At 44.6% G+C, this 144,179-nt stretch overlaps 1 protein-coding gene and 1 non-coding gene across 2 annotated transcripts; one reads left to right on the top strand and one right to left on the bottom strand.

The window, feature by feature from the left end:
- Positions 1–58,934: 58,934 nt before the first annotated feature.
- On the top strand, positions 58,935–124,047 carry RIPK2 (receptor interacting serine/threonine kinase 2). Its single transcript, XM_038745645.1, has 12 exons — positions 58,935–58,998; positions 60,113–60,545; positions 69,232–69,385; positions 74,126–74,281; positions 96,129–96,286; positions 101,266–101,315; positions 104,437–104,598; positions 111,473–111,558; positions 117,123–117,212; positions 118,671–118,797; positions 119,439–119,624; positions 122,278–124,047. The coding sequence occupies exons 1-12, from the start codon at positions 58,935–58,937 to the stop codon at positions 122,625–122,627; spliced, it is 2,016 nt and encodes a 671-aa protein (XP_038601573.1). The 3' UTR covers positions 122,628–124,047.
- Positions 105,173–105,312, bottom strand: LOC119927545. The gene has a single exon (XR_005450539.1). It is a non-coding gene; the product is annotated as a small nucleolar RNA SNORA7 (small nucleolar RNA).
- Positions 124,048–144,179: the final 20,132 nt, after the last annotated feature.

The following is a 144,179-nucleotide window of genomic DNA, read 5'->3' as shown; positions in this document are numbered from 1 at the left end:
AGGTTAAATAGCTGAGAGTGGGGCATGTTTGTTCCCCCCCCACCCCCCCGCACCAGGAGGCATGCCCAACAATGGAGTTCCACAACCTATGATCATAAAAAAGGTGAAGAATCACAAGACAGTCTTCCGGGAAATATTTTCCAGTAATCCAAAGAGAGCAAGAGAGCAAGCACATAGGTTAAGATGGGCAGGACTTTTTTTTAAGAGGTATTCTGCCCAAACACTTATAAGCAGCTATTCAGTCAACCCCTTCCTCTCCCCACGCACCACACACACTTCCACAGCAATGGCCTCTGGCCCAGAGTGACTGCGAAATGACTGATCTTGGGAATACCCAAGATGCTCAGATAATAATAATAATAACAATAATAATAATGGCATTTGTTAAGCGCTATGTGCAAAGCACTGTTCTAAGCACTGGAGGGGATACAATGAGATCAAGTTGTCCGACGTGGGGCTCACAGTCTTAATCCCCATTTTTACAGATGAGGTAACTAAGGCTCAGAGAAGTTAAGTGACTTGCCCAAGGTCACATAGCAGACTTGTGGTGGAGCCAGGATTCAAACCCATGACCTCTGACTCCAAAGCCCGTGCTCTTTCCACTGAGCCACGCTGTTTCTCAGATACTAGTTGTTCAGGGTAGGAAACGTGATAGACACCAACTCTATTATACTATACTCTCCAAAGTACTTAGTAGAGTTCTCTGCACACAATAACAACCATTGATTGGACTGTACCTTTCCCCCTCTCAACTCATGGCCAGGCTCAAATCCAGAAATTAGAGGTTCCCAGACCTTTTTTGGGTAAATTTAAAAAAAAAAAAGAATATTAGATGAAGTTAAGAAGGCTCATTCCTGATTTATGAACAGTGATCCCAAGGTGGATGAGAAGCTTTTTTCAATTCCTAATCAACTACTCGCTTGAAAGTAATAATAATAATACTACTAATAATAATAATAATAGTATTTGTTAAGTGCTTACTATGTGCAAAGCACTGTTCTAAGCGCTGGGGGATACATACAAGGTGATTAGGTTGTCCCACGTTGGGCTCACAGTCTTCAACCCCATTTTACAGATGAGGGAACTGAGGCACAGAGAAATTAAGTGACTTGCCCAAAGTCATACAGCAGGCAAGTGGTGGAGCTGGGATTAGAACCCATGACCTCTGACTCCCAAGCCTGTACTCTTTCCACTGAGCCGCGCTGTTTCTCTGTGAAAGGGCCAGCTCGCTCGCTCGCTCTCTCTCTCTCTCTCACTTCAAACATTACTGAGAGAGAAATGAACACATCACAAAAAATTTAGGAATCCAGAGTCTCCCCAAAAGCTGTCATTTAGCAAGGCACAAGAATCAATCATATCTATTAAGCATTTATATATATTGTGCGAAGCACTGTACTTAGCACTTAAAGTACAATAAAACAGAATTGGTGATCTCCCTCCCTCTCTCCAAGGCTACTAGGGTTCATAATGCTGCTCTCCAGCAAGAATGCATTAATGATACTCTGGAGCAGGTCTGAAAATAAGCATTCATGTATTCTCTCTCTGCCCTCTCTCTCCTCTCTCACTATGTCCTTCTCTCTCTCTCTCTCTCTGTCATCCTCTGTCCTGAAGGTACTCCCCAGTGTCAGAGCAGACACAGCCATGGTGGATTCATCAATAGCTCTTGATGCTGCTAAGATGCTTCTTGCCTGACTCCCTGAGGATGTGAGAACCCCAAGGAGCCTAGTAAGGGGTTCACTAGAAATAGCAGATGAGAATAATAATAATAGTAATAATGATTGCATTTGTTAAGCACTTACTATGTGCAAAGCACTGTTCTAAACGCTGGGGAGGATACAAGGTGATCAGGTTGTCCCATGTGGGGCAAACAGTCAATCTCCATTTTAAAGATGAGGTAACTGAGGTACAGAGAAGTTAAGTGACTTGTCCAAAGTCACACAGCTGACAAGTGCCAGAGCAGGGATTTGAACCCATGACCTCTCACTCCCAAGCCCATGCTCTTTCCACTGAGCCATGCTGCTTCTCTAAAGATAAACTGTTCCTGGTGCCAACACTCCAGAGTTTAACCCACTCATGGGAAAGCAGCAAAAATCTGCCCCGCAGTGCCAGAAGGCCAAACATGAGGTGGCTGGTTCTACACCTGCCGCAGAAGCAATCTTTCTCTGCCTCAGCTGCTGCAGTTCTGGTAAAGTATTCATCAGTCAGTCAATAGTATTTATTGCGCACTTACTGTGTGCAGAGCACTAAACTTGGGACAGTACAATATAACAATAGACACAATTCCTGCCCACAATGATCTTACAGTAATACTAACAATAATTGTGGTATGCGTCAAGTTTTTGTGCCAAGCATGTGCTAAACACTGTGGTAAGATTCAGGAAATTAGATCAAGCACAGTCCTCACCCTATACGGAGCTCACAGGCTAAGGGGGAGAGATAACTAAGTTAAAAGTCACCATTTTACAAGTAAGAAAATTGAGGCACAGAGAAGTTAAGTGATTTACTCAAGATCATTCAGCAGGTAAGTAGCAGAGATGGGATTAGACCCCAAAGTGCCCGACTCTGTACTAGGCTGCTTCTCAATGGCATTTTTTCTTTTTTTAATGGCATTAGGGGCTTACTATGTTTCAATTTTATTTATTGAGCACTTGTGTGCAGAGCACTGCACTAAGCACTTGGGAAAGTACAATATAACAGATGGTGGACACATTCACTGCCCACAAGGAGCTTATGGTCTAGAAGGGGACACAGACATTAATTGAAATAAAATTATGCGTATGTACATAAGCACTGTGGGGCTGCAGAATGGGTGAATAAAGAGTGCAAATCCAACTGCAAGGATAATGCAAAAGGGAGTGGGAGAAGAGGAAATGAGAGATTAGTTAGGGAAGGCCTCTTGGAAGAAGTATGTTTTAATAAGGGTTTGACGGTGGGGAGAGTGATTGCCTGTCACATATGAAGAGGGAGAGAGTTCCAGTTCCAAGCCAGAGGCAGGACATGGGCAAGTGGTCAACACCAAGATAGATGAGACTGAGTTACAATCAATCGTATTTGAGCACTTACTGTGTGCGAAATTGGTAGCCATGTTCCCTGCCCACAATGAGCTTACAGTCTAGAGGGGGTGACAATCATTGACATAAATAAATTACAGACATGTACATAAATACATAGGCAGCTGAAGGAGGGGGTAAGTAAAGGGTGAAAATCCAAGTGAAAGGGTGACTCAGAGGGAGTGGGAGATGAGGAAATGAGGGCTTAGGCAAGGAAGGCCTCTTGAAGATGGGCTTTTAATAAGACTTTGAAGATGGGGAGAGTGATTGTCTATCAGCTATGAAGAGGGAGAGAGTTCCAGGCCAGATGCTGGGGGCCAGAGGCGAGGCAGAAGAGAATCTGGTACAGCAAGTTAACTGGCATTAGAGAAGAAGGGTGTGTGATCTGGGTTGTAGTAGAAAACCAGAGAGGTAAAGTAGAAGGGGGCAAGGTGCTTCAAAGCCTGTGATAAGGAGTTTCTGTTTGATGCAGAGTTGGATGAGCAACCACTGGAGGTTCTTGAAGAGTGGGTAAAAAATGCTTTTGTAGAAAAATGATTGGGACAGCAAAGTGAAGTATTGACTGAAGTGGAGAGACAGGCAGGGACTTCAGAAAGGAGGATACAGTAATCAAGGCAGGATAGGATAGGCACTTGGATTAATATGGTACCAGATGGAGAGGAAAGGATGGTTTGCAGCAATGTTGTGGAGACTGTAAGACCACTGTGGGCAGGGAATGTGTTTACCAACTCATACTGTTATATTGTACTCTCCTGAGTGCTTAGTACAGTGCTCTGCACACAGTAAGTGCTCAGTAAATACAACTGATCGATTTGGTGACAGATTGAATAAGTGGGTTGAATGAGAGAGATGAGTCGAGGATAACATCATAGTTATGGGGTTGTGAGACAGGAAGAAGGATGATGGTGTCAGCTAAAATGATGGGAAGATCACCGGGGGATAGGATTTGGGTGGGAAATTTATGTTGCCAATTTGTACTTCCCAAGCGCTAAGTACAGTGCTCTGCACATAGTAAGCGCTCAATAAATACGATTGATGATGATGATGGGAAGATGAGGAGTTCCATTTTTGACATGTTAAATTTGAGGTGTCTAAAACATCCAAGTAGAGATGTCTTGAAGGCAGGAGGAAGGCAGTAGAAAAAACTAAAGATTCAAGACTGTAAGCTCATTGTGGGCAGAGAATGGGTCTGTTGATTGTTATACTGTACTCTCCCACATGCTTAGTACAGTGCTCTGCACACAGTAAGTGCTCAATAAACACGACTGAATAAGCTGTGTTGTAGGAAATCAAAGAGGTAAGGTAAAAGGAGGTGAGTACTTTAAAAGCTAATGGTAAGCAGTTTCTAGTTAATGTGGAAGTGGATCACTGGAGGTTCTTGAGGAGTGGTGGAATGTAGTCTGAATGTTTTGTAGAAAAATGATCCAGGCAGCAAAGTGAAATATGAATTGAAGTAGGGAGACACACAAGAGGAAGGTAGGTCAGCGAAAAGGCTGATGAAGTTTTCAAGGCAGGATTGAATAAGTGTTCAGATTAATGTGGTAGCAGTTTGCATAGAGAGGAAAGGGTGGATTTTAGTGATCTTGTGAAGGCTGAACCAATACGATTTGATAAGATTGAATATGTGGGTTGAATGAGGGAGATGAGTCAGGCACTGGGGTGGAATCAAGTTTATCAGATTAGACAGTCCCTGCCCCATATGGGGCTCACAGTCGATGAGGAGCTGTAACAGGTAACTGAGCACAGAGAAGTTGTGACTTGCCCAAGGGCAAGTGACAGAACAGGGTTTAGAACCCCTGTCTCTGACTCAGGTCTGTACCCCTTTCCAGTAGGCCACACTGCTTCCCTGTGGGCATGAGAGCAGTGGGTTGTTCTAGATGTGAAAAGGGAGGGGGGTGCTTTTGTTCATACAGAAGGCAAGGTTTTGTAATGCTTTAATTCTGCTTCCCAGAACACAGACAGGTGGAACATTATAAAGTAATTCATTGCTAGTGCTAAGAAGTACCATCATATAGAAGTATAATCTTTTCTTCACCCATCTGAACAAAGCAGACAAGATTAAGTACTCCAATTACCTTTCCAATTCACTCTAATTTTTATTATTTATCACTTTTATTAGGTCTAATTCTCTTGGTGGAAGAGAGTAAATTGCATACTTTCCTGGCAGTGCTTTAACTCTTTCGGGTCATTAATGTGCTTATTTAGTTCCTGAAAAAGATACTTCATGAAAGGGATATTAAGAACTGGAAAGAGTTAATGGCCCACCAGTGCAAGCCTTTCATGCCCTCTCTTCCTTACTAAAAGTAAGAAATGAAAGTTTGGGACAGGTCCAAATTGTTTGTTTTTTTTGGGGGGGTGGGCAGTGGAGGCTGAATCCAATCATCTATTAAACGCTAAATACATTGATATATTCTACTAAGGAAAACCAGTTTGGGAGCCTAAAGGCAAACTGAAAAACAAGGATCATTCACACTTAGGAACTTAAAAATAAAGACACAACTAAATACACTTAAAATTAAATAAATATTCCTGGGATATTCCAAAATTATTAATCTAAAACCTTCAACACAATTTGTCTCTAGAGGGGTCATTTTTTTTCCCCCTGAGACAGATTTTTGGTGGTACAGGAAACAAAGAAAATTATGGAAAAATGATTCAATGTTGGTGGAATATAATCCCAGAATGAGGGCAAGAAAAGTTTCAGCACTCCTGTCACTAATCCTCAGGAGTTTAAACACACACACACACACACACACACACACACACACACACACAATCTCCATATAACTGCCCTCTGCTAAATTTAAGATAAGAAATCCCACTTTAGGAAAGATGAGTGTGTTCATAATTATATTTAAGTGCTTATTATTTGCTAAGCATTGTACTAAGTGCTGGGTAGATGTGAGAATCAGGTCAGATACAGTCCCTGTCCCACATGGGGCTCAGTCTCAGGAGGAGAGAAACAGATACTGAATCCCCATTTTACAGATGAGGAAACTGAGGCATAGAGTTCTCTGTCTCCCCCTTCTAGACTGTGAGCCCACTGTTGGGTAGGGACTGTCTCTATATGTTGCCAACTTGTACTTCCCAAGTGCTTAGTACAGTGCTCTGCACACAGTAAGTGCTCAATAAATACGATTGATTGATTCAGTGTCTTGCCCAAGGTCACAGAATAGGCATGAGGTCAAGCTGGGATTAGAACACAGGTTCTGTGACCCCCTAATGTGTTTTCATTAGGCCACTTCCCATTTTGTTTCGTAAAGTTCCATCTCATGTCCCTACAGTCCTAAAGTAAGACTTATTCAGAATGCCACTTTTGACAGGACAGGAAGTAAAGGACCCAAGGATCTAAAGCACTTATTTCCATGACACTCACTGAATGAACAACATCATAAGAGTCCTACCAGTCACATATTCAACCCCCTTCCCAGTCAGGCCAATTCAAGCTACCACCACCCGACCCTGTAGGCATCCCACCTGTTACCCTCTCCTGTGAGATGCCCCTCTGCACTTGGCTGCACACACTGCCAAGAAAGAGAGTGTAGCCCCCCTTTCTGCAGTCCCCTCACCCCTTCAAGACCCTAACACTTCACCCTTCAGCTTGGATTTGTCTCCCTTATTCACCCCATCCTCAGCCCCACAACACTTATGTGCATCTCTGTGATTTACTTATATTAATGCCCATCTCCCCTTCTTATAATAACAACAATGGTATTTGTTAATAATAATGTTGGTATGTGTTAAGGACTATGTGCCAGGCACTGCTATATGCTTCTTGGGGTCAGGAAATGTGTCTACCAACTTTGTGATATTGTACTCTCTCAAGCACTTTGAACAGTGCTCTTCACACTGTAAGTGCTCAATAAATACAATTGATTAATTTATTGATCCCTTCCACGAGTCTGAAGGAAAATGGGCATTTGGGTTAGGAAGGTCGACGTCAGATCTTCCTGTTGAATCAATTCATTAAATGGATGGTCTTTGCTAGGAGAAGCTAGAGCAGTGGATAGCAAAGGGCAGGGTGGTTCACTGGTTCAATCCTTTGAGTTCAATGCATTGTGGGGCAAAAATGTCTTCACATTTTCTTACAACCTTCTTAGTAGTGACAAACTTGTTGAAAACTAAACAAATTCAAATTCAGTGTTATCCTTTAACTCTTTCTGTTAATCAAAAAAACCCTCCAATCCTGCAGTTGTGTTTTTTTTTACTATTGTACTGCTAGGATCTTTTAAAAAGATTCCCCTCTGTCCCTTAGAGATTGTATTCTCAGTATAAGCGAAGCTCTGCATTCAGGACCATGATTGCATGATCTGAACAAGTTTATTACTAAACCCAAGACAGTTGCTCTCATACCTGCTCAACTCAATTGCCAATTGATACAGGGAAAAGGCAAATAGAATGAGCAATCCAACAGCAATCACACTACCTTTAAGCACAGCCTTCCTTGATATGGCAGTGCATGCAATGACCCTGAAATTGGGCTCCTTAATAGTTATTGCAATGCTAAAGTTTCATTTTAGTGGTGCTATACAACTGGGCACTATGTTTGACAGCTTTGTTCCCCTCGAATAACTTGTTCCACACTGACGCTAATAGAATGTAATAATAATAATAATGGCATTTGTTAAACGCTTACTATGTGCCAAACACTGTTCTAAGGTCAGGGGGAGATACAAGGTGATCAGGTTGTCCCAGGTGGGGCTCTCAGTCTTTATCCCCATTTTACAGATGAGGTAACTGAGGTCCAGAGAAGTTAAGTAACTTGCCCAAAGTCACACAGCTGACAAGTGGTGGAGCCGGGATTAGAACCCATGAAGCCCATGCTCTTTCCACTGAGCCACGCTGCTTCTCATGTAAAGAGAAGCAAAGAGAAGCAAATGTAAAGAGAAGATGCTTCCAATAAAAAAAGATTACTGTGAGTCAGTTCCAAATCCCTGAAACCTGGTTTGTATGGGAAGATGACCCCTTATAGGTGTATGCATTTGTTTCCCTAGCTTTCTCCACCTTGTCAAAACCTACTGGAATCACCCCAGACCCTTTCCTCGAGTGGACTGGAGCTGGTATCCATGGGAACTGAATTGGGAGCAGAGAAGCATCTTGGGCAAAGTGGGGCATGAAGAAAAGGAAAAGGTTCAAATGGCAGAAAGTTCCACTGAGGCCCTCTGTTTAGGGGGCAATTGCAGTGATCTTTTCATTTTGGCTCTACAGGTTTGTGAAGGAAGTGAGTCAAAGGTCAGGGATCAAAGAAGCAGAGGAGTTTTTTTTTTTTTTCCCCTCCATGGGAAATATGTCAGTATAAGACAACTTAGTTCAGGTTATAACATTTCACTTTCCTTTCCTAATGCCCCTCTTACACTTCTACCCCATCGAGGCTCACCTCTGCTTTCTACTCTTTTTTTCTTCCTGCCCCAAGTAGCCTTAGTCCCTGATTTCATCATCTCATCTCTCACAAAGTACAGTCAGCACAAGCAGGAGGCCACCACGGCCCGAGTGTTTCCAGATTATTTTTTTTATGGTATTAAGCACTTACTATGTGTCAGGCATTGTACTAAGGACTGGGGTAGGTACACATGTGTCAGGTTGGACAGAGTCCCTGTCCCAGATGGGGCTCACAGTCTTAATCCCCAATTTACAGATGAGGTAAGTGAAGTGACTTGCCCAAGGACACACAGCAGATAAGTGTTAGAGCTGGCCTTGTAACCCAGATCCTTCTGACTTCCAGGCCCACGTTCTACCCACTAGGCTAAGCAGCTGATACAGTCTTAGCACCTGAGCACCTTGGGGGGCAAAAGGGATCAATCTCACTGTTAACTGCATTCTGGGATTATTCCACAGCCAGTGACAGAGGTTCTGCTTCACAACCTTCCTGCCCTGGGTCATCTGTTAGACTGTCAGTTGCAATGAAGGCCAAGCAAAAAGAGAAGCAACATGACCTAGGGGACAGAGCATGGGCCTGGGAATCAGAGGACCTGGCATTCAATCATATTTATTGAGTGCTTACTGTGTGCAAAGCACTGTACTAAGCACTTGGGAAGTGCAAGTTGGCAACAGATAGAGACGGCCCTTACCCAACAATGGGCTCACAGCTCTGCCACTTGTCTTGTGTGTGACCTTGGGTAAGTCACTTCATTCTCTGTGCCTCAGTTACCTCATCTGCAAAATGGGGATTAAAGCTATGAGCCCCACATGGGATAGGGATTGTATCCAACCTAATTTGCTTGTATCCACCCCAACACAGTACAGTGCCTGGCACAAGCCCTTAAATATGATAGTTATTATGAAAATCATCTGTTTGCCCAACATTTATTGGTCCCTCAGGCTCCCACTGAGGCAGAACAACCTGAGAGTTGTCTCTTTTCCATCCCAGAGGATGAAGACAGCTCAAAGCTACCCAATGGGAAATGGATCAAAGTGAAGAGCCAACTCTCCACAACATGAGGGCTCATTTTAATGACATTTAAGGGTCTTGTAGCCTCACACCTATTTTTTCTTTCCTACCTAGCAGCAATCTACTTCCAAATAAAGCCTCACTAAATGCTGAAGCTGAGAAAAAGACAGCTCACCTAAGTGGATTAAGTCAGCCTCATTCCACCCTGAGCACCCTAAAGGCACAAGCCTTGATTTCCTTCCCCTCAGTTTATATTATCAGGGTAGGCATGCCTTTAAAACAGGGACACAGGTGGGGCAATTTCATAAACAAGGCCAAAAAGAAAATCAATCAGTGATTGTACTTCCCAAGTGCTTAGTACAGTGCTCTGCACACAGTAAGCGCTCAATAAATACGATTGACTGATATGGTTGTGCAGGTAGATTGTTCAGCTGCTGAAAAAAGTTACCTGCTTGAAGTAACTTCAAATGTTTGAGAGACTCAGTTTCATGTCTTTGACAGTGGTTACCACTATCATATTTACGACGCCTCCAGAAACAAACCAGTAGTGAAGACCTTGGAGCAATTTACATGGTCTCCATTGTTTTTATAATAATTGTATTTCTTCAGCCCTTACTATGCATCAAGCATTGTACTAGGCCCTGGGGCAAACTTGTTATAGGCAGGAAATGTATCCACTAATTCTGTTGTATTGTACTCTCCCAAGCATTTAGTACAGTGTGCTCAATTAAAATGATTAATTGATTGGTTGCTTTGGGTAGATAAGATACCCACATGTGGTTCATAGTTTAGGAAAGAGGGGAAACAGGTGTTTGTTTGTTTTGGTATTTGTTAAGTGATTACTATATACCAAGCACTGTATTAATTACTGGGGTAGCAACAAGATAATTAAGATGGACACAGTCCCTGTCCCAAATGGGACTTGCAGTTTAAGCAAGAGGGAGTAGGATTTCAACCCCATTTTACAGATGAGGAAACTGAAGCAGAGAGAAGTAAAGAGACTTTCCAAGGTCACATCACAGCTAAGGGGAAGAGCCAGGATTCTAAATCGGGTTCTCTGATTCCCAAGCCCAGGTCCTTTCCATTAGGCCACAATGCTTGTTATAATTTACAGTGGTTCTGAGAATTATTCCAACAGATCAGAAGGACAGAGAACAATGTTAATAAATACAATAATAAATAGTGAAAGCAGTGATATTGTGGGCCTTCATTCTCATGCAGCAAGTGAGTTAGTGGTTAGAGCACGGGCATAGGTGTGAGGTGGTCATGGGTTCTTATCTGCTGTGTGATCTTGGGCAAGCCATTTCACTTCTCTGTGTCCGTTACCTCATCTGTAAAATGGAGATTGAGTCTGTGAGCCCCACAGACAGGGACTGTGTCCAACCTAATTTGCTTGTATCCACCCCACTGCTTAGTACAGTGCCTGACACACTGTAAACATTTAAATATCACAGTTATTATGCCATTGTATGATGGCACCATCATGGACAACCATTGGGTGTTCCCCCCCATGTTGCCAAGACAGTCAGTCACACATACACCCATGTATGAATTTCGCTATCAGAAATTTTTACTTTACGTTCAAAGGACAACTTTGTGTTGTTCTTCGGTTTGTTCTTGTACCTAAGATTCCTCAACCCACCCCAAAACCTCCAACCCCAAGTCCTAAATATTGGTCTTCTCATAGTATTGCCCTGATAAGGGATTGTCTACAACATTATCTGGGTTCCCCACCCCACTATTATTGCATGACCCACACTGCAAGTTAATCTAAAGAGTATTAAGTGGTATCAGAGGTAGGGGTACTTTTAAAAATCTATTAGCAATCTACTTCTAAAGGAATATAAATGCCAATAGTCAGACAATTATATTTATTGAGCACTTACTGTGTGCAGAGCACTGTTTTATGCAATTAGGAAAGTACACTATAATAAACCAATACATGCCTGCACACAGTCAATACTTCATTAAGCTACTGGACAGTCATAAACACTAGGCAAATAGTGGCAGAAGGAAAATCTCCAGAAGCCTAATCCGATAGACTACTTCTTCCCAAGCCAAAGCTGAGCATAAATAAATGTTCAAAATTCCAGATGATTTTTAATTGAACATTAAATTATCATGTTCACATTCCAACACTACCCTCTGCCCAAACATAGCATTAATGTACAGATTAGCTGTTATACTCACTGAGGGAAGGGGTTATGTCTAACTATTGTATTTTACTCTCCCAAGCACTTTGTTCAGTGTTCTGTGCATAGTAAGCACTCAAAAATACCACTGAGATCTTATTGTGGGCAGAGCACTGTACTAAGCACTTGGCAAAGCACAATAAAAGAGAGTTGGTAGACTCATTCCCTGCCCACAGTGAGATTACAGGATAAAGAGAAAGACAGACATTAATATAAATACATAATGTATGGATATGCACTTAAGTGCTATGGGGCTGAGGATGAAGTGAATAAAAAGTGCAAAGACAAGCAAGAGTGATGCAGAAGCGAGTGGGAGAAAAGGAAATGAGGGTTTAGGGAAGGTCTCTCAGAGGAGATGTGCTTTGAATGTGGGGAGAGTGATCATCTCAGATTCATTCATTCAATCATTTATTGAGCACTTACTGCCTGCAGAGCACTGTACTAAGTGATTGGAAAGTACAATTCAGCAACAGATAGAGACAGTCCCTACTCAACAAACAATGGGATTAGCGATTAGTCTTCCCCTCAGATATGAAGAGGGAGGGCATTTCAGTCCAGAGGCAGGATGTGGGTGAAGTGTCAGCAGCGGGATGGATGAAATCGAGCAAAGTGAGTAGGTTGGCATTAGAGGAGCAAAGTACGTGGGGCTGAATTATAGTAGGAAATCATAGAAGTAAAGTAGGAGGAGGCATGGTGATTGAGCGCTTTAAAGCCTACGATAAGGAGTTTCTGTTTGATGTTGGGGTGGATGGGCAATGACTAGAGGTTCTTGAAGAGTGTGGAAACAGGGACATTGGTTTTGTAGAAAAATGATCTGGGCAGAAGAGTGAATTATGGAATGGAGTCGGGGAGACAGGAGGCAGGGAGGTCAGTGATGCAATAGTCAGGATAGGATAAATGCTTAGATTAACATGGTAGTAGTTTGTATGGAAAGGGAGGAATGGATTTTAACAATATTGTGATGGGTGAACTGATAGGATTTGATGTCAGATTCAATGACAAATGAGTTTAGGCTAACACCAAGGCTCCAGATTGTGAGACAGGGAGGATGGTAGGTGGCGCTGAAAAGTCACAGGGAGAGCAGGGGTTGTATGCGAATATGAGGAGACAGGCAGAAAATCAGAGAGGAAAAGAATCAGGGAGAAAGAAAAGAAGGAGAGGGAAAGAATCAGAGATTGGGGGCAAAGAAAGGATGATTCAAAGTGTGCCAAGAAATAGGTCTAAAGTCAGAAAGGGTGCAGTGTAGCCTACTGGGAACACCACAGAGCTGGTTGTAATCCCAGTTCTGCCTCTTACTTGCTCTGTGACCTTGGGCAAATCATTTAACTTCTCAGCCTGTTTCCTCATTTGTAAAATGGGGATTCAATGTCTGTTCTTCCCACTAGACTGTGAGCCCCATGTGGGACAGGGAACTATGTCCAACCTGATTAACTTGCATCTACCCCAATGCTTAGAATGGAGCTTAACAAAAATAACATTAATAATAAAAACAATAATTTAAAGGGGGTTCCCAGAGCAAAGAGTGGGTTGGAAAGACAAAGAGGGAACACACACTTCACATACAAGGGCACAGAGACTCACAAAAAGGCACTGGCACAACTATTTTACCACTATCACTATTTATCACTATCACTACAACTATTTACCTCCTATTTTACCACTTCCCCTTGGACAAGAGAAGCAGGACTCCTGATGTCAGGGTGGCCTGTATCCCAGCTTTATACTGGATGGTTGTTTTCAGCCAGTATCCAGTTCTGTCAGAAGGAAAAGAGGAGGGGACGGATAGTCTGCGAACAGAAGCCATGTATTCATAAGAACTATCAATGACTGCTCTATCTGCTGCCCATAACTAGACCACGAAAGGAGGACTCCTGTTACCTCTACCTGAAGCACAGCTCCATTCCTTCCTTTCTCCACAGACACTCCCCAGAAGTGGGAGAAAGTGGGGAAAAAAAGGAGAGACTGTGTAGAGCAGGGCACTTAAGCTTCATGCAGTGTTGCAGCAATATTTTCCTCCTCTGCACTAAGCGTTCTGGCTGCCGCTATCATTTCGGCTCAAACTCTGAGATGATGATAATAATTGTTATAGGGTTTTTTTTAAGTGCTTACTATGAGCCCTCAGGCACTGTACTATGTGCTGGGGTGGATACAAGCATATCGGGTTGGACACAGTCCTTGTCCCATATGGGGCTCATAGCCTCAATCTCCATTTTACCAATGAGGTAACTAAGGCACAGAGAAGTGAAGTGATTTACCCACGGTCACATAGCAGACAAGTAGTAGAGCTGACATTAGAGCCAATGGCTGACTCCCAGGCCCAAGCTCTATCTACTAATCACTGCTGCTGAGATGCCACATGGTATCAGCATCCAATCAGCAATGCTATTTATTGAGTACTTACTGGGTGCAGAGCCTCATAATCAATTGTACTTACTGAGTGCTTACCAGGTGCAGAGAACTGAGCTAAGCACTTGGGAGACTACACTATAATCAAGTTGGTACACACGGTCCCTGACCATGAGCTTACTAAGCATTTGGCAGAGTACAACTGAATTGGTAGACACATTTCCGGCCTACAAGGAGCTTCTGATTAGAGGGTAAGACAAATATGAAAATAAATTATGTATACATAAGTGCTGTGGGGCTGAAGATTGGGGGGGAATATCAAGTGCTTAAAGGGTACAGAGCCAAGTAGAAGAGATGCACAAGTAAGAGGGAATAGGAATAATGAGGGCTTAGTCAGGGAAGGCCTCTCGGAGGAAACTTGGCAGTGCCCATCTCAGGCACTGGGAATGGTTAAATCACTTGTGTTTGAGAAATTGTCTTTGTCTGATAGCAGTTTGAAGGCTCACAGAAAGGTAAACAACTGTGATTCTCCTGGATATGGTACAGTAATTTGACAGTGGACATTTACAGCTGAATTATTGAGATGCCATTGCAACTGAAATCACTTAAGTCACTGAGATAACTGGAAAAAGAGGGATAGGTGGCCCTCCCCCTTTCAGTTGCCTTTAGGGAACTAAAAATGGTTGAGACATGTTTGTTTTAAAATAAGGAGGAAAGAAATAAAACAATAGTTTGGTGTTATGTTTTAGTTTTCATTCATTTTCTTCCACCCGCCCTGTCCAAACTGGGGACCTTATGGGTGATGAACTAGTCAAAATTGAGGAGTAAGAGGTAGATGAACAAGGATCCTCAATTAGTCCAAAGCCCACATAATCAGCCCATAAATAATTGAGAGTTGGCTGTCCATCATCAGTTTTGGCCCCCTCAGAAAAAACAACTGAATCGGAAGGAGGAATCATAGGGGCAGTAGATATGTGAGAGGAACTGATCTTTGGCAATTAAATTGCTACATCAACACCATAGAAAACAGAGCTCTCGACAAAATGAAGAGAAAAACTAATGCAGTATGGAATTTAAATGACAACGGAAAGACTTGGGATTAATGAAAGCCATTGTGACCTTCTCTCAGAATATCTCCACACTTGAAAGAAGCAAAAAAGGCTAACAGAATGTAGACTATGGAGCTAATGCCACAAAATGGCAACCTGAGGAATTTTCAGGGCAATAATAAAATTCTAATCCATGGCTACATTTGAAAGGGTAAAAAGGAGATCAGTGGGGTTAACGAAAACTGCAAGATATAGAGCATTATTCTAGGGCTAAACTAATTAAACCCATAAAGAGATAGACAAAAATCAGGCATGGCTGGGTTCAAAAAGTACTCTATTAAAGATCAAATCAGAAATCTTACATTCAGCTCAATTCTCTCAATGATCCCAGGGAGGGGACTAACCAAGAAAATGCTAGAGGTGTGGAGCAGCTGTAATCAAGGGAAATAACATTATTATTTTAAAGCGATGATAACTCCCTTTGAGGATTTACCCATACCATAGCTGGTGGGCCAGAGTGAAAGCATTTTTCACAGTACTTGGCCCATAGTAAACGCTCAGCGAGTAATGATATCGATTACCTGAGTGAAGTGCAGTGTTCTAAGTGCTTGGAAGATATATTAGTCATAATAAAACCCATCTAAAAGCTTTTCTCTCTGGCTTGCCCCATTTCAACCAGGCAGCTTGGGAATATCTAAGAAGTTCGGTTACTAGTTGTTGTGAGTGGGGAATGTGTCTATCAACCCTGTTATATTGTACTCTCCCAAGCACTTAGTACAGTGCTCTGCATATGGTAAGCACTCAAATACAATTAACTGATAGTGGCTTTTACCCACTGAACCTGATGAGTTGCACTTTTGGGTGGTGTAAGCTACAAACATGAAGGAATGAATGAAAATAAATAGAATTATAGATATATACACATCATTAATAAAATAGAGTAATAAATATGTACAAATATACACAAGTGATGTGAGGAGGGAAGGGGTAGAGGGAAGGAGTAGGGGTGATGGGGAGGTGAGGAGGAGCAGAGGAAAATGGGAGGGCTCAGTCTGTGAAGGCCTCCTGAAAAAGGTGAGCTCTCAGTAAGGCTTTGAAGAGGGGAAGAGAGCCAGTTTGGTGGATGTGAAGAGGGAGGGCATTCCAGGCCGTAGGTATGACGTGGTCAAGGGGTCGACAGTGGCACAGCTGAGAACAAGGTACAGTGAGGAGGTCAGCAATAGAAGAGAGGAGTGTTCAGGCTGGGCTGTAGAAGGAGAGAAGGGAGGTGAGGTAGGAGGGGGCAAGGTGATGGAGCTTTGAAGCCAATAGTGAGGAGTTTTTGCTTCATGCAAAGGCTGATAGACAACCACTGGAGATTTCTGAGGAGTGGAGTGACATGCCCAGAGAGTTTCTGTAGAAAGATAATCCGGGCAGTAGAGTGAAGTATAGACTGAAGTAGGGAGAGACAAGAGGATGGAAGATCAGAAAGGAGGCTGATGCAATAATCCAGTCAGGATAAGATGAGAGATTGTACCAACAAGGTAGTGGTTTGGATGGAGATAAAAGGACAAATCTTGGCAATGTTGTGAAGGTGAGACCGGCAGGTTTTGGTGACGGGTGGGATGTGTGGGGTGAATGAGAGAGAGTGTCAAGGATGGCACCAAGGTTGCGGGCTTGTGAGATGGGAAGGATGATAGTGCCGTCCACAATGACGGGCAGACACACTCCAGATGCCAACCACCCCATGATACATACAACTTGGAGATAGATACATCCAGAATGGTCTGCTATTTTTCCATATAGCTGAAACCCACCCAGTACAACCCCTGTGAGGATAGACCCTCTCTTGTCTGGTGTCTTACCATATGCAAAAACCCAAGGACTCAGACATTTCAGTATAGAATTTAACACATAAATCCCTTCCCTGTCTCCTCCAATCCTGGATATGAGATTAAGCAATCAACATTCAGTGGTATTCATTGAGCACTTACTGTGCATAAAGCACTGTACTAAGCATTTGGGAGGATGCAGTATGACAGAGTAGTTAGACAAGCTCCCTGCCCAGAGAAGTTTATAGTCTAGAGGGAGAGCTTACAATGACTGGATCTTGGAGGAAGCTCTGTCCAAAGTCTGTGTTAAATTTGTGAGTCACTGAAGAGACACAAGGCAAATACTTCCCAAGCACTTAGTACACTGCTCTGCACACAGTAAGCACTCAATAAATACAATTGAATGAATGAATGAATAAAGAAGTTTTTCATCTGGTGAAACAATATGATTTAGAAATGGATGATACAAATGTCAGTGAGTTAACTGCATCCCATTCAGAGGAATCATTGTCCAAAGAGGACCAGGAAAGAAAGGGTACAAGATTGGGTTGGAATGAAAACTCTAGTCCCTTCAAGATACCTCTTGTCAAAGGTAGGCAGGATGGAATAGAACACCAGGGAATGTTGAGGAAGGCTGGAACAAATGTTAAAAAAAAACAAAAATACCTACCCAATGTCAGTTGGCTGTGATGGGATATTTCTCCCATAGGGTGTCTGGCAGCCACATTTAGTGAGTATACTGATGAGTTACACTTCCATTATGTTTCATTGTTTATTTAGGGAAACAATGGGGCAAAGTGGATAGAACTTAGAACAGTGATTGGCACATAGTAAGCGCCTAAATACCATTATTATTATTATTATTATAATAGAGGACAGGCCAGGTGTAAGAAGGACCTGGGTTCTAATTCCATATTCGCCATTTGTCTGCAATGTGACCTTAGGCAAGTCATTTCACTTCTCTGGGCCTCAGTTACCTCATCGGTAAAATGGGGAGTAAGACTGTGAGCTCCCTGTGGGACAGGGACTGTGTCCAACCTAATTCCGTTGTATCTTCCCCAGAGCTTTGCACAACACCTGGCACTTAGAAAGGGCTTAAATACCATAAGGAAAAAAAAAAGGGTTGGAAAGCAATACATAGAGATTCCCTCTTAGGATACTCTTCAGTTAGTGGCCTTTTGTGATAGTGATGTTGAATTTTAGTTCCAGTATTTCTCAAGAGTGCTCTCATGCTGCACAAATTCACTTTGGCCCTCAACCTCTAGACTGTGAGCTCGTTGTGGTCAGGAAACATCTACAAACTCTTTTGTACTTTCCCAAGACCTTAGTACACTGCTCTGCACAGAGTAGTAATTCAAATACCACTGATTAATTGAACTCTTTGAAATAATCATTTGAATAGGGTGATTAAAGCCCACTCATTAAAGCATTAGATGATGACACATTTCTAGTTGGTTGAGTAGACAACACCTTTAAAATTAAGATTTATGTAACTACATTTATTGTAGTTATTGTTTTTACTAATGTTTTTTAATGTAAAATTGTTTAGGTCAAGGGAAACATATTTCCATATTATTTCTTATGGGAAACTTATGGAAATGTTATTTTTAAGTTATGTTATGGAACCATTCCTTCCTATTGGAAGCTTATATAAACCTACACAAAGCTAGTCTTCATTTCAGGCTGTTTTGCTTAGTAGTCGATTTCCACGGAAACAATTAAGAGCACTAACCAGGGTAGAGCTAAATATGTACCTAGAAAAATGCAATGACCCCTTCAAACCACCCTAGGACCACTATGGATATTAAATAGTTCCCTGGAGTGCTGAAAGGTCATACCTTACAACTATGGAGAGATTTCCAGATGGTGGAGAATTCAGACCAATTGTGGGGAAAACAGAAGCAGAAAACAGACCAATGAAATGCATTCGCTTTAGGGGAAAAGTGGTTGTGACCTTTAATATGGATTCACACTGTTATAAGCTTAAAATTGGACCTATTGCCCAGAAATACAGGCTTAAAATATCCTTCAGTTCATATAGCCACTCTCCTCAGTTGTTGGCAAGGAATGGTTGGTTATTCAGCATAACAGAGAATGGTGTTAAATATTATTAACAATATAATAATAATATTTAAGTTTACTTTGTGTCAAGCGCTATAATCAGGCAGTCTTTGTCCCACATGGGGCTTTCAGTCTAAGAGAAAGGGAGAACAGATACCTCTTTTTTACAGATGAGGAAACTGAGGCACAGACAAATCAAGTACAGTCCTGTTTTCTTGAATTAATTCAGATGCTTTTGAATGGATTCATTTTCAGTTATCTTAAAATTCTGTATGCTTTAAAATTATCTCTTGGGACAAACATCATGGTTATTCAAAATGCAGCATCACTAATTTGGACCCCACTAAGCTGAAAGTCATTATGATTTGACTTGCTTCCCACCTTTTCCAGCTCAGTGGTTGTCCAAGGGAGGAGGCAGCCTATGATCTAAAGAAGAAAATGATTGAATGATCCCCCTCCCCCCCCCTTTTTTTTTAAGACCGTGTTAAGCTGCAGATAGCAGAGGAAGCACAGAAATAGCAGTAGGAGCACAGAAGCAGCAATGTGAGGAGAGATTTATTAATTCAATCATATTGAGCGCTTACTGTGTGCAGAGCACTGTACTAAGCACTTGGGAAGTACAAGTTGGCAACATATGGAGACAGTCCCCACCTAACAGTGGGCTCACAGTCTAGAAGACTATCCCAAATTTCCAGTTGTCCCAAGCAGATCTAGACTGTAAGCCCGTTGATGGGTAGGGACCATCTCTATATGTTGCCGATTTGTACTTCCCAAGCACTTAGTACAGTGCTTTGCACACAGTAAGCGCTCAATACAATTGAATGAATGAAAGTGACTTGCCCAAGGTCAAACAGTAGGCAACTGTTAGGATTAGGTATCAGATCCTCTAATTCCCAAGCCTGTGCCTTTTCCACTAGGCAAACACTGCCTCCCACGCATACTTTGTGTTCTCTCTAGATGCACGCGTGTGCACGCGCGCGCACGCACACACACACACACACACACGAGAGATGGCTGAATGAATTTTTACATATATATAAATTCATTCAGCCATGTCTCTGGTCATCTTGCAGCAAAGATAACCCTTTGGTTTAATGGATCCAGATGACATTAAATCATTCTAATTTCATTTTTTATGGTATGTGTTAAACACTATGTCCCAGGCATTTCTCTCTATTTGACTAAAATGGCAATGGCACTATGACAACAAAGGAATTGGGGCCTGTAATGAGGTCCCTTGGGTACAACCCAAGAGATGCAGATGGAAATGGTACAACTGACTTTCCAGAATATCTAACGATGATGGCGAGAAAATGAAAGACACAGAAGGCAAAGAAGAAATCAAGATCTGCCCTTTCCACTCCATCCAAATTGCTGCCATGTTAATTCAAGTGCTTATCTTATCCTGCCTTAGTTACTGCTGGGCTTCTGTCTCACCCCACTCCAGTCCATACATAATAATTATAATAATGTTGGCATTTGTTAAGCACTATGTGCCAAGCACTGTTCTAAGTGCTGGGGTAGATACAAGGTAATCAGGTTGTCCCACGTGGGGCTCACAGTCTTCATCCCCTTTTTACAGATGAGGTAACAGGCACAGAGAAGTTAAGTGACTTACTCAAGGTCACAGCTGACAAGCGGTGGAGCCAGGATTAGAACCCATGACCTCTGACTTCCAAGCCCGTGCTGTTTCCACTAAGCCACACTGCTTCTCTTCTCTGCTGCTTGGATCATTTTTCCACAAAAATGTTCAAGCCAAACTTCCAGCAGTTGCCCATCCACCTCTATGTCGAAGAAAAACTCCTCACCATTGCCTCAATCACCTTTCTCCCCTCTTCCCCCTACATTAACTCCCTGATTTGCTACTACAATGAAAGGCACAGCACCTCCAAGAAGCCTTCCCTAACACAGCCCTCATTTCCTCTTCTCCCACTCCCTTCTGCATTGCCCTGGCACTTATTCACTCCTCCCTCAGCTCCACAACACTTATGAATGCATCTGTAATTCATTTAGATTAATGTCTGTCTCCCTCTCTAGACTCTATGCTCGTTGTGGGCAGGGATTGTGTCTACCAACTCTGATATAGGGTACTCTCCCAAGCACTTGGTACAATGCTCTACACACACTAAGTGCTCAGTAAATGTTTGATTTTAGAAATTAGAGAAGCATTTTGAGTGTTTGCTAAAGATACTAATGATTACTTTAGTGCAACAGAACTGGGCCACGCTTAAAGTTCTGATGTTGATTGATAAAACATGGTAAAGAAAAAGTGGAAGTCTTACCCCAAAATTGGCTTCTACAATAATCGCATTATAAGGTGTTATTTCGAACATAATTTTAAAGACATATAAAATATGCCACTGCAGAGGCTGTAAAGTAATACATCACTATGAGAGCTCAATTCATAAAAAAAATTGCTTACATGAGCATTATGCCAATAAATTAACCGTGGATCACCTTCTAGACAGGTGGAGAATACAGTGGGCATGATTCTTAGAAAAATCAAGAGTTACTTCGAGGCCAACCCAGTGCTGTTTAGCCCTTTTCCCTGGAGGGATGCATTAAGTGATGTACTTCTAATCAGAAAGCCAGCTCCACCAAAGCCTATTAATCTGAATTACCTAAATTGTAAACCATGGGAACAATACAATCCATTTTATGATAAAGAGTTGATCAGAATTAGGGAAAATGATTTGGCCAGCTTGCCATACACATAGATCACTGCTAAACATGATAGTTTAACACAAAATCAAAATCTTCTCTTTGGGGAAAAGGCAGAATAAAATGAAATTATCACATCACTAAACATTTCAATCAGTCTGTTGACACCTCAATAAAACCCTTCTAAAGTAAAGGAATTTAAAAATATGAATGAAATGGGGTGGCTTCCGAGGGCCTGAGTGTAGCACATAGATTTGGCCACATAACCATCAACGTAGCTTCAGGATACAATTTTCTTGTAGCAAGTCCCATTTTATACCATGAAATTGGTCAGGATGAAACTCTTAATCAAGAAGGCAAGAGTTCTGGCTGGACCAGTTATATATAGGTTGAGAAACAGCATAGCCTAGTAGAAAAAGCAAAGATCTGGGAGTCAGAAGACCTGAATCCTAAATCCAGCTCCATTTGCAAGCTGCGTGACCTTGAAAAAAGTTGCAACTTTTCAGTGCCTCAGTTTTCTCTTCTGCAAAATGGAGATAAATACCTGTTCTCCCTCATACTTAAACTGTAGGGACAGCGACTATCTGACCGAATTATCTTGTATCTACCCCCAACACATAGTACAGTGCTTGGCACATTGTAAGCATTTAATAAAAATAATAATGATGGTATTTGTTAAGCACTGACTATTTGCCAAGCACTGTTCTAAGCACTGGGGTAGACAGACACAAGGTAATCAGGTTGTCCCATGTGGGGCTCACAGTCTTCATCCCCATTTTCCAGATGAGAGAACTGAGGCCCAGAGAAGTGAAATGACTTGTCCAAAGTTACACAGCTGACAAGTGGCGGAGCCGGGATTAGACCTCTGACTCCCAAGCCCGCAGTTTCTCCATTGAGCCACACTGCTTCTCTATAATAATGGCATTTATTAAGCACTTAATATGTGCAAAGCACTGTTCTAAGTGCTGGGGAGGTTACAAAGTGATCAGGCTGTCCCACAGGGGGCTCACAGTCTTAATCCCCATTTTACAGATGAGTTAACAGGCACAGAGAAGTTAAATGACTTGCCCAAAGTCACACAGCTGACAATTGGCAGAGCCAGGATTTGAACCTATGACCTCTGATTCCATGCTCTTTCCACTGAGCCATACATCATGTATGAGAGAGGGGAGATCGGATTGCGTCCCCTAGAGCTGCTTGTCTCACCCTTCTCAAGATATTGGAAACTCTCTGTTATATCCCCAGTGACTTGGATCCTCCAATAACCACCTCCCAACCTGAACCCCTCAGACTCCAAGATCCCAGAAACCAATCCCAGCCCAACAGTCCAGATTTTAACCACACCCTTGCCAGGTACCCAGAGCCAAGCCCTCACCCTCTCAAAAACTGAGAGCTAACCTTGCTTTCCTGGGACCAAAACTCTCTTCTCCAACCTCCCCTTGACACTTCCTTGGCAAAGGGCAATTCCCAACCCACCTCCAACCTGGCTGACAGTGTTTCTTTATAATTAAGTCAGAAACTCCACAGTAGTGATTTGTATGGTTCTTTATCCATGAAAGTTCCCTCCCCGGCCCCTCTGAACTAGAGGTAAGGAATTCCTGGAGGGAAAATCTCTGCAAACAAATCATCAGAGCCCAAAGAAATAATGACCCAGCTTTCTCATGATGAAGTGGAAAAGAAAGCTTACTCATTAAAAGGAGTAAACTGTTAACATAAAATGCACATCAGTGAAAAACATTCATAATTGAAGTAAGAGTACTGTCAATGCCACCAGCTTGACCTCTAAAACTTACAGAAAGAAGTTTCCTCTAACATTTTATTACTGGACTGCCTTCCATTCTGTTCTGATCTCTTATTCCCAGGACGTGCCACATTTATCAAAAGGGATTTTGCTGGTCAGAGAATTATGTGTTTGTCCCTGGTTTCCACATTGAGCCCTTTTTTACCCCAGTTAACATTGTGTGTGTGTGTGTGTGTGTGTGTGTGTGTGTGTGTGTGTGTATACATTTATATATATTTATTTAGAGAGATATCTCTATGGAAAGTGAAATTAAGAACTCCCAAGTCATTTTCCATGTTTCAAGCAGAATTGTAAACAGAGGCCTATTGACTTGGAATCAAATGGAAATTGATTCCCTCTAGAGTGTAAGCACCTTATGGGCAGGGCATATGGATGAGTAGAAAGAGCCCAGGCTTGGGAGTCAGAGGTAATGGGTTCTAATCCCAGCTCTGCCACTTATCAGTTGTGTGACTTTGGGCAAGTCACTTCACTGGGCCTCAGTTCCCTCATCTGGAAAATGGGGATGTCTGTGAGCCCCACATGGGACAACCCGATCACCTTGTATCTGCCTCCAGCACTTAGAACAGTGCTTTACACAGAGTGAGCACTTAACAAATACTATTATTATTATTATTGTATACCTACCAACTCTGCTGTATTGTACACTCCCAAGCACTTGGTACAGTGCTCTGCTTTATTGAATGTAATCAGTCTCCACCCATCTGTCACACCACACCTTCCCCTGCCCTGCTTAAATGAGGACAAGAAGCAGCCCTGCTCCATCCCTGTTAAAGAAACTTCATTCTCATTCCTTAACACTAAACAGACACAAATGCAACCAAGTGTAAAGCATATGAAGGTCTCTGTCTATAGGTAGATATTTATTTCATTCGACTACTCCACTTGTAAAGCTTCTCCTCAAAAATCTCCAGTGGCTGCCTGTCAACCTACGAATCAAGCAAAAACTCCTCACTCTCGACTTCAAGGCTCTCCATCACCTCACCCCCTCCTACCTCACCTCCCTTCTCTTCTTCTACTGCCCAGTCCGCACCCTCCGCTCCTCTGCCACTAATCTCCTCACTGTACCTTGTTCTCGCCTGTCCCACTGTCAACCCCCGGCCCACATCCTTCCCCTGGCCTGGAATGCCCTCCCTCCACACATCTGCCAAGCTGGCTCTCTTCCTCCCTACAAAGCCCTACTGAGAGCTCACCTCCTCCAAGAGGCCTTCCAAGACTGAGCCCCCTTTTTCTCTCCTCCTCTCCATCCCACCTGCCCTACCTCCTTCCCCTTCCCGCAGCACTTGTATATATATTTGTACAGATTTATTACTCTTATTTTACTTGTACATATTGACTATTTTATTTTGTTAATGATGTGCATATAGCTTTAATTCTATTTGTTCTGACGACTTTGACACCTGTCTACATGTTTTGTTTTGTTGTCCATCTCCCCCTTCTAGGCTGTGAGCCCGTTGTTGGGTAGGGACCATCTCTATATGTTGCCAACTTGTACTTCCCAAGCACTTAGTACAATGCTCTGCACACAGTAAGTGCTCAATAAATACAGTTGAATGAATGAATTGTGAAGTGGGGACATGTCCTTCCTCAAGTACCCAGTACAGTGCAATGCTCCAAGAGGATGCTTTATCCTCTTTACAGTGCAATGCTCCAAGAGGATGCTTTATCCTCTTATCCTATTTATTCCTATTAATCCTGCTCTTGCTAGTACTCAGTTTATGGTTGTGGATAACAAGGGCTTGAAAAAATATACTACCATCAGCCCAGTGATGGGGAAAAAAATATATATCCCTGCCCTGCATTGGAAGCCAAAAAAGGCTGTGATCTCTTTCACAATTGACATGTTGGTCAGTGTTCATTCCATGAGCTGCCCAGGCCTTAAAGAGGGATCATTGTCAAATGGTACTAATAATAATAATTATAATTGTGGTTCTTTGTTAAGCGCTATGTGCCAGGCACTGTACTGAGAGAAAGAATAGATACAAGTGAATCAGGTTGGACACAGTCTCTCTCCCATATGGGGCTCACAGTCTCAATCTCTATTTAACAGATAAGATAACTGAGGCACAGAAGTGAAGCATCTGCTCTGTGATCTTGGACTTTGTGACCTATGTGGCGGAATCGGGATTAGAAGCCTTGACTTTCCGAATCCCAGGCTCATGCTCTATCCACTCTCTGTTCAGCTATTCTTACAGACTTCCAAAGTGTTCCAATGCAAAGGAGCACTCAGGAAGGAGCAAACTATACTTCCTCCCTTTTTTTCCTTATTATAAAGGGCATAAGGGAATGACCTTGATCAATGACTCATAGGTCTATTCATCATAAAAGTTTTCCATTTTGTTATCTAACTTCATAATACCGAGATGATAGATGAAAAATCCTGTGAGTTAATTCATTCAAATGTACTGAGCTCTTACTGTCTTACTGCAGAGCACTGTACTGTTTGGAAGAGTACAATACAACAATAAACAGACACATTACCTGCCTATAACAAGCTCACAACCTAGGGCGGGGTGGGGGGAGTCACATTAATACAAATAAATAAAATTACAAATGTGTGTAAATAAGTGTTGTGGGACTGGGAGAGGAATGGAAAAAGGGAGCAAGTCAGGGTGAAGCAGAAGTGAGTGGGAGAAAAGAGAGGCTTAGTCAGGAAAGGCCTCTTGAAGGAAATGTGCCTTTATTAAGGCTTTGAAGGGGTGGAGAATAATTGTCTGTTGGATTTGAGGAGGGAGGGTAGTCCTGACCAGAGGAAGGAAGTTGATAAGAGGTTGGCAGCAAGATAGTCTAGATCAAGGCACAGTGAAAAGGTTAGCATTAGAGAAGTGTGAAGGCTGGGTTGTAGTAAGAGAGTAGTGAGGTAAGGTAGGAGGGGGCAAGGTGATGGAGTACTTTAAAGCCAATGGTCAGGAGTTAATGTTAGTCTAAAGTTTTTTTATTTTTTTTTAACTGGGATCATTTTACAAATTGAAATAAGAAATTTGCTCCACGCCCCCTCTAGACTGTAAGCTCACTGTGGGCAGGGAATGTGCCTGTTTATTGTTGTATTGTACTCTCCCAAGGACTTGGTACAGTGCTCCGCACACAGTAAGCTAAGCACTCAATAAATACAACTGACTGACATCTCTATTTATAGTTGCCCCTTTCATTGGAAGAGGAGATAACTGATGATCATAAAAATCCTGTGAATTGATTCATTCAAATGTATTTACTGAGCTCTTACTATTTGCAGAGCACTGTACTGTTTGGGAGAGTACAACAATCAGCAGACACATTCCCTGCCCTTAATGAGCTCACAATCTAGGGCAGGGTGGGGGGAGTCACATTAATATAAATAAATACAATTACAGATGTGTAAATAAGTGTTGTGGGACTGGGAGGGGAATGGAAAAAGGGAGCAAGTCAGGGTGAAGCAGAAGCATTTAGTTAGTATCATTAAATACAATTGACTGACTGACATCTCTATTTATAGTTGCCCCTTGCATTGGAAGAGGAGACCACTGATGATCATTTTCACTTTCAGGTATGCATTTGGTGGTAAAGGCAAATAGATTCACAGCCCCTGTCACACCTTGCAAACACAAAGATTGTCTTGGGCTAGACTGTAGTGCTGATTGTTGACATTATTGGGACTGTTTCTGCCTTTGCCTTTCTGGTTCACAGTCTTCTTGGAGCTTCTGTTTCAAACAAGTTACTCCTTCTTTAACCGCAAGGTGGTAGACAAGCCTCTCTGCTCCAGATGTCTCCTGGTTTTCAGCCGTGTCATACTGACCAAGGCTTTGCATTACTGCAAGCTGAAATTGTTTCCCCTAGCCCTCCTGTTTTCTGTTTCTACCTCACCAATAACTTGGTTGTCTTTACTGCATCTGTTCTCCTCAAATGTGTCACATAATGAATCTGTTGAACTGAGTATAGCTTTGCTGCTAGGCATCTGACTTTGTTTCAGGACTTCATTATTGTTGATTGTTTCTTGCCACTTGAGATTGAGAGTAAGTGGGCAGGGAACATGTCTACTAGCTTTGTTAATTGTGCTTTCCCAAGTGCTTAGCACATGGTAAGCCCTCTATATTAACATCTGTCTCCTCCTCTAGGCTGTAAGCTCATTGTGGGCAGCGAATGTGTCTGTTAATTATTTCGTACTCTCCCAAGCACTTAGTACAGTGCTCTGCACACAGTAAGCACTCAATTTATAGTAATGTCTGTCTCCCTCTCTAGACTGTAAGCTCATTGTGGGCAGGGAATGTGTCTGTTCATTGTTATTTTATACCTCCCAAAACTTAGTAAAGTATACTCTGCACACAGTAAGGACTCAATAGGTATGATTGAATGAATAAATATGATTGATAAATGATGTTGATAGAAATACTTGGGTAACCCAGGGACCACATTTCTCTGCAGAGAAAATTACAGAGAAATTCCACATTTCTCTACAGAGAAAATTAAACAGTGCTACATTGAAACATGCATTAATAGCCTCCAGAGACAAGAGATTTGAGCCTCTGAGAATGAAATAGCATAAGATATTCCATGAAACTATGAAAATCCTTACTCTAGGTTGACATAAAAATTCCAGGAAGTAGAAAAATCACCAAGGGCCATTCTGATTAAGGGAAATATCATGACAGATGGGAAGAAAGAATCCTGCAAGGATATTTTAATTCTACAAAGAGATCCTAGGAGAAATCCCATCAAATCAAGTACAACTGTTCCAAGTAGTCACAGGAGACAAGAGACAAAATGAGATTGTTGAAGCTCTAAAAGTCGTAAGGAATACAAATCCCAGTGGATTTAAATTCAGCCACAGAAACACTTACAAAAGTTTAACTAATGGGAGATATGAGCTTTAAAATATGCCATAGAAAATAGCAGCAATTATGGTATTTGTTAAGCCCGTTCCAAGTGCTGTATTAAGCACTGGGATAGATACGAAGACAATCAGGTTGGGCACAGTCCCTGTCCCTCATGGAGCTAACAGTCTTAATAGGAGGGAGAAAATGCTAAGGCATTTGAAAGGCTGTGTCACATTATTCTGACCCAGGGCATCATTGTAGGCTGGAGCAATTAGACAAAAAACCCATCCCTTCCTCAGCTTTACCCAGCTCCTCACACACCCTTAACCATTCTATCAGCAAAATCACTTCACTTTATTCAATTAATTGATTTGCTACAAAGGGAATAAGAAACTGGGACTTAAGCAGCCTACATCTTGCCTGGAACAATCTACCAGTGTACCCCAAACACGAGACTGGTCAGACACACAGGGAACTTCTGAATTCCTGATGCTCTGGGCTCCCGACAGTTGTCCTCCCCTGCCATTCGGTTGGATTCCAAGTAGCACTAGCTGAGACTGGAGACAATATGAGGAGAGGTAGAAGAGCTAAAAGATGAAAGGAGTACTGAAGCAAAGCCAAACAGCTTCCAGAGGAAAGAAGTGTCAGTAGCTCAGAGAGAGAAGCAGGCTTAGAGAAGCAGACTTCAGAGACTAAAAAGGTTTTAAACGAGCTTCTGGTGAAAAGGAGGCACGGTGATATGAACGGTGGACCAAACTCAGAGGAATCCACTGCAATAATCCTTGTCTTCTAGCAACCCTTTTTAGAAAGATAAAATAGTTTTAGCATAGTGTGAAAATCCATCCCACTGTTCCCATCAGACTTTAAATGGAAACAGCCCATTATCTTCAAAAGAAAATTAGCAGTGTCGAGGTAAACTACATGTATAGTATCTGGTTAGAGAGCTATTCTGTTTGGTCTTAAAATACAAATAAGGCTCACATTAAAAATTGAGTTATATCAACACTGTATAAGGCACAGTGGTATAGAATGCTACAGCAAACGTAAAATAGATAACTTCACTGAGACAAAGACTTTTTTTTCCAAAAATGGTATTGCAAACAGGCTAATAGTGTTAGTAACAAAAGTATTTCCTGAAAACCTATCATATGCAAAACAAGGAACTTGGTGATTGGTGGGAGTCATACAAAAAACAAAAAAAAATGCAAACCCAGCCCCAGAGGAATTTAAAAAGGTAAGACAATAAAAAGGTAAGTATAACAACAGGAGAGAGAGAGAGAAAAAAAGATAATCATTCATATTTATTGAATGCTCACTTTGTGTAGAACACTGTATTAATTGCTTAGGAGACTACAATATGTATTAGTAGACTAACAGACATGAATTAATGAATAGATATATAAAGTACTGAGAAAGGTTTATAGGGATGGCATTACTGGAAAGGAAAATCAATAATACTAATAATGACAGTATTTACTGAGCAACAAGTTGGTGTAATGAACTGTTCCTAAGTATTTGGGGGAAAAAAATGACGAAGATGTTACTGAACATAGGGACCTTACAGTCTAATTGGAGAGTGGGGAAGAACCACGCAAAAATACTTATAATCAAAGTAAAAGAATTAAATGCTCAAGGGGATAAACAGACACCCACTCAAGTATCGAGTTTGGTAAAAAGCACATGAACACTAGAGATAGCAGGTAGGTTTATACAACCTGGAATGCTGGGATTAAGCCCCCTTTTCCTCAGCTCCCCCTTCCTTCTGCATCACTTCGACTCTCTCCTCTTGCTCTTCCCCACCTCCCCGTCCCACAGCAGTTATGTATATGTCTATAATTCTTTGTATTTATACTGATGCCTGTTCACTTGTTTTGTTTTCTGTCTCTTTCCCCCTACTAGACTGTAAGCCCATTGTGGACAGGGATTGTCTCTATTTCTGTTGTTCTGCACACATTAAGTGCTAAATAAATATGATTGAATGAATGAATGAATGAATGAATGGGGAGGAGACAGAATTGTAGGAAGGCTTTGAATATGAGGGAGAGCTGTGGTCTCTCAGATTTGAGGAGGGAAGGAATTCCAGGCCAGTAGAGGAGCATAAACATACAGTCAGAGGCAAAAGACTCAAGGTTGAGGAGCGGTGAAAAGATCAATTTAGGAGAAACAAAGCTAAGTTGGGGAATAGCACGTGAAGGGAGCAGATCTATAAGATGGGGAGAGTTGGTGGAGAGACTCAAAACTGATTATGAGTACTGTTAAGTTAGCACAGAGAGCGGCTGGGAAATGAGGGTGGAAAGACTGCAGATGGAGTTGAGGCACTCTAGGAGAGACGTGTCCATGGTGTCGCTATGGGTCGGAGACAACTCAATGACAAAAGATGAGACAATCATTGTATCATTGCTTGATGTGCTGCTTAAGTAGCAGAATTCTGAGCTAGCATTTTAATTCTGTGTCTATTCGGAACTGTGTTCAACTGATTACCTTGTGTCGACCCCAACACTTAGTATAGTGCCTGTCACATAATTGCTTAAATACGATTTTTTAAAAAACCCAAATTTGCTGTTGATGGTGCCAGATGCTTTAGTAAGGTTTATGAAGACTATGAAGAGATCTTGGTGCTCCTTTTGTTAAAAAAATGGTATTTGTTAAGTGCTTACTATGTGTCAGGCATAGTACTAAGAGTTGGGATAGATGCAAGCTAATCAGAATGGACACAGGCCCTGTCCCAAATGAGGTTCACAGTCATAATTCCCATATTACAGATGAGGTAACTGAAGCACAGGGAAATGACTTGTCCAAGGTCTCACAGTGGAATTAGAACCCAGGAACTTCTGCCTTCCAGGCCCATGCTCCATCCATTAGACCACGCTGCTCCTCATTTCATTCATTCAATTCAGTCAGTCGTATTTATTGAGCACTTACTGTTTGCAGAGCACTGTACTAAGAGCTTGGAAAGTACAATTCAGCAATAAAAGGACAATCCCTGCCCCCAGCCGCTTTCTTTCTAAAGATATTGATGAGTGTGTATTGGACATCCTGTGGCACCTTTTCATTGTTCCATACATTGAGAAAGGTTTGTGTAAGCTTTTAGCACAGCCTTCCCTTGTGGCTTATAGTTCACAGAGGGTAAGGCCATTGTGTCTAGGTGCTTTTCCAATTTTCATGGCTCTGAATGCTGAGGTGATTTCCCAGTGGTTAGGACAAGTGTCATGTTATGCATGTAGGACAGCTGAGAGAAGCAATGCTTTGGGCTCACCTCTGCATGTTTATTAACTGGTTAATTTCTTGAACTGTCTGCAGTGTGACTTTGGGCAAGTCACTTAGCTTCTCTGTACCTCAGTTACCTCATCTAAAAAACAGGGATTAAAACTGAGCATGGGACATGGGTTGTGTCCAAACTGATAAATTTGCATCTACCCCAGCACTTTGTACAGTGCCTGGCAGAGTAAACACTTAAATATCATAAAAAATACAGAGATGAAACTCACTGCATTGTTAATGCAGCAGGGCCAGATAATTTTAAAATGGAAAAATGAGTTGAAGTATGAATAGGAACTGAACTCCAAAAATTATTTTGGATTTCTAAACTATCCAGCTACAGACTGTAAAGTTCTCTCAATACATAATCTGTGGTGCATTTAAAGTGAGTTCAATAACTGGGAAGATGCATTCATACTGTCAATTTTCTATTTGCAAGTATGTCACTTCTAAATTGACTGATTCTAGTCATTATCCTTTTGACGACACATTAGAGTTAGACTTGTAAAGCCAACTACTGGGGAAATTTCTACTTTACTGAGAAGCCTGCAGTTCCTCCAAAATCAGAACTCGCCATTAAATTATGATTTGTCATTTATTGCAAAGGTGGAGGAGGCTGGTAGACCAGGTATCAGTACACTGAAGAGAAACTGGATTTGCAAATGTAAATAAATGTTTTTATATGTACAAAAAATTGCATTTACTGCTTCTGAGCTAATTGCTGCAATTAATCTAATTGCTCCATGACTATAGGACCATTGACTGCAAATCTCTATCTTTTTACTATTTAGCTTTCTCCCTACACACACCCACACATGATGTGTGGGGGAGTGTGGTCATATATACACCCTTACACATAAGTATTAAGCACTGTCCTTAGCACAGGGGTGGGTATAATATATAATCCCTGTCGTACTTGAGGCTCTCAGTTTCAGAGAGGGAGAAGAGATTTCATCCTCACTTTACAGATGAGGAAGCTGAGGCACCAATAAGTTACTTGTCTAAAGTCACAAAGAAGAAACGTAGCAGAGCTGGGATAAGAATGCAAACCCCCTGACCTCTATACCTGTGCTCTTTCCACTAAACCTGTCTGCTTCTAGCACATTAATTCTAGGCATGCTCATAAGATTACCTTATCTCTCAGGATGCTATCCCCCTCTATTTCAGACCAATCTCCAGTGGAGAATTTTTTGAAAAACAGCAAATTCATGAAGTTGCCAAAATTGGAAATCAATTACTAGGTGCTCCTCAGCAAACAGTTTTTGGAGGAACATTGGAGGCTGACAGAAAGAGAAGTAAGTTTTCCTAGAATGGCTCAATAAATGCATTATAGAACCCAAACAAAATAAAAAAAGGCTGCTTTTGTTTTGCAAACAGTTTCTGGGAAGATAATGGGTAACAACTGACAGGTTGGGTGGGGGGGGGGGGGGTGGCGACACACAGCAATAATGTCCAAACTATGGATTGGTTGACCAAAAAACTCTGGACAATATTCAGAAGAATTAAGACTGACACTGTCTTAAATGGGTCAATTTTATTTAAGCGGCTCTCATGAATAAAGGTGATGCTGCATAACTATGTCACATTCTACTTCCCTTGCATGCCACCCCCTAGTTGAGAATTTCTTTTTCCTCTCTACCCACGTGTAACAACAGTGGCATCCAGTGGATGACTGAGTTAGTTGTCTTTCTGTATGATCTCTGGACTTTCTAGGGAATCTAAGAGTGATTATGGAGAAGTACCAAATCTCTCCATAAGACATATTTAATTAAAATTTACCCACTTCCCATTTTGAAAAGGTCATCAGTATTGAAGAAACTATTTCGAATGTTTCATGACACAGAGTCTATTTTACTCTCCAAGTAAAAAGGTCCCGGGAGTGAGAGGCAATTTTAGGACTGCATCAACTCTCTCAGAATACAAAGAAGCCATTTAATACAGTGTTGCTTCTGGGCACCCAATACTGATGCTTAAAATTGTCTTTGAAGCCCAGACCCTGTAGGCATATTTCTAATTTCGACCCTCAACTAGTATTTTAAGGGATGATGTGTCTCATACATGAAATGCAATAGGACCCTTTCTCCCCCACCCATTTCAAGGGCAAGGAAATAGTAGAACATACAGGGCTGCTTTAACGATGGAGCAGAAGAGGCTGCAAAGCCAGGCCCACCTCTTGCGCACTGGAGGAACCACAAATAGCCACTTCAACAGCCCATCCTCCTGTCTTTGCTTCCAGTAGAGGCTCTAATCCCGGATTAAAGAGGCTCCAGCTCAAGGAAGTGGGGGATGGGAGGTGTATGCATCTGTTCTAGACTGTAAGGTCCTGGTGCACAGGACACATTTATTGAATCACATTTATTGAGCACTTACTGGGTGCAGAGTGCTTGGGTGAGTACAAGGTAAGAATAAATAGGCACAATCCCTGCCCTCAACGAGTTTACAGTCTAGAGAACATTTCTCCCAAGCAATCATATTTGAGTGCTTACTGTGTGCAGAGCACTGTACTAAGCGCTTGGGAAGTACAAGTTGGCAACATATAGAGACAGTCCCTACCCAACAGTGGGCTCACAGTCTAGAAGGGGCTAGTGCTCAGTAAATACCATTGATTATTCCAGGAAGAGTTGAAAGTGAGCGTGTGGTTTGTGGGGAGGGAGAGAAAGGGGGAGCAGCCTGGTTTATATTGGGAAAACCTCATCAGTCTTAATCCAATCCTGAAAAAGTCATGTGTTAATATTAGTATTGTGTTCTGTGACCCTGGCATTTGCATCTCTCTCTCTCTCTCTCTCTCTCTCACACACACACACACACACGCTTGTTTATTTTCTGTAGGTTGTCTTGGTCAATGGGTCCATCTCTGTAGGTAATTTTCAAGAGGGTAGGATACATGGCTTTTCTCGGCTCAACCTAGATATCCACATGCTTATTTCAGTGCCAAACACGTGAAATGGAAATTTTAACATTTGCTGTTGCTGATTATGATGATAATATCAAACACATGCCTTGGGAAACAGTCTTTATGACTTGATTTGTAAAACACCTAGCACATGGGCACGAGGTGAGTAATGATGGAAGTCCTTTACACCCTGATGAATTGTGAATAGGGTCTGGAATTTGAAGAACTTGAGCAGCTGGTGCCAGCAGGGAGTTGCCCCTTCTACTGAACTTACCTGAAGGCTCATTCTGCAGTTACCACTGGCAACTGTCTGCCAATTCATGCCACTGAACTTGGCACCAGAGCTGTACCTCATCCAGATGTCACTGCAGCTATCCCCACCACTGCACCTCTGCCAAAATGCTGTAGCCTCATGTACCATCCGAAGAACATAGCTAAAGTTGCTCATAGCCATAAAGCCCATAAAAATATTTTCTTAGACCTAAACGCTGTATCAGTGATGGACTTGGGTGGGCCACTTATCCAGTGCTTTGGGATGGAGGCAGTGGTGATGGGCATGAATTTACAGATGGATGGTAACCCTATTGCAGTTCAGGTGGTAAGCCAATAATAATAATTTGTGGCATTAAGTGTCTACCATGTGCCAAGCTGGTGTAGCTACAAAGTAATCAAGTCAGATATAGTTCCTATCCAAATATCGCTTGCAGGCTAGAGGAGAGGGAGAATAGGTATTAATCCTCATTTTAAAGATGAGGAAACTGAGGCACAGAGAAGTTACTTGCCTAAGATCACATTGGCAAAGTCACGATTAGAGCCCAGATCCCCTGTGTCATAGGCCTATGCTCTTTCCACTAAATGACCTGGGATGAAGGACATCCCAAATGAAAGACTATGAAACAACATTATAAACTAGAGAAGCAGTGTGGTCTAGTGGAAAAAGCACAGTCCTGGGAGCCAGAAGGCCCTGAGTTCTAATCCTGCTGCCACATGTCTGCTGTGTGACCTTGGGCAAGTCATTTCATTTCTCTGGGCCTCAGTTACCTCATCTGTTAAATGGGAGTTAAGACCAAGAGCCCCATGTGGGACAGGCACTGTGTCCAACCTGATTAACTGGTATCTAACCCAGCACTTAGAACTGTGCCTGATACATATTAAGAACTTAAATACCATAAAAAGAGGTTCTAGAAACAGGCACCTGAGGAAGTTTTGGTGGGTCCACAAGGGAAACTTCTAGGTCACCTGTCTTCAGATCATGTGCCTGGTCATTTTGAAAATTAAGAAGTCAAAAGCTAACCTAGTGGTAGGTCCCTTCAAATGGAGTCACTGGTAGCAGCAGCAGTTGAGCAAAGGCACCAGAATGCAGCTTTCTGCTCTCTCCCTTGGTGTTTAAGGGCTCTGCATCTAAACATCCAGACTAGTCCCTCTGTCCCCTGCCCCAGCATCTGTACCCATCCCCTAGTTTAGTTCCAACTTCTGCAACCAAGACTGTGGCTTTACTCACGAGAGCAGATCCCCTGTCTTTCCCCACCATGATCTGGCACATACTTTACTGAGAAAATTGAAACAGACAGGCATGATCTCTATAAAATTGCCCCTGCTCCTCTCCAGTCCCTCCATCCTCCTGCCCCTTCTTCAACTCTCCCATCTTACCCAGCAGTATCTAAAGAGGTCTCCTACCTTCTCATGTCTCCCCTATCCCCCCCACCCCAAAAAAAACCCTCCCTTGACTCCACTACTGGCTCCAGTTTTCATCCCATTTCCCTTCCTTCAGAGGTCTTATGATAAGCACACTTCTTCTAAGAGACCTTCCCTAAGCCCTCATTTCCCCGATTCCCTCTCCCTTCTCCATTACCCTTGCACTTGCATCCTTCATTCACCACCCTTTCTCAGCCCCACATCATTTATGTACATATCTGTAATTTATTTTAATGCCTCTCTCCCTCCCTAGACTATAAGCTCCTTTGGGGCAGGAAATGTCTTTAAACTCTCTTCAGGCTCATGTCTCCTCCTGCCTTCAGGACATCTCTATCTGGATGTCTGCCCATCATGTAAAATTCAGTATGTCCAAGAATGAACCCCTTATCTTCCCTCCCAAACCCTGCCCTCTCCCTGACTTTCCCATCACTGTAGATGGCACTACCATCCTTCCCATCTCACAAGCCCACAACCTTGGTGTCATCCTCAACTCTGCTCTCTCGTTCACCCCTCACATCCAATCCATCACCAAAACCTGCCGGTCTCACCTCCACAACATCGCCAAGATACGCCCTTTCCTCTCCATCCAAACCGCTACCTTGCTGGTTCAATTTCTCATCCTATCCCGACTGGATTACTGCATCAGCCTCCTTTCTGATCTCCCATCCTCCTGTCTCTCCCCACTTCAGTCTATACTTCACGCTGCTGACTGGATCATCTTTGTGCAGAAACACTCTGGGCATGTTACACCCCTCCTCAAAGATCTCCAGTGGCTACCAGTCAACCTACACGTCAAGCAGAAACTCCTCACTCTCAGCTTCAAGGCTCTCCATCACCTCGTCCCCTCCTACCTCACCTCCCTTCTCTCCTTCTACAGCCCAGCCCACACCCTCTGCTCCTCTGCCACTAACTTCCTCACTGTGACTTGTTCTCACCTGTCCTGCCATCGACCCCCAGCCCACGTCCTCCCCCTGGCCTGGATTGCCCTCCCTCCGCACATCCGCCAAGCTAACACTCTTCCTCCCTTCAAAGCCCTACTGAGAGCTCACCTACTCCAGGAGGCCTTCACAGACTAAGCCCCCTTTTTCCTCTCCCCCTCCCCACCTCACCCACCCTACCTCCTTCCCCTCCCCACAGCACCTGTATATTCTTTTTCTTTCTTTCCATTGTATTTATTGAGCACTTACTGTGTGCAGAGCACTGTACTAAGCACTTGGGAAGTACAAGTCGGCAACACAGAGACAGCCCCTACCCAACAACAGGCTCACAGTCTAGAAGGGGGAGACAGACAACAAAACAAAACACGTAGACAGGTGTCAAAATCGTCAGAACAAATAGAATTTGTTTGCTCCTTTCCCATGCAATGGCCATGACTTTAGAAGACAGTCATCATCATCATCAATCGTATTTATTGAGCACTTACTATGTGCAGAGCACTGTACTAAGCGCTTGGGAAGTACAAATTGGCAACATATAGAGACAGTCCCTACCCAACAGTGGGCTCACAGTCTAAAAGGGGGAGACAGAGACCAAACATACTAACAAAATAAAATAAATAGAATAGATATGTACAAATAAATTAAATAAATAAATAGAGTCAAAAAATATGTACAAACATATATATATATATATATATATATATACACAGGTGCTGTGGGGAAGGGAGGGAGGTAAGATGGGGGGATGGAGAGGGGGACGAGGGGGAGAGGAAGGAAGGGGCTCAGTCTGGGAAGGCCTCCTGTAGGAGGTGAGCTCTCAGCAGTCAGTTACTAGGAAATCAGAGTGTTAGGGCAGCTGATTATTAGACAGAGATCAAAACAATTCATGCCGGAAAGGGGGCCGTTACCTGAAGTTATGCGTTCCCGTCTGAGGCTCAGAAGTTCCGTCAATATCTGTACACACTGCTCTGTGTAAGTCCTGGCAATACCACCTATGGCAAAGATGGCAGCCTGCGCCAGATCAGCAGACATGTCCATGCAGTAGCCTTTCAGTTCCGCCAACACCTGCTGGGCATTCTCATCATTCACCAGCTCACAGAGTACTTCAACTTTCTGCAGTTTGAGGAAGTGTGGCTCCGAGTACGAGCAAAAGAACTTTTTATAATGGCTGCTGAAATGGCCAGGCAGGCTGCGCAGGATCTGACGCACGTGGCACAGGGTGGTGAAGCAGAACTCCCAGCTGTCCGAAGAACAGGCAGTGAGAAGCGGCCCCTTGACCCGCATTAGCATGTCCATCTGCTCTTGGGGGAACTCCTGTGCCAGAATCAGGAAGAGCTTGGTGGCCACCATCACCACACTCATGAGGAAGCTGTCCAGCAGGTTGAGGATGTTGAAGAGTTCCTTCTCGCTCCAGGGCCAGTATATATGTTTGTATAGATTTTTTTACTCTATTCTACTTGTATATATTTACTATTCTATTTATTTTGTCAATGATGTGGATCTAGCTTTACTTCTATTTATTCTGATGACTTGACACCTGACCACATGTTTTGTTGTGTTGTCTGTCTCCCCCTTCCAGACTGTGAACCCATTGTTGGGTAGGGATCATCTCTATATGTTGCCAACTTGTATTTCCCAAGAGTTTAGTACAGTGCTCTGCACACAGTATGAGCTCAATACGATTGAATGAATGAACTCAGTTATAGAGGATGCTCCCAAGTGCTTAGTTCAGTCCTCTGCACAAGATAAGTGCTCAATAAATGCAAATGATTCATTTTTCCCCCTCCTAATTACCAATAAATAAGCAGAAGGTCATGACTTGTAGTATTTGTAGATAGTAATTAGTGATTAGTAATGTGTTGTTACAATTTATAGCACTTTTCCAAACTGATACCAAAAATCTTACTCTCCTACTAAAGTCTGCAAAATTTTTTCACAAAGGTGCATGCTGAGATGAGAGGAAAAATCATCTCATAGTGGTTGGAATTTGCTGCATAAAGGGATACAGTAGTGACTTATGTTTCTAATTTGTTAAAATTTTAATTGGCCCACTGCCTATTTTAAGCTTGAATTAATTTCTTTCAGACTCTGAGCATGTGCCTCCATTATAATAATCAACCAAGATTTAAGAGATAAGGTATTCTTGAGTAATTGATTGATGAACTTTTCTTGGTTCTTTATAAGGAATGGAAAATCATTTTCAAACAACATTCTTTTGGTCCAAAAGCAGCCCTGGGGGCCAACATTTAAAGCAATACATATGTCTTCTCTTGCTCATTACTTGTAAAACCTTTCATAGCTCCCAGCAATTCCAATACTTGAAGTAAATGCAATTGTAGGCTTTTGAGCAAAGAGAATATGAAATTACGCTGTCTTATTGAGGCTATCAAAACTAGTATATTACTTAGCTTTCTACAACCATCTAAGAGACCTCGACAAGAGTAATATATGTTTCCATATTTTAATTACTGTAACTTCATAGGTATCAAGTAATCTTTTTACTTCATTATTAGTCATAATGAATAGACTGCTTGTTCCATCCTCTCAGTGATAGTTTCAATTAAGACAACAGAAAAGGGCATTACATTTTTGTAGCTCAATAGCCCAGATCTAACTCCTCAGTGAACATTTCTATTAGCTTTTCTCATTTCCTCACTCACTTTTAGCTGATGCTTATCTTCCCTCAATATGCTGCTGTTGATAGTTTTTAAAAGAGAATTAAAATATCCAATTTGGCATTAACTGTTTGATTTGGGGCTGCTTAGAAGTTATCATCAAGCACAAACACTGAGCCCTCATACCCATTTCAGAATAAACACATTTGAAAATTCAAGCGTTCTTAGTTTTCAGGGCCAACATTGAAACCAACAGTTCCCCAGTGGAATCTTTGACCAACCAACTCCCTCACAGCCGGGACCTTTATTCTGCCATCTTGAAGGAGGTAGCAATGAATGGAGACGAGAAGGAGGAGGGAAATCAGAGAAAGTATGGATCCCAGTGACCCTATTTAATTTTAATTCCCAGGGATTTTCCCCAAGGAACTCCTGCCAGGTAGGGGAAGTGCCTGAGAATTAAGTTGTTTTATTTAATTTAACTTATTTGTTTTAATGGTAGTCATACTGCCTCCATATTTCACTCCTCCCCCAAATTTACTGCCAACAAGAAGCACCATGGTGCAGGTCTCTGCAGAGAGATGGTCTGCTGTGATCCCTGAAACCCCAAGTTTTTCCTTATATTAAATGTATTCTAAGCCATTAAGGCAGTGGGGGGAGGAGGAGAAAAACCAGTGATTTCCTGCTAATGAAAAAAGAAAACCATTGTTGATTACTGCATTCCTCTTTGAGAATCTGCTTTTTCCAATCTGTTATCCTAATGTCCAATACAATAAAACTGTGCTTAAATCCCCAGCTGCATGATGTCGATAACCTGTTTTGGTGGAAGATTTAGAATTATAATTTCAGTTCATGGCAGCAGAAGTGGAAATTTCAGGATTGCTTTGAACATTCATGAACAGCATCAGTGCCCGGGAGAGAACACAACCAAAGATGGAGCAAGAAGACCCAACCAATTAACCAGGGCTCTACATGGCTCCGCCCCATGTTGCCCATCCACGAGCAACTCTGGTAGAATTAAGAGGACAGACCAGGAGCAACCAGCCCTATGTTATCTGACAGTAAGCAACACCCGTTACATCAATAGAGCTGAATTTAAGGAGAAGCAACATGGCTTAGTGGATAGGGGACAGGTCTGGGAGTTAGAAGGACCTGGGTTTTAATCCCAGCTCCACTACATGTCTGCTGTGTGACCCTGGGCAAGTCACTTCACTTCTCTGCACCACAGTTCCCTCATCTGTAAAATGGAATTAATCAATCGTATTTATTGAGCACTTACTGTGTGCAGAGCACTGTACTAAGTGCTTGGGGAGTACAGGTTGGCAACATATAGAGACAGTCCCTACCCAACAGTGGGCTCACAGTCTAGAAGGGGGAGACAGAGAACAAAACCAAACATACCTAACAAAATAAAATAAATAGAATAGATATGTACAAGTAAAATAAATACAAAAATAGAGTAATAAATATGTACAAACATATATACAGGTGCTGTGGGGAAAGGAAGGAGGTAAGATGGGGGGGATGAAGAGGGGGACGGGGGGGAGAAAGGAAGGGGCTCAGTCTGGGAAGGCCTCCTGGAGGAGATGAGCTCTCAGTAGGGCCTTGAAGGGAGGAAGAGAGCTAGCTTGGCGGATGGGCAGAGGGAGGGCATTCCAGGCCCGGGGGTCGATGGCGGGACAGGCAAGAACGAGGCACAGTGAGGAGATTAGCGGCAGAGGAGCGGAGGGTGCGGGGTGGACTGTAGAAGGAGAGAAGGGAGGTGAGGTAGGAGGGGGCGAGGTGATGGAGAGCCTTGAAGCTGAGGGTGAGGAGTTTCTGCCTGATGCGCAGATGCACTTACCCAAGGTCACACAGCAAGGTCACACAGCAAGCATTTGGTCCTCTGACTTCCAGGTCTGTGTTCTATACACAAGGTAACTTGGTGGAAAAAGCAAAGGCTTGGGAGTCAGAGGATGTGGGTTCCAAAACCAGCTCTGCTTGGGAAGTACAAGCTTGAGAAGCGGCATGGCTCAGTGGAAACAGCACGGGCTTTGGAGCTGGAGGTCATGGGTTCAAATCCCAGCTCCGCCGATTGTCAGCTGTGTGACTTTGGGCAAGTCACTTAGCTTCTCTGTGCCTCAGTTACCTCATCTGTAAAATGGGGATTAAGACTGTGAACGCCCTGTGGGACAACCTGATCACTTTGTAACTTCCCCAGCACTTAGAACAGTGCTTTGCACATAGTAAGCGCTTAATAAATGCCGTTATTATTATTACAAGTCGGCAACAGTCTTGAGGGGGAGAGAGACACCATTATAAATAAATTACAGATATATGCATAAGTGCTATGGGGATGGGAGGGGTATGAATAAAAAGAGAGCAATTCAGTGCAACACAAAAGAGAGTGGGAGATGAGAAAAGTAAAGCATTCCATCACCTTGCCCCCTCCTAACTCACCTCACTACACTCTTACTGCAACCCAGCCCACACACTTAGCTCCTCTAACACTAACCTTCTCACTCTACCTTGATCTCGTCTCAGACCCCTCTCCCACATCCTGCCCCTGGACTGGAATGCCCTCCCTCCTCAAATCCGCAGACAGTCTTTCCCCTCTTCAAATATCTCCCCTCCCCGACAGTGCTTGACACATGGTAAGCACTTAACAAATACCATCATTATTAATAAGTACCACTACTACGGAACCGCCCCTTCCTCTAGGACTAAACCAGCCTTCGGCCCCTCCATTCATGCTCACACCCTAGAGTTGCTTTCTGTTGTTGTTGTTTTTTTTAAAAAAAAAAAAAAGTTCACCTGGTTGGGGAGAGGAAAGAGCAGGGCGGGAGGTGAACCCAATTCCGACGAGACACGTTTTCGGCTGTGCAGTAAAAGTTACGAGGTGGAGAGATTTACAAGGGGGCTTCTCGGGGCTGGCGGCCCCACGGGGTGCGTGGAACACCGCCGACTGGCCGCTTTCAACGTCAGTGAGCCGTTCAGTACAGTCCTCCCCTCCCTCCCCGCATTCATTCAGTCATATTTACTGAGCACTTACTGTGTGCAGAGCTCTGTACTGAGCACTTAGGAAAGTACAGAAAAGTAGTGTGGCTTAGTGGAAACAGCACGGTCTTGGGAGTCAGAGGTCGTGGCTCTACTAATCCTGCCTCTACCACTTGTCGGCTGTGTGACTTTGGGCAGGTCACCTTAACTTCTCTGGGCCTCAGTTCCCTCATCTGTAAGAGAAGCAGCGTGGCTCAGTGGAAAGAGCACGGGCTTTGGAGTCAGAGGTCATGGGTTCGAATCCCGACTCTGCCACGTGTCTGCTGTGTGATCTTGGGCAAGTCACTTCACTTCTCTGAGCCTCAGTCACCTCATCTGTAAAATGGAGATTAAGACTGTGAGCCCCACGTGGGACAACCTGATCACCTTGTATCCCCACCAGCGCTTAGAACGGTGCTCTGCACATAGTAAGCACTTAACAAATGCCATTATTATTATTATTCAAGCACTTAGTACAGTGCTCTGCACACAGTAAGCACTCAATACGATTGATGATGATGATCTGTAAAACGGGGATTGAGTCTGTGAGCCCCACGTGGGACAACCTGATTACCTTGTATCTACCCCAGTGCTTGGAACACTGCTTGGCACACAGTAAGCGCTTAACAAATACCATAATTATTATTCTAAGTCTTATTGAAGGCACATCTCCTCTAGGAGGCCTTCCCTAACTAAGCTCTCTTTCCTCTTCTCCATCATCCCCTCTGCTCTTCCCCAGTCCCAGCCCCACAGCACTTACGTACATATCTGTATTGTATGTTTCCCCTATAAATGTCTGTCTCCCCTGGCCCTTAGACTGTAAACTTGTTGTGGGCAGGGAATGTGTCTGTTTATTCTTGTATTGTACTCTCCCAAATATTTAGTAGTTCTCTGCACATCAGTAAGCACTCAAATACGAATGTATTAATGGAAATCCTCTTGGAAGAGGTGTGCCTTTAAGGTGGGAAGAGTAAGTGTCTGTCCAATTTGAGGAAGGAGGGCTTTCCAGGGCAGAGGCAGGGCAAGGGTGAGGGGTCCGTCTCCTTTTGAAGAAGGAAGGTACCTGCTTCCACTTGAGAATAATAATAATGGTATTTGTTAAGCGCTTACTATGTGCTAAGCACTGTTCTAAGCACTGGGGTAATACAGGGTAATCAGGTTGTCCCATGTGGGGCTCACACTTTTAATCCCTATTTTACAAATAAGGTAGACACAGAGAAGTTAAGCGACTTCCCCAAGGCCACACAGCAGACAAGTGGCAGAGCTGGTTTTGGAACCCACGTCCTCTGACTCCCAAGCCTTTGCTTTTTCCACCAAGTTACCTTGTGTATAGAACACAGACCTGGAAGTCAGAGGACCAAATGCTTGCTGTGTGACCCTGGGTAAGTCACTTAACTTCTCCATAACTCATTTCTCCTGTTCTCCCTCCTACTTAGCCTGTGAGCCCCATGTAGGACAGGGACTCTGTCCAACCTAATTCACGTGTATTTACCCCCACACTTTTAACTGTGTGACAAATAGTAAACACCAGGAAATAATAATACCACCAGTAATAGTAAATACCATTACAAAAAGAAAAAGTGCAAGGGAGGGGTGAAACAGGCTTGCTATAACTTTTGCAGCTCCCAAAATCGCATTACTGCAGTTACTTTTTTCATTCTTCATTTCTCCCTGTTCCTTCAACAAGTGACCACAAGATGGCATGTGAAACATCTAACAGTAGAAGAAATGGAAAACATTACAAGGTAATTTTTCAAATAATAATAATCGTGGTATTTAAGCACTTACTATGTGCCAAGCACTGTTCTAAGTGCTGGGGGGGGGAGGGGGGCTGTGTCGGTGGGGTCGGTAAGAGAATAGAAAATAATCAGGTTGTCCCACATGGGTCTCAGTCAATCCCATTTTACAGATGAGGTAACTGAAGTACAGAGGTAACTTGCCCAAAGTCACACAGCTGACAAGTGGCCGAGCCAGGATTAGAACCCACATCTTCTGACTCCCAAGTGCATGCTTTTTCCACTAAGCCAAGCTGCTTCTCAAATCAAATACAAAACTTGCATTAGTCATAAACTGAAAATTAAATGAAATCATTGGTTTGAGCACTTCCTGTGTACAGAGTACTGTACTAAGCACTTGGAAGCATTTAATACAGAGTTGGTAGACATGTTTCCTCCCTAGGAGCTTGAACTACAGAGGATAAACCATATGTTGTTAACTAAAACCCAAAATATCTAAAGGAATAAACCTGAAAATTAAAAGCTGACCTTTTCCTTACAGTGAAAAAAAGTATATTAACTTGTAAACCCCTTAAAGAGAACATAAACTAGCAGTATAGTTTGGTTCTGGGGTTTTGGGGGGCTTTAAAAAAAAAAACTTTGATAAGCTAATCTATTCTTCTGCAATAGGATAATACCCAATGGATGTAGGAAAAGCAATAGAATCTAATTTTACTTTAGCAAAATATTATCAGTTTTGAATCAGATTCATCCATTGTTCAAGAAGTGCATTAACACATTCAGATTTTTCAAATTCTATCTTTTTCCAGGGTTTATACATGAAATCCATTTATACTATAATACTAGGGTATGTCTCATCTCTCTCTTTACCTGAAGGGAGGCAGTATTCATTTTTTTTTCTTCCGTGGTATTTAAGTGCTTATGTTCCAGTCACTGTACTGTTAGGGTAACTTACAAGTTAATTAAAGTGGACACAGTCCACTCCCATATGGGGTCCACAGTCTTAACAGTATTTGAGCACTTACTGTCTGCAGGACACTGTACTTAGCACTTGGGGAGTACAATACAGCAACAGACACAGTCCCTGGCCCCAACAAGCTTACAGAGTGGAGCAGGGAGACAGACATTAATATAAATAAATTAATTATTCAATTGTATTTGAGCACTTACTGTATGCAGAGCACCATACTAAATGGGTGAGTACAAGACAACAATAAACACACATTCTTTGCCCATTTACTATGTACATAGTGCTTTGAACATAGTAAGTGCTTAACAAATGCCATTATTATTATTATTATGGTGCTGGGTGACCCCAAAAGGAGTAGGAAAAGAGGAAATGAGGGCTTAGAGAAGGCTTCTTGGAAGATATGTGCCTTAAGTAGACTTTGAAGGTGGGAAGAGTAGTTGTCGTGAAATAAAAAAAGGAAGGGCATTCCAGGCCAGAGGTAGGATGTGGGTAAGACGTCAGCCGTGTGATAGATGAGGTCGAGATACAGTCAGTAGGTTGGCATTAGAGGAGCAAAGTATGTAGGCAGGGTTGTAGCAGAAGAGTAGCAAGGAGAAGTAGGAGGGGACACGGTGATTGAGTGCTTAGTCCCCATTTTTTAGATGTGGAACTGAGGCAGAGAAGTTGTGATTTGTTCAAAGTCACACAGCAGACAACTCACAGAGGTGGATTAGAACCCAGGCCCTCTGACTCCCAGGCCTGTGCTCTATCCACTAAACCATGCTGCAAATCCAGCTTCTCACATTCAATTACCTGGTGATATCAAAATGATTGCCTAGCTGAAGCCACCTTACAGTACTTTCCTTAATGGAAAAGAGAACCCTAGCACAGGGCCTATGAAACTATGTTATATCTAGTACACTCCTTCCATAAACAATGACTAAATCCTGGATGCCAGATCACACTAGGGTAGGAAGCTCAGTCTCCACCTGATAAAGTGAGCAGCAAAATTACACAAATTTATTTTCCCAGGTGTAAAATCACTGGTGACCTGATGCATTACAACAGAGAGTCAAAGGAATTGAAATTGTGAGGAAAAAGATAGTTTCTTGCAGATGTTAATGGGTAGAAGTTTCATTGTGGTGAGGACAGTGATCCAAGATAAAAAGGTTGGAAAGGGAGAGGCACAACCAACATACAATCATTTCATACAGCCCACCTGCAGCTACAGAAAAAAGGGAAACCCAACTGAGCCCATTCATAAATCTATCTCATCCCATCCCCTGGCTAGCTGCTCCTGCAATGAAGCAACGGGGAAATCCCAGCTTCCTGTCTCTTTTCCTATCACTGACTTGTCACAAGCCACAAATGACCACACTCTCAGCAGGCCATGGGGGTGATATGCCTTAAGAAGAATGAGTAAAGACTGCAGGGCTGGGGGCCTACATCCCCCCACCTTACACATACCCCAGTTTAGGGGAACTCAGCTCTGCTGTCCAGGCAGGCCTAATGATCCAGAAAAGCATAAGGAGTGGGAAGAACTGAGTCTTACTTGCCCCCCAGATCTGTAAGGATAGCACTCTTGCACAAAGCTCAAGCTCTGTCAATAGGTAACATCATACATCAGTCATGTCAAGTCAACTGGGGACAATCAAGTCAAACCCAGGAGCAAAGTTTGCTATCTGGAGCATCAGGTCTGAACAAAAAGGGCACAGGCCTTGAGAGAAGCAATGTTGCCCAGTGGAAAAGGGCACAAGCCTGGGAGAAGACTTGGGTTCTAATCCTATTTTGTCACTTGTCTGGCATATGATCTTTGGCAAGGCACTTAACTTCTCCATGCCTCAGTTCCCTCACCCACAAAATGGGGATTAAATACCTGTTCTCCCTCATACCTTGACCGTGAGCCCCATGTGGGTTCTAATTGGTATCTACCCCAGTGCTTACTACAGGGCTTGGCACATTGTAAGCACTTAAATAGTACAATTATACATACATGACAATTACATTTTTTTCCTAGCATCGTAGCCAGATGCCCCTTAACTATATTTTCTCATCTCAAATCACCAATTGTCCATCCACAATTAGGGGTGAGCCCATATGATTGGAAAGTTAGAGAGAAGGAGGCAGTCTCCAATCAAAACCTTTGCTGCTTCAGAGAGGCCCTTCATTGGAGTGAGGCTCATCTTTACTCAGGGAAACTCTGCTCCATTAATCAAGAGGTAAAAATACATCTGCCAGCAAAACAACTCACTTTTTTTCCAGTGGTATTTCTTAAGTGCCAAGAACTGTTCTAAGCACTGGGGTAGATACAAGAATCAGATTGAACACAGTCTCTGCTCCACATGGGGCTCACAGCCTTAATCCCCATTTTTTGCAGATGAGGGAACTGAGGCCCAGATAAGTAAAGTGACTTGCCCAAGGTCACAGCAGGCAAGTGGAGCTTTCTGGACCCTTATGCCCCAGTCCCACCTCAACCTCCTCCGCTAACCCGGAGCCTCCAGGACAGGAAACTCAGGGCTGTAGAGAAAGTCATGCAGACCCTGGAATTACTGGGATTGGGTAAGCCCATGCTATTTTCCCTTTAGTACCATTTCACCTGGCCTGGTGGACCACAGAATAAGAGAAGAAATTACATGAGACACAGGGGTCTGGTTCCATTTTAACAAGAATCCATTATAATGAAAGAATCAAGACATCTCATGTATTTCATTACTATGGCATTTTTACCTCTATTGAATTTAAAGATACAACAGAAGATTGAGAACTTAATATTCAAATAAGCTTTGTGAAGAAACCCTCTATTTGGAATGAGTAGCTCACCTGTCCCTAAACTACTTTGAGGATTACAATAACCACAATGCTGTGAAAACATTTCCAATCCTAGCCTAAAATGTCAAATGGCACAGGTACCCTGGGGAGTGACCGTCCCAAAATGTGTTCACCCTTGGGCATATAACCCGCACTATTTGCTGGCATACACCCAGGCCCAACATTACACCCAACTGCTCAAAGTGAGTCAATTCTCTCCCTACCAACATCATCCACCTCAGCGATCGCACTCCCATTTCCCCCATCGCTCCTCAATGCCCCAGTGTTATTTTCTCTTTCACTAACCACCTCTCAGGATGGCACCTGGAGAGTTTCCAGTATTCTACCAGTCCCTACAAGGGAAGGGAAAGTCAAGCAGAAGCATATTCGTTCCTACCTTGGTCAGTGGCTAGCAAGTAAAAGGCAATCTACTACAAGTCCAAACTCACCTATGCTGGGCAGCAGTGGCATGGGAGAGAATCGAGGGTGGAGTCTTAAGTTTACTGCATGGAAGGAGGCAATGGTAAACCAATTCCATATTTTTACCAAGAAAATGGTATGGATACACTGCCAGAATGATTGCAGATGTGGGGTAGGGTGTTCTGGAAGAGGTGTCCATAGAGTCACTATGGGTGGAGTTGACTGAACAGCATAATACAAGAATCACATGAAGCCAGCTGTGGCTTCTGAGAGCTGAACACAGCCACTGCTGTGAACCCAGTACAACTGTTGCTGTGAACACAGTCCCCACCTCCTATCCAAAAACAGGGGGCATGGTGCAGATTGAGACAGGATGGGAGTACACAGCCCCCTCTTAAACCACTGCTGCTACCACCCCAGCTGCCTCTCCCTCCTTGTCTTCATTCTCATGGCTCTAACCAGAGTAGGGAGTCAGAGCTACAAGAAACGAAACAGCAGCCGTGACTATGGCTAATTGAAAAGAAAAAAAAAATATGCAAGGAAAGAGAATGGGGGAAAAAAACAGGGGTACAGGTGGGGATGAAGACTGAGTTTGGGGGGCAGAGAGGAGAAAGCAGGAAAACCTCTGGCAACAGAGGAGGAAGGAGAGAGAGAGAGAGATTGATGGTAATGTTTTTACTTACCTGTGGTATTTATCTACCACACTGGGGTGAGTTCTGGGGTGGAAGTTAATTGAACATAAGTCTATAGACAAAAGAACTCCACAACACAACCATTCCTGGTGCAGCCACATTTTTCAAAGAACTTAGCCTGATTGGTCCTTGAAAATATGGCTTATATTAAATGAATCATAGGGAATGTTTGCCCTTAGAAGTACAGGGTATAAACTAGAATGTTCTACCATCTCTGAAAAACACAAAACTCCTTTCCATACTATAACATCACAATATTAAATAAGGTGTTGCAATATGATTGAGTTTTTGCAGGAAACTGCAGAAGTAGAAATCCCTTTGACTGTGGTAGTGACTTTAAATTTTTTTCTCCCATTTAAGCTGAACTACCTCCTTTTCTGCTTAAAAGTAAATTATAGCAGACTTACCCATTCTGACTGCCATACTATGATGAAATGATTTGTGGAAGTTCAGTGAGGTCCTCATTGGGCAATTCCTCTGAGAGATGATTAATATCAGCATTTTCCATTTCAAAATTAAGCTACTCCCTTCACCACTAGTTCAAAAACTTCTGATATCTACTCTGGGTGTTCTTTTCAACCACCTTGAAAACCTAGCACTTACTGAGAACAGGACAGAGCTTACTCTGAGGTCTCTTCATCGTTAACTGTTTAATATCATCCAGCCTTGCAGAGAAGGATCTATTTATCAGCTGTGCTTGATTGACCCATTGCTTTCAGCTGAGTGTGTGTGGAGAAAGGCAACAGACGTGGCTGTATCAGAGGTGGTTGTAACTTGGGATGAAGAATCAGATAATACTGATGATTTCCTATCAGAGGTGGTTGCAACCGTAGGTATATCTGAACATGATAATTAGATCAGATATAATCTTTAGTCCTCACAGAGCTAGCCATATAAATGTGAGGGTTGTGTGAAAAACAGATATAAAGAGTAACTAACCCTACACATAATTCAGTGCCTGCATAGTAAATGCTTAACAAATGCCATTGAAAAAATAACAGAACAAATGCCAATGAGAAATAAAAACCAACAATAAATTACAAATCTAACAATCCAAGATAATGTGAAAGTAGCAGGACCCAATGCTTAGAAGAGGGGTGCTTAGAAGAGGGGAGTTGGCAGGCTTCTCACCCTCTTTGTTTTCAAACTACCCCAGGCCCCCCAAATTTAAATAGGGCCTTTAATTGCTCCTACAGTGTGGGGAGGAAGGAGGGATGAGGGAGAGGAGGCAAAGCCCAAAGTCATGTCTGAGCTCAAGAACTGAACTCTGGGGGTGCAGCTCTGTGGGGAGGTTCTGAGGAATGAGCCCCTGTCTCAGCCCTCCAGGACTAAATCAAGCACCAGGGTGTAGTAGAAAGAGCAGGGACTAAGGAGTCAGGAGACCTGGGTTCTAATCCTGACACTGACGCTTGCCTGCCATTTGTTTTGGGGCGAGTCACTTGACTGCCTGTGCCTCAGTTTCCTTATCTGTTAGGTGGGGATTAAATAGCTGTTCCCTCATCCCTTTAGACTGTGAGCTTTGTGTGGGACAGGAACCGTGTATGGTCTGATTGTTCTGTATCAGAAGCAGCATGGTGTACTAGATACAGCATGGGCGTGGGAGTCAGAATGTCATGGGTTCTAAATCTGGCTCCAACACTTGTCTGCAGTGTGACCTTGGGCAAGTCACTTCATTTCTCTGTGCCTCAGTTACCTCATCTGTAAAATGGGGATTGAGATTGTGAGACCCATGTGGAACAGGGACTGTGTCCAACCCAATTTACTTGTATCCATCCCAGTGCTTAGTACAGTGCCTGGCACGTAATAAGTGCTCAAAAAATACTATTATTGTTATAATAATAATAATTGTTGTTATTATTATTATATACCCCAGTGATTGGTGTAGCATAAGGGCTTAACAAATCCCACCAAGCTAAAGTGTGAAGGGATGGGCTCAGAGTCACAGGTGGAGGGAGTGGATTTTGTGGATTTTGGAAGAAGGCAGGAAATCTCTTCTAAAGATACTGCTGGGAAAGATGGGAGAGTTGGAGAAGAGGCAGGAGATGGAAGGGGCTGGAGAGGAGCAAGGGGAGATTGTAGGGAGATCATGTCTGATGGTTTCAATTTTCTCAATAAAGCATGCAGCCAGATCACTAGTGGCAAGAGATGGAGAAGGTGGTTGAACTGGGGATTTGAGGAGGGATTAAAATGTTTGAAACAACTGGTGAGGGCAGTGGGCATGGGAAACAGATGTAGAGGACAGGGGAGAGGCCAGAGGTAAAACAGGCAAGGATGAACTTGAGGTGGATGAGGCCAGCTTGATATCTGGATTTCTGCCAGCAGCACTCTGGGGCTTGTGCACAGGAGTGAAGGGATTGGACGGTGGAGGTGATCCAGGGCAAGGCTTAGTGGTACGAGATTGGCAAAGGAATAGGGGAGCGAGTGAGTTGAGTTTAGTAGTGAGGGTGGAGTTGAGGGTGGCAATTTGGTCATTAAGGGAAGGCAGTTTGGGTACGGAGACTAAGTGTGACATGATGACTTGAGAAAATCGGATGGGGTCAAAGTTTGGAGGTCTCTGTGGGGAAACGGAACAGATTTGTGGGGAGGGGTTGTGTTGGAGAGAAGGCAGGGGAGGGCATTGTGGTTTGATAGAAGGAATTCAGAATTGGAGAAGGTAGAATTTGTACAGTGACTAGAGATACTGAGATCGGGTACGCGTCCAAATTGGTAAGTGTGTGAAGTGGGGTGGAGAGGGTCAGTGGAGTTGAGGAGTGATAGGAATTGGGCAGCAGAAGGTTCATCAAGAACCTCCACATGGATATTAAAGTCCAAGTGTCAACGTAGGGGTGGAGAAAGAGAGGAGGAATGTGAGAAAGGGAATCAAAATAGTTCAGAAAGTGAAGATGGGGTCTGGATGTGGCAGATGACCAAGACTAGTAACTGGAGTGTGTGGTGGAGGTGGATTGTATGGGCTTCAAAGGAAAGGAAAGAGAAGGATAGTGGAGGTGGAACGGTGCAAAAGTGGCACTGGGGAGAAGGAAGCCGACTCCTCCCCCTTTCCCTTTGAGCTTTTATACTTATTTCCTCATGTATAAAAAGCATACGAAACTATGGCATTCCACATGCCTCCTTAGCCATGGCAATCCCTACAGTGGCTAGAACTAGTAAAACCGTCTGTAAAATGGGGATGAAATACCTTTTCTCCCTCCCACTTAGAATGGGACAGAGATTGTGTCTGACCTAGATATGTTGTATCTGCCTCAGCACTTAGTACAGTGCTGGCACAAAGTAAGGGCTTAATAAATACTTCAATTATTCTTATTAGGATGATGATGATGGTAATAATAATAATAGTGGAATTTGTTAAGCACTTAGTATGTACCAAGCACTGTACTAAGCTCTGGGGTGGATACAAGCAAATCAGGTTAGACAAAGTCCCTGTCCCACATAAAGCTCAAGGTCTTTATCCCCATTTTACAGATGAGGGAACTGAGGCACAGAGAAGTGAAGTGACTGGCCCAGGGTCACACAGCAGGCAAGTGGCAGAGCTAGGATTAGATGATGAGATGACGATGATGCCGATGATCACTGGTATTATTATCGAACAGTTCTGAATGCAGGTTACGGCCCCCGAAGGTCCAGTGGGAGGCCATGAGGCTGTTGCAGAAATGGGGAGGCTGCAAAGACCCCAACACTCCTAGTCTTTTGGAGGCTTCAGCTGTGTGGCTCTCCTCTCTTGAGAAGCAGCATGGTCTAGTGGATAGAGCACGGGCTTGGGAGTCAGAAGGACCTGGGTTCTAGTTCTGACACTACCATTTGTCTGCTGTGTGACCTTGGACAAGTCACTTGAATTCTCTGTGCTTCAGTTACCCCTTCTGTAAAATGGGGATTAAGATTGTGAGCCCTACATGATACAGGGACTGTGTTCAACCCGATTATCTTGTATCTACTTCAGAGCTTAAAGGTACAGCGCCTGGCACATAGTAAGTGCTTAACAAATACCACAGTTATTAGTAGTAGTAGTAGTATTCTTGCCCACCAAATAATCAATATAATAATAATAATGAAGGTATTTGTTAAACGCTTACTATGTGCGAAGCACTGTTCTGAGTACTGGGGGGGTTACAAGGTGATCAGTGGAAAGAGCATGGGCTTTGGAGTCAGAGGTCATGGGTTCAAATCCCACCTCCTCCAATTTGGGCAAGTCACAACTTCTCTGTACCTCAGTTACCTCATCTGTAAAATGGGGATTAAGACTGTGAGCCCCCCCATGGGACAACCTGATCACCTCGTAACCTCCCAAGAGCTTAGAACAGTGCTTTGCACATAGTAAGCGCTCAATAGATGCCATCATTATTATTATCAGGTTGTCCCACGAGGGGCTCAGTCTTAATCCACATTTTATAGATGAGGTAACTGAGGCACAGAGAAGTTAAGTGGCTTGCCCAAGGTCACACAGCTGTCAAGTGACCTCTGACTCCCAAGCCTGTGCTCCTTCTTCTGTGCCAGCTGCTTCTCAATAGGGTTTATTGCGCTCCTGCTGAGTGTGAATCACCATATAAAGTACTTAGAAGAGTGCCAAAAGATAGGATTCCTTACCTAACCCTGCAAGGGGGTGGGATTGCTCTCCTAGCATCGTCTAGTGGGAGACAATGAGACAAAGGACAGACCAGTAGACAGTCTGAAGCACTGTTGCCTAGTGGATAGAGCATGGGCCTGGAAGTCAGAAGGACCTGGGTTCTAATTCTGGCTCTCACAAAAGTCTGCTGTGAGACCTTGGCCAAGTCACGTGACTTCTCTGTGCCTCAGTTACCTCATCTGTAAAATAAGGATTAAGACTGTCAGCCCCATGTGGGATAAGGACTGTGTCCAAACTGATTATCTTGTATCTACCCCAGTGCTTAGAACAGTGCCTAGCATATAGTAAGAGCTTAACAGATACCACAATTATTATTATTAATATTAACAGGGAAACCATGTGGCCTAGTGGATAAAACACAGCCATTGGAGTCAGAAGGGCCTGGGTTCTAATCCCATCTCTGCCCAAAGTCTGCTGTGAGACCTTGGGTAGGTCGCTTGACTTCTCTGTGCCTGTTATCTGTAAAATGAGGATTAAGACTTTCAGCCCCATGTGGGTTTAGGACTGTGTCAAGCCTGACAAACTTGTATCTACCACAGAATGTAGTACAATACCTGGCACATAATAAGCATTCAATGAAAACTAAAAAATAAGAAAAAATAATAAATTATTAAAAATCAGTCTCAATGCATTGGAGAAAATCTACAGAACAGGTTCAAAGCCTTTCCAATTAGTACCATAGAGAGAAATGAGGAAGTTTAGTGAGAGAGTTGTAAATCTGACAAAATACAAGTTTTAGTCTCCAAAACACATTTCTCAAACACAATATTACTACCTTGGACAAACACAGTGTTTCTTTATGGCATCCATAGGGCTGAGTCCTTCCTAAGAAAGCAAAAGTCTTATACAGACTGCTTGAGCAAGAACAAGTCAGAGCAGGGCAAGCAGAAACATTAAACCAACACTGAATCTGGCAGGGACTACTACCTTTTAGCTTGTTCGGTCACACCTTTGTACAAGTTATTCATTCACCTAGTAAATCAGTGTTGCAAACTATGTTAATAGGCCATATAATGACCAGCCTGTTCTCAAACCTTTCTCTCCAGCAACTGCTCATCTTTGTGGAAGTTTCTGAAAGGCAACAACTGGGCAGTGGTTGCTTTCTGGATGGTGTCTAGCAGACCGTGGGCACTTGGAGAAGTAGCGTGGCCTAGAGAATAGAGCAGGGGCCTGGGAGTCAAAAGGACCTGTGTTCTCATCCCAGCTCCGCCACTTGTCAGCTGTGTGAACCTGGGCAAGTTACTTAACTTCTCTGTTTCTCAGTTACCTCACCTGTAAAATGGGGACTGAGACTGTGAGCCCCATTTGAAACATGAACTGTGTTGAACTTCATTAGCTTGTAGCTATCTCAGCACTTAGTACAAGGCCTGGCACATAGGTAATCAATCAATCAATCAATCTTTGCACATAGTAAGTGCTTAATAAATGCCATTATTATTATTATTATTATATTGATTGGGCACTTAATGTGTGCAGAGCACTGTACTAAGCGCTTGGGAAGTACAAGTCGGCAACACGTAGAGACAGTCCCTACCCAAGAGCGGGCTCACAGTCTAGAAGGGGGAGACAGAGAACAAAACCAAACATACTAACAAAATAAAATAAATAGAATAGATATGTACAAGTAAGATAAATAAATAAATAAATAGAGTAATAAATATGTACAAACATATATATACAGGTGCTGTGGGGAAGGGAAGGAGGTAAGATGGGGGGGATGGAGAGGTGGACGAGGGGGAGAGGAAGGGGCTCAGTCTGAAAAGGCCTCCTGGAGGAGGTGAGCTCTCAGCAGGGCCTTGAAGGGAGGAAGAGAGCTAGCTTGGCGGATGGGCAGAGGGAGGGCATTCCAGGCCCGGGGGATGACGTGGGCCGGGGGTCGATGGCGGGACAGGCGAGAATGAGGCACAATGAGGAGATTAGCAGTGGAGGAGCGGAGGGTGCAGGGTGGGCTGTAGAAGGAGAGAAGGGAGGTCAGGTAGGAGGGGGCGAGGTGATGGAGAGCCTTGAAGACTAGGGTGAGGAGTTTCTGCCTGATGCGCAGATTGATTGGTAGCCACTGGAGATTTTTGAGGAGGGGAGTAACATGCCCAGAGCGTTTCTGGACAAAGACAATCCGGGTAGCAGCATGAAGTATGGATTGAAGTGGGGAGACACGAGGATGGGAGATCAGAGAGAAGGCTGATGCAGTAGTCCAGACGGGATAGGATGAGAGCTTGAACGAGCAGGGTAGCGGTTTGGATGGAGAGGAAAAGGCGGATCTTGGCAATGTTGCGGAGCTGAGACCAGCAGGTTTTGGTGACGGCTTGGATGTGAGGGGTGAATGAGAGAGCGGAGTCGAGGATGACACCAAGTTTGCGGGCTTGTGAGATGGGAAGAATGGTAGTACCGTCAATAGAGATGGGAAAGTCAGGGAGAAGGCAGGGTTTGGGAGGGAAGACAAGGAGTTCAGTCTTGGACATGTTGAGTTTTAGGTGGCGGGCAGACATCCAGATGGAGATGTCCTGAAGGCAGGAGGAGATGTGAGCCTGGAGAGAGGGGGAGAGAGCAGGGGTGGAGATGTAGATCTGGATGTCATCAGCGTAGAGATGATAGTTGAAGCCGTGATGCTTCACCTAAGGTAATGCTTAACAAATACCATTAAAAGACACCTTCAATAATAAGTAACAGCCCTTAAATAGTAGTATGAAGCAAGGCAAGTAAACACTGTTATGACAACATATTTGGGCCTGCTTTCTTCCTCATGAAGATGTCAAACACCTTTTTCACAAATGGTTTTTAAATTGTGGTGCAAAATCACCAGATAGATATTTGAGCTCTGCTAAAGACTGGCCTTTATTATGATCATGAAGTAAATTATATAATAACAATAATAATGATAATATTTAAATGTTTACTATGTGTCAAGCCCTGTTCTAAGGGCTGGGGAAGTTATAACATAACCAGGTCAGGCACAATCCCTATCCCACATAGGGCTCACAATCTAAGGAGAGGGGAGAAGAGGTACTGAATTCCCATTTTACAGATGAGGTAACTGAGGTACAGAGACATTAAGTGATTTGCCTGGCAGGCCTGTGGCAGAGCCAGGTCATGGGTTCTAATCCCTGCTCTGCCACTCATCTCTTGTGTAACCTTGGACATTTCACTTCACTTCTCTGTGCCTCAGTTACTTCATCTGTAAAATAGGGATTGAGACTATGAGCCCCATGTGGGACAGGGACTGTGTTCAACCCGATTTGTTTGTATTCACCCCAGTGTTTAGAACAGTGCATGGCACACAGAAAGTGCTTAACAAATACCGTGATTATGACTATTATTAGAACCCAGTTCCTTTGACTCCCAGGCCCGTGCTCTTTCCACTGGGTCACAATGTTCTATACCAATAGTATTTATTGAACACATGGAAAACAGACAGGTCAGGTGTGGAATAAACTCATTAGCACACAGAGGAGCTAAATTTCCATTTCTACAATACAGGAAAGTAGGCTGACTCTCACATTGGTCTCTCTTTGCAACCACACTTGTATTCCTAGATAGATGCCACTAGCATCATCTTCAAAAATGAAATATAGCTCTCTCTCTTTCTCTTTGTCTCTGTCTCTCTCTCTCTCCATATATATACACATATATGGCACATAAATGTGCTGGACACTGTTCCAAGCACTGATGTAGGTACAAGATAATTCGGTTGGAGACAGTCCCTGTCCCACAGTTTTAATCCTCATTTTACAGATGAGGTCACTGAGGCACAGAGAATAATAATAATAATGGCATTTATTGAGCACTTGGTACGTGCAAAGCACTGTTCTAAACACTGGGGAGGATACAAGGTGATCAGGTTGCCCCACATGGGGCTCACAGTCTTCATCTCCATTTTACAGATGAGGTAACTGAGGCACAGAGAAGTTAAGTGACTTGCCCAAAGTCACACAGCTGACAAATGGCAGAGCTGGAATTTGAACCCATGACCTCTGACTCCAAAGCCCATGCTCTTTCCATTGAGCCATGCTGCTTCTCTATTGAAAGACAGTCATACCTAATATGTAGGAGATGTGGGAGATGTATTTAATGCGCAACTGCTTCAGGGAACCTCTTGAAGCGACATATCCAAGGAAATCAAGTTCTGAATAATGAAAAAATAACACACAAGTTGAAAACGTCATTATCCTCAGGAAGAGCGTATTTAAATTTGGAAGCCCACTATCAGTAACATTGTCTTTCCACGGCTTTGGAATTCTGCCCAGTAACATAGGAAAAAGGATTAGAATTTTCCCCACAGAAATTCCGATCGTAAATATAACTCAATGGTTGTCCTGGGGAAAAATGAATTTACCATTGAAAAATCCATTTTTCCCAGGGTAATCCCTGAGAACTGGGAAATCCCCTCTTTGTTGTTGAATTTCTTTGCTGGGAGGCACGGAAATGAAACTGAAATCCAGAGAAGAATAAATTTAAATACTCATTCAAAAAGACTATAATGTTATTAGGGAACTTTTAAAGAAAACTGTCAAACTTTCTCTCCTTCCTGTAGAAATAAAAGGCAACCATTTCAGTGAGCAGAAACAAAAGACATTTGTTTTGGTGAACAGAATTCCTCTCAATTTGTGTAAGTTTTTGTTTGCCAGATGAAAATTTTCCAACTTCCCATATATCAGGTGGCACTGATAGTATGCAAAAGATTTCCTCTTTGTGGTTTCATGGACATCATTTCAATAACATTATTTGCTACAGTTCTCAATTTGTTTTTTAATGGTATTTGTTAATCCTTTACTATGTGCCAGGCACTATAAGTGCTGCGTAGATACAAACTTAATCAAGTTGGACACAGTCCAAATCTCACTTGGGGCTCACAGTCTTAATCCTCATTTTTCCAGATGAGGTAACCGAAGCACAGGGAAGTGACTTGCCCAAAGTCACAACAGCCGATGAGTGGTAGAGTCGGAACTAGAACCCAAGTCCTTCTTACTCCCTGGCCCTTGCTCAATCCACCAGGCCATGCTGCTTCTCAAATTCTCCCCAGTACCCACAATACTTCTCAAATATTTAAGTGTTTCCACTTCTCCTTGATCTCCTTCTCTTACAGACCCTCGGTGGGGAGATGGGGTGGCTCCTGAGGCCAAAGGGAAGCCCCTGAAGTGCCCCCGAGCTCCTGGTAGCATGCCGTTTCCCCGGAGTGGCTACACCAAGATTTCCTTAGTGGCCAGACTGAGGTTTTTGTCTTGTTTTCTCTCCTTTTCCTGGTGATTCAATCAATTAATCAATCAATCGTATTTATTGAGCGCTTACTGTGTGCAGAGCACTGTACAAAGTGCTTGGGAAGTACAAGTTGGCAACATATAGAGATGGGCCCTACCCAACAACGGGCTCACAGTCTAGAAGGGGGAGACAGAGAACAAAACAAAACGTAGTAACAAATTAAAATAAATAGAATAGATATGTACAAGTAAAATAAATAGAGTAATAAATACGTACAAACATATATACTTATATACAGGTGCTGTGGGGAAGGAAGGAGGTAAGGTGGGGGGGAGAGAGGTAGGAGGGGGAGAGGAAGGAGGGGGCTCAGTCTGGGAAGGCCTCCTGGAGGAGGTGAGCTCTCAGTAGGGCCTTGAAGGGAGGAAGAGAGCTAGCTTGGCGGATGTGGGGAGGGAGGGCATTCCAGGCCAGGGGGAGGACGTGGGCCGGGGGTCGACGGCGGGACTAGCTTGTGAGCCCGCTGTTGGGTAGGGGCCGTATCTATATGTTGCCAGCTTGTACTTCCCAAGCGCTTAGTACAGTGCTCTGCACACAGTAAACTCTCAATAAATACGACTGAATGAATGAATGACGGGCGAGAACGAGGCCCAGTGAGGCGGTTAGCGGCGGCTGAGGGGCGGAGGATACGAGTTGGGCTGGAGAAGGAGAGAAGGGAGGTGAGGTAGGAGGGGGCGAGGGGATGGAGAGATGATGGAGGCCCCGGGGCGGGGCCTGTCCTTGGGGCGGGGCCTGTCCCGGGGACATTCATTCATTCGTATTTATTGAGCGCTTACTGTGTGCAGAGCACGGGACTAAGCGCTTGGGAAGTACACGTTGGCAACATATAGAGACGGTCCCAACCCAACAGTGGGCTCACAGTCTAGAAGGGGGAGACAGAGAACAAAACAAAACAAATTAACAAAATAAAATAAATAGAATAGATATGTACAAATAAAATAGAGTAATAAATACATACGAACATATATACATATATCCAGGTGCTGTGGGGAGGGGAAAGAGGTAAGGCAGGGAGGAGGGGGAGAGGAAGGAGGGGGCTGAGTGTGGGACGTGGCCTGTCCGGGGGGCGGGGACTGTCCGAGCCCCGGGGTGGGCGTGTCTTCTCTCGGACGGACGGGCGGGCGGCCCGGGGCGGGTGGTGCCCGGGGCCTGCCCGGAGCCCGCACGCGGCCAACCCGGAACTGCGGCGTTGGTGTCGTTGTCGTTGTCCCGCCGTGCTTCCCTCGGCCTGCTTTGGGGCTCCCGGGCGGCGGGGACGGCCCCGGCCTCGGCCCCGGCCCCGGCCGGCCGGCCTGCCGGCCGCACGATGGCCGAGGAGGAGGGCGGCGGGGACACGGGGGGCGGCGCCCCCCCCAGCCTGAGCAGCGTGCTGCCCACCATCCCCTACCACAAGCTGGCCGACCTGCACTACCTCAGCCGGGGCGCCTACGGCACCGTGTCCGCCGCCAGGCACGCCGACTGGCGCGTCCAGGTGGCCCTCAAATACCTGCACCTGCAGGCCCCGCTGCCCGACAGGTACTTGCCCCCTCAGCCCTGTCCTCTGCCACCTGTCCCTTGCCCTCTTCCCCCTGCCACCTACCTCTGCCATCTGCCCCTTTCCAAACTCTTCCAACTACCCCTTTCCCCCGACCTCTTCCCTCTGCCTCCTGCCACCTATCCCTGTCCTCTGCCCCCGTTCCCCTTGCCCTCTTCCTACTGCCCCTTCCCGCCTGCCACCTGCCATCTCCCCCTGCCCCTTGTCCTCTTCCAACTGCCCTCTGCCTCCTGCCACCTGCCCCTTGCCCTCCTCCAACTGCCCCTTTCACCCTGCCCCCTGACCTCTTCCCTCTGCCTCCTACCACCTACCTCTGCCACCTGCCCCTTGCCCTCCTCCAACTGCCCCTTTCACCCTGCCCTCTTCCCTCTGCCTCCTACCACCTACCTCTGCCACCTGCCCCTTGCCCTCCTCCAACTGCCCCTTTCACCCTGCCCTCTTCCCTCTGCCTTCTGCCACCTACCTCTGCCACCTGCCCCTTGCCCTCCTCCAACTGCCTCTTTCACCCTGCCCTCTTCCCTCTGCCTTCTGCCACCTACCCCTGCCCTCTGCCACCTTCCCCTTGTCCTCCTTCAACTGCCCCTTTCACCCTGCCCTCTGCCACCTGCCCCTTTCACCCTGCCCCCTGCCCTGTTCCCTCTGCCTCCCGCCCGCTGTCCCCTGCCCCTTTCCGTCTACCTCCTGCCCCTTGACCGCTGCCCCTTGGTCTCGCCCGGGTGTGCCCGGCAGCCCCGGCCTGGAGCCCGCCCTGGGCGAAAAGGGAAAGGAAAGAAGGGGGGGAGGGAGGGGGAATCGGCTGCCCTGGGCCAGCGGAGGCACGCGCATTAGCCCCCCCCCCACCCCTGACCCTCGACCCCCGACCTCTGCCGCCCCCCAAAACGGACTCCCTGATGCCAGGCCACACCACCGCCCACTGGCCTGCCATGCCCTCCCTTCCAGGCCCGGCCCGGGCGGCCCCCACGGGAGGGGCAGCGGCCTGGGCATCTGTCTGCCGGGGCACTGGCCCCTGTTGTGGTTGTTGCGGCCGTTTGAAGTCCAGGGTGTTGTTGTTAATGATGTTGTTGTTGTTGTCGTCGTCGCTTTGAGGAAGTTTTGACTACGGCATTGGGCCTGGGAGTTGATGTTTACCCTCCCCGTGCCATGTATAATGATGGCATTTGTTAAGCGCTATGTGCCGAGCACTGTTCTAAGCGCTGGCGTTGATAGTAATAATGATAGCATTTATTAAGCGCTTACTATGTGCAAAGCACTGTTCCAAGCGCTGGGGAGGTTACAGGGTGATCGGGTTGCCCCACGGGGGGCTCACAGTCTTAATCCCCATTTTACAGATGAGGTAACAGAGGCCCAGAGAAGTTAAGTGGCTTGCCCAAAGTCACACAGCTGGCAATTGGTGGAGTCGGGATTTAAACCCATGGCCTCTGACTCCAAAGCCCGGGCTCTTTTCACTGAGCCACGCTGCCTTCTGCCGGGCCTCTGCGGGGCTACGCAGTACACGGCTCCGGCCCGGTGAGAAAAACGGGCATCGGGGCGCCAACCTATTTATTCAGTCATTCCATCGTACCTATTGAGCGCCTATTGGGTGCAGAGCACTGGACTAAGCGCTTGGGAAGTACAAGTCGGCAACATATAGAGACGGTCCCTTCCCAACAACGGGCTCACAGTCTAGAAGGGGGAGGCAGACAACAAAACAAAAGGAAACAAGTAGGCGGGCATCAATAGCCTGATGCCTGTTCTCCAACGTTACAGGGACGGCGAAAATGAAAGTGGAAGAGAGAGAGGGGAAACCTTCCCGCCGGAGTGCCAGGGGCCCGGCACTAGTGGCTCAGTGGGAAGCGCAGGGGCTTGGGAGTCAGAGGTCATGGGTTCAAATCCCGGCTCCGCCACTTGTCAGCTGTGTGACTTTGAGCAAGTCACTTCACTTCTCTGGGCCTCAGTTCCCTCATCTGTCAAATGGGGATGAAGACTGTGAGCCCCACGTGGGACAACCTGGTCACCTTGTACCCCCTCCAGCGCTTAGAACAGTGCTTGGCACATAGTAAGCACTTAACAAATACCAACATTATTATTATTACCAACTCAGACTGCCCTCCGCCCTTGAGGTTGGCGAGGCCGGGCAGTGTAACTCGGAGGTGCCCATCTCCGCAGGGAGGACGGGCAGTGACAACTGTCTGGATGCAGAGAAGCAGTGTGGCTCAGTGGCTAGAGCCCAGGGCCTCCCAGTCAGAAGGACCTGGGTTCCAATCCCGACTCTGACACGTCTGCTCTGTGACCTTGGGCAAATCGCTTCACTTCTCTGGGCCTCGGTTCCCTCATCTGCAAAAAATAAAAAATAAAATAAAAATGGGGATTCATTCATTCAATCGTATTTATTGAGTGCTTACTGTGTGCAGAGCACTGTACTAAACGCTTGGGAAGTACAAGTTGGCATGAAAACTGTGCGCCCCATGTGGGATTGGGTCCAACCTGATTAGCTTGCGTCTACCCCAGTGCTAGTGCTCGGCATATATTATGTGAGTGGACAAATTAAGTTTCTATTTACTAGATTAGAAGAACTTTGGTTTTGTTTTCAGGTATTTAGGAGAGTGAAAAGTGTAGAGTACTATGGATCTTAATCTCTGTTGCCAACTGTGTATTTTATTCTTGTATTGTACTTTCTCAAGCGCTTAGTACAGTGCTTTGCACACAGTAAAATCTTAATAAATACAATTGAATGAGTGAATAAGCACTTAACAAATACCATAATTATCATTATTATTATACGGTTGACAAGACAGGTGTCCTTTTGAAGTTGCTCTGCCCTCAACATCTCCGAGCTCTTCAACATAGAGCAGGAGCCCGGGAGTCAGAAGTTCATGGGTTCTAATCCCGGCTCCGCCACTTGTCTGCTGTGTAACCTTGGGCAAGTCAGTTCATTTCTCTTTGACTCAGTCACCTCATCTGTAAAATGGGGATTGAGACTGTGAGCCCCACTTGGGACAAAGACTGTGTCCAACTCAATTTGCTTGTGTTCACCCCAGCGCTTAGTACAGTTCCTAGCGCATAGTAAGCACTTAACAAATACGATTCTCATTATTATATGCCACGTGCACTCTGTCATTCATTAATTCAGTTTTAATTATTGAGCACTTACTGTGTGAAAAGCACTGTACTAAGTGCTTGGGAGAGTACAGTATCTCACAGACACATTCCTGCCCACAATTAGCTTAAGGTCTAAAGGACAAACTCCCATTCTGTCCCAGCCCCTTCCCCTGCACCAAACATTATTTGTCTACCTGAGCAGATTGAAGACCTGGTCATTTGGAGGGGTCCTCTCTGTCTTTGGAGGTTAATAATAATAATGATGGCATTTATTAAGCACTTACTATGTGCAAAGCATTGTCCTAAATGCTGGTGAGGTTACAAGGTGATCGGGTTGTCCCACGGGGGGCTCACAGTCAATCCCCATTGTACAGATGAGGTCACTGAGGCCCAGAGAAGTTAAGTGACTTGCCCAAAGTCACACAGCTGACAATTGGCGAAGCCGGGATTTTAACCCATGACCTCTGACACCAGAGCCCGTGCTCTTTCCACTGAGCCACGCTGCTTCTCTAGGTTGATGAGAGTTTGACAGGCCGCGGTCCTTATGGCAAGTGATGTTTCGGCATCACTGGAGTTTGCCTTCTACTTGTGGTCTGCCAGGGCTCAGGGTCTCAGAACATGGGCTGCGCTTTCCCACACATCTGTTTATGTTGGTCTTTTGTTTCTAAGGAACAGGTGCCCCGCCAAGGGCGGAGGTTGGTGACAGTGGGCGGGTGTGTTTTGGCCCTTTGTAAGTCAATTAGGGAGTCTGTGGGCACATCATTTGGGTTTAAATCAGTGAGTCAGCCACACTCATTGAACACCCATTGCATCGGAAGCTCTTGAATGTATGGAAGCATGTGGGAAGTCACAGGAAAATAAAGGATGGGATTTCTCTAAACATAGATTTTCTCTCACTGGACTAGGCCCCTCCTTTAGGTAACTCTCGCGGTTTCAGTTTGAGCAAGGTTTTTTTCTTGATTTCAATCCCTCTGCTTGTCTTGTCTTATGCTGTCGAGTCGTCTCTGACCCATAGCGACTCCATGGACACATCTGTCCCAGAACGCCCCACTCGCCATCTGCAATTGGACTGGTAGTGTATCCATAGAGTTTTCTTGGTAAAAATACAGAAGCAGTTTACCATTACTGTATTCCATGCAGTAAACTTGAGTCTCCGCCCTTGACTTTCTCCTAAAACTGCTGCCCAGCCTGGGTGAGATCTGACTTGTAGCAGGTTGCCTTCTACTCGCTAGCCATTGGCCAAGCTAGGAATGGAATGGGTAGGCCTCTGCTTGGCTCGCCTTCCTGTAGCCGAGACTGGTAGAATACTGGAAGCTATCCAGATGTGATCCTCAGAAGGGTAATCCCAGTGCTAATTGTCACTATCTCAAAATCATCAATGTGGGGAATAGGTAGTCAACACTAGGTTGAGAAGCAGCATGACCTAGTGGATAGGGCACAGGCCTGGGACTCAGAAGGACTTGGGTTCTGATCTTGGCTCCGCCGTTTGCCTGTTGTGTGATCTTGGTCAAGTCACTTTGCGCCTCAGTTTCCTCAGCTCTAAAATGGGGATTAAGACTGTGAACCCCGTGTGGGACATGGACTGTGTCCAACCTGATAATCTTGACTCCACACCAGCACGTAGTACAGCACCTAGCACACAGAAAGTGCATAACAAATAACATTAAAAAAAATACTCAGTCACTGGTCTCCAGGAGGCCAGAAAGATCAGGTGGAGGCCACTCAAACTACAGTATTCCTGCCGTAGTTCTTGTTCTATTTACAACCTGCATTCTTCACCCTGGAATGCTTTCATTCAGGTCTTCAAGAAGGCAGTGTTTACTTTGTCTTGGCACTAGGCTAGGTTTTTCCATTGTATCACTGCAGTTCAATTTCCTCAGCTTTTTATTTGGAATAATAATACTTTGACCTCTCAGGTGCTTATCAATCAGTAGTTGTTTTTGAGTGCGTACTGAGTGTAGAGCACTGTACTAAGCACGTATGAGAGTACATAGAATTAATAGACATAATCCTTGCCCTCAGGATCTCACAATCTAGTGGGCAAGACAGACACTAAAAAAATTACAGATAGGAAGAAGTAAAAATGGGATATGCATATAAGTCAGTGCTTAAGATATGTGTACGATGTTCATAAATGCTACTGGAGGGTTGTGAGCACTTAATGGTCGGAAGTGCCGAAGTGAAAGATACAATCGTTGCTGAATTGTACTTTCCAAGCACTTAGTACAGTGCTCTGCACACAGTAAGTGCTCAATAAATATGATTGAATGAATGAACGGTATAACTTGGGAGTCAATCAATCGTATTTATTCAGCATTACTGTGTGCAGAGAGCAGTGTACTAAGCACTTGGAAGAGTGCCATGTAACAGAGTTGGTAAATATGGTCCCTGCCATCAAAGAGGTTACAGTCTAGAAGGGGAAACAGAATTAAATATAAATCAAGTATGGATAGGTACATAATTGCTGTGGGACTGGTGGCGTGAATAGAGTGCAAATATAAGTGCAAGGGCACTTGGAAGGGAGTGGGAGAAGAGGAAATGAGGGTTTAGCCGAGGAAGGCGTCCTGGAGATGTGCTTTTAATAAGGCTTTGAAAGTGGGGAGAGTCATCTGTCAGGAACATTATCAACTAATTGAAGATGGTCTCCTAAAGGAGATATGCTTTCAGAAGAGCAGTAGAATGTCAGACATGAAGATGGTGTTCCAAGCAGTGGGAAGCAGCAGGGCCTAATGGCAAGAGCACGGGCTTGAGAGTCAGAGGACGTAGGTTCTAATTCCGGCCCTGCCACTTGTCTGCTGTGTAACCTTGGGCAAGTCACTTAACTTCTCTGTGTCTCAGTTACTCCATCTGTACAATGGGGATTTAAGACTGTGAGCCCCACATGGGACAACCTGATTACCTTATATCTACCCCAGAGCTCAGAACAGTGCTTGGCACATAGTAAGTGCTTAACAAATACCATAATAATAATGATAATAAGGATTTGAGCAAGCTATCGGTGGCAGGCGAGATGAGGATGAAGCACAATGAGTAGGTTCACTTGAGGAATGAAGACTGTGAGCTGAGGAAAAGAGAGTGGATAAGTTCCAAGCACTTAGTATAGTGTTCTACATCCTAAGTGTTCCAACAATACCAATGATTGATAGATAGGACACTGGTTCAAGTATTTGCCATATGCTGTCCCAATTATCACATCAGCCTCCTTGCCTACCTCTCTGCCTGCAGCCTCTCCTTTCTCCAATCCATACCTCACTCTGCCACCCAGATTGCCTTTCTAAGAAAGCCATTTTGCCCACGTGTCCTCACTCCTCCAGTTCCCCCCGTGGTGGCCCCTCCATCTCCACATCGACTCCTCACCATAGGATTCCGGGCACTCAGCCAGTTCTCTCCCCCTAATTTATCCTTGCTCCTTTCCCACAGCAACCCAGCCCGCACACTTTGCTCACTGTCCTTCACTCTCACCTCACCATTCCCCCTGCTCACGTTCTCCCTCCTGCCTGGAACTCTCTCCCTCTTCGTAGCTGACAGACCAGCACTCTCTCTGTCGTCAAAGCCCTACTGAAATCTTAATTCTTCCAGGAGGTCTTCCCAGACTAAGCTTTCATCACCTCCCACACTCTATTTTTCCCTCGCTACTGCATCTCCCATTCACTTAACATACCCACCCCCATGCATTTAAGGTATCCACCCCCATCCCCACAGCTCTTATGTACAGATCCTTATACTCAGTTGCTTCTCTTGCCTGTAATTTATTCAACCAGGGAAGAAGCATGGCCGAGAGCATGGGCCTGGGAGTTAGAAGGACCTGGGTTCTAATCCTGGCTTTGCCACTACTTGCCCTGTGACCTTGAGCAAGTCACTTTGCTTCTCTGGGCCTCGGTTCCCTTATCTATAAAGTGGAAATTAAGAGTGCGAGCTCCCTGTCAGACGGGGACTGTGTCCAACCTGATTAACTTGTATCTACCCCAGCGCTTAGAATACTCCTTGGCACATAGTAAGTGCTTAACAAATACCATTATTATTATTATTATCTTTATTATTAATAATATCTGTTTCCCCCATTAGGCTGTAAGCTCCTGGAGAGCAGGAGTAGTGCCTATCAATTGTATTGTACTTTCCCAGGCTCATAGTACAGTGTTTCGTAGAAATTAAGCCCTCAAGAAATGCCATTGATTGATTGAGAGAGCTGATTTAGGGTCCTAGAAAGAATGGTCAGGAGTTTCTGCTTGCTGAAGAGATAATTGGGCAGCTGGAGAGTGCAGAGACTGGAAGCAGGGAGATCAGCGAACAAGTTGATGCAGTATAGTTCTATACTGGTTAATGAGTGAAACCAGTGGGGTGGCTGTCTAGATGAAGAGGAAGCAGAAATTCTGGAAATGTCGTGAAGGAAAAACCCTCAAGAGTTGACATCAAACTGAATATAGAGGTTGAAAAGGAGAGAGGGAGCAAGGAAAATGCCATGTTATTTAGGGGAAAAGTAGTGTTTTAAATCTTGGTATTGCCCTGTTTTGATAAATAGCTCTTCTCCCATGCGATTTATAAATGCTTTTGAAACTACTTTTTTTCTTGTCATTGTAAAAGTTGGCTTTTTCAGTGGTAGAATAAGATCTATTTCTAATCTCTCTCAGTTTTGTTTTGATTTATCATTCTTGAAGATGAACCATCCTAGTGAGAGGACTCCAGCCCTACTTCTTCCCCCGAGAACAGTGCCTACTCTTTGTGGAACAGGAGGAAAGAATGGACCGAGAGGAAGGAAAGGAGTGGTAGAGATTTTAATCCCAAAACTGGGCCCAGGGCTGCTTCTCACTTAGTAGGAGTTGCTGTGGTCATCCTTGGGATCCACCTTCCCCTGTCGTTTCAAGCCTTGGCCCTGCCCTCTCCCTTGGCATTGGAAGGAATTCACTCAGAAAGATGCCTGGGCAAACATGACTTCATCACTCCCCCAGCCCCAGGCCAGTGTGATTCTGGCTCAGTCCTGGTGGGGCAGGTTTGGGCTGGGACAATCCTGTCTGGACCAGCCCCAAGTCACCCTCAGGTTGGTGGATGCCTTAGGAAGCCCCAGTTCGGAGGCCTGTGAGGGTTTTGGGTTTGGGTCTGGGCTGAACCTGGGGGGATAGAGGCCCATTTCCTAGACTGGGGAACTAAACCAGGGTGCATCCCACCATCTCTCAACTGAATTCTTCTCAGTATTCGGCTTCGGAGCCCAGATACATTATGTGCACGGCTTGCTTCTGTTTTTGAGGTTTATTTAGTTCTTTTATGAGTCCAAAGTGGATGGAATCGAATGGGGGTAAAACTGTTAAATACACAGAAATAGCCACTACTTCTAGTTTATGCTTTCAAGCTCACCACACTTTTGTTTCACCCACTGTGCTCCTGGAGGTATATATATCCTTAGAAATGTGGTCAAATTAAAGCCTCTTATGGGTCTCCTCTTACCCGTTTTAAAGGAGTTCTATATAAGCTGCTATATTTTTGAAATTGTTATTTTAATTAAATCAACTGATTGGTAACAGTTTAACTGGTAAATTAGTCATTTCTATTCAATTGGTAATTATTTATCCTAATGTATTTTTTTTCTCCTGACAGTGAAAGAAGAAATGTCTTACGGGAAGCTGAAATTTTACATAAAGCTAGATTTAGTTATATTCTTCCAATTTTGGGTATTTGCAATGAGCCTGAATTTTTGGGAATAGTTACGGAATACATGACCAACGGATCATTGAACCAACTTTTGCAAGGGGTAAGTACACTGTATCTTCTGTTGTCTTTACTAGTTAACGTCATTTGATCTTGGATGGATATGGAATGCAGTAAAAACCTTTTTAGGATTATCCAACAATATCATGGCAAGGGAAGCAACAGATGGCTTAAAGCAAGAGTTATGATTCATTCAGGTTGATATTTTATGGCAGTGGTGGTCAGTTTCATAGTTTCTCCTCAGTCACTGTTTGCACTGTTGAAGTAGTCTTCTAAAAGGTAGAAGACAGTGGGGAGCAACAATATAATAACAGTAGTATTTGTTAAGCACTTACTATGTGCCCAGCAATGTACTGAGCACTGGAGTGGACACAAGAAACTCTGGTCAGACACAGTCCCTAGCTCATGCAGGGCTCACCGCCTAGGGGGAGGGAGAATAGGAATTTAATCCCCATTTTACAGATGAGGACACTGAGGCACAGCAAAGTGAAATAAGTAACCCAAGGTCACACAGCAGGCTGATGAGAGGGCAGGCCAGGCCTTTGAAGGCCTTGCAGCATCCATCCCCAAACCATCAAAGATTTACTTTCTAATACAAGAAACTTGGATTCAAAATAAGAGTTCATCTTAGTGATTCATAACCTAGCTTAATCGTTAACTGCGAAAGCAGGAAAGATGTACTGAAAAGACAAAATTGGAAAGAAGAGAGATTCCCTTACCCGGAAAATAAAGATAATGAAACAAATATCTAAAGGTCAAACTTACTTTCCTGAAAATGACCAGTTGAGGTTCAACTTACTCACCCCATGGCTGCCTGATTGGAAAGAGGGAGAGAGATTATGAACCAGAATTACCATAGGATCTAAATCATTTCCTGGCTGTAAATTTAGAGTGTAAGATGGAGCATTACCTCTTGCGAGTAACTTTTGTGTCCATTTAATGACCCACAGCAGCACACTGTACTTGAAGGAGGAAATAGCTGGGAGAATACACTGACCCACCCAGAGTGCCGGGTGTTGTTTCCCTAGAGCTGTGAAAATTCCTGCTTCAGAAGCGAAGATCTGGAGCCCTTCATTTCCATGTAGCAGTCAAGGACATTTTGTATTCTTTTGAGAGCTGAAAGCTGCTTCTCTGAGATTATCCTTGATTTTTGCCAAAGTGGTGATTCGCTGGGGGAATTCTTGATGGGCAACTACGATATCTACCAACTCTATTGTATTGTTTTCTCCCAAAATCTAAGTACAGTCTTCTGCACACAGGAAGTGCTCAGTAAATACCATTGATTGATTGATTGGACTCTCCCAAGCACTTAGTACAGTATGCTGCATGCTATTAAGTGCTCAATTAAGACTACTGACTGATTCAGAAAGCCGTCTTTGCAGCTGTCCGGGGTGATGGAGAGCAGGTGGCCATCCATCAGACCTCAATTTGTCAGGGTTCCATTTTTTTCCCCACCAGGTGGTTATGAACACTGAGAACTCTCAAACCAAAACTCTTAAGTACTAGCTTCAAAAGGACTCTGCTCTAGGAAAAATTGGCCTGGTTTTTCCCAGACAATACATACAGTGTGACATGCCAGTGTAAGGTTTTTAGTTTCTGTGTTACCTTTCTCTTGTGGCAGCATGATCTAGTGGAAAGAGCAAGAAACTGGGAGTCAGGAGGCCTGAGTTCCATTCCCAGCTCTGCACTGCCCTGTGCCTTTGGGTGTGTCACTGACCCTCTCTGTGCCTCTGTTTTTGCATCTCTAAAGTGGGGATGAGACACTCAACAAATCCTATTGTGAGGTTCCTGTTATATATGATACCTGGGACTGGGTTGTTAAAGTTTTTACTTCCTAAAGCATGAGACCTGTGTGGAACAGGGGCTGCGTCTGATCTGATTATGTTGTACCTACCCCAGTGCTTAGCATAGTGCTTGGCACAGTCTCCTTGTCAGATCTACAGACACACTTGGAGGTTGAGACCCATAGTAAGCACTTACTAAACAGAGCAACTAACTAAAGCATTAGTAGGTGGCTCCGCCACATGTCTGCTGTGTGATCTTGGGCAAGTCACCTAACTTCTCTGAGCCTCAGTTACCTCATCTGTAAAATGGGGATTAAGACTGTGAGCCCCACACGGGACAACCTGATCACCTTGTATCCCTCTGAACACTTAGAACAGTGCTTTGCACATAGTAAGTGCTTAACAAATGCCATCATTATTAGGTGCCTAACTTCATCCCATTGATTCATTCATTGAATCATATTTATTGAGTGCTTACTGTATTCAGAGCACTATACTAAGCACTTGGGAGAGTACAATACAACAATAAACAGACACATTCCCTATCCACACCGAGCTTACAGTCTAGAACCTGTTTTAACTTGAATTCTAAGGTTCTGACATATTTCAGTGATCATAATAATAATTGTAGTATTTAAGGGCTTACTCTGTGCCAAACTCTATATGAAGTGTTTGGGTAGATACAAGATAATCAAGTTCAACATAAACCCTGACCCAGTTGGGCCTCACAGTCTAAGCGGGAGGGAGGTTAGGAATTTTAACCCCATTTTGCAGATGAGATGCTCTGCACATAGTAAGCGCTCAATAAATATGAATGATCGATTGAGGAAACTGAGGTACAGAGAAGTTATGTGGCTTGCCCAAGGTCACACAGCGGGCTAGAGGCAGAGCCAGGATTAGAACTCAGGGCTCCTGATTCCCTGGCCTTTGATGTATCCACTAGGCCATACTGGTTCTGTTCTATTAGTGACTCCCATTTGCTTTTTTTAAAGATATAACCGTCAATTTATAATAAAACTATACCAGCAAATGTTAAAAGCCACACAGTTTCATTTAAGGCAACTGCTCTTAACTGAACTAATCCTGGCTCTACCACTTGTCTGATGTGTGACCTTGGGCAACTCACTTGTATTCTCTGTGTCTCAGTTCCCTCATCTTTAAAATGGGGATTAAGACAGTGAGCCCCACATTGGACATGGACTGTATCCAACCTGATTAGCCTGTCTACTCCAGCACTTAGTACAGTGCTTGGCACATAGTAAGTGCTTATCAAATACCATGGGGGGGGGGGGAAAAACCCAACCTCACCCATTTTAGTGTGTTGTGCATTGATCAATTCACTCAATTCTCAATATACTATCAATTAAAAAGAGTCTTGCACCTCTTTATTTAGTAGTCCTCCTCTTCACAACAATCCAGCCCAGGGTATCATATGTAACAGGAACTTTGCAATAGGATTTGTTGAGTGCTTTCTTTCTTCAAAACCCAATCTTGAGACTGTGAAGAATTGCCAAAAAAAGGAAAAGAGCCAAAAGAGCTAGTTTATACATAAACAAAAAATATAAGTATAAGACCGTAAATGATACAGATCCTTGAAATATATACAGAGGTGAACTGGGAGCAACATGGCCTAGTGTGGTTAAGGCGTGGGAGCCAGAAGGACCTGGGTTGCGTGGCTCAGTGTAAAGAGCACGGGCTTGGGAGCCAGAGGTCATGGGTTCTAATCCCGGCTCCACCACTCGTCAGCTGTGTGACTTTGGGCAAGTCACTTAACTTCATTGGGCCTCAGTTACCTCATCTGTAAAATGGGGATTAAGACTGTGAGCCCCATGTGGGACAACCTGATCACCTTGTATCTACCCCAGCACTTAGTACAGTGCTTTGCACATAGTAAGCGCATAACAAATGCCATCATCATTATTATTCTAATCTTGGCTCCGCCACTCGTCTGCTGTGTGACCTTGGGCAAATCACTTCACTTCTCTGAGCCTCAGTTATCTCCTCTGGAAAATGGGGATTAAGACTGTGAGCCCCATGTGGGACAGGGACTGTGTCCCACCAGGTTACGTTGAGCGCTTAGAACGGTGCCTTGGCACATAGCTAGCACTTCAACAAATATCATTTAAAAATAATAAAACTAGGCTAACCAGTGGCTGGCATGACTGGAGAAAAGGGTTAATCTGGAAAGACTTTGTGGAGGAGGTGGGTTTTACACAGAGCATTGGAAGAAGGATGGCTGGTGTTTGTGAGAGCAGAGAGGGTAGGGCATTCCCCACTGTGGGAGGGATAGATAGTGTTTTCCGTGGTTTGGAGGTGATGGAGATTGTTGGGGGAGGAAGGACCGAAAGTTCACAGCCTAAACTGAAGTTTAGTGAACAGTCAGGGCTTCCCACAAGGTTTTCTTGCTTCTAAACCTATGGTCAAGGGTTTTCTGTGTGGTGGTTTGTGTTTTGTTTTGTTTTCTTTTAAATGGCATTTATTAAGCACTTACTCTGTGCCAGGCACTGAGGTACTAAGTACTGGGGCAGATACAAGATGATCAGGTTGAACACGGTTCGTATACCACATGGGACTCACAGTCTTAATCCCCATTTTACACATGAGGTAATTGAGGCACAGAGAAGTGAAGTGACTTGCCCCAAATCACACATCAGACAAGTGGTGGAGTTGGAATTAGAACTCAGGTCCTCTGACTCCCAGATCTGTGTTCCATCCACTAGGCCATGCTGCTTCTCATAAGCCACAATAGAGATCTACTATAAGCTTTGGAGTAAGTGAGTGATTGGATGTTTGAATCAATTCATATTTTAATCAACAATGGGATTTGCCAATAGCAGGCTTCTACTTCTATAGATGTGCCCAGTTAGGCTTTAGGTGACTATTCCCAAGATCTTCTTGGGAAGACCTTCTTCCTTCCTTTAATAAAACATGACTTTGAAATATTTTGAACTACGAAGCTCATTGTATTTTGTCTTGGCTTTTTTTTTTAATTTTTAAAGAAAAATGATTATCCGGACATTGCTTGGTCATTAAGATTCCGAATTTTGCATGAAATTGCATTGGGAGTAAATTACCTGCACAACATGAGCCCTCCTCTGCTGCATCATGACCTGAAAACTCAAAATATCTTGCTGGATAATGAGTTTCATGTAAAGGTACATCTTTTTTTCTTCAGTTTTTACTTTTGAACACTATGTTGATGCTTAGTAGTTTATAAGGTGGATTATTTGTTATTGTAAATGCAAAAATCAAAGCATGCTATGTCTCCAACCCCAAGAAAAAATGTGCATCTAATAACTGACTGGTTAGCAGGTTGCCCACTATCTCATTTCCAAAAATGCATTAGAACGTAACTGGAGATTTCAAAGAGGTCTTGACATAGTCATAAGAAAAGAATAGGTAACTACCAGAACAATTGCAGATGGAGATGGGGCGTTCTGGAATAAATGTGCTCACAGTGTTGCTTTGGATCACAGACGACTCGATGGCATAAGACAAGACAAGGAGTCAGAGCGTTTATCGAGAGTGCTTACTATGTGCAGGTCACCATAATAATAATTATGATGTTTGTGAAGTAATAATAGTAATAATGATGGTATTTATTAAGCACTTACTATGTGCAAAGCACTGTTCTAAGTGCTGGGGAGGTTACAAGGTGATCAGGTTGTCACAGAGGGGGCTCACAGTCTTAATCTCCATTTTACAGATGAGGTAACTGAGGCACAGAGAAGCTAAGTGATTGCCCAAAGTCACACAGCTGACAGTTGGCGGAGCCAGGATTTGAACCTTTGACCTCTGACTTTAAAGCCCGTGCTCTTTCCACTGAGCCACACTGCTTCTCTACTTACTAAAGGCCAAACACTGTACTGAGGGAGTAGATACAGGATAATCAGGTCCCACATGGGGCTCCCAGAGCAAGTAGGAGGGAGACCAGGTATTGAATCCCCTGTTTGCAGATGAGGGAACTGAGGCACAAATACGCTAAGTGACTTCCCCAAGATCACTCTGCAGATAAATGACAGAGTTAGGATTAGAACCCAGGGAATCTGACTCCCAGACTCAGACCTGTGCTCTTTAAACTAAACCACACCGCTCCCCGCTAGTAAAGTGCCAGGCCCAGACAGTAAGAGAAGTAAGCTTTCACCTCAGGATGGCAACAGCAGGGGCAGTATGATGCCTCTCACCCTCCTAAGATGACTGCCATGTGGTATGTTCAAGATGGTGCCCATATAAGACCTCCCTCACCAAGATGGCCACTGTGCTCGTATAGAGTCACCGCTATTCTCCCTCTGCACATGGGTGACAACCACCTGTGGTTGATTTTTATATGTTTTCCAATTGCCATTCCCATTCCTCACCTTCCCCTTCCCCACCCAGCTTTTTCCCTCCCTCTCCCCCACCAAGACCACTCCCCCTCACCCCCTACCAACGATCCCTCTGTACCGACAGTCCTCCACTCCTCCCTCCCAGCCCCCTCCCTCCCCTTCTCCCCGCCCCCACCCAATCCCAGTTCTCCTTTCCCAATGCCACCCCTCTTCCCACTCTCCCTGCCTAGGCCCCCGCCAACTCATCCCAATCCAAACCCTCCCCACCCCTTGCACCCTTGCACCCTTCCCCCCCCCCCCCGCCCCTCGACAGATGCTGTCAAGTGTGGCCTCTGGAACCCCCGGTCCGTTTTAAGTAAGATCCCTTTCATCCTGGACCTATTCCTTTCCAGCTCTCTACTCCTCCTTGCCCTAACTGAAACATGGTTGTCTCCGGATGACACGGTCTCTTCTGCTGCTCTCTCCAGTGGAGGCCTCTTCTTCTCCCATTCTCCCAGACTCACCGGAAAAGGAGGAGGTGCCGGTTTCCTTCTCGCCCCCCAATGTTGATTTCGCACTATCCCTCCTCCCCCTTCCCTTTCCTTCCCTTCCTTTGAAGCCCACATTATTCGCCTCTACCACCCCCTCCAGATTCTTGTAGCCGTCATCTACCGCCCCCCTGGCCCCCCATCCAACTTCTTTAACGATTTTGACCCCTTCCTCACCTTCCTTCTCTCCTTTTCCATGCCCACTCTGATCCTCGGAAATTTCAACATCCACATGGATTGCCCTGATGACTCCTCTGCCGCCCACCTTCTATCTCTCCTCGACGCTGCCAACCTCTTGATCCACCCCACCCCACCCACTCACCAACTTGGTCATACCCTCGACCTCATCATCTCCTATCGCTGCACTGTGTCCACCCTCACCAACTCTGAAATCCCTCTCTCTGATCATAATCTTCTCACCTGCCTCCTCACTCAGACTCCTTTCCCTTGTAAATCCATATTACTCCCTCACAGAGATCTCCGCTCTCTTGACCCCATCCATCTTTCTGAGCGCCTCACCCCCCACCTTGCCTCCCTCTCCTCTCTACCCAGTCTTGATGATCAGATTACTGCTCTCAACTCTACCCTTTCTACTCAGCTAGACTCGCTCGCTCCCCTTTCCCTTCGCCGCTCTCGTACCACTAACCCACAGCCCTGGATCGCTGCCACTGTCAGCCTCCTTCGCTCTTATGCTCGAGCTGCCGAACACTGCTGGCGAAAGTCTAAACACCATGCCAACCTCGTTCACTTCAGGTTTATCCTTTCCTGCCTTAACTCAGCCCTCTCCTCTGCCAGACAAAACTATTTCTCCTCCATTATTGACACCCATGCCCATCACCCCCGCCAGCTCTTCCGTACATTCAACTCCCTTCTCAGGCCCCCGGTTCCTCCCCCTCCTCCTTCCCTCACCCCCAACGATCTGGCCTCCTACTTCATTAACAAAATTAAATCTATCAGGTCCGACCTCCCCAAAGTCACCACCCCCCTTCTCCAACCCCCCGGCTCTCAACACTCTCTGCTACTCTCCCATCCTTCCCAGCAGAATCCTCAGAGGAGCTCTCCTCCCTCCTCTCAAGTGCTACTCCGGCCACCTGTGCTTCTGACCCCATTCCCTCTCATCTCATGAAATCTCTCGCTCCTTCCCTTCTCCCCTCCTTAACTTCCATCTTCAACCGCTCACTCTCCACTGGTTCCTTCCCCTCTGCCTTCAAACATGCCCATGTCTCTCCCATCCTAAAAAAACCCTCTCTTGACCCCACCTTACCTTCTAGTTATCGCCCCATATCCCTCCTACCATTCCTTTCCAAACTCCTTGAACGAGTTGTGTACACGCGCTGCCTCTAATTCCTCAACACCAACTCTCTCCTCGACCCCCTCGAGTCTGGCTTCCGTCCCCTACATTCCACGGAAACTGCCCTCTCAAAGGTCACCAATGACCTCCTGCTTGCCAAAGCCAACGGCTCATACTCTATCCTAATCCTCCTCGACCTCTCAGCTGCCTTCGACACTTTGGACCACCCCCTTCTCCTCAACACGCTATCCGATCTTGGCTTCACAGACTCCGTCCTCTCCTGGTTCTCCTCTTATCTCTCCGGTCGTTCATTCTCAGTCTCTTTTGCAGGCTCCTCCTCCCCCTCCCATCCCCTTACTGTGGGGGTTCCCCAAGGTTCAGTGCTTGGTCCCCTTCTGTTCTCGATCTACACGCACTCCCTTGGTGACCTCGTTCGCTCCCACGGCTTCAACTATCATCTCTATGCTGATGACACCCAGATCTACATCTCTGCCCCTGCTCTCTCCCCCTCTCTCCAGGCTCGCATCTCTCCTGCCTTCAGGACATCTGCATCTGGATGTCTGCCTGCCACCTAAAACTCAACATGTCGAAGACTGAACTCCTTGTCTTCCCTCCCAAACCCTGCCCTCTCCCTGACTTTCCCATCTCTGTTGACGGCACCACCATCCTTCCCGTCTCACAAGCCCGCAGACTTGGTGTCATCCTCGACTCCGCTCTCTCATTCACCCCTCACATCCAAGCCGTCACCAAAACCTGCCGGTCTCAGCTCCGCAACATTGCCAAGATCTGCCCTTTCCTCTCCATCCATACCGCTACCCTGCTCGTTCAAGCTCTCATCCTATCCCGTCTGGACTACTGCATCAGCCTTCTCTCTGATCTCCCATCCTCGTGTCTCTCCCCACTTCAATCCATACTTCATGCTGCTGCCCGGATTGTCTTTGTCCAGAAACGCTCTGGGCATGTTACTCCCCTCCTCAAAAATCTCCAGTGGCTACCAATCAATCTGCACATCAGGCAGAATCTCCTCACCTCGGCTTCAGGGCTCTCCATCACCTCACCCCCTCCTATCTCACCTCCCTTCTCTCCTTCTACAGCCCACCCCGCACCCTCCACTCCTGTACCGCTAATCTCCTCACCGTGCCTCGTTCTCACCTGTCCCGCCATCGACCCCCGGCCCACGTCATCCCCCGGGCCTGGAATGCCCTCCCTGTGCCCATCCGCCAAGCTAGCTCTCTTCTTCCCTTCAAGGCCCTACTGAGAGCTCACCTCCTCCAGGAGGCCTTCCTGACTGGGCCCCCTCCTTCCTCTCCCCTTCACCCCACTCTCCATCCCCCCATCTTACCTCCTTCCCTTCCCCACAGCACCTGTATATATGTATATATGTTTGTACATATTTATTACTCTATTTTACTTGAACATATCTATTCTATTTATTTTATTTTGTTAGTATGTTTGGTTTTGTTCTCTGTCTCCCCCTTTTAGACTGTGAGCCCACTTTTGGGTAGGGACTGTCTCTATATGTTGCCAACTTGTACTTCCCAAGCACTTAGTACAGTGCTCTGTACACAGTAAGTGCTCAATAAATACGATTGATTGATTCCTCTGCTAGCCCCATGCTCAGGAATAAAGGAGTCTTTAAAATGTTTCCTCCCTCCCTCCCGCCTTGTTCCCTCTTACTTCTTTTTCAAGTCCTGGGGGCAGTAGGGAGCCGCTTGATTTGTCAGGCGTAGTGCTTTATTCCGTTATATTTATTGAGCACTTACTGTGTGTAGAGCACTGCACTAAGCGCTTGGAAAGTAAAATTCAGCAACAAATAGAGACTTCTCCTTGTCTGCCTGCACTGTCCAGTGGCCTGGAGCAAGGGTCCACCTGGGCTCTGCTCTGCTGTCCCCGCCTAGCACCTTCCCTACCCCTGTACAGTAGATAAGCCATTCGGGGACTGGGGCAGGGAGACTGGAGGTTGGAGGTGCAGATAGCTGGCAGTGTGGGTGTCTTACGTGGCTGGAGACGGGGACACTGAGGGCCAGAGGAGCACAGGGCACAGGGACACTGAGGGAGAGAAGAGTGTGGGCCCTCCCTTCCAGGGCAGAGGGGCACTGAAGACTGAAGGAGTGCGGGCCCCCATAAGGAGCAGAGGAACATGGAGGGCAAGACGAGTGAAAGCCTTCCATGAGGCACAGGGACACCGAGAGCCGGAAGAGTGCAGGACCCCCTTCCCCCCCTTCCCCCCCCCAGCCCTTGGAGCAGCGGGACACAGGCCTGGAAGAACTTGAAGCCCACCATGGAGTACAGGGACTCTGAAGGCTGGAGAAGCATAGTGCCCCCTGTGGAGCAGAGGGACACAGAGGGCCAGAATAATAGTTATAACTATGGTATTTGTTAAGCCCTTACTCTGTGCCAGGCACTGTGCTAAGTGCTGGTTTGGATAAAGCAAATCGGGTTGGATACAGTCCCTGTCCCTCACAGGGCTCACAGTCTCAATCCCCATTTTGCAGATGAGGGAACTGAGGCCCAGAGAAGTGAATTGATTTGTCTAAGGTCACCCAGCAGACATGTGGCGGTGCCGGGATTAGAATCCACGGCATTCTGATTCCCAGGCCTGTGCTCTCTCCACCACACCATGCTGCTTCTCCAGAAGAGTGTGTGGGGCCCCAGGGAGCTGACAGGAGGTTCTGCGTACTTTGGAAAGGGGTCAGGGCTGTGGCTGTTCCTGCCTTTGTCCCCAGAGCACACAGGATAACATCCAATGCTTAGAACAGTGCTTGGCACATAGTAAGCGCTTAACAAATACCTGACAAATCCAGGTTCCCCACCAGTAGAGGGGAACAAGCGACAGATAAGCCGTTCAAAGCCCTAAGATCCCACCCTGTACAACGGGGAGACAACAGGAGGGAAATAAGCAGAGAGGAGTAGAAGGCCGCAGATTGCAGCAGGGGATGTGCAGTGCTTTGCATTAATGGGGAAATTCAAATCTGAGTTGTTAAGCAGAGAGATTCGGGAAACCAAGCCAGAAAATAAAAGACTCAGAATGATAAGTGCCTTGAGGGTCACATTATTCAGCCCCCACAGTCAGGCTGGGAAATGACTAAGCTATTGAAAGCAGATGTTACTAAGTCATCTATTTTAGACTAAAGATTTCTAGGTCTGGAATTCCCACTATTACTCTGTAGCATGCTCTAGAGTTTCTTTATCCTGATGGGGAGTTTTTTTGTTGTGTTTTATTTTTTCTGTATGTCCAGTCGAGATCGCTTCTCAGTTGGTCACTTGTGGCAGCAAGGCCTAGTTGAAAAAGCACGGACCTGGGAGTCACAGGACCTGGGTTCTGGTCCTGGCTCTGCCACTTATCTGCCGTGTGACCTTGGGCAAGTCACTTCACTTCTCTGTGCCTCAGTGACCTCATCTGTAAAATGGTTATTAAGACTGTGAGCTCCACGTGGGATATGGACTGTGTCCAACCTGATTAGTTTATATCTGCATTCTCCCAAGTGTTTAGTATAGTGCGCTGCACATGGTAACTACTCAAAACCATTGATGATGATGGTCTACCCCAGCGCTTAGTACAGTGCCTGGCACATAATAATTGCTTAACAAATACCTATAAAAGATTAAACCTATTCCCCATGGTTCCCCCTTATTTGGGCACAGAGGATAACTTGTTGACAACCTTTTTTTTTTTATAAAACCCATCCTGTTATTCAGACACCTTGCAGCCTTTTTTATCCCAGTGGAACAACTTCAATTGACACCATTCCTCGTAATAATAATAATAATAGTAGTAGTTGTGGTAGTTAAATGCTTATTATGTTTCAGGCATTGTAGTGAGCACTGATGTGAATACAGGCTAATCAGGTTGGACACAGTCCCTGTCCCACTTGGGGCTCGCAGTCTTAATCCCCATTTTACAGATGAGATAACTGAGGCCCAGAGAAGTGAAGTGACTTGCCCAAGGTGACGTAGCAGACAAGTGGCTGACCTGGGATTAGAACCCAGGTTCTTCTGACTCCCAGGCCACTACTCTATCCCCTAGGCCACACTGCTTCACGAATGTGAAAGTGAAGAATTCCCTATGGGGAAAGATTAAAGCAGGACACAGTCTTGAAAAAAGTAATCAGGTGCCAGGCACAGGATGAGTCTGACATTGCAAACTTTCTTTAGTGCAAGAGTCTGCAAGAATACAATCCCCATGTTATAGAACCTGCATACTAATAATGATGATTGCAGTATAAATTAAGCACTTAGTATGTGCTAAGCACTGTTCTAAGTGCTAGGTTGATACAAGGTAATCAGGTCGGACACAGACCCTGTCCCACATGGGACTCACAGTATAAGTGGGAGAAAAGGTAGTAAATCCTCATTTTATTGGTGAGAAAACAGAGACACAGATAAATTAAGTGATTTGCAGAATGTTCTTGTGGAAAGAGCACGGGTGTGGGAGTCACAGGACCTGGATTCTAATCCCAACCCTACCACCTGCCTGCTGGGTCAATTTAGCCAGTCACTTAACTTTCTGTGCCTTGGTTTCCTCATCTCCCTCGTACTTAGACCGTGAGCCCAATGAGGAACAATAACTTTGTCCAATCTGAGTATCTTATATCTGTGCAAGGGAAGCATCATGGCCTAGTGGATAGAGCCTGGGCGTGGAAATCAGAAGGACCTGAGTTCTAATCCCTGCTGTGCCACTTGTCTGCTATGTGACCTTGAGCAAGTCACTTCACTTCTCTGTGCCTCAGTTACCTCATCTGTAAAATGGGGATTAAACCCCTTGTGGGATAGGGACTGTGTCCAACCTGATTAGCTTGCATCTACCCCAGCACTTAGAACTGTAGTTGACACATAGTAAGCGCTTAACAAATACCATCATCCTTATCATTTCTTTGTATAGTGTTTGGCACATAATAATAGGCCTGGAATGCCCTCCCTCCGCACATCCGCCAAGCTAGCTTTCTTCCTCCCTTCAAAGCCCTACTGAGAGCTCACCTCCTCCAGGAGACCTTCTCAGACTGAGCCCCCACCTTCCTCTCCCCCTCCCCTCCATCCCCCCATCCTATCTCCTTCCCCTCCCCACAGCACCTGTATATATGTTTGTACAGATTTATTACTCTATTTTACTTGTACATATTTACTATTCTATTTATTTTATTTTGTTAATATGTGTTGTTTTGTTGTCTGTCTCCCCCTTCTAGACTGTGAGCCTGCTACTGAGTAGGGACCGTCTCTATATGTTACCAACTTGTACTTCCCAAGCACTTAGTACAGTGCTCTGCACACAGTAAGCTCTCAATAAATATGATTGAATGAATGAATAATAAGGACCTAACAAATACCATTAAAATTATACTGGCCAAAGGTCCTACAGACAAGTAGTGGACCCGGAATTAGAACCCAGGTCCTCTGGCTCCTAGGCCATGCTGCTTCTCAGCCTGGAAATTACATTCTTCTAGAACCCGGCATTATGAAAAACTGACATTGTACTTCTCACCTCATGCATGATGCCACATGCCACATACATGCACCCAATCATTCTTCTGACACCAGATCACCTGGTGTCCAGGCCGGTTTGTGTTTTTGGAAGAATGTTTGGGAAGCAGTGAGGCCTAGTGAAGAGAGCAAGTCACTGGGAGTCAGATGGGGCCTTGTTCTGTGCTGGAAGTCAGAAGGTCCTAATCCCAGCTCCTCCACTTGTCTGCTGGGTGAACTTGGGCAAGCCACTTCACTTCTCTGGGCCTCATTTACCTCATTTTGTAAAATGGGGATTAAGACTGTGAGCCCCGTGTGGGACAGGGACTGTGTCCAAACTGATTAGCTTGAATCTACCCCAGTACTTAGAAAAGTGCTTGACACATAGCAAGCGCTTAACAAATACCATCATTTGTTCATTCCAAATTTCCTAATTCTGCTGTTGCGTTCCAGCCCAGACACGTGGTGATCATCCCGTTCTGACAGTCCTGAGTCTACTTTCAATTCCTCTGACTAGTTTGTCCATGAAGGCAGTGTTGTAGACCTACCCCAGAGTTGGGCTAAGCTTGGTGGGACCTCCTCAATTCTCCTTTCAGGCCAATACTGAGTACTTGGGTTAAGGAGGAACAGCCCAAAAGAATCTTCCGCCAGTGAAAGACAAACCCAGAGAGCTGAGGTACGCAGCAGAAGTGATTTCTGTATCACCTGCTTCAGGGGGTGCTGGTGTGAGCCTGAAAACTAAACTTGAGCCAGGGCAGGGGAGACAGCAGGGAAGCAGGTCAGAGAGTGGGATTATAGTTCTCCCCGCTCCACCTCTCACCTCTTATGAGCTCCTTTTTCCCGGTTGCCCACCCTGTCCCTCTCCCCCTTAAACAAAATAATGATACCTTATTTTTTGTTGTCCTTAAAATGTCATTGTGAGGTAGGGAGTGGCAGGTCATATTTCTCGCCATTTTACAGATGAGGAAACTGAAGCACAGGGAAGCTGTGACGAAAGGAATCACAAACCACCCTACACCCCCATAATCTAAGGGCAGAGAGTGAGTTCTTGAGGGGGGGAGTGAAGCTTCACTTTCCTCTCTGTCCAACCTGATTAGTCTGTGGATTCTGTTCTTGTGGTTTCCAGCTGCAACCCCAAGTCAGAAACTAGCCACCTGTTGGATCAGTCAATCAATTGAATTGATTGAGCATTTATTTTATACAGAGCACTGTACTAAGTGCTTGGGAGAGTACAGTATAACAGTGCTTAGTACAGTATTCTGCACACAGCAAGTGCTTAGTCAATGTGATCGATTGATGGTTGGCCACAGGAGCTTACGGTCTAGAGGACTGGGGAAGTGATCGGCAAGGAGGAGGCAGTTTGGCACCTGTAAATCACCCAGTTGGCTGGGCACTTGTAAATCACCTCACTGGCAGCCTACAGTTGGCCTTTCTTCCTGGCATTAACAGAAAATTCCTTTTTGTTGGCACCTGCCAACTTCTACAGTGTCATTTGTACCTCCTTGCCCTAGGTACTTGGCTAAAAGTCACCCAAATTTGCTCATGTTCGGGCTGAATTTCCAGGAGAGATGGGAATGAATTGAAGACAAAATCATACAAAGGGGGTGTAGATAATGATTATAGAGAGGTAGGTCTTGAGCCTTGTGGTTCGTAATGGGAATGAATAACATATTCACTGGCTGCATTCCTTTCCCCATAGGGAATTCTTCACTTTCACTTTCACATTTGTGAAGCAGCATGGCCTAGGGGATGGGATAGAACACTGGCTTGGGAGTCAGAAAAACCTGGTTTCTAATCCCAGCTCTGCCACTTCACTGCAGTGTGACCTTGGGGAAGTCACTTCACTTCTCTGGACCTCAGTTACTTCATCTGTAAAACAGGGATTAAGACTGTGAACCCCAGGTGGGACTGGGACAGGGACTGTCCAACCTGATTAGCTTGTATCTGCCCCATTGCTTAGAAAGTACTTGACACATAAGTGCTTAGCAAATACCATTATTATTATTATTACTACTAGACTTAAAGCTTGTGGGCAGGGAACATGTCTACGAACTCTGTTATATTGAGAAGCACCGTGGCTTAATGGAAAGAGCATGGGCTTGGAAGTCAGAGGTTGTGGGTTCTAATCCAGACTCTGCCATTTGTCATCTGTGTGACTTGGGCAAGTTACTTCACTTCTCTGGGCCCCAGTTACTTCATCTGTAAAATGGGAATTAAGACTGTGAGCCCCACGAGGGACAACCTGATCACCTTGTATACACCCCAGCGCTTAGAACAGTGCTTTGCACATAGTAAGTGCTTAACAAATGTCATCATCATCATCATCCCGGCTCCACCACTTGTCAACTGTGTAACTTTGAAAGTCACTTAACTTCTCTGTGCCTCAGTTACCTCATCTGTAAAATGGGGATTAAGCCTGTGAGCCCCACGTGAGACAACCTGATTACCTTGTATCTACCCCAGTGCTTAGAACAGTGCGTGGCACATAGTAAGTGCTTAACAAATACCATCATTATTTATTATTATTATATTGTGCTTTCCCAAGTGCTTAGTACAATGCTCTGCACAGTAAGCTCTCAATAAGTGCCATTGATTGAATGATTAAAGTCTGTCTTCTCCTCTAGACTGTAAGCTCGTTGTGGTCAGGGAACTTGTCTACCAACTCTGTTTTATTGTCCTCTCCCAAGCATTTAGTACAGTGCTCTGCACACAGAAAGCACTTAACAAATCCAATAGATTGATTTCATTACTTCATTCGTTCATTGTCATATTTATTGAGAGCTTACTGTACTAATTAAGTACTGTACTAGTACTGTACTGTACTGTACTAAATATTTGGAAATACAGTTCAGCAATAGAGACAATCCCTGCCCATACTGGGCTTACAGTCTAGAAAGGCAGAGGCAGACATCAAAACAAGTAAACAGGCATCAATATAAATAAATAGAATTGTAGATATTTACACATCTGGAGAAGCAGTGTGGCTTAGTGGAAAGAGCACGGGCTTGGGAGTCAGAGGGCATGAGTTCTAATCCTGGCTCATCTACTTCTCTGCTGTGTGACCTTGAGCAAGCCCCTTAACTTCTCTGCCTCAGTTACCTCATCTTTAAAATGAGGTTTAATACTGTGAGCCCCATGTGGGACAAACTGATTACCTTGTATCTACCCCAGTGCTTAAAACAGTGCTTGGCACATAGTAAGCACTTAACAAATACCATAATAATAATAATCAAAACAAGTAAACAGGCATCAATATAAATAAATAGAATTATAGGTATGTGCATATATTCACAAGTGCTGTGGGGTGGGGAGTGGTGGGGAGAGCAAAGGGAGCGAGTTGGGGCAATGCGGAAGGGTGGGGGAGCTGAGGAAAAGGGACCTCTAGCCCCATATGTTCCTATAGAACCTGACTCTGAGCTCCTCAATCTGGTCCTCCCTAGATTTTGCAGTCCCAGCTCATGCTTCTCAAACAGACTCACTATTACTTGCTTCTCATTCATTCGTTCATTCATTGACGTATTTATTGAGTACTTACTGTGTGCAGAGCACTGAAGCGGCATGGCTCAGTGGAAAGAGCACGGGCTTTGGAATCAGAGGTCATGGGTTTGAATCCTGGCTCCACCACAAGTCTGCTGTGTGACCTTGGGCAAGTCACTTAACTTCTCTGAGCCTCAGTTACCTCATCTGTAAAAATGGGGATTATGACTGTGAGCCCCACGTGGGACAACTTGATCACATTGTATCCCCTCCAGCGCTTAGAACAGTGCTTTGCACATAGTAAGCGCTTAACAAATGCCATCATCATCATCATTATTATTATTATTATTATTATTATTACTAAGCACTTGGAAAGTGCATTATAGCAACAAAGAGAGACAATCCCTGCCCACAACTGGCTCACAGTCTCGAAGGGGTGAGACAGACATCAAAACAAGTGAACAGGCATCAATATAAATAAATATAATTATAAATATATATAATAATGCATTTATTAAGTGCTTACTATGTGCAAAGCACTGTTCTAAGCACTGAGGGGTTATGAGGTGATCAGGTTGTCCCACGTGGGGCTCACAGTCTTAATCCCCATTTTACAGATGAGGTAACTGAGGCACAGAGAAGTGAAGTGACTTGCCCAAAGTCAGCTGACAATTGGCGGAGCCAGGATATATATTCATTCATTCATTCAATCGTATTTATTGAGCGCTTACTGTGTGCAGAGTACTGTACTAAGCACTTGGGAAGTACAAGTTGGCAACATATAGAGACGGTCCCTACCCAACATTGGGCTCACAGTCTATGCATATACACATCAAAACAAGTAAACAGACATTAATATAAATAAATAGAATTACCTACGTGCGGGGTCAAAAATCTCCAGTGGCTACCAATCAATCTGCGCATCAGGCAGAAACTCCTCACCCTGGGCTTCAAGGCTGTCCATCACCTCGCCCCCTCCTACCTCACCTCCCTTCTCTCCTTCTACAGCCCACCCCGCACCCTCCGCTCCTCTGCTGCTAATCTCCTCACCGTACCTCCTTCTCGCCTGTCCCGCCATCGACCCCCGGCCCACGTCATTCCCCGGGCCTGGAATGCCCTCCCTCTGCCCATCCGCCAAGCTAGCTCTCTTCCTCCCTTCAAGGCCCTACTGAGAGCTCACCTCCTCCAGGAGGCCTTCCCAGACTGAGCCCCTTCCTTCCTCTCCCCCTCGTCCCCCTCTCCATCCCCCCATCTTACCTCCTTCCCTTCCCCACAGCACCTGTATATATGTATATATGTTTGTACATATTTATTACTCTATTTATTTTACTTGTACATATCTATTCTATTTATTTTATTTTGTTAGTATGTTTGGTTTTGTTCTCTGTCTCCCCCTTTTAGTCTGTGAGCCCACTGTTGGGTAGGGACTGTCTCTATGTGTTGCCAACTTGTACTTCCCAAGCGCTTAGTACAGTGCTCTGCACACAGTAACCACTCAATAAATATGATTGATGATGATGATGATGAGAGGGGGTAGAACAAAGGGAATGAGTTGGGGTGATTGTGGGGAAGGGGAGCTGAGGAAAAGGGAGACTTAGTCTGGGAAGGCCTCCTGGAGGAAGTGAGCCTTCAGTAGGGCTTTGAAGGGGGGGGAAGAATGATTGTTTGGCAGATTTGAGGAGGGAGGACATTCCAGGCCAGAGGTAGGACGTGGGCCAGGGGTCAATAGCGGAGCAGACGAGAATGAACACAGTGAGAGAGCACTAGAGGAGCGGAGTGTGTGGGCTGGAATGTAGAAGGAGAGAAGGGAGGTGAGGTAGGAGGGGACAAGGAGATGGGGAGTTTTGAAGCCAATAGTGAGGAATTTTTGCTTGATATGGAGGTTGAAGGCAACCACTGGAGATTTTTGAGGAGCGGGGTGACATGCCCAGAAGGTTTCTGTAGAAAGATAATCTGGGCAGCAGAGTGAAGTAGAGACTGAAGTGGAGAGAGACAGGAGATTGGGAGTTCAGAAAGGATGCTGATGTGGTAATCCAGTCAGGATAGGGTGAGTGATAGTAATGATGTGGTAGTTAGTCTCCTCCGAGGGGGTCGGATACCCACCCACTGCAGTCGGTGTGGCACACTAGCTTTCTACCCTGCCATATCCCACAGTGCCTTACTTCAATCCGGGCACAAAGGCCCCCTCAACCACTCTCAAATTGCAGAGCTTCTTCTCAGGTTAGATGAGGAAAATCAGCCCAGAGTAGTAGGAAATCCCTCTGCTATTATCTGAGCCTCATTTCAGCCCTGAGGGCAGCAGACCACAGAATAACTTGGCCTCAGGACCTTATGGGGAGAAGAACAAATTTTCCCAACAATGTCTTTCATTCATTCAGTTGTGTTTATTGAGCCCTTACTGTGTGTATTCAATCAAATTTATTGAGCACGTGGATAGTACAATTTGGCAACAGATAGAGACAATCCCTACCCAACAATGGGCTCCTTTCAAGCAATCCATCAATCGTATTTATCGAGTGCTTACCTCTTGCAGAGCACTGTATTAAGCACTTTGGAGAGTAGAATATAACAGTTGGTGGAAGTGTTCCCTGCCCACATTGAGCATTCAGTGTGGGAGGAGGCAGACATTAATATCAATGAATAAATTATGGATATGTACATAAGTGCAATGGAGCTGAGGGAAGAGTGAATAAAGGATGCAAATCCAAATGTAAGGGCAATGCAGGAGGGGTTGGGAGAAGCAGAAATGAATCGGGGAAGATGTCTTGGAGGAGATGTGCTTTTAATAGGACTTTGAAGGTGGGGAGAGTGAATATCTGTTGGATATAAAGAGGAAGGACACTCCAGGCCAGAGGCAGGACGTGTGCGAGGGGTCTGCAGCGAGATAGATGAGATCAAGTTACAGTGAGTAAATTGGCATTAGTGAACTCTGCAGGCTGGGTTGTAGTAGGAAATCAGAGAGGTAAGGTAGGAGGAGCCAAAGTCAGTGCTTTAAAAGCCTATGGTTAGGAGTTGCTTTTGAACAAGAAGGTGAATGGGCAACCACTGGAGATTCCTGGGGAGTGGGGAAACATGAACTGAACATTTTTATAGAAAAATGATCTGGACAGCAGAGTGAAGTATGGATTGGAGTGGGGAGAGACAGGAGGCAGGGAGGTCAGCAAGGAGGCTGATGCAGTAGTTAAGGCAGGATAGGATAAGTGATTGGAGCAACTTGGCAGTTTGGATGGAGAGGAGCAGGCAGATTTTAGCTTTGTTGTATATATTGATTAGACAGGATTTGGTGAATGATTGAGTATGTGGGTTGGATGAGAGACATGAGTCAGATAATGCCAAGGTTATGGGGTTGTGAGACAGGAAGGATTGTGGTGCTGTCTACAGTGATGGGAGAGTAAAGGGGAGGACAGGGTTTGGGAAGGAAGATGACTTCTGTTTTGAACATGTTAAATTTGAGATGTCAAAGGGACAGCCAGGTAGAAATGTCATGAAGCCTGGAGGGTATATGAGATTGTAGAGGAGGAGAGAGATTGGGGCTGGAGATGTAGATTTGGGAATGATATACCTAGAGATGGTAGTTAAAGCTAGTGGAGCAAATGAGTTCTCCAAGGGAGTGAGTGTAAATGGAGAATAGAAGGGGGCCCAGAACTGAACCTTCAGTGACTTCCACAGTTAGAGGGTGGGAGTCAGAGGAGGAGCCCACAAAGGAGACTGAGAATGAGCAGCCAGAGAAATAGGAGGAGAACCAGAAGAAGCCAGTGTCAGTGAAGCCGCAGTTGGATAAGTTTGCGGAAGGGGGTGGTCCACAGCCTGGGAAGCAGCTGAGAAGTCAAGGAGGCTTAGGATGGAATAGAGGTCATTGGATTTGGCAAGAAGATGATTGGTGACCTTTGAGAGGACAGTTTTGGAGGAGTAAAGGGGGCGGAAGCCAGATTGGAGGGGGTTAAGAAGAATATTAGAGGAGAGGACCTGAAAACAGTGGGTGTAGACAACTCTCTCAGGGAGTGTGGAGACAAATGGTAAGAAAGAGATGGGGCAATAACTGGAGGGAGCCGTGGGGTCAAGGGAGGGTTTTACAGGATGGGGGAGGCATGAGCACATTTGAAAGCAATGACGAAAAAGTACTGGAGAGTGAACTGTTGAAATTGGTAGTCAGGGAAGGAAGAAAGAGGGGACAAGTGTTTTGATAAAGCCTGAAGAGATGGGGTGGTAGGCGCAGGTTGGGGGGTTAATTTTGACAGGAGGGGTAGATGTCTTGAGATACTGCTGAGAAGAATGGGAGAGTTGAAGAGGGTGAGAGGGAAGGATTGGAGGGGAGCAGGGGAAATTTTAGGGAGATCACACCCATTGTTTTTAATTTAATTGATAACTTAAATGTCTGGTACAACTGCCTAAGGCAGTGGTCATGGGAGTCGATAAGGATGGAGAAATAGAGAAGCAGTGTGGCTTCAAGGGAAGAGCATGGCTTGGGAGTCAGAGGACATGGGTTCTAATTCCAGCTCTGCCACTTGTCTGCTGTGTGACCTTGAGCGAGTCACTTAACTTCTCTGTGCCTCAGTTACCTCATCTGTAAAATGGGGATTAAGCCTCTGAGCCCCACGTGGGACAACCTGATTACCTCATATCTACCCCAGCGCTTACAGCAGTGCTCAGCACATAGTAAATGCTTAATAAATACCATAAATAAGTAATGTTCCCGTTAAGAGGAGAGGGAAAAATTAAAGCAGGCCAGGGCATATTTGAGGTGGAAATGGTCGGCCTGATATCTTAATTTCCACCAACAGGACTCTGCAGCTCATGAACAGGAGGGAATCCAGCACTGTGGGTTAGTGGCATGACACTGGTGAAGGGACAGTGGGAGAGTTGAGTTTCGCAAAGAGAATTTTGTGGGTAGCATCAAGGGAAAATAGTTTGGGTATGGAGACTAAGCAAGACACGATGACTTGAGAAAATTAGGGTGGGTCAAAGGATCGGAGGTTTGTGTGTGGAAACAGGACAGATTAACGGAGAGGCGTTTGGGAGAGACGGCAGGTGAGGATGTTATGGTCAGTGGGATTTCAGAATTGGTGAGGGTAGACATTGTGCAATGACCAGAAACAGTGAGATCCGATGTGTGTTCAAGTCAAGTGGCCGAGGTAGGGTGGAGCAGGAAGTCAGTGGAGTTGAGAAGCAATAGGAAGTAGGTAGCTGAAGGGTCATCAAGAACATCCACATGGATATTGAAGCCCCCAGGCATCAGTGAAGTGATGGAGAAAGAGAGAATGTGAGAAAGGGATCAAAATGGTTTAGAAAGTTGGAGGTAGGGCTTGGGGGGGGTGGCGATAGATGACTGTGACTAGTAATTGGAGTGGATGGTAAAGGAGGATAATGCGGGGTTCGATGGAAGGGAAAGTGAGGGATGAGGGAGGTGGAATGGTGCAGAAGCGCATTGGGGAGTGAGAAGGAGATGCCCCTCCTCCCCCTTTCCCAGTGAGTCTTGGGAAGTTGGAAAAGATGAGGGCCCCTCTAGAGAGGGTGGGGAGGGGCTGGATAGAGAAAGATGAGGGGGTTGTTGGGGAGTAAGGACAGGGATGGGCTGATTAGAGGGAGGAGATTGAGGAGGCCACGCTGGGGCCAGAGAAGTTTAAGGGTTATAGGTGAGGTTGTCAGCAACAATAACTGCTTAATCCTAATGCAAGTTCTTGGGTTCTTTAGAGTTTAGGTGTATACAGAGGGCTAGGGCTGGGTTGATGTGAAAGCAGGCAGCTGTTGATTGGCAAAAAATCTGGGTCATCATCATCACCAGGGTGTCAGACAGCCACACCTGTTTGGTGTGAGACTTCTAGACTGTGAGCCCACTGTTGGGTAGGGACAGTCTCTATATGTTGCCAACTTGTACTTCCCAAGTGCTTAGTACAGTGCTCTGCACACAGTAAGCGCTCAATAAATGCGATTGAATGAATGAATGAATGGTGTTCTCCATTGTGGATTCAGGCCGGAAAGATGAAAGAAAGGCCACTTCTTGGCTGTTCAGGAGCGAGATCTCTGGATAATGGTGAGTGTAGGCAATGATTCCAATGTTAGATGCACTTAGAGGCAGTTTGCTCCTAGGAAAGAAAGCTTCCTCAAGCAGGAATTGGAAAGAAAAAGTGGATTTCCCATCTTTACAGGCATATAGCTAGTCTACTTGGGTAGGTCAATCAGCCATATTTATTGAGTCAATCAATCAATCGTATTTATTGAGCGCTTACTGTGTGCAGAGCACTGTACTAAGCGCTTGGGAAGTACAAGTTGTCAACATATAGAGACAGTCCCTACCCAACAGTGGGCTCACAGTCTAGAAGGGGGAGACAGAGAACAAAACAAAACATATTAACAAAATAAAATAAATAGAATAGATATGTACAAGTAAAATAAATAAGTAAATAAATAGAGTAATAAATATATACACACATATATACATATATACAGGTGCTGTGGGGAAGGGAAGGAGGTAAGACGGGGGGCATGGAGAGGGGGACGAGGGAGAGAGGAAGGAGGGGGCTCAGTCTGGGAAGGCCTCCTGGAGGAGGTGAGCTCTCAGTAGGGCCTTGAAGGGAGGAAGAGAGCTAGCTTGGCAGCTGGGAAGAGGGAGGGCATTCCAGGCCAGGGGGATGACATGGGCCGGGGGTCGACGGCGGGACAGGCGAGAACAAGGCACGGTGAGGCGATTAGCGGCAGAGGAGCAGAGGGTGTGGGCTGGGCTGTAGAAGGAGAGAAGGGAGGTGAGGTAGGAGGGGGCGAGGTGATGGAGAGCCTTGAAGCCGAGGGTGAGGAGTTTCTGCCTGATCATCATCATCATCATCAATCGTATTTATTGAGCGCTTACTATGTGCAGAGCACTGTACTAAGCGCTTGGGAAGTACAAATTGGCAACATACAGAGACAGTCCCTACCCAACAGTGGGCTCACAGTCTAAAAGGGGGAGACAGAGAACAAAACCAAACATACTAACAAAATAAAATAAATGGAATAGATATGTACAAATAAAATAAATAAATAAATAAATAGAGTAACAAAAATATGTACAAACATATATACATATATACAGGTGCTGTGGGGAAGGGAAGGAGGTGAGATGGGGGGGATGGAGAGGGGGACGAGGGGGAGAGGAAGGAAGGGGCTCAGTCTGGGAAGGCCTCCTGGAGGAGGTGAGCTCTCAGCAGGGCCTTGAAGGGAGGAAGAGAGCTAGCTTGGCGGATGGGCAGAGGGAGGGCATTCCAGGCCCAGGGGATGACGTGGGCCGGGGGTCGATGGCGGGACAGGCGAGAGCGAGGTACGGTGAGGAGATCAGCGGTGGAGGAGCGGAGGGTGCGGACTGGGCTGTAGAAGGAGAGAAGGGAGGTGAGGTAGGAGGGGGCGAGGTGATGGACAGCCTTGAAGCCCAGGGTGAGGAGTTTCTGCCTGATGCGCAGATTGATTGGTAGCCACTGGAGATTTTTGAGGAGGGGAGTGATATGCCCAGAGTGTTTCTGGACAAAGATAATCTGGGCAGCAGCATGAAGTATGGATTGAAGTGGAGAGAGACACGAGGATGGGAGATCAGAGAGAAGGCTGATGCAGTAGTCCAGACGGGATAGGATGAGAGCTTGAATGAGCAGGGTAGCAGTTGGGATGGAGAAGAAAGGGCGGATCTTGGCAATGTTGTGGAGCTGAGACCGGCAGGTTTTGGTGATGGCTTGGATGTGAGGGGTGAATGAGAGGGCGGAGTCGAGGATGACACCAAGGTTGCGGGCTTGTGAGACGGGAAGGATGGTAGTGCCGTCAACAGAGATGGGAAAGTCAGGGAGAGGACAAGGTTTGGGAGGGAAGACAAGGAGTTCAGTCTTGGACATGTTGAGCTTTAGGTGGCGGGCAGACATCCAAATGGAGATGTCCTGAAGGCAGGAGGAGATGCGAGCCTGGAGAGAGGGGGAGAGAGCAGGGGCAGAGATGTAGATCTGGGTGTCATCAGCGTAGAGATGATAGTTGAAGCCGTGGGAGCGAATGAGGTCACCAAGGGAGTGCGTGTAGATCGAGAACAGAAGGGGACCAAGCACTGAACCTTGGGGAACCCCCACAGTGAGAGAATGGGAGGGGGAGGAGGAGCCTGCAAAAGAGACTGAGAAAGAACGACCGGAGAGGTAAGAGGAGAACCAGGAGAGGACGGAGTCTGTGAAGCCAAGGTCAGATAGCGTGTTGAGAAGAAGGGGGTGGTCCACAGTGTCAAAGACAGCTGAGAGGTCGAGGATTGATTGGTAGCCACTGGAGATTTTTGAGGAGGTTTTATGAGTCCTTACTGTGTGCAGAGGACTGTTCTAAGCACTAGGGACAGTACAATATAATAGACTTGGTAGCTATATTCCCTGCCCATAATCAACTTAAAGCCTAGAAGGGGAGACAGAAATTAAACTAGACCTAATAATCTCCCTCTCACCTACCTTAAGGCCAGTGTGAAGTGGGTTAGTCACAAGAATTTGAAGGCAGCATTTTTTTTAGAGGCGGGAATTTGCTGGCTGTGTGGAAGTTGTGGATTTGGACTGAGGTTTTTAAATTCTGCAGTTGGTTTTAAGTGGTCTCAAGTTAATGGAAGGTATTCAACAGCCTTGTTGGAAAGCTAATTATCAGAACTAATCGAGACTGAGGATTGATCAGATAACTAAATCCCATTTGGTTCAGCTATCTGAAATTTGTTTTTCAGACAGGCACACACCTAATTAGTCCTTAGTGCCGGTCCCCTACCTCAGTTCAGAACTGGCTGTTCAATAAACCACCTTTCTCATGATTTACTTTATATGGAAAGGTATATGGGGGGTGTGGGTATGGGGGCAAACACACAGGGTCACCTACTCGGTCCTCTCAGAGTTCTTGGGTCGGGCCTCCCTTATTCTTTCCTACCTCTCTCTCTTCCTCTCCCGTTCCCTTTTTTCATCCTTCCTCCCTCCCCAAAGATCGCTCAGAATAGCTCCTTCCGTCTTTCCCTTCCCCACCCTGGAAGTCATACCTGACTCACCACCCTGGAGAGAGCATCAAGGAACGAGACTATTGGGGAGGATTCCCCACTGAGGGGAGAGAATGCGGGCTCCTGGTACGGCCTCCACCTCTTCAGACGTGGCAGTGTGTCCATCCCAAACATGAACAGAGAAACAATAGCCCAGTGTGTGTCACTGACGTCCTGTCTGGCTGGTTCAGCAGCTGACTCAAATAAGCTCCTTGAGGTTAGGAATCATCTACCTACTCTATTGTTGTACTCTTCTTAGTGCTCAGTAGAATTCTCTGCACGTAGTGCTCAATAAGTGCTGTTGTTTGATCAATTAAGGTGTCACAGAGTTTTCCCTGTCGCTGTTCCACCTCTACCGTCAGCTAGGAAGGAGAATGGCAGAATTCTGACCTGAGGACACTCCTGTGTTGCCATTGGCTAACAATTTCCTGCCTCAGTACTCCATACTGAGAGAGCCCAAATAATAATAATAATAACAGTGGTATTTGTTAAGCCCTCACTGTGTGTCAACATTGTTCTTAGTGCTTAAATGGATGCATTTAGTCACATTGGACACAGTCCCTGTCACACATGGGCTCACAGTCTAAATAGGGGGAAGGACAGATAGTGATTCTCCAGTTTACAGATAAGGAAACCTAGGCACAGAGAAGTTAAGTGAATTTCTCAAGGTCACACAGCAGGCAGTTGGCAGAGCCAGGATTAGAACCCAGGTCCTCTGACTCCCAGAGTGCTCTTTCCTCTAGGCAAAGCTGCTGCCCAAAGTAAGACGTTTTCCTTTCCAGGAGACAGCAGGGCAGACTACTCAAAAGTGGCATGGTATGATCAGGTTCAGGTATTAACCAAGTTCATTAACAGATGGTTTTATTGACAGAAGAAAAGCAATCAGTTTTTAAAAAAATGGAGTGACTACTATTCTTTTTTCCCTTCCAGATTGCAGATTTCGGTTTGTCGAAATGGCGTATGGTGTCCCAGTCCCAGTCAAGGATCAGCAAATCTGTGCCCGAGGGAGGTACCATCATCTACATGCCCCCGGAGGACTATGAGCCCAGCCAGAAGTCACGAGCCAGTGTCAAATATGACATATACAGGTGCGGCAAGAAGATCTGCTTGCTCCCCGTTGACTGGCCTTAAAATCGAAATTAGTCAAATCAACTTGAAAACTGGAGACATGGAATGGTTAAAGGCAGGCATGGTGCATAGAATTGTCATCAGTCTGAAAGGTTGGTTCCAACCTCTTGGGTAACTGCATCAGGCTGGCTGCCTCATAACATATTAATGATTGTGATTCAAGGCATCACTTGCTGGATTAAGATTTTAGTCAGACCATTAGTCACGAGGACATTTAGCTGTTCCTTGCAAGTGGTTTCTGCTAGCTCATAGATACAAGCTAACCCTAATAAGATGCTCCCAATCAATCAGTGGTATTTATTGAGCACTTGCTGTGTGTAGAACACTGTACTAAGTGCTTGGGAAAGTAGAATGTAACACAGTTGGTAGACACGTTCCCAGCCCACAAAGAGTTTACAGTCTAGACGGGGGATACAGACATGGATATAATTAAATAAATTACAGATATGTACATAAATGCTGTGAGTCTGAGGGAGGGATAATAAAGGGAGCAAATCCAAGTGCAAGGGTGTCGCAGAAGGGGGTGAGAGAAGAGGAAATGGGGGCTGAGTCAGGGAAGGCCTCTAAGAGGAGATGTGCATTCCAAAAGACTTTGAAGGTGGGGAGCGTAGTCTTCTGTTGGATATAACGAGGGAGGGAGTTCCAGGCCGATGGTAGGATAAGGGGCAAGAGGTCAACAGCGAGGTAAGCAAGATAGAGGTACAGTGAATAGGTCAGCACTAGAGGAGTGAAATGTGCAGGCTGTGTTGTAGTGGGAGAGCAGCTAAGTAAAGTAGAAGGGGGCAAGGTGATTGAGTGCTTTAAAGCACACTCAGGAATGAATGGTAAAGAGCTCACCCCTAGGAGATGCATTTTTCTATATTACATTTCTGAAGAGCATCTCCAAACAGGGAAGAAAGCAAATAACTTGGGCTCCTTTAAATTCCAGAGTAGTCAATCGGTTTGAAGTGTTCAAATTACCTTAGCTTTCATTAATTTTCAGGCATCGTTTTTGTAGGCAGAGAAAGAAACGAAGTAGGCATTGATTATGGAAAGATTCTGATTTTTGTTATGTCTTCAAGAAGCTACTCGATCAATAATATTTAGTGAGCACATATTTTGTGCAGAGCACTGTAGTAAGCATTCATTCAATCATATTTATTAGCGCTTACTGTGTGCAAAGCACTGTACTAAGTGTTTGGGGAGAGTATAAAAGACACATTCCTTCACACAACGAGCTCACAATCTGGAGGGGGAGACAGACATTAATATGAATGGAGTAAATGAATAAATGTGACAGGTATATACAGATTTATCCAGATGTGCTATGGAGATGGGAGAGAGGATGAATGAAGGAGCAAGTAAGAGCAGCAGAGAAGGGAGTAGGGGGAAAGAAGGGCTTAGTCAGGGAAGGTTTCTTGGAGGAGATGTGCCTTCAATAAGGTTTTGAAGTTGGGGAGAGCAATTATCTGTTTGATGATAATAATAATAATGGCATTTGTTAAGCACTTACTATGTGCAAAGCACTTTTATAAGCCTGGGGGGGATACTAGGTGATCAGGTTGTCCCATGTGGGGCTCACAGTCTTAATCCCCATTTTACAGATAAGGTAACTGAGGCACAGAGAAGTTAAGTGACTTGCCCAAAGTCACACAGCTGACAATTGGCAGAGCTGGGAGGGAGGGCGTTCCAGGCCAGAGGTAGGATGTGGGCAAGAGGTCGGCAACAACGCAAATGAGATCGAGGTACAGTGAGAAGGTTGGCATTAGAGGAATGAAGTGTGCTGGCTGGGTAGTTTATAGTAGGAGAGTAGCGAGGTGATGTAGGAGTTGGCATGGTAATTAAGTGCTTTAAAACCAATGGTGAGGAGTTTTTGTTTGATGCAGAGGTGGATGGGCAACCACTGGAGTTTCTTGAGGAGTGGGGAAACCTGATCTGAATGTTTCTGAAGGAAAATGATTCGGGCAGCAGAATGGAATATGGAGTGGAGAGGGGAGAGACAGGAGCAGGGAGTTCAGTGGGGAGACTGATATAATAATCAAGACGGGCTAGGATAAGTGCTTGCATTAATGTGGTAGCAGTTTGGACGGAGTTGAAGGGGTGGATTTTGGCGATGTTGTGAAGGTAGAACTGACAGGATTTAGTGATGGCTTGAATATGTGGGTGGAACGAGAGTAAGGAGTCAAGGTTAATGCCAAGATTACGGGCTTGTGAGCCAGGAAGGATGGTAGTGCCATCAACAGTGATGGGGAAAACAGGGTTTAGGTGGGAAGATAAGTTCAGTTTTAGCCATATTACATTTGCGGTGACGGGAGGACATCCAAGTAGAAACAGTGTGGCTCAGTGGAAAGAGCACGGGCTTTGGAGTCAGAGGTCATGGTTTCAAATTCCGGCTCCGCCAATTGTCAGCTGTGTGACTTTGGGCAAGTCACTTAACTTCTCTGGGCCTCAGTTACCTCATCTGTAAAATGGGGATGAAGACTGTGAGCCCCTCGTGGGACAACCTGATTACCTTGTAACCTTCCCAGCGCTTAGAACAGTGCTTTGCACATAGTAAGCTTGCAGTTTAGAGAAGGTGTGGCTTAGTAATAATAATAATAAAAATAATAATAGTATTTGTTAAGCAATTACTAGAAAGAGCATGGATTTGGGAGTCAGAGGACGTGGGTTCTAATCGTGACTTTACCACATGTCTGCTGTTTAACCTTGGGCAAGCCAGTTAACTTCTCAGTGCCTCAGTTACCTCATCTGTAAAATGGGGATTAAGATTGAGCCCCACGTGGGACAACCTGATTGTGTCTACCTTGTATCTACCTCAGTGCTTAGAACAGTGCTTTGTACATAGTAAGCCCTTAACAAATACCATAGTCATTGTTATTATTAGAGGAAGAGACAGACATTAAAATAAAAAAATGGATATGTACATAAGTTCTGGGGGGTCAGAGAAGGGGTGAATACAGGATACAAATCCAAGTGCAAGGACAACCCAGAAGGGAGTCGGGGAAGAGGAAATGAGGGCCTTATCAGGGAAGTCCTCTTGGAAGAGATGTGCCTTTAATAAGGCCTTGCAGGTGGGGAGAGGGATCATCTGTCAGTTATGAACAAGGAAGGTGTTCCAGGCCAAAGGCAGGTTGTGGGTGAGAGGTCAGCAGTGAGGTAGACTAGATAAAATGTGTGGGCTCCAAAAGAGCCCACCCATTTTGCAGTGGGCCAGTTTAATGTTACAGAAATAGTTTGCCGCTTTTAACAATAAGAAGCAGTGTTGTCCAGTGGATAGAACATGCGTCTGGAAATCAGAAATACCTGGTTTCTAATCCCAGTTCCACCTCTTGTCTGTTGTGTGACCTTGGGCAAGGCACATAACTTCTCTGGGCTTCAGTTACCTCATCTGTAAAATGGGTATTAAGACTGTGAGGCCCATATGGGACGTAGACTATGTCCATCTTGACTAGCTTGTATCTACCCCCACAGTGCCTGGCACATATTACATAGCTAACAAACACCATTAAAAAACCCAAAAAATTCTGATGCCCTCTCAGTGTAACGTTTGTCATAAATCATTAAAGCCTTCTTTCTGCCTTTCCATGTTTTCAGTTGTCCTTTTCTAGCTGTTTGGCTAGCCTACTGTCATTAAGCTCCATTCCTCTCAAAAGAGAAAACCTCAAATTAGAATGTCACCTTCATTACTTTTGGAATGGAGTATTTTAATTCCATCTCTCTACCAAGAATGCTGACCAGTAGTGACCCAAATGGGAACTTTCACACCAGCTCCTACAGAGTCTGAAAATGAGACCCAAAAGCGATTTGCTTGCCAGTCTCTTTGCTACCATTGTGAGTCCACTGGGCTGGCTCTCCTCAAGGGAACAGTGTCCTGACTGAGCCTGCAGACCCCATGGAATCCAGGTCTTGAAGAGTAGAGTGGCCTAGTGGAAAGAGCCCGGGCCTGGGAGTCAAAGGATGTGGGTTCTAAACCCTCCTCTGTCCCTTGTCAAATGCGTGATCTCAGGAAAGTCACTTAACTTCTATGTGCCTCAGTTCCCTGTTCTGCAAAATGGGGATTCAGTACTTCTTCTCCCTCCTGCTTACTCTGTGAGCCCCATGTGGGACCTGATTATCCTGTATCTCCCCCAGGGCTTAGTACAGTGCTTGGCACAGAGTAAGCACGTAACAGAACACATTATTATTTGGAGAGGGTTCAGTTCTGGGCCTGTCATGGGGGTCAGCTGCCATGTCCAGTAGCCTAGTTTGGTTCAAATTTTACCATCATGGCCGCCTTGGACTTTGGAACATGAATCAGATTCTCCTCTTCCTCTTGTCTCCCCCTCTCCAGGGGCTAAGAACTGACCCGTTTGTGGACCTGAGGCACCCTGAGTAATGACCTGTCAGGTCAGGATCTTGGAAGTCTCCTTGCCAAAGGCACAGATTCATATCCCCCTCTCCTGGAAGCCCTCTACCAGATCCAGATCCGTCGTCCAACTGATCGCACCCCAGTCCAGGCCCGGGGCATGCCCCTTTTCCCTACCAGCTGGGAAAGAAATAACCAAGTATTTCCTCCACAAGGCCAGGCATCCATCTCACCAGGGCCACTTACGACAGGAGAAGACCCCTTAGGCCAAGTCTTAGGCCAGTTCGGTTCTTACCTCAACCCAAAAGGTTCAAGCTAGAACCACAACAGTGGTCAAACTGCAGGAGGCCCAGAGCCATTCAGTAAATCAGTCTGGCTTGCCGTAGCCCTTCTTGCCTCTAAGGATGACTACCACGTTCGTTTCTAATTGCAGGTAATTTTAGTTTCTTGAGCACATTGTTTTCATTTAGTTCTAGACTGTGAGCCCACTGTTGGGTAGGGACCGTCTCTATATGTTGCCAACTTGTACTTCCCAAGCGCTTAGTACAGTGCTCTGCACACAGTAAGCGCTCAATAAATACGATTGATTGATTGATTCTTTTCTACTTTGAACAGCTATGCAATTATTACTTGGGAAGTGTTGTCAAGGAAGCTGCCATTTGAAGGTAAGTGTTCTCTGCCTTTAAGGGGTTTTTTTTGATTAAAAGAAAATGCAATTTGAGTGTAATTATTAGGTTTTGTTTTATTTAATTGGACAAAAATGGAATGTTCATTAAAAATGATTTCCCCAGCATTTGTACCAATGTACAATGTAAACCAAGGGATAGGTAAACAGAGTGGTGGAATGAGCATGGAGATCGGGGTTTACAACCTAAGAATAGGGTGGAAAGTGGCTGGTGATGGAAGCAGAAGGACAGAGTAATACAATACAAACACAAAATCAACCTAAAAGATGAGGACAGGGGTAAATACAAGCACCATAGTACTGTGGCTAGAAGAGCAGAATTTCAGGCTTATCACGGCTCAAAATCCAACAATTTTAGCTGTGGTGCCTGCCCCAGCTGCAGCCTGCCCAGTGCTCTACCAGGAAGTCAATCAGTGGTATTTATTCAGTGCTTACTATCAATCAATCAATCGTATTTATTGAGTGCTTACTATGTGCAGAGGACTGTACTAAGCGCTTGGGAAGTACAAATTGGCAACACATAGAGACAGTCCCTACCCAACAGTGGGCTCACAGTCTAAAAGGGGGAGACAGAGAACAGAACCAAACATACCAACAAAATAAAATAAATAGGATAGAAATGTACAAGTAAAATAAATAAATAAATAAATAGAGTAATAAATATGTACAAACATACTATGTGCAGAGCACTGTAAAAACACTTGAGGGAGCCGAGTTTTGTAGGGTATATTCTGGGGAGGCAGCATATGGCTGCTGCCACTCCCTCCACTTATCTGCTTTATGACCTTGGGCAAGTCACTTCACTTTTCTGTGCCTCAGTTACTTCATTTGTAAAATGGGGATTAACAGTGTGAGCCCCATGTGGGATAACCTGATTACCTTGTATCTACCTCAGCGTTTAGAGCAGTTCTTGGCATATAGTAAGCACTTAACAAATACAATAAAAATAATAATGATGGCATTTATTAAGCACTTACTATGTGCAAAGCATTGTTCTAAGCACTGGGTATAATAATGATTAAATGAGACAGGTTGGGAAGGAGGATGCAAGAGGAGAATGGTGGGTGTGGTGCGGAAGGCCAGTTGAGGGGCTTGGGCAGTCATATTTGTTGAGCACTTACTGTGTGTGCAGAGCACTGTACCAAGCACTTGGGAGAGTACAATATAACAAAAAACACACATTCCCTACCCACAGCAAGTTTACAGTCTAGAGGGGATCCAGTGGTTTGGGGGGAGCCAAGGGGCATGCTTCCACTGCTTCTGTCTCTTCTGTCGAGATAGAGCAAGGTAGCCAAGGAATTAATGACATAATTAAGGTGAAGGTACTTAGGAAGAATAAAGGCACTGTACCAAAAACATGGTGTTGTTAATACTGTCCCATCCCCATTGAGGGAACAACAAGAAAGGTATTGGGAGACTGTGGTGGTGACAGTAGTTTGGGTAGTGCAAAAGGCCTCTGCCCTGGGGAGTAAAAGGGGAGAGTTCTGGAGGCTCTGTAGCCCCTTTATTTCCCTCTCCTTGGGCTGACATGCTCCCCTACAAGAAGACTATGTGGTTCAACATTAGAGGAGTAGAGAGGTGGGGTGAGAGGAAAAAGAAGAGGAAGAAGGGCTGGGCTGAGTTGGGTGGGTTCAGAGGGCAAAACACCAGCACATACAGAGTGAGGATTAGGAAAGGGGTGAGTGCATGTCTGTGTGTCTGGGGGATGTCGGGGACGGTTTGTATGCATCAGAAACGGCCAAGTCGTAGCTAAAGGATCTTGGGCCAAAAAGACCCAATCTGATATTGTTTAACTCAAATTTGTAAAAAAATGATTTAGGAAATAGAAATCAGGGAAAATTTGGATAATCAATCAATGGAATTATTGAGCGCTTACTATGTGCAGACCACTGTACTAAGCACTTGGGAGAGTACAGTACAACAGAATTAGCAGACAAGGTCCCTGCCCATAACGAGTTTATCATCTAGAGAGGGAAGTGGACATTAATATGAATAAATAAATAATTTATAATATAATATAAAGATATGGACATAAAACATGGACGTAATAGATTGGCATTGGGACAAATAGTAAATGTCCAAAGGTCACAGATCCAAGTGCATGGACAATGCAGAGGGGGAGAACGTGCCGAGGAAAAGAGGGCTTAATCCGGGAAGGGATAATTGGGGTTAATTTACAAAATGATAATGTATGAAAAATGCATTCTATACTATAAAAACCACGACTGTTGTGATGTCTCATTTACAGGTAGCTAACCTTGAACTGTAATCTGCTCTACATGCTTTTTGAGGGGAAAAATGTCCAGAAGTTTTTCCCAACTGGCCCATATTTTACTGGAGCTTTCTGTTCAAAACAAGTGTTTCTGGGAAAGCCAATAAACATATGATATTTGGCCATTTCACAAAATTGACTTCTACTGTGTGTATTAATGGAATGCCAGTCAGTGAGTCAGTAATATTCATTTAAGCACTCTGTGCTGAATAGTGTATACTATTTACTTGGAGAGTTCAGTAGATTTAGGAGACATGATCCCTTCCATTGAGGAGCTTACAGTTTGGGGTCGAACACAACAATGTTTAAAGATTGTACGTCAATAAGTGCTATGGAGGGTTGGGGAAAGTAGCATAAAATGTATGTGTAAGTGAAAGTTCTTTTCAACAACTGCTGCTCAGAGTTGGGCATCCAGAACAGCTGACCCAGTTCTCTTTGTCATTGAGCATAGGAATTTGCAGAAAGGAGTGGAGAAGGGGAAACAGAAAATTCTCCTCTCCATCCTCAGAAATCATCATCAACAGTATTTTTTGAGCACTTATGTGCAGAGCACTGTACTAAGTGCTTGGGAGAGTACAGTACAACAGAGTCAGCTCCCTGCTGACAATGAGCTTTCAGTCTAGAGATCATCTCTCTCGATACAAACAGGAAGAAGCTCAAAAAATCGTTCTTAGGAAGACATTTCCAGCAGTCTGTGTATTGGATGTAAAGGTTCTTAATAACATCCTTAAATTTTATATTGTTCCTATTTGGTGGTATATTTTAGTTATATTTAATATGTTTTGGGCAAAGTAAATTCCTAATCAATGTGCGATGTCTATTTTGACAGAAGTTGTCAACCCTTTGCAGATAATGTTTAGTGTGTCACAAGGAAATCGACCGGACACAAGTAAAGAAAGTCTGCCTCTTGATATTCCACACCGAGCTCTTATGATCTCTCTAATGGAGAGTGGATGGGCACAAAATCCAGATGAAAGGCCATCTTTCTTAAGTGAGTTATAAAATGTTATGTCAATCATTCGTGTCATTCCTTGAAAACTTTTATCCTAAAAGGTAATAGATACATTTGGTTGCCTGCACCAAAGCTTTCTGATGCTTCACTTGTGTCATCCCAGATTATACCCGTTTGGCAGTTTTTGTCTAAATTACAGTGAATCTTGAAATATGCTGCTCTGAATTTTAAAAGCAGGTATAATCTTAATGGCTGTTCAGTAATCACTCAGTTGCATTCAGTAGGCACCTACTCTGTGTGGAACACTGTACTAAGGGCTTGGGAGAGTACAGTGGAATTGGGAAACAAGATTCCTGACCTCAAGAAAGTTACAGTCTAGTTGGGGGAGTCTTGTGTTATGCCGTCAAGTCGTCTCCGACCTATAGCAATGCCATGGACACATCTCTCCCAGAATGCCCCACCTCCACCTGCAGTCGTTTTGGTAGTGTATCCATAATGTTTTCTTAGTAAAAATACAGAAGTGGTTTACCATTGCCTCCTTCCACGAAGTAAACTTGAGTCTTTGCCAGCGACTCTCTCCCATGCCGCTGCTACCCAGCACAGGTGAGTTTTGATGTGTAGCAGATTGCCTTCCACTCACTAGCTACTGCCCAAGCTAGGAATGGAATGGATAGGCCTCTACTTGGCTCTCTTCCTTCCGTAGTTGAGACTGGTAGGGTACTGGAAACTCTTCAGATGTGACCCTGAGAGGGGAGTCGGGGGAGACAGACAGTAAATAAAAGAAAGCAGCAGAGAGTGAGAGTGAGGTAACATAAGTGCTTCTGGGGTAAGAGGCTTTGAAGGGAAATGAGTATCCAAGTGCCTAGACGACTTCTAGGGCCTGAGGGGAAATAGTGTGACGAGGACAAAAATTAATCAGAGAATGCCTCTTGGAGGAGATGGGCTTTCGTAAGGGCTTTTGAAGCTGGGGAGAAGTGTGTTGTGCCAGATATGTAAAAGAAAAGCATTCCAAACAAGCAGGAGGACATGAGCAATAGGTCAGCGCTGAGAAAGATGAAATCGAAGCACAACAAGCAGTGAAGTTTCTCAACTGGGGTGTAGTCAAGGAGCAACAAGGATAAGTAGGGAGGAAAGCTGATTGCCTTGAAGCCAGATAACTCTTAAGAAAATACCTAGTAGAAAAGGTCTTTTTTAATATTGAAAGAAACAAGAGTTGGTAGCCTTCATTAAGTCAACTGTTTGATCTTTTAAAAAAGAATATTATGGTAATAATAATAATAATGATGGCATTTATTAAGTGCTTACTAGAGTGCAAAGCACTGTTCTAAGCACTGGGGAGGTTACAAGGTGATCAGGTTGTCCCACGGTGGGCTCACAGTTTTAATCCGCAATTTTATAGATGAGGTAACTGAGGCACAGAGAAGTTAGGTGACTTGCCCAAAGTCACACAGCTGACAACTGGCAGAGCTGGGATTTGAACCCATGACCTCTGACTCCAAAGCCCATGCTCTTTCCATTGAGCCACGTGTGCATATAAGATCAAGGAAAGCAATAGCGTGGGCTAGTGAATAGAGCAGGACCTAGGTTCTAATCCCAACTCCAACTCTTGTTTGCTGTGCGATCAATCCTCTTGTCTGCTGTGCGATCAGTCAGTCATGCTTATTGAACACTTTCTGTGTGTGGGGCGCTGTACTAAGCACTTGGAGGAGTACAATACAGTATGACAGACATTCCCTGTCCATGACAAGTTTATTGTCTAGAGGGGTAGACAGACATTAATATGAATAAATAAATTATGAATATGTACATAAGTGCTGTGAGGCTGGGGGTGGGTGCTGAGTAAGTCGGTGATGCATAAGGGAGAAGGAAATAAGGATTTTGTCAGGAAAGGCCTCTGGAGGAGCTATCCCCTTCAGTAAGGCTTAGAAAGTGGGGAGAGTAGAACAGTGCTTCACACATAGTAAGTGCTTAACAAATGCCATCATTATTAAGAGGGAGGACATTCCAGACCAGAGGCAGTACGTGGGTGAGAGGTTGATAGTGAGATAGACGAGATGGAGGTACACTGTGTAGGTAAGCATTAAAGGAGTGAAATGTGCAGACTGGGGTGTAGTAGGAGAGTAGCAAGGTGAGGTAGGTGGGGGCAAGGGGATTTAATGCTGTAAAGCTGATGGTAAGGAGTTTCTGTTTGATGCGAAGGTGGATGGGCAATCACTGGAGTTTCTTGAGCAATGGAGAAACATGGACTGAACATTTTTAGAGAAAAATGATCCTGGCAGCAGAGCGAAGTATGGACTGGTGTGGGGAGGGACAGGAGGCAGGGAGGTCAGCAAGGAGGCTGCTATAGTAATCAAGGAGGGACAGGATAAGTGACTGTGTCAACATGGTAGCAGTTTGGATGGAGAGAAGGGATGGATTTTCACGATGTTGTGAAGGTTGAACCGAAGGATTTAGTGATAGATTGAATATGTGGGTTGAATGAGTGAGAGGAGTCAAGGAGAATGTCAAGGCTATGGGCTTGTGAGATAGGAAGGATGGTGGTGGTGTCTTCAGTTATGGGAAAGTCGGGGGAAGGACAGGGTTTGTGTGGGAAGATAAGGAGTTCTGTTTTGGACATGTTAAGTTTGAGTAGAAATGTCTTGAAGACAGAAAGAAATGTGAGACTGCAGAGAGGAAGAGAGCTCAGGGCTGGAAATGTAGATCGGGGGATCATCCACCTAGAGGTGGCTGTTGAAGCCATGGGAGTGAATGAGTTTTCCAAGGGAGTAGGCGTAGATGGAGAATAGAAGGGGATCCAGAACTGCAATTTGAGGGAAGTTAGGGGGTGGAAGGCAGAGGAGGAATCCGCAAAAGAGACTGAGAACTCATTCATTCAGTCCTATTTATTGAGCACTTACTATATGCAGAGCACTGTACTAAGCGCTTGGGAAGTACAAATGGGCAACATATAGAGACGGTCCCTACCCAACAATGTGCTCACAGTCTAGAAGGGGGAGACAGACAACAAGACAAAACAAGTAGACAGGCTTCAACAATAATAATGATGATGGCATTTGTTAAGCGCTTAGCTTGTGCAAAGCACTGTTCTAAGCTCTGGGGAGGATCCAAGATGAAGTACCATCAATTCATCAGAATCAATTCAATCAATCAAAATCAATACCATCAGAATAGAGTTATAGCTATGTACACATCATTAATAAAATAAATATAGTAAATATGTACAAATAAAATAGAGTATTAAATATGTACAAATATATAGTAATAATAATAATTTTGGTATTTGTTAACTGCATACTATGTGCCAAGCACTGTTCTAAGCACTGGGGGAGATACAAAGTAATCAGGGTGTCCCACATGGGGCTCACAGTCTTAATCCCCATTTTCCAGATGAGGGAACTGAGGCCCAGAGAATTTAAGTGACTTGCCCAAAGTCACACAGCTAAGTGGTGGAGCTGGGATTAGAACCCATGACCTCTGACTCCCAAGCCTGTGCTCTTTCCACTGAGCCATGCTGCTTCTTTATATAGAAGTGCTATGGGGAGGGCAAGGAGGTAGGGCAGAGGGAGCGCTCAATAAATACGATTGATTGATTCTCTGCCTCCCCCTTCTAGACTGTGAGCCCACTGTTGGGTAGGACCATCTCTATATGTTGCCAACTTGTACTTCCCAAGTGCTTACTACAGTGCTCTGCACACAGTAAGCGCTCAATAAATACAATTGATTGATTCTCTGTCTCCCCCTTCTAGACTGTGGGCCCACTGTTGGGTAGGGACCATCTCTATATGTTGCCAACTTGTACTTCCCAAGCGCTTAGTACAGTGCTCTGCACACAGTAAGCGCTCAATAAATACAATTGATTGATTGATTGAGGGAGGGGGGCAGTGGGGAGGGGAGGAGGAGGAGGAGAGGAAAAGCCGGGGGGTTCAGTATGGTACGGCCTCCTGGAGGAGGTGAGCTCTCAGTAGAGCTTTGAAGGGAGGAAGAGAGCTAGTTTGGCAGGTATTTGGAGGGAGGGCATTCCAGGCCAGGGGAAGGACGTGGGCCGGGGGTCGACGGTGGGACAGGCAAGAACGGGGCACAATGAGGTTAGCGGCAGAGGAGCGGATTGTGCAGGCTGGGCTGGAGAAGGGGAAAAGTGGGGTGAGGTAGGAGGGGGCGAGGTGATGGAGAGCCTTGAAGCCGAGAGTGAAGAGTTTTTGCTTGTGTCGAAGGTTGACAGGCAACCACTGGAGATTTTTGAGGCGGGGAATGACATGCCCAGAGCATTTCTGTACAAAGACAGTCCAGGCAGCAGAGTGAAGTATAGACTGAAGTGAGGAGAGACAGGAGGATGGGAGATCAGAGGAGGCTGATGCAGTAATCCAGTCGGGATAGAATGGGAAATTGAACCAGCTAGGTAGCTGTTTGGATGGAGAGGAAAGAGTGGATCTTGGCGATGTTGTGGAGGTGAGACTGGCAGGTTTTGGTGACGGATTGGATGTGTGGGGAGGATGAGAGAGCAGAGTCAAGGATGACACCAAGGTTACGGGCTTGTGAGACGGGAAGGATGGTATTGCCATCTAAAGTGACAGAAGTTGGGGAGAGGACAGTTTGGGAGGGAAGATAAGGAGTTCAGCCTTGGACTGAGACGCCAGAGAGGTAGGAGGTAAGAAACCTTTGGCAAGTCTCTTTAGTTTTCTGTGCCTCAGTTCCCCCTTCTGTAAAGTGGGGATTAAGGCTGTGAACCCCATGTGGAAAATGAACTTTGTCCAACCTGACTAGCTTTTATCTACCCCAGCGCTTAGTATAGTGCCTGGCACAGAGTAAGTACTTAACAAGTACAAAAAAAAGTAAAAAAAAAAGAAATCTCTCTGCTTTTTTGTTAAAATGGAGATAGCTTTCTGACTTTTCCCTTTTCCCCTTTGCCTTATGTTACTCACTAATGATACCCTGAGGTTTCCAATAACCCAGGGGTTATGTTTTTGCAGAATCCTTGGTTGAGAAATTTTCACTGTAGAACTCACCCCATGTCCATGACTGGCAAATGCCCCCAACATTTTCTTCCACTATATCCAGAGTCGTGGATTGTCAGAAGACCATTTCCTAATTCCACTGCTGCATCCCAGCCCAGAGGTGTGGTGAAAATGCACATTCTCGCAGAACTGAGTGTAAACTAGGCCCTTTGCCAGGGCCGGCGATTTGTTCAGTTTACAAAGGGACTATTTAGTGCATAGCATCAGTGCATGTGGCAATGCACTGATTCATTTACTCTTGCACTGATACATTCACCTGGTGGTCTGAAAGAGTTAGAACTCCCAAAGAACTTCGTTTACTACTGGGGAGAAATTTCAGCACTGGGAAGAGTTGGGCTCATTACCTTTTCATCTACATACCATTTGTAAGATTTGTGAAACAAGATATCAGGGACCAATTATAGATGGTCAGACTGGTTCTGTAACTAGGATTGGCTGATAGTGGTATTTATATTGGTTGACTCACCATCTATTTTTAAAAATATACTGCTGCCTATTTTATGTCTCATGATCTGGCTGTTGCAAAACTCTTGGGATAAATGCTTTAGTGATTTTAGTACCACTAGATGTTGTCTTTAACTCCTCATCTTTTAGCCACTTTTCAAAAAGTGTAAGAATCCTCGTCTTTTAGCCACTTTTCAAAAAGTGTAAGAAATAAATCCATATAGCACTATAGTGTTTTATCCATTCTGATAGCTCAGAATCATAATATCATAATAATAATAATAATAATAATAATGGTATATGTTAAGTGCTTATTATGTGCAAAGCACTGTTCTAAGCGCTGGGGTAGATACAAGGTAAGTTGTCCCACGTGGGGCTCACAGTCTTAATCCCCATTTTACAGGTGAGGGAACTGAGGCCCAGAGAAGTGAAGTGACTTGCCCAAAGTCACACAGCTGACAAGTGGCGGAGCTGGGATTTGAACCCACGACCTCGGACTCCAAAGCCCGGGCTCTTTTCCACTGAGCCACGCTGCTTCTTGCCTAATGATCCAATTCATTTTAAAGGAACCATGAAAGATCGGCCATGTGTCTATTATTAGCAATTGAGTTTGAGGGTCTGGGGAATACTGGGACAGAAAATGAGCAGAGACTAAGTGTGGAGAGAGGGAAAAAAAGCAAGGTTGGAGTTATCAAAGGAGGAAAGTACATAAAGAAAAAAAAGCTTGAATATGAAACTGGGGAACTAATATCAGTCTTCTCTCCCCGTTTTTTCTCTCCCTTTGTTCTTTCTCTCTCCTGTTTTTTCTCTCCCCCATTCTTTCTCTCCCTCATTCTTTCTCCTCCATCTTCTTCCTCTTCCCCATTCTCTCTCCATATTCTCTCTCCCAGTTCTGTCTCCCTCATTATCTCTCCCTGTTCCTTCTTTCCCGGCATTTTTCCTCTTCCCCATTCTCTCATTCCATGTTCTCTCTCACCTGTTCTCAATCTCTCCCGATTCTTTCTCTCCCAGGTCTCTGTGTCCCCAATCTCTGGCTCACCTGTCTTACCCCCACTTCTCTCTTCTTGCCCATTCCTTCTTTCCCTACATTTTACATCTCTCTTCCCCTATGTTGTCTCTCTCTCTCTCTCTCTCTCTCTCTCTCTCTCTCTCTCTCTCCCCCTCTCCCCCCCTCCCCCCTCTCTCTCTCTCCCTCTCTCTCTCTCTCTCTCTCTCTCTCTCTCTCTCTCTCTCCCTCTCTCTCCCTCTCTCTCTCTCTCTCTCTCTCTCCCTCTCTCCCTCACATTCTGGAGTAAGGGCATCCTTGGGTCCTATTTCCAATTTTAAAAATATAGACTTAAGTGAACACCCTCTGAGGCCACACAAAATAAAATATCTAACTCATTTAAGGTTACAGATGTTTTTATACATTAGCTGTATTACCATTAATTAACCAGAAATTGTATTTTCTTATTTAGAATGTTTAATAGAACTTGAGCCAGTTCTGAGAACATTTGAAGAAATTACCTTTCTAGAAGCTGTTCTTCAACTGAAGAAAACCAAGGTAAATAGGAATTGAAAAATGCAAGTTGACAATCATTGCAGTGGTAATCTATTGAACAAAACATTTTCTCTCTGGGATTTTCTTTTCTCACTTTCCAATTTTTTCATGAATAAGGGCTAAACTTTTTCTGTCCTTATATTTTCCTGTGGCCCCCTGTGATGTAGCACTGAGGAGGAGGGGGTCAGAAGGAGGGGGAACTAAGTCATTAATCGATCAATCAATCAGTGGTATTTATTGAGCACTTACTATGTGCAGAGCACTGTATTCAGTGCTTCGGGGAGAGTACAATACAACAGAATTAGACACTTTCCCTGCCTACAATGAGCTTACAGCGTAGAAGGGGAGACAGACATTAATATAAATAATTTATAAAATGTAATTTAAAGATAGGTACAAAAGCGATGTGGGGTTGAGGGAGGGCAAATATCAAATGCCCAAAAGTCACAGATCCAAGTGCATAAATGACACAGAAGAGAGACGGAGCTGGGGAAAAGAGGACTTAACTGGGAAAGAAAGGCTTCCTGGAGATGTGACCTTTAGCTTTCCCTCCACAGCCTCTTGGGCGAGGTGGGCAGTCAGAGCCAAATCACCCTTCCCTTTGGAACTTGAAAGGGGCTGAAGTGGAGCTAAGATGGGGGATCCACTTTTGAATCAGGCCCTTTCTGGAATGCCATGTGTCTGTAGACCAACGCATTCAATTGTATTTATTGAGCACTTACTGTGGGCAAACCAGTGTACTAAGCAATATACTAGTGCTAACTCCAGAACTGGATGGGGACTAGGGTTTCCCTCACCCCCGACTTTGCTCCAGACAGAGCTCCTCTCCTCTCAGGCCAAACCACGCCACCTTGGAGGCCCACTTAGCCCAGGTCCCACAGGCAGCCAGGGGGCCGGCATTGGCCCACAGGCTCCGGAGGTGGAGCTTCTGCTGGAAGCTCCAGGTTAGCCTTCCTGTAGCCCATCGGGATCTGGCATTGGGCCAGCCGGGCTTTTTTAGTCCCCCTCCACATAGCTCCAGGTCTAAATGGGGACTTTGTGAGCGATCTCTGCCTGGTTGAATGGGGGAGGATGGCCCCTGGGAGCCACACCTGCTCCAAAGCTCTGCCCTGAGCTTGCCCCCATGCTCAAAGTGAAAGGGCAATACCCAGAGGGTGACCCGTGGAGCTTTCTCACTTATCCTTAGGAATATGTCATGGGGACCAGGGAAGCAGAGGCTCAGAAAGGAGGCAGAGAGAAAACTGATGGTTAAGAAAAACAGCAGGTGGTCATATGAGGGAGAAAGGGCCTAAGGCAGACGTTTGCAAGAGACATTGCAAAGCAAAAAAATTTGGTTAGCGTTTTCTTCCAGCAGTGGCACTTCACAGCCCAAACTCGAGATCTAAGTCATTACTGTAAAAAAAGATGTGTGAATGTGGCTCTGGCCAGACAGAAGTTACCAAATGCTAAAACGAAAGTGGCAAGGGCATAAGCCAAGATGGAATTAACCCTTTTAAGAAATATTGTTCTTAAATTCCCCAGTTTATTTTCATTGTCCTGATTTAGAAGGGCGGTACAGACACAGTTAAGCAATCACCTGTTGCATAGTGAGGTGTGGGAAAGAATCCGAAGCACCCCCAAAGAGGTGGGTGAGGATCAGGCCTGGGTGAGGATCAGGCCTGGGCAAGGATCCTCCAGCCTGGAGCCAGCCCAGAGCATGCTGATACATCCTGGCCTTGACTCTTAAGAGTCCTGGGGATCAGGGACCAAAAGCTGGCATTCTCCTCAGGAATTCTCCTCAGTTTGCCCTCTAGACTGTAAACTCCTCATGGCTAGAAACGTGTCTACCAACTTTGTTATATTGTACTTTCCCAAGCTCAGGAAATGCTAGCAAATATAATTAATTGATTATTGATGGACGTCATTCATTCATATTTATTGAGCGCTTACTGTGTGCAGAGCACTGTACTAAGTACTTAGCACTGTAGTAAGCTCTTATGTCAGTCAATAGCTCTGCCCCATACTATAGAGATATTTCAGTCAGACAGGTCTTGGTTCTGTGTTTTGGACATGGAAGTACAGGAAGGAGCTCACCAGCAGGAGTGCATTTGGCTGGATTCTTTGGGTAGGGCTCCAGAAGGCACAGCGACTCATTCCCTGAAGATGTGCAACCTGACCTCAGTCCCCTTCCTAATCCTCTCAGAGCTTTTCTTTTCTTTGAGGGCAGCTAAGGCGCCAGAAGGGTTCTCCACTTCCTCTGCACTTTCCGGCAGTGTGCCTCTTCCAGAAATAGACAGTGACCTAAGCAAAGTCCTTAGCCTCCCACGGAGTTCCTGAAACTTGGATCCATTCTCTCTGGCTTTACCTCTTCCCAGGAATAGTATTTCTCCATTTTTATTGACTCCCATCCCCATTGCCCACACCAGCTGTTTCAGACTTTTAAATCCCTCTTGCAATCCCCTGCCTCCCCCGTCTCTTGCCCTTAATGTCCCATCCATATACATCATCAGTAAAACTGAAACCCTCAAGTGTGAGCTTCCAAAATTCTCTCCTGCTCCTTTCTTTTCTCTCCCTCCACCTGCTCCATCTTCAACTCTCCCATCCTTCTCAATAGTATCTCAAAAGGAAATCTCTACCTCCTCTCAAAATCTACCCTCTCCTCCTGAAATGTCTTTATACTGTACTCTCCCAAGCCCTTAGTGCGCTGTACACAGTAAGTGCTCAGTGAATGTGTTTGTGCCTCAGATCCTATTCCTTTGCTTTAAGGTGTGAACAGTTGCCCACTCCCTGACCCCAATCTTCAGCTACTCACATTCCACAGGATCTTTACCCACTGCTTTCATACCTGCTAATGTAACCCCTAATTGTAAAAAAACTCTGCTTTGACCCCTTGGCACCCTCCCTCCTTCCATTCCTCTCCAAACTTCTTGAGTGAGTTGTCTAAACTCATTTCCTCCACTTCCTCTCCTCCAACTCTCTCCTCAACCTCCCTGTAATCTGGCTTCTAGCCCCTTCATTCCACAGAAGTAGCCTTCTCTAAGGTCACCAATGACCTCCTTCTTTCCAGGTCCATCTTAATCCTCCTTGACCTTTTTGATGCCTTTGACACTGGGGACAACCCTTTTTCCTGGAAACATCTAATCTTGGATTCACTGACACTGTCCTTCCCCAGTTGGCCTCCTATCTCTCTGAGGATTCATTCTCAGTCACTTTCGTGGGCTTCTCCTCTGCCTCCCACCCCCTAACTCGGGGAGTCCCTCAAGGCTCAATTCTGGGTCCCCTTCTATTCTCTGTCTACAAAACCTCCCTTGGAGAACACATTTGTTCTCGTGGCTTCAAGTACCACCTCTATGTGGATGATACCCAAATCTAAGTCTCCAGCCCTGATATCTCTCTTTCTCTGCAATATTGTATTTCCTCCTGCCTTTAGGACATCTCTACTTAGTTGTCCCGCTGACACCTCAAACTTAATATGTCCAAAACAGAACTCCTCACCTTCCCACCAAATGCTACCCAACCCTTGACTTTCCCATCGCCATAGACAGCATCAGTCAATCAGTGGTATTCATGGAGTGCTCACTGTTCAATTGTATTTACTGAGCACTTACTCTGTACAAAGCACTGTACTAAGCACTTGGGAGAGCACATACAACAGAATTAGCAGACATATTCCCTGACCATAATGACCATCCTTCCCAGTTTCACCAGCCCATAATCTTAGCGTTGTCCTCAACTCATCTGTCTCTCATTGAATCCATGCATTCAATGCCACCTCCAGAACATGTGTAGAATCCGCATCAATCAGAAATGCTTTACCGTCAGCTTTAAAGCACTGTCAGCTCTCTCCTTCCTAGCTTACCTTGCAGGTCTCCTACAACAATCCAAGGTGCAAACTCAGCTTCTCTACCACACTGCTCTCTGTACCTCAGTCTCCTTTAGCCCTCTGCAGGGAAGAACATAAATGCTTTCTGTGTGCAGAGCACTGTGCTAAGCTCTGAGAAAGAATTCACCCCAGAGGGAATTAGATATATGTCCTCCCACTGGTCTGGGAACTCCCTATCCCTTCATATCTGGCAGTCCACCCTTATTTCCACCTTTTGATACCTCCTAAAATCACATCTCCTCCAGTAGGTCTTCCCTGATGAAGTCCTCATTTCTCCTACCTGCTTTCCCCTCTGCATCAGCTGTGCACTTGGCTGGGTAGCACTTAAGCACTTTGATACTCACACCACCCTCACAGCACTCATGTGTACATATTCTCACACTGTGCCATTTCCCCATCTGTAATTTATTTTGCTGTCTGCCTCCCTGTGTAGCCTGTAAGCTCCTCGTGGGCATAGAACATATCGACCAACTCTTGTACTTTTCCAAGTGCTTAATACAGTACTGTGAACACGGTGAGCTCCCATTAAATGCCATTGACTAATCTCAGACTGTCTCACCTTCCTAACAGGCTGTGGACTGTGGCTGTGGGTTCTTCACTGTCCATATAAGCTCTTCAAGGGGACATGTAGCTCAGACTGGGCAGGGACATACTAGTGACCGTGCTCCTTTCTCGGCAAATGTTTTCTAGCACCTCCATAAACACACACACAACACAAAATAAAGGCTGAGGAACACAGTGACTCTGACTTTGGGCAAGTCACTTAAATTCTCTGGGCCCCAGTTACCTCATCTGTAAAATGGGGATTAAGAGTGTGAGCCCCACGTGGGACAACCTGATTAGCTTTTATCTACCCCAGGACTTAAAACAGTGCTTGGCACATAGTAAGTGCTTAACAAATACCATCATTCTGATTTTTAAATTTTCTACCTGAGGTTCAGAAGAGAAATGTGAATGGGTGTATTTGGCGTTCTACTCTTAATTCAACAATTATAAAAAGGGAATCGGAGAGTTCTCTATTTAGTCCAAACAGAACTATCAGTACATTGTATCTGAGTAAACTCTACAAGTCCTTAGAAACTAATTTTTTAAAGGCAAAATCTAATACTGAAGCAGTCAATGTTTTTTAGTTATCTGAACTTTTTATTAGACTCTGTATCCATTCACCTAGTGCCTAAATAGGTTGAAGGTTCATTACATTTTAGTTTCTTCCCTGTTTTTAGTCTTCAGTGTTTTTGAATAGCTCTGATCTTTGAGGATATTTATTTGGAATTTTTAAGCGTCATTTTTTCATGTATTTTCTCTAGAATTTTAGAAAGATATCCTGGATTCTGATTGATTTGAGGTTCTAATAAGTTTTAATCATAGCTAAGATTGCCAAGTACTCTTTGCTATCTATTTATTTTTCTTCCACATATGAGTTGATTTACAACATTTGGTTAAAAACAAAATTGCTATGTTCATTTTCATTAAAAAATGCTTGAAAGCATACTATGAACACATGAAAAATATCAGAGTCCTGAGAACTAATTTGACTGTTGAACATCAGATAAAATTCTCACATTTCAGATTTTTCTCTATGTATTTGTTACCCATATAAAGTGAGTATGACATTAAATGAATTGAAATTTGATTTGTATTAGAAGAATGCATTCCCCGTTATTTCTCCTGCAACTAGAATTACAGCAGCAGGTATATTCTCTAGTTACAGAATGAGTCGAATATCATCCGTTTATGTTCCAAGAAGGAGGTGGAGTTAACGCTCAACATTCCTCTAAATGAACATCCACAAGAGGTAAAGAGATTCTTTTACTGTTTTACTACTGTTCCTATTTTAGAATGGTCACTTCCATTTATAGCCTTTCCAGAGGTATTTATTTTCTTCGGGAGAGCTAGAAAGAATGACTGTGGAATTCGGGAAAGCAGTTACAGTCAAGTGCTCAAGAATAGCAGGAGAAATCATCTTTCCACTTCTTCCTTTCCTTTTTATATATTTTTTAAAATCAGTTTTCGATTTTCAGTGGTCCGTACATGTAACTGTTGAGTGGGTTCTCTATATGCAAATAACAATGTGTTGCATTTGATTACATAAAGAATTATATATGTGTGTGTGTGTGTTTATATGTAACATATAAAACACAAATATATAGTCCATATTTTAAGTGAAATATATGTTATAGAAATTCTACTGTATTTATTGAGCACTTACTGTGTGCAAAGCACTGTACTAAGCTCTTGACAAATATGTAGTAAGGGGCAATGTGGCCTAGTAGAAAGAGCACTGCCTGGGAGTCAGAGGGCCTGAGCTCTGTCACTTGCCTTCTTTACGACCATGGGCAAGTCATAACTTCTGTGCCTCAGTTTCCTCATCTGTAAAATTGAGATTCGATATCTGTTATTTCTTCTACTTAAACTGTGAGCCCCATGTGGGGCAGGTACTATATCCAACCTGATTAACTTGTGTCTACACCAGTGCTTAAAACAGTACTTGACCCATAGTAAGCACTTAATACAATAATAATAATAATATAAAACATCCTCAATATTTATGTGTATAGGCTCCTGGGAATCTGGATCTGATTTTTTAAAAAAACAAAGAGAAAGTGTTATAAGAGATTCCCATGCATGCTACCCTGGGACATTTGATCCTGCCCACTTCCCTGAATTCCACAAGCCCTCTAGACTGTAAATTTGTTGTGGGGCAGGGAATGCATCTGTGGTATTGTTATATTGTACTCTCCCAAGCACTTAGTAAAGTGCTCTGCCCACAGTAAGCATTCAGTAAATCTGATTCACTGACTCTTACTAACTTTAAATATGGTAAATAACTCTGCATCCTCTCCACAGGGTTTCTTAATTTGGCATTTACTTAAACAGTCATCAACAAAGGTTGTGGAGAGGTGCTTTAAGTTTTTAGGTTGCTTAGTGGATAGAGCATAGGCCTGGGAGTCAGAAGGACCAGGGTTCTAATCCTAGTTCCTCCATATGTCTGATGTGTGACCTTGGGCATGTCACTTAAATACTCTGGGCCTTATTTACCTCATCTGTAAAGTGTGGGGATTGAGAATGTGAGCCCCATGTGGGACAGGGACTGTGTCCAACCTAATTATCTTGTATCTATCCCAGCACGTAGAACACTACTTGAGTGATTAGCCCATAGCGCTTAATGAGTACCATAATAATAATAATTATCATTATCATTATCCTAAATGTAGTATTATTAAGGTTAAATTTATTTGATTTTTATCTTCAGGTACACTTTTCTCCAACCCAGGAATCCTGTGGCTTTCCTCTTCACAACAAAAGAGTATCTATAAGTAGTGCATCTTCTGGAATATCAAGGCCCATGTCTACTTCACTGCATAACATGTTTTCAGCCGGTATGTTAATCTGCCACCCTGTGTTGGTTCACAGACTTCCATTTTCATCATTTAAAGGGGTCAGCATTTTTGGAAAGCAGCTGTTTTGTGTGCATTGCATATCTCCCTTGTGCAGTCCCCCTCTAGACCGTAAGCTCCTGGGTACCAACTCTGTTATATTATATCCTCCCAAGCGTTTAGTACAGTGCTCTGCACACAGAAAGTGCTTATTAAGTGACTGACTGCATTAATTCATGCTTATAGGGTTTGGAATAGGGTCTAGAATAGTGGAGGTTGAGGAGTTGGAGCTGAGTGTGTGTGTATGTGCATTGTAAAGAACTGTGAGGGTGAGAAGAAATGAAGCAAAATTATTTCAATGGCCTTCTCTTCCTACTGGTAGTCACCTGTCCACTTAGTCCTATTTGAAATGGACAGATGAGCAGAAAGTTAGGGAGAGAAAAGTTGAGCCTACTTGACTTTCTCTGTTCTGCAGCAAAAAATTGTCTTTGAGAATATGTCCCTTCTGAAGACAGACCTCCTGTGGTGGAAATAAAAATAAATAAATAAATAAAATGAGTTCTCAGCCTGTCTCTCACCCAAAAGATAAACAATGTCTGCTGGCTGTTTTTAACCAAGTGGAGTGGGTCTTTCCTATTTTCTAGAGCAAGATCAAGACTCCTCTCCAGAACTTCCTTGCTCTCTGATAAGTAACAGTTTGGATGATAACATCTCTTCAGTCCAGAGTGCTAAATCCTTTGGTCCAACGGTGTCCTGTTTCTCATCAGTAGATTCTGATGTGTCATCAAGCCCAGTGTCGTATACTTCAAAGCTAGTCAAGGAAAATTCAGGTAAAGCACTCTCTGGTAAATACTTCCTGAAATGAATCCTGTTCACAGTAAGACTGTGCGATTGTTCAGTGGATTTGTCCCATGGCTTATTTCCTAGTTACTAAAAGTTCGATAATTGAAGAGTGCACACAAAGCTCTGTGAAGGTTTCTCTTTGATCCATGAAAGCATGGGATCCATTAAAATGATTTTTATGGGAATCTGACTCTGGAGAGATATATTGGAGGTTGCTGAAGGAATTTAAATTTTAGCCTAATAATATTTAAAGTGATATCATCTGTTTTCTAAAAATAACAACAATAATAATAATAATAATTGTGGGATTTAAGACCTTAAAGTGTGCCAAGCCCTGAACCAAGTGCTTGGGTGGATCAATCAACCTATCACATTTATTGAGCATTTTCTGATACAAGATAATCAGGACCCAAATGAGGCTCACAGCCTAAGTAGGAGAGAGAACAGGTATTGAATCCCCCTTTTACAGATGAGGAAACTGAATGAAGCCCAGAAAAGTGAAGTGATTTGCCCAGGGTCACATACAGCAGGTAAATGACAGAGCCAGGATTAGAACCCAGGGCCCCTGACTCTCAGCCCATGCTCTTTCCATTAGGCCACAGTGTTTCTCATTCTTTTCCCCATGAAAAGGATGTTTTTATTGTGTTTCTGCATCTGCCGGGCCGGATCTAGGCAAGTACAGAGTCCTGCCAGGGCATTGTCACCTTGGGTCTTGTTTGTACATGCCAGCTGGTATTGACATGCTTGACTAGAGACTATTTATTGTTCTGTCAATTCTGCACGGACTGTTCACAGCTCACGAGGGTTAACAGACAGTTCCTCTCACTCTGTGGAGAAATGCAGAAAGCTTGGAGTTTGAGCCTTTTCTCAACGATAGAAGCAGCATGGCCTAGTGGAAAGAATACCGGCCTGGGAGTCAGAGACCTGGGTTCTAATCCCAGCTCTGCCACTTACTTCAGTCAGTGGTATTCATTAATGTGCTTACCGTGTGCCAAGCACTGTACTAAATACTTGGGAGAACAGAGTTGGTAGACTTGTTCCCTGCCCATATGTGTTTACAGTCTACAGGGGGAGAGACACATTAATATAAATATATAAGTAATCAATATGTACATAAGTGCTGTGGGGCTGAGGGTGGGGTGACTATCAAGTGCCCAAAGAGTACAGATCCAAGTGCATGGATGACACAAAAGAGAGAGGGAGTTGGGGAAATAAAAAGTTTAATCAGGGAGGAAATGTGACCTTAATAAGATTTTGAACGTGGGAAGAGGGGTGGTCTTTCATATATAGAGGGGGAGGAAGTTCTAGGCCAGAGGGAGGATGTAGAAAAGAGGTTGGTGAGAGGTAGAGATCAGAGCACGGCGTGTAAGCTGCAACTGGAGGAGCGAAGTGTGTGGGCAGGGCTATAGTAGGAGATCAGTGAGGTAAGGTAGGAGGGGGCAAGTTGATTGAGTGCTTTAAAGCTGATGGTAAGGAGTTTCTGATTGATTCAGAAGTGGATGGGTAACCACTGGAAATTCTTGAGGAGTGGGGAAACATGGATTTGAACGTTCATGTAGAAAAATGATCCGGGCAGCAGAATGAAGTAGGGACTGGAGTGGGGAGAGCCAGAGGGCAGGGACTTAGCAAGGAGGCAGATGCAGTAGTCAAGGTGGGATATACTAAGTGCTTGTAGCAGCAAGTAGCAGTTTGGATGGGGAGGAAAAGGTGGATTTTGGCAATGTTGTGAAAGTTTGTTGACAGGATTTGATGACAGATGGAATATGTGGGTTGAATGAGAGAGATGAGTCGAGGATTATACCGAGATTATGAGTTTGTGAGACAGAGAGGGCAATGGTGTTGTCTACAGTGTGGCTTAGTGGAAAGAGCCCCGGGCTTGGGAGTCAGAGGTCGTGGGTTCTAATCCTGACTCTGCCACTTGTCTGCTGTGTGACAAGTCACTTAACTTCTCTATGCCTCAATTACCTCATCTGTAAACTGGGGATGAAGACTGTGAGACCCATGTGGTATAAACTGATTACCTTGTGTCTACCCTAGCTCTTAGAATAGTGCTTGGCACATAGTAAGCGCTTAACAATTACCAACATTATTATTATTACAGTGATGGGGAAAGTCAGGGCGGCGGGGAGTAGGGAAAAGACAGGGTTTGGATAGGAAGATGAGGAGTTCTGTGTGACTTGCTTGCCTGTGGTCTTGGGAAAGTAACTTAACCTCTCTATGCCTTAGTTTCCTCAACTATAAAATGGGGATTCAATGCCTGTTCTCTCTCCTATTTAGACTGTGAGTGCCTTGGTAATAATACCAACTGAATTACTGCATGAATAATCAATTAAACTTGCCTTCTTGAGAGTAAAACCTGGTAGTCTCCCCTGGTTTTCTCCTTCATTCATGTTTCTCTGAACACTCCTCACATGCAATTGTAGTTTAGGAATATCAATGAGCAATTGGCCGTTTTAAAATGAAACGAAAAGTTTTTATTGATCAGAACTGACTCTTACTTGCTTGCTTCAGCAACCTCCAGTTATTTCTCTTGAGATTCAGGTGACCCTAAAAAACAATTTGTGCTTTTTTCTGTCCACATGTTTTCTGGGAACCCTGTATTTTATCACAGGCTGTCTGTATGTTTCTCCACCATTTTAGATCTACTCTCAGAGACTCTGCACAGTGGCATAGCTCAGCAGTGGATACAAAGTAAAAGGGAAGACATTGTCAACCAGATGACTGAGGCCTGCCTTAACCAGTCCTTAGACGCCCTGCTAGCAAGGGAATTGATCATGAAGGAGGACTATGAACTGGTCAGCACCAAACCTACAAGGACATCCAAAGTCAGGCAATTGCTTGATACCACTGACAGCCAAGGAGAAGAGTTTGCCAAAATTATAGTGCAAAAGCTGAAAGACAACAAACAGATGGGCCTTCAACCTTACCCAGAAATATCTATGGCTTATAGGACAACATCTTTAAGTACATTCCATTACAAAAGTCTGTAGGGGGTTTCGAAAAGGTTGGAAAAGTCCATTTCTAAAAGGTCATTTTTTTAATCTGTTACATTGGTTACAGTTTTACTACGTATGGTCCACTGAGAGAAGATCAGAAGCTTGCTACATTTTAACATGAAAATTAGCCACTTGCATTTGATGTGGCCTTATGTGTGTGTTTTATCAATGCAAACACAAAGTTTTCATTCCTTATTTTAAATAATTGCCCTAAGTGGTTCAATTTTTTAAAATGTCTGTTTTTATAAAATGATGCTACTTTTAGGTGAAGCAGTTTTGAGGCTTGCTTAATATAATATTCATGTCCATAAAACATGAGGTGTGTGTTTTTACTCTCGGAAGCAATCAGTGTTTTTTTTTGAGCACTTATCGTGTACAGAGGGTTGTACTAAGCACTTGAGAGAATGCAATAGAATTGGCAGGCGTGATCCCCGCCTCAAGGATCTAACAGTCTAGCAACAAAGACAGATGTTTAAATAAATTACAAGTAGGGATAGCAACAGAGAGTAAGTATAGGTACATAACTGCTATCAGGGTAAGGGTGGAATGAATACTAAAATGCTTAGGGGTTACAGAGCCAAGCGTGTAGCAACAGAAAGGAGAGAGACTAAAGTGAGAGGCAAAGAGGCTGTCAGAGAAGGCTTCTTGGAGGAAACATGATTAAAGTAGGACCTTGGGGATTGGGAGAGAGGTGTTCCATCAGATATGAAGTGGGGAGGGAGTTCCAGGCCATAAACAGGATGAGAGCAAGTTGTCTTCAGTGAGAGAGATGGAACAGAGACGTAGTGAGTAGATCAGTATTAGAGGCATGAAATGTGCAGTTTAGGTTGTAGAGGACAATGAACAAGGATAGGTAGGATGGAGGGGGCTGACCGAATGTCTTAAAAGCCAATGGTAAGGACTTTGTGTCAGATGCGGAAGTGACTGGGCAACAACTGGAGATTTATGAGGAGTGGAGAGATGTTTGCATGCTATTTGTTTTTTTTTCCCATTTTTGTTTTATTTTTGGATAATATAAGCAGCTTAGTGAAGCATGGTCTGGAGAGGGGAGAGGCTGGAGGCAAGGAGATTAGTGAGGAGGCTGATAACAGTAGTTGAGGCAGCATCTGATAAGTGCTTGTTGTACCAGTGTGGTAGCTATCACTTTCTAAGTGGATTATTTATTGCTGAACCAGAGTTAAACTTTAAAAGTTACGTGCCTTTAAAAAAAAGTCTTCCATATATAAAGTTACAAAGTCTCCGTAGATAAACTGACCTTGCTGAAATGCAGGTGGTCTTATAAAATTCCGTTTCATCGATAAACAGTGTTATTTTGTGCTTAATCTATTTTCACTCCTGTAATATTTTTGAAGAATGAATAAGGATACTGCAGTGTGGTCCATTCCAATAAATTCATTTTTTGTGACATTGTAAATTGAGTCTTGGGCTCCAAAATTCAGAAATGCTCCCAAGTCTCAAGAGGCACCACCTTAGCGGCTCTACTGATCTTCTCCAGTGTATCCCAGAGTTTTGAAAACAGACATTTCCAAAGGGCATTAATTAGCATTGTTGGATTAAATGCAAAAAATTGACTTGCATAAAAATGCAATTGACTTATATTACTACTGTAAATATAGGTTGCCCATGGAGTAGAAGGTTCCATGAGAAGCTCTGTACCCTTTCTGGGAGAGGAATTCTACTCCTAAGCACATCTCCCAGAGGCCTTCCCTGATTAAGCCCTCCTTTCCTCATCTCTTACTCCCTTCTGCATCGCCCTGACTTGCTCCTTTTATTCATCCCCCCTACCAGCCACAGAACACTTATGTCCATATCTGTAATTTATTTATATTCATGTCTGTCTTCCTTTCTAGACAGTAAGCTATTGTGGGCAGGGAATGTGTCTGTTTATTGTTGTATTGTAGTCTCCCATTCATTTATTCAATTGTATTTATTGAGCGCTTACTGCGTTCAGTTTAAAACTGTCTTTTAAAAATTCCTCCCTCAGGACCAGCCTGTTTGAAGTAAATTAGAGCAAATCTGGACCATTACAACCATGAAGCGGTTGTTGAAAATACCATTGGTTTATTTGCAGGGCTATTGAAGCACTTACTGTGTGTCCAGCACTGTTCTAAGAACTGGAGTAACAATAATGATGGCATTTGTTAAGCACTTACTATAGATACAAGTCATCAGGTTGGACACTGTCCCTGTGCCACAAGGGGCTCACAGTCTAAATGGGAGGGAGAACAAGTATTTTACATTTTACCATTTTACAGAAGAGGTAAGTGAGGCATAAAGGAATTATGTGACTTGTCCAAGGTCTCTCAGCAGGAAAGTGGCAGAGCCTGCAATTAGAACTCAGGTCCTCTGACTCCCATGCCTGTGCTCTTTCCATTAGGCCACACTGCTTGTTCAGTGGAGCACTTTGTAAAGGAAGGTTATTGTAAAGAATTGCCATGATAATGCCTGATATGTTGGCTTGACTGCCATCAGCAGTGAGAGGATGAGAAGAAAATTGTATATGTACAAGCTAATTCGTGATTTTCAGATGTTTGGGATTATTATCCTGCCTGCCCTGTTTCCATAGCACGACCCTGGTTTGGGTCCTGTGTGACTGTGTCCATCAATCAATTTTATTTATTGAGCGCTTACTATGTTCAGAGCAGTGTACTAAGCATTTGGGAGAGTACAGTACAATAGAATTAGCCGACACGTTCACTGCCCATAACAAGCCCATAACGAGTTTATGGTCAAGAGGGACAGACCGATAGTAACATGAACAGTAACATGTCTAAGAAACATTGAGGGGGACCTAGATAAGTCGATCAGTCATATTTGTTGACCATTTACTGTGTGCAGAGCACTGTACTAAGCTCTTGGGAGAGTACAATATAACAAACATTACCTACCCACAACGAGCTTACAGTCATTCATTCAATCATATTTACTGAGCACTTTCTGAGTTCAGAGCACTGTACTAAGCACTTGGGAGAATATAATACAACAATAAGCAGGCACATTCCCTGCCCAAACAAGCTTACAGTCTAAAGGGAGGGAGACAGACATCAAAGCTGCAAACCTAGGAAGAGCAATGGAAGCCCCTGCCAGCTTCCTGTGTCTCTGTGGGAATGGAGACAGGTGTCCTACTCCTGAGGGGGCTTCCTAGGGGGCAGGCAATGCATCCACTCTGCCCCGGGGAGCTTTTTAGACTTAGGCCTAAGGAGTCCTACGGTACCAGAGCCAACATAGATTTTCGTGGATCTTGGCTAAGTACAACTCTCCTATCCCACCCCAGCCAGACCTGCTCCTTCATGAGCTGTTCAGTCAATCAGTGGTGTTTATTGAGTGCTTACTGTGTGCAGAGGACTGTACCAAGTGCTTGGGAAAGTACAATACAACCAGGTTAGTAGAGACAATCTTCCCCGTGCTTTGTCCCCTGACAGTCTCTCCTATAAATGGAAGTGACGGATGGCTGGGCCAGGGCGACCCCTGAGTGAGGGGTGAGAATGTAGACAGAAAGCCTGTGCCCAGTAGCTACCTCAAATCTCTCATGTTGGGTTTCTCTGAGCAGTGGTCCTTGGCTTGATATCCCTCATGCCAGGGTAGAAGAAATGACAGCTGAAGCCCACATGGCCCTATTATGCTACAGGAGGAAGAAGCAGGCAATGCATATGGGAGGCAATGTCGGTTGGAACTCTGCCTCTCCTGAGGGCTCACTTGCTTCGGACCACTGACCAATTTCCTGGGGCCCAACGGAGATGCCTTCAACCCCGGATCTCCAAGTCTGCTTCCTCTGGTCAAATGCACCTCAAGTCCAGAATTTTCTACTCAGAGAAGTAGTGTGGTCTAGTGGATAGGGCATGAATCTGGGAGTCAGAAGGACCTGGGTTCTAATCCCAGCTCCTCCACTTGTCTACTGTGACCCTGAGCAAATCATTTCACCACTCTGGGCCTCTATTACTTCATCTGTAAAATGGAGAATAAGACTGAACCTCATATGGGACAGGCACTGTGTCCAATCTGATTAAACTTGCAGCTACCCCAGAATTTAGTACAGTGCCTGGCTCATAGTAAGCACTTAACATATACCATATTTTTTTAAAAAAAAGGTTTTAAAGGTGTTCCCTGTTGCTATGGCAGCATTCCCCAGCCAGAAGACAAAGACACTTTGATAAGAACTGTCATTGCCTAGGTTTTCTGCCACAGTTGACAGTGGTTTCCTTGGCCACAACCATGGGGCCCTGTGAAGAATTCCTGGTGTCAGTGTTTCTGTTTTTGTCTTTTTAGGGTATTTGTTAAGTGCTTATTATTTGCCAGGCACTATTCTAAGCACTAGGATAGATGCAAAATAGTCAGGTGGGACATGAGGCTCACAATCTTAATCTCCATATTATAGATAAGGTAACTGAGGCCCAGAGAAGTGAAGTGAGTAAGGTCACCTCTTCCAGGCTGCATCAAAGTCCGTGTAACCCTGGAAGATTTCATGCTTTCAGGTTTGGGACTTCCTCTCCCATTTCATCTTTGATGTTCATTTCTTCCTTCCTTTCTTCTTTTCCCCTTCTCACCCTTCTTCCTCTCTCCTTCCCCTTCGATCCAACTGTCTACATGTTTTGTCACCTGTCTACTTGTTTTGTTTTGTTGTCTGTCTCCCCCTTCTAGACTGTGAGCCCGTTGTTGGGTAGGCACCATTTCTATATGTTGCCGACTTGTACTTTCCAAACGCTTAGTACAGTGCTGTGCACACAGTAAGTGCTCAATAAATACGATTGAATGAATGAAATTGCCTTAGGTCACACAGCAGACAAGTGGCAGAACTGGGATTGGAATCAGGTTTTTCTGACTCCCAGGCTCCTGCTCTATCCACTAGGCGACACTATTTCTCTACCTAATAGTTCCCAGGCTCGCAAGAGCCTGGCAGTTACTGCTTGGATCTTGTAGGACAGAGATGTCCGGAGTTCACAGAAAGAAGGTGAAAGAAAGGAATTGGTGATTGCAGCGTGGTTCAGTGGAAACAGCCCAGGCTTTGGAGTCAGAGGTCATGGGTTCAAATTCTGATCCCACCACTTGTCAGCTGTGTGACTTTGGGCAAGTCACTTAACTTCTCTGGGCCTCAGTTACCTCATCTGTAAAATGGGGATGAAGACTGTGAGCCCCACGTGGGACAAGCTGATGACCTTGTCTCTACCTCAGCGCTTAGAACAGTGCTTTGCACATAGTAAGCGCTTAATAAATGCCATTATTATTATTATTATTATTATTATTACTATGTGATGCCAATTTGTACTTCCCAAGCGCTTAGTACAGTGCTCTGCACATAGTAAGCGCTCAATAAATACGATTGATTGATTGATTGATTATTATATAATTTTCTTTGAATCCTTACAATTTGGCATTGTGCAGCAACCATTACACCTCCCAATGACTTCCTTCCTCTTCAAGGCTTGAGAATCCACTCAGTAGGAATCAGCACCGTGAGAAGCTGCATGGTCTAGTGGATAAACCACGGGCCTGGGAGCCAGAGGACCTGGGTTCTAATTTCAGTTCTGCCACTTGCTCCGCCACGTGCCTCCTGTGTGACCTTGGGCAAATCACCTGAGTGCCTTCAGCACCTGAGAATCCATTCAACGGGAATCAGCAGCTTGAGAAGTAGCATGGACTTGTGGATAAGGCACAGGCCTGGAAGTCAGAAGGAGCTGAGTTCTAATCCCAGCTCCACCAGTTGTCTGCTGGGTGACCTTGGGTGAAACACTTAACTTCTCTGTGCCTCAGTTACCTCATCTGTAAATGGGGATTAAGACTGTGAGCCCTGTATGGGACCTGGACTGAATCCAACCTGATTAACTTGTATCTGCCCCAATGCTTAATACAGTGCCTAGCAACATAGTAAGCGCTTAAAAAATAACTTTCTTAAGAAAAAGAGGTCTCAACTTCTGTGCCTCAGATTCAGCTGCGAAATGAGGATTCATTGCCTGTTCTCCCTCCTACTTATTCATTCAATCATTTATTGAACGCTTACTATGTGCAGAGCACTGTACCAAGCTCTTAGAAAAGTGCAGTATAACAATAAACAGACACATTCTCTGCCCACAACAAGCTTCCAGTCTAGAGACTGTAAGCCCAACTTAAACTGTGAGCCCCATGTGGGACAGGGACTCTATCGGGCCTGATTAACTTATTACTCATTCAGTCATATTTATTGAGCACTAACTGTGCAGAGCACTGTACTAAGCACTTGGAATGTATCTAGCCAGCACTTTGAATATTGCTCGACACTTAGTAAGAACTTAACCAATTCCATAGAAAAAGTTGGAAAATCCACTTACTACCACTTTCCCTTCCATTATTTTAATTTTTTGCCTCAATCTGTTGGGGAGGGCAAACAGTGCCCAAGCACAAGATCACACTGACCCTGGGGATCCTCAACAAGGGGGCAAAGGAGGAAACTAAGGAAGAAATGAACTTGGACATGGGAGACTGATCTCCCATCAGTAGACTGTAAGCTCATTTTGGGCAGGGAAGGTGTCTACCAACTCTCTTGTATTGTCCTCTACCAAGCACTTAGTACAGTGCTGTGCATACAGTAAGCACTCAGTAAATGTCTTCTGCCATCGAGTCATACCATTGATTAATAGATTATTCATTCTGGGAAGCTTCCTGGAAAGTATTGAAGGTGTATAGGGCAGAGGGAGAGAAAGAAAGGAGGAACTATTTATTATGATTGCTACTTCTCCAGGGGAGAATTTCTCCCTTCTTTCCATGCCTTTCATTACTACCTAGCTTTAGTATTTCATTCTGGGAATGTAGATTCAGAAACCAAAACTTACTGCTCCTTCTTCCCCAGACAGCTGTTTCCCACTAACCCTCCTCCTTCCTACACCATAGGCCTCTATGTTCTGGTGGTTTTCAGAGTTTTTTGCTTGTTTGGTTTTTGTTTTTAATGGTACTTGCTAAACATTTACTATGTGCCATGCTTGTACATAGCACCAGGGTAGATATACAATAATCAGTTGGACACAGTCCCTGCCCCTTAGGGGGCTCTCAGTCAAAGTAGGATTTAATCCCTATTTTATAGATGAGGAAACTGAGGCATGGAGAAATTAAGTGACTTGCCAAAGTTCACACAGTAGACAAGTGGCAGAGGTGGGTTTAGAACCCAGATCCTCTGAGTCCCATGTCTGTGTTCTCTCCATTATGACAAACTGCTTCCCGTGAACTGTACCTTATTATTGGGCCGAGATGAGTTCAGGAAATAATAACAACTGTGGTATTTAAGTGTTTACTATGTGTCAAGCATTGTACTAAGCAGTAGGGTAGATAAAAGATCATCAGAAGCAGCATGGTGCAGTGGATAGAGCATGGGCCTGGGAGTCAGATGGTCATGGGTTCTAATTCCGGCTCTGCCACGTGTCTGCTGTGTGACCTTGGACAAGTCACTTCAGTTCTCGGGGCCTCAGTTGCCTCAACTGTAAAATGGGGATTGAGACAGTGAGCCCCATGTGGGACAGGGACTACAGCCAACCTGCTTTGCTTGTAGCCACCCCAGCGCTTAGAACAGTGCCTGGGACATAGTAAGCGCTTAACAAATACCATCAGGTTGCTCAGAGTCCCTGTCCCACATGGGGCTCACAGTCCCAGTAGGAATTAGCCCCCGTTTTACAGATGAAGAAAGTGAGGCACAGAGAAGTTAAATGACTTGTCCAGGGTCACACACTAGGCTAGTGGCAGAGCCAGGATTAGAACCCAGGTCATCTGACTCCCAGGCCTGTGGTCTTTCCACTAGGCTACATTGCTTCCCACAAGATCTAGGAGCCTAATCATTCTTACCACAGCCCCCATCCTAAGGAACAGACATTCTCCTTGGGTTAAACACAGTGTTTGTCATACTCTCCCTGTCCTAAGATATCCACTGCCTATTTTGTCTTGTTCTTTTCTACCTTTTAGTCTCCCTATTTGGATTTTTTTTTTCCTCTTCCTTTTTCAGCTCCTCTACCCCCTTTCACTTTTCTACCTGCCACTCTCCCTCTCTCCGACTGCCCCTTCTCAGTTTCCTTTGTTGGCTCTTCTTTCTCTCCTCATCCTTCAACTGTGGGGATCCTTCAGGGCTCAGTTCTGGGCCCTCTGCCCCTCTCACTTTTCTCTCACTCTCTTGGGGAGCTCATAGTTCATTTGGTGTCAACTTCCACATCTCCGAAAATGACTCCCAAAAGTATCTCCGGCTCTGATCTATCACCTATTCTCCAATCTCATATTTCCTCCTGCCTTCAAGATATCTCCATCTGGGTGACCTTTTGGTCCTTTGAACATAATACAGCCCAAACTGATCTCCTCATCTTTCCTCCTTCAGTGCTCGATGCTTCTTTACACTCTCCTCACTGACAGCGATTACCCTTTCCTTTCTGTCTCAGAGGCTCCCCACCTGGTATTTCTTTGACTCTTCTCTCGTTTTCCTCTCACAATCAGTCCATGACTATGTTGCTAGTTCTCCCTCAGAAGTAGTACTTCATGGGGCTTTGCTCTGCACACGATAGGTTCTCAATAAACACCGCTGATTGATGGATTGATTGTGACAATCACTACCCAGCATTCCCTGCCTCCATCTAGAACTGGACCCATTTTGTCCACAGTGAGCAATGGAATCAATTATAGTTGCCTGGAAAACTGCTACCTTCTGTCTCTTTTTCTAGCAATGTGGTTCCAAGCAAAGATATGATGCCCAGAATACAGGGTTCATGCGTAGTAGGCCCCCTGAGGAAATAATAGAAGATTCCATCCTTGCCCTGAAGTCTTCATCCCTTCCTGACTATATCAGTTTTCTTATTAGATCCCTGCCTCCAGTGTCTCCCCTCTTTAGGCCGCCTGCAATTCAGCTTCATATATCACCTTTCTAAAATGCTAATCAGAGCATATCTCTCCCTCAGAAATCTTCAATGTCTCCACAGTGCTTCTCTTAAAGAGCAAAAGCTCCAGACCATTGTGGTCAGACTCCATCAACTGTCTCTCTCTTCTCTGACTTTCCTCCTTCAACTACACTTCAGCCTGTGCCCTTTGCTCCTTCCAAGCAAGCTTTCTAACATCCTTTTCTCTCAACTCTCCCATTACTGACCTCCTCCCTCCCCCATTCTGCCCCCAGTGTGTTCCCCACTCCTTCCTTCCCTCTTCACATTCCATAAACCTTTCTTTTTCCAAGCTAAATTCATACCCACCCTTCCTGATCATGCTATCTCAGGCTCCTCAGCCCTCAAGAATTACATTCCATCTATTGGTTTCTGATTTATTCATCAGAGGTAGTAACTGTTACCTACGCTCATGTTCTTTTAAATTTTGAATATTAATTTTTGTGGGTTTATCTCCCCCAACAGATGACAAAGGCAGGGATTGAGTATTCCTGTTTATTCTATATATTCTCCCAATGCCTAGTTTAGTGTTCACAGTGGTTAAGGCTCACGTTCCAGGATTTTCTAGGCTGAAAATCCTTGAGTATTCTCCCAAGGGTGTGCTAAGTCTGGCTTCAGCCTACACCCTCCAGGGTGGTGGGTTTATAGAATTCCAACCTTCCTCTCCATTTTCTGGAGTATTTTCTGAACTAGAGAATCCTGAAATTACCCAGCATTCCCTGCCATCATCTATATCTGGTCTGTTTTGTCCCCAGAGAGCACTGGACTCAATTGTAGTTGCTTGGGAAGCAGCTACTTTTCTGTCCCCTTTCCTGGTAGTAAGATCCCAAGTAAGAATATGATGCCCCGAACTTAGAGTTCATGGATTTTAGACCCTATAGGGAGATAAAAAGAAAATAGAATATTCCCTCCATGATCCCAAGTGTCTTACAATTTAAAGGTGAAAAACCAAATCACTTAATTAAAAAATCCAGGACTATCTCCCACCTTAGGTATAATGCAGAAGAGTGAATCAATCAGTCAATGGTAATCACTGAGGGCTTAATGTGTGCAATGCACTGTACTAAGTACTTGGAAAGAGTATGCTAAAACAGAGTAGACATGTTCCTGCCCCCCAACCAGTTTAAAGTCCTGAGGGTGGGGTCGGGGACAGGGAGGGGGTTAATAGCCCAATGAGTTATGTGGACTTTTGAAAGAGAAATTAGATCCTAAACTAATTTCCCAGTTGCAGATCCTGAACTCCATTCCCAGTTGGAAAATAGGCATAGTAATCCCGTCCCTACCTCCATCACTCAGGGCAGCACAGGGATTATAAAGACAATGTTGTGAAGCATCATGAACCAGAGGAAGGTTTGATAGAAATAACGTTTGCTATTGTGACTCTGTTGCTATGTTACTCATGACCTACTTACCAAGCTCTTGCCTTTGATTTAAAAGTGCAGAGTCTTCCTTTTCTACTGAATCCCTAATGGAACATTTTAACAGCCCATTGCGTAAAACAGGAAGCGATTCTGTTCTCTGTTCCCTCAAGTGGGGTCAGTTTTCTTAAAAATCTAAGATGGGGAATGAATATCGGGCTGCGCACAGTCACTAGGCGTGATCCTAGAATCGAACACGAGTCAGTATTTTGTGCTCCCACTACCAGGCTCTCGGGAGCATAAATCGGAGTCTAGCATTGGAAGCTGAGGTAATTCTAGTCTTTTTTATTAAGTAGGATTTCCGTCTGTAGTTGTAACAGCAGCTGCTCCTACCACCGGAAAAAGGAGCTGAGTCCTGTGCAGTGAACAGGATGAGGAAAGAAGAATGAGGAATGGGGAGATACTGGTGTGAAACCATCTGTCTGCTATTTTTCATCCCTCCCTAGGGTGGCTAGTCTTCTGGCATTATTTCAGGAAGTCTGGTTTCAGCTGGGTTGTCGCCGGTCCACAGGGCTGAAAATGAAAAACTCTTACTTGTACACCCATGATATCACATGTGTTATGCCAGGAGCACAGCATGATGTGGTGTTTCTGGGTGGGGCCAGAGGCTAGCTCCCCAGTGCTCCTCTGGATGCCAAGCAAGTGGGCAGGGATGGAAGACAGCAGGAAGGGTCCTTTTTCCTTCTCCTGTTCCCCTCCACCACACCCAAAGGAGCTCTCTCTCAAGACAGCTCAGTGAGAGCAGGTCCAACTGGTCAGGTCATGCAAGGGCAAGCAGGCTGGGCCAGCCCCTCCTGAGGTGTCCATTTTTATCAATCAGTCAATCAATCAATGGTATTTATTGAGTGCTTAGTAGCCAGTGGATAGAGCACGGGCCTGGGAGTCAAAAGGACCTGGATTCTAATCCCGGTTCCGCCACTCATCTGCTGTGTGACCTTGGGCAAGTCACTTGACTTCTCTGTGCTTCAGTTACCTCATCTGCAAAATGGGGATTAAGAATGTGAGCCCCATGTGGGACAGGGACTGTGTCCAACCTGATTGGCTTGTATCCACCCCAGCGCTTAGTACAGTGCCTGGCAGATAGTAAGTGCTTAACAAATACCACAGTTATTATTATTACTATGTACAGAGAACAGTACTAAATGCTTGGGAGAGTACAGGACAATAGTCTTAGTAGACGTGATCCCTGCCCATAAGGCATTTACACTCTACAGGGGGAGACAGACATTAAAATAGATTAGAGAGAAAATAATCATAAGAATATTTACATAAGTACCAGAGAAGCAGCGTGGCTCAGTGGAAAGAGCACGGGCTTTGGAGTCGGTGGTCATGGGTTCAAATCCTGGCTCCACCAGTTGTCAGCTGTGTGACTTTGGGCAAGTCACTTCACTTCTCTGTGCCTCAGTTACCTCATCTGTAAAGTGGGGATTAAGACTGAGTCCCATGTGGGACAACCTGATCACCTTGTAACATCCCCAGCACTTAGAACAGTGCTTTGCACGTAGTAAACGCTTAATAAATGCCATCATTATTACCTGGGGGCAGGGGTGAGCTTTAAAGTGCTCAAAGGGTACACAGCCAAGTGTACAGTTGATGCAGAGGGAAGGGTAGATGGGGGAGGTAAAGTGCTTAGTCGGGGAAGGTCTCTTAGAGATGTATTTTTAGGAGGGTTTTGAATGTAGGGAGAGGGTTGGACTGTGAGAAGGAGGGAGCTCCAAGCCCTAGGGAGAATGTAGCCAAGGGGTAAGTGGTGGGATAGACAAGACTGAGGTACAGAGGTTGGTTTTAAAGGTATAAAGTGTGTGGGTTGGGGTGTAGTAGATTAGCAAGATTACATGGAAGGGAGAGAGGGAGAGAGCTGACTGAATGCCTTAAAGTCAATGATAAAAAGTTTCTGTTTGATGTAGAGGTGAATCAGCAGCCATCGGTGGTTTTTCAGGAGTGGGGAAATATGAACTGACCGGTTTTTCAGAAAAATGATCCAGGCAGCAGAGTGAAGCATGGTTTGAAGAGAGGGAGAGACAGAGCCAGGGAGGTTAGCAAGGAGGCTGCTGCAGTAGTCATGGCATGGCAGCAATTTGGGTGGAGAGGAAAAGGCTGACTCTAGAGGTATTGTGAAGGAGGAACCTGACAGGATTTCATGATGGATGGAATGTGTGGGTTGATTAAGAAAGATGAGTAGAGGATAACACCAACGTCACTGGCTTTTGAGGCAAGGAGGATGATGGTGTTGTCTACAGTATTGGGAAAGTCATGGGGAGGACAGGGTTTTGGTGGGAAGATGTAGATATCTGTTTTGGACATGTTAAAGTTTGAGGTATAAGCATGCCATTCAAGTAGAGATGCCCTGAAGGCAGGATGCAGTGTAAGTCTGCAGAGGAGAGAGGTCAGGTCTGGAGAGGTAGACTTGGGAATCATCCTCAAAGAGGTGGTAGTTGAAACTGTGGGAGTGAATGAGTTCTCCAAGGAAGTGGGTGTAGATGGAGAATAAAAGGGGACCCAAAGGTAAGTCTTAAGGCACCCCCACATTTAGAGGGGGGGAGGCAGAGAAGGAGCCTGCAATAAACTGAGAAGGTGTGGTCAGAGGGATATGTATATGTGTACATATCTATACTTCTATTTATTTATATTGATGCCTGTTTACTTGTTTTGATATGTATATATCTAAAATTCTATTTATTTATAATGATGCCTGTTTACTTATTTTAATGTCTCTGTCCCCCCTTCTAGATTGTAAGGCCAGTTTGGGCAGGGATTGTCTCTATTGCTGAATCGTACATTCCAAGTGCTTAGTACAGTGCTCTGTGCACAGTAAGCACTCAACAAATATGATTGAATGAATGATAGTCTCGGTGAAGCCAAGGTTGGATGTTTCCAAGACAAAAGATGGGCCACATGCCCAAGGCAGCAGAAAGGGAAAAGAGGCAATAACTGGAAGGTTCCACTGGGTCAAAGAAGGTTTGTTTTTGTTTTTTTGTTTTGGGTTTTTTTTTATGATAGGGGTTACCTGAGCCTGATTGAAAGAAGTGGGGAAAAGTCAATGGAAATGAGTAACTGAGGATGGAGTTCAGGGATGGAGGAAAGGAATGGCAATTGCTTTGATAAAGTGAGAAGGGATAGAATCAAAAGCAATGATGGAGAGTGTAAAATTTCAGAGGAGGCAGGAGATCTCCTTTTGAGATACTGCTAGAAACGGTGGGAGAATTGAAGAGGGAGCCGGAGGAGGAAAGAACTGAAGAGGAGCAGGGGAGATTTTAAGAAGACCACACCTACTGGTTTCAAGTTTATTGATGAAGTTCGTGACCAGATCATTGGGGCAAGAGTTGGGGGAGGGTCAATAAAGGGACAGGGAGTTTGAGGAGTTAAAAAGTCAGAAACAACTGTCTCAGGCTGTGAGCATTAGAGTCAGTAAGGATGGAGAGTATTGTTGTCAGGTGGAGGGTAGGGCAGAATTCAAGCAGGTGAGGATGATTTTGAGATGTCCGGTGTCTAGAAGTCTGCCAGCAGAACTCTGCTGTGGAAGGAATCTTTGGCTGTGGGTTGGCAGTATGAGATCGATGGAGGGGCAGGGTAGCGAGGTAATTGAGTTCAGTTGAGAGAGCAATATTAAGAGTGTTTGTGTGTCCGGAGAAGGCAGTTTGTGTGTGGAGACCAGATGGGGCATAATGGCTTTAGAAAATTGGAGAGGGTCAAAAGATTGGCAGGCTAAACTGGGGAACAGGACAAACTTGCAGGAGAGGGGTGTATGGGAGAAGAGGCAGGTGAGGTTTTAATCAGAGAATGGAATTTCAGAGTTGGTGAGGATGGAGATTGAACAGAGAATAGAGGTGATGAAATCGAATGTGTGGCCAAATTGGTTGAGTGGGTGAGGTGGGGTGGATCCAGGAGGTCACTGGAATTAAGTGAGAGGAAGCGGGCAGCAGAAAGGTCGTTGGGACATTCACCTGAATGTTGAAGTACCTGAAGTACCTGAGGGACGGAGAAAGAGAGAAGGAAAGTGAGATGGGAATCAAAATGATTCAGAGAGTTGGAGGTGGGATCTGGAAGGCAGTAAATATGGCGAAGAGTAATTGGAGTAGGTGGTAGAAGTGGATGTTGTGAACTTCAAAGGAAATGAAACAGAGGGCTAGGGGAGTGAAATTCTGTGAATGCAGCATCTGGGGGTCAAAAAGGAAACCAACTCTTCCCTCTTTCCTGGTAAGTCTTGGGGAGTGGGAGAAGATGAGGCCCCCTTGGGAGAGGGTGGAAGTGTAGACAGTGTTGTCTTGTGAGAGCCAGGTTTCAGTGATGGTGAGGAGGGGCAGTGATGTGGCTTAAAAGCTTTCCATCAACTTGCCTCTTCTTACCTTACCTCCTTTCTCTCTTTCCACATCCCAACCCACATACTCCACTCCTCTGGTGCTAACCTTCTCATTGTGCCTTGTTCCCACCTGTCCTGCTGTCGACCCCTGGCCCACACCCTCCTCAAATCAGCCAAACAATCACACTTACCCCCTTCAAAGCCCCACTGAAGGCTCACATCCTCAAGGAGGCATTCCCAGACTAAACTCCCCTTTTCCTCAGCTCCCCCTCCCCATTGTCCCAACTCACTCCCTTTGCTCTACCTTCTCCCCTCCAGCACTTTTGTATATATATACATATTTATAATTCTATTTAATGATGTGTATTTAGCTATAATTCTATTTATATTAATGCTATTATGCCTGTTTACTTGTTTTGATGCCTGTCTCCCTCCCTCTAGACTGTGAGCCCATTGTGGGCAGGGATAATCTCTATTTGTTACTGAATTGTACTTTCCAAGAGCTTAATACAGTGCTCTGCACGTAGTAAGTGCTCATTAAATATGATTAAATGAACTAAAATGTTTGGATCCAGAACAGGTCAAAGATGAAGGGAAACTTTCTAATAATGGAGCTGGACTTCCACAGACCACACATGGCTGAGGCCGGGAGGGCGTTGGAGGAGGGGAACAGAGCCAGGGGTAGGAAGGAGTTGGATGGGAATGAGCTGATGGGGCCAGTGAAGTGGGGAGAGGATTCATTCATTCAATTGTATTTATTGAGAGCTTTACTATGTGCAGAACACTGTACTTAGTGCTTATAAGTGCTTAGGAGAATACAATACAACAATAAACAGACACATACCCTGCTGTAGAAGAGGGGAGACAGATATTAATATAACTAAATTACAGATAGGTACGTAAGTACTGTGGGGCTGGGAGGGCAGGTGAACAAAAGGAGCAAGTCAGGGCAAACCAGAAGGAAGTTGGAGAAAAGGAAAGAAGGGCTCGATTAGGGAGAAGATATGCCCTCAATAAGGCTTTGATGGAGAGGAGAGGAACTGTCTGTCGAATTTGAGGAGGGAGGGTGTTCCAGGCCAGAGGCAGGATATGGGTGAGGGGTTGATGATGAGATAGAGGCACATTGTGAAGGTTATCATTAGAGGAGAGAAGCATACCAGCCGGACTGTATTAGGAAAGTGGTGAGGTAATAGTAATAATAATGATGGTATTTGTTAAGCACTTACTATGTGCAAAGCACTGTTCTAAGCGCTGGGGAGGTTACAAGGTGATCAGGTTGTCCCACGGGGGGCTCACAGCTTTAATCCCCATTTTACAGATGAGGTAACTGAGGCCCAGAGAAGTGAAGTGACTTGCCTAAAGTCATACAGCTGACAGTTCGCGGAGCCAGGATTTGAACCCGTGATCTCTGACTCCAAAGCCCAGGCTCTTTCCACTGAGCCACGCTGCTTCTCTAAGAGGTAGAACGGAGCAAGGTGCTTGAGTGCTTTAAAGCCAATGGTGAGGAGATTTTGTTTGATGTGGATGCAGAGGGGCAACCATTGGAGTTTCTTGAGGAGTGGAGAAACATGTCTTGAACAATTTCTGCAGTTACTGGTAATCTGGACTCCTGACTGCAGGATAATATACTTGAGACACAGCTCAACAGATGAAGGTTAATCGGAGTAAATAAACTGCATCTGAGAACTAGGCCTCCAACTCAGCCCATTAAGCCCTCTCCTCTTTCCCCCTTTGCCATTACGGTTGACAATGCTACCATCCTCCATCAATCAGTCAGTCAATCAATAGTATTCACTGAGCCCTTACTGAGTGCAGAGTACTTGACAACACTTGGGAGAGTACAATAGAGTGGGTAGACACAGTCCCTGACCTTCATATTGGTTCAAACGTAACGGAGCTGTTCCATAAACTCACAACTTTGATATCTATCACTCAGTGATATTTATTGAGCATTTACTGTGAACAAGAGCACTGTACTAAGTGCTTGGGAAGGTACAATAGAGGTTTTTTGTTTTTTTATAATATTAAGCTCTTACTGTATACGAGGCACTGTACTAAACACTGGGGTAGAGATAGCTAATCCGGTTAGACACAGTCCATGTCCTGCTTTTCTTAATCCCCATTTTTCAGATGAGGTAGCTGAGGGTCAGAGAAGTTGAGTAACTTGACCAAGGTCACACAGTAGACAGGTGTAGAAGCTGGGATTACAACTCAAGTCCTTCTGACTCTCAGACCCGTGCTCTATCCACTAGGCAATGCTGCTTCTCACCATTGGAAGGCATGATTCCTGCCTTCAAGGAGCTTACAGTCAAGCGCTTAGTGCAGTGCTCTACACACTGTAAGTGCTCAATAAATCTGACTGATGGACTGATCTAATATAGTTAGCAAATCCGTGGAGAAGAGTTGGACAAGATGATCTCCCTATATTCCCTTCCAGCCCAAGGCCTAGGATAAGTTCAAAATGTCGCTACTTTGTCCCTTCCCCTACCATCTCCCCCGGCAACCTTTAGAGAGTAAGGTACCTTGAGCAGTGGACATGTAACTTTATTTTGTACTTCCTAAGCATCTAGTACAGTGCACTGCAAAAAGCAGGCACTCAGTACTACTACAGTTCAAAACTTTTTATGGCTTTTTATTATTTCAGCCTCTCCCATGCGATCGATTTGTTGTGTGCTTGAATGTTGCAGCTTCAAAGACAAAAATTGATTCAGAAACTGAGCTACCATTGTTTGAGAGACATAGAGAACTGGAACAAGCCAAAGTTAAAGCCAAGAAGTCATTGGATATTTCCAACTGAATGCTATTTTAAGACACTGACTTGTATCAGAAAACAATTTCTGTATTCCTTTTTTAAAAATTAATCCCTTTCCTGTCCCAGCTAATGCTCTAATTCAGATATTGTATTTTACATATGGGAAAAAAATGTTTTAAACTTTGTGACTTGATGTTATTTCAGTGACTGCAAGCTACTTCTGGTGTGCTCTGAGTTCCCCCAGTCCATCTTGTGATAAAGAGGGAGGCAAGAGTGGGTGTATGTAAGGGCAGAGAAAGCTACAAAAATGAGAATTTCAGGAATGTGCCAATGGGTTGCAGTTCCTCGAAATCTCTTCTGAATAATAATGATGGCATTTTTTAAGTGCTTTCTATGTGCAGTGCACTGTTCTAAGGGCTGGGGAGGTTACAAGGTGATCAGGTTGTCCCATGGGGGGGCCACAGTCTTAATCTCCATTTTATAGATGAGGGAACTGAGACACAGAGAAGTTAAGTGACTTACCCAAAGTCACACAGCTGACAAGGGGCTGTTGGGATTTGAACCCATGACCTCTGACTCCAAAGCCTGTGCTGTTTCCACTGAGCCACGCTGCTTCTCTGAAAGAAAAAGGAAATCACATTATTAACTAGCTGCATTAGACATAGAACTAGATGTTGGCTAATAGTCATTCTACACATCACTCCAGTTCATAAATACATAAATAAGACATAAAGTGCATACATATGATACATAAAACATATAAGAGAATCAATGCACAAACAAACCTACTTTATGGAACAAAACTCACCTTGATGGGGTCTTTCAGGAGGGCTTCCCAGTTGAACTAGAATCAAAAATGAACAGAGAAACAGTTTGCCCAGTGGAAAGGACATTGGCCTGGGAATCAAAAGGACCTGCATTCTAAACCCAGCTCCACCACTTGTCTGTTGTGTGACCTTGGACAAATCATTTAACTTCTCTGTGCCTCAGTTACTTCATCAGCAAAATGGAGATTGACTGTATACTATGTGGGACAAGGACTGTGTCCAACCTGATTATCTTGTATCTACCCCAGCGCCTTAGTACAGTGCTGGAAACGTGTATTTGTTCATTCATTCAATCAAATTTATTGAGTCCTTACAGTGTGCAAAGCACTGTATTACATGTTTGGGAGAGTACAATATAGCAATTAACAGACACATTCCCTGCCCACAATGATCTTACAGTCTAGAGATAGTAAGTACTTCACAAATGCCATTAAAGGAAAAAGTTAGTCATGTTGTAGAAAAATGGCATGGCTTAGTGGATAGAGCATGTGTCTGGGAGTCAGAAGAACCTGAGTTCTAATCCCGGGTCTGCCACGTGTCTGCTGTGTGACCTTGGGCAAGTCGACTTCTCTGTGCCTGTTACCTCATCTGTAAAATGGGGATTAAGAGTGTGAGCCCCATGTGGGACAGGGACTGTGTCCAACCTCATTAACTTGTATTTACCCCAGCTCTTAGTACAGTGCTTGGGATATAGTAAGCACTTAAGTATCATGTTAACACTATCTCATCCTATTATTTAAATCACATCTCAAAATCCAATGACAGTCATTACCAGAGGGTTTTTGGAGCTGGGCAGAAATAGACTGGGAGAAATTGGCCAGGGGACTCCTCATCCCACCAAACCATACTTTCTTCCTATTGTGCGTGACTGAAGCTACAGAGAGGTTCTCCCACTAGCCCACCCACTGTTCCCCAGGAAAGACTAAGCAATATTTTTGTCCCCCAAAAGATGAGGAAAGGGCAGCCACTGCTGTTCCTACTTCCCAATGGCTCTCACCTTCCTGAGGGTGAAGCTCCTCAGAAGCAACAGAATCCCAGAAGGTCATGGGTTCTAATCCTGGTTCCACCGCTTTTCTGCTGTGTGACCTTAGGAAAATCACTTCACTTCTCTGGGCCTCATTTACCTCATCTGTAAAATGGGGACTAAGACTGTGAGCCCCATAAGAGACAGTAATAGTATTTAACCTGATTAGCTTGTATCTACCCCAGGGCTTAGGACAGTGCTCGACACATAGTAAGTGCTTAACAAGTACCATCTTGTATATTATTACAACTAGTATTATTATTATTATTATGAGTTATGTCACTGCACTTCTTCCCCTTTCCTAATCTGGAAAGGGTTAAATTCATTTAAGGAACCTGATAAATATTTTAATGTTCTGAACACTTGATTGGAATTCAGTTGCAGTAGGTTAGAAGAACTACTAATTTTGAATACTGGATAGTCTTACTCAGATTCTCAAGCCCATGATCTATCCACGAGGCCATGCTGCATTTAACCCACATATTCAACATCACCAAATCCTGTAGAGGCTAAGAATGTGAGCCCCACGTGGGACAACCTGATTAGCTTGTATCTACCTCAGTGCTTAGAAAAGTGCTTGGCACATAGTAAGCACTTAACGAATACCATTATTATTATTATTATTACCTTCACAAATTAGCTAAAATCCGACCTTTCTTTTCCATCCAAACTGCTACTAAGCCGATCCAAGCTCTTAGCATGCCCTGCCTTGATTACTGCATCAGCCTCCTTGCTGACTTCCCTTCCTCCTGTCTCTCCCCACTCCAGTCCATACTTGTCTTTGCTGCCCAGATCATTTTTCTACAAATCCATTTAGTCCATGATTCCCCATTCCTCAGGCTTCAATAAGACTTTGAAGGTGGGGAGAGTAGTTGTCTGTTGGATATGAATATTGTGGCAAAGTACCATACTAAGCACTTGGAAAGAACTCACAGGTGAGAATTAGGTATGCTCCCTGGCCCAGAGGGGCTCACAATTTAAGTATAAAGGGGGAAATGTGGGGAGTGACAACAAACATATTCTCCCCCTTCTAGACTGTGAGCCCGTTGTTGGGTAGGGAGCGTCTCTATATGTTGCCAACTTCTACTTCCCAAGTGCTTAGTACAGTGCTCTGCACACAATAAGCACTCAATAAATAGGATTGAATTAGTGAAAGATAAAACAATAAGAACACAAAACAACCTAAAAGACTAGGATAAGGATAAATACAAAAATAAAGTGAAAAAAGGAGTGGGGGACTGTGTCTAGAAGAGCAGAGTTTTGAACCCCCTGGGTTCTAAGTCTAACAGTCATGGCGGCAATAATAATTATGGTATTTGTTAAGTGCTTGCTATGTACTAGGCACTGTACTAAGCACTGGGGTGGATACAAGCAAATCGGGCCAGACACATTCCCTGTCCTGGCAATCACAGTAAACTGCCCCAGCTTTGACCCTCCCAGTGTACTATATTTGAGGAGGTGATGGCATGCCCATCTTTTTGGCTGAAAAGTTTTCTTGCAGCTTCCAAAGATGCCTGCAATATTCTCTGGGAGTTATTTAAGCCTTGGGAATATTGAATGTCCCTCCTCCATCTTCCTAGGACTTCTCTTTGCTTTAATTACATATTAATCAATCTGAAAGGAGCCTTACACCTTCAGCTGTGACCCTGAAGGACTCCACCAGCTCTCCTTCCCTTTTTGATGGGCATGAGCCAAGCTTATTTGGACTGCAGCAATGAAGCTAGGTATCTGATCGTTGTCACTCCAAATATAGACTCTTTCTAGATCACCAGCCCAGTGAGCTCCTAGGCTGGACTCCCGGCACCAGAGGTGCCTGCTGCTTTTGGAGGAGTTCCAGGTGGCCACTGGCACCCAGTTTATTGAGCACTTGGTGTGTGCATGACACTGTACTAAGCACTTGGGAGATACCATATAACAATATAACAGAAATGTTCCCTGCCCACAAAAAGCTTACAATCTAGAGGACCCTTAGTATTGGAAGCAGCAGTTAGGTTCATTCATTCAATCACAGTTATTGAGCGCTTACTGTATGCAGAGCACTGTACTAAGTGATAGTACACTTAGTATACAATATAACTGACACAGTCCCTACCCACAGTGAGCTTACAGTCTAGAGGGGGAGACAGACAATAATATAAATGAATTACAGCTATAATAATAATGATGGCATTTATTAAGCACTTACTATGTGCAAAGCACTGTTCTAAGCACTGGGGGGATACAAGGTGATTAGGTTGTCCCATGGGGGGCTCACAGTCTTAATCCCCATTTTACAGATGAGGGAACTGAGGCACAGAGAAGTGAAGTGACTTGCCCAAAGTCACACAGCTGACAATTGGCGGAGCTGGGATT

Source organism: Tachyglossus aculeatus, chromosome 4, assembly GCF_015852505.1.
Source record: "Tachyglossus aculeatus isolate mTacAcu1 chromosome 4, mTacAcu1.pri, whole genome shotgun sequence".
Classification (NCBI taxonomy): domain Eukaryota; kingdom Metazoa; phylum Chordata; class Mammalia; order Monotremata; family Tachyglossidae; genus Tachyglossus; species Tachyglossus aculeatus.
The sequence above is the reverse complement of the archived record's forward strand: the minus strand, read 5'-3'. Positions and strand labels throughout refer to the sequence as shown.

Bases quoted from the DNA above. Each gene is read 5' to 3' on its own strand.
- RIPK2 (XM_038745645.1), top strand. From the start codon at position 58,935: ATGCCGTTTCCCCGGAGTGGCTACACCAAGATTTCCTTAGTGGCCAGA. The intron at 118,798-119,438 runs GTATGTTAATCT...CCTATTTTCTAG, and splicing joins GCATAACATGTTTTCAGCCG to AGCAAGATCAAGACTCCTCT. The intron at 119,625-122,277 runs GTAAAGCACTCT...CCACCATTTTAG, and splicing joins GCTAGTCAAGGAAAATTCAG to ATCTACTCTCAGAGACTCTG.